This window comes from Spermophilus citellus, assembly GCF_964194105.1.
Source record: "Spermophilus citellus genome assembly, chromosome: 13".
In the NCBI taxonomy this organism is placed as follows: Eukaryota; Metazoa; Chordata; class Mammalia; order Rodentia; family Sciuridae; genus Spermophilus; species Spermophilus citellus.
The window spans coordinates 20,197,663-20,341,841 of record NC_138193.1 but is presented as its reverse complement, the minus strand read 5'-3'; positions in this window follow the sequence as shown (position 1 = coordinate 20,341,841).

The following is a 144,179-nucleotide window of genomic DNA, read 5'->3' as shown; positions in this document are numbered from 1 at the left end:
TTCTGACACCCCAGGTCAGGTCACCAGGGGCATGCAAATTAAAACACATGAAAAAACAGCCCCCCTGAGGGATGGTCATGTCCAGGAGGGAGCACACAACAGGCAGCCAGAGGGGAGCCCAGGCCACATCCCTGCTGCTGAACTGGTCCTGCCTGAAGTCACAAGCCACTCCCAGAAGCTGAGTGTTCTGGGGAGTTTCCATGAGCTGTCTCCAAGATGAAGACAGGACATGCAAGACATTGTGACAGATTCTGGTAATACTAGGCATTCTGCTATGAAACTAAAGATGGTGGAAAATACACCATAAAATAAGTAAATAACTGTACTGGAAAACTTAGAGGACCTGTGTTCAGCATTGAAAATTTGGAGGACACAAGTCTGCCCTTCTCTGGGGGTAATGGATCAATAATATTGAACAGCCAGAAAGTAGAATATTACTCAGAAATTAAAAAAAAAAAAAAACAGCTATCATGCTGGGTGCTGTAATACTCTCCTGTAACCCTCACCAATTGGGCGGCTGAGGCAGGAGGATCACAAGTTTAAGGCCAGTTTTTAAGCAACTTAGCAGGGACCTAACAATTTAGAGAGATACTGCCAAAAAAAAAAAAAAAAACATTAATAATTCGACTGTGATTGTAGAAAAGTGGTAGTGCATATGTGGATTCATTACCAAATTTGAAGAAAAATTTGAAGAAAGAAAAAGAAAAAAAAGGAAACTACTATCTATGCTATAGTGAAAACCCCTGGAAGAAGTTTGTGTGCACAGCACTCAGGATGACAGGACAGTCTGAACATCATCATGCTGTGAGTGCCAGGCAGGTGTCAGGGAGCCCAGGTGAAACTACAGGATGGAAAATCATGAAGGTCTACAGCAGAGGGAGGAGGGTGTAGAGCAGCTGGAGCTCAGACAGTGTGAGGGCAGGACCTGCACTGGCCAGGCCACACAGCTGGACTCACGTCACTGTCCACTTGTCTATTTCCACAGAATGCACAAGGTGACCCTGTAGTGACCTGTAGATGTGGGCAGAGGTTGATGAATTGTAACAGAAGCAACAGAGTCTGGGGATGGTGATAGAGAGGATGTAAGAGCAGGGGGACACAGGAGAACTCTGTACTTCACTCCAGTTTTCCTGGATACTTAAACTATACTAAAAAATAAAGTCTTAAAATATTCCCGAGTAGAATACATGGAGAGTCCTATCTTTGCTGCACAAACCCTGATACTGCCTAATTCACTCTCTTCAGGTCTTAAATTATTTTCTTTATCATACAGTGAGCTCATTGCCTCCTGGGGCTGAGCTGAAGGGTCAGAGTGCAGAGGAGCCACCCTGATCCTCTGACTGACCCTCCTTGTAGTGCTCAGGGCCTGGCTGCCTCTGAGCAGTGCCATCAGCAGCTGGAGGCAGCAGGAGGAGCAGCTGGGGCAGCCCAGCCTCACACTTCTGCTTCCTGGGTGGTTTTTCTCATGGCCTGTGTCACTGTGAGAGGGGAACTGCTACTCTGTTGACAGTAATAAGTGGCAACATCTTCAGGCTCCAGGCTGCTGATAGTGAGAGTGAAATCTGTCCCAGATCCACTGCCACTGAACCTCGAGGGGACCCCAGATTCCAAACTGTTTGCAACATAGATGAGGAGCTTAGGAGCTTGACCAGATTTCTGGTGATACCAGTGTAAATAATTACTAGTACCCTGACTGGCCCTACAGGTGATGGTGACTCTGTCTCCAAGAGACACAGGCAAGGAGGATGGAGACTGGGTCATCGTGATGTCACATCTGAAACCTGCCATTGAAAACATAAAAATAAATATTCATATGATCGTTAAGTTTCAAGAGGACTTTCCTGAGTAACCAGGCAGCACTGACCACACTGTGATTAGTAAATCCCCTGTACTGTCCCTCCTTACCTGGGAGGCAGAGCAGCAGGAGCCCCAGGAACTGAGCAGGGGCCCTCATGGCCATGCTGTGTCCTGACTGGGACTGACTCCTGCACAGGGTGTGAGCAGCCTCTTAAGAAGTCCTCAGGGCAGTGGGCTGTGCTGTGGGCACACGCAAATCATCAGGGCTGGGCAGGCTGGGCACAGCTGCAGGGTGGGCTTCTCCTGGTCAATCAACACAGGCTCAGTGTGTCCAGGTGTCCCAGGTCAGACCAGGCAGCTCAGATTTGCTTGGGGAACATGGTTCTCTGGGGACACAGGACACAGTCAGCCCCCTGAGCTGTGAGGTTCAGCAAAGACCCACCAGAGCTTCATCTCAGCCAGTGTCCAATTTGCTTAGAAATGAATGAAATGAATATTATATGCCACATACATAATATTTAGGAGATAAATTATATGAATCTATCTGTGTTTAATCTGCATCTCTAGTATGAGTATATATCTGCACATAGATATGCCTTGATTTTGGTTTAATGTGTGGCTTTATTTTTTTTCTTTTTTCTTTGTTACCTTTTCAGTTCTGGTGATCTACACAGAGTCTCTTACATGCTAGGCCAGCAGGAGCTACACCAAAATCAGTTTTATTTTATTTATATTTAGTGATCCTATAATTTTCCTGGCGTGCCCTTGATCCTGCAGTCCTCCTCCCTCAGTCTCAAGGTATCCAGGACTATAGGTATGTGCCACCCTGCCCATGGGACTCTAAGTTCAGTTACCCTGAGCCTGGGCAGGTAAAGCTGACATCTCTCGCCTGAACCCATGCTGCCCCTCCACTCTTAGGACTGAGCATGAGCACCATGGACTTTAGGACCTGCACAGGGTCCTCCTGCTGCCTTGATCTTCCAATTGCTCAGGACTCTGGGTAACCCACGGTGCTATGGTTACAGATAGGAGCAGGTGTCATACAGATGAGCAGTTGTTCTTAACCCCAAGAGGACAGAAGATCTGTGTCCAGAGTTGGGCAAGGGCAGCTCCTCCTGCTGGCTTCTCCCACACAGGGCAGAACAGCTGGCTTAGTGACTGCATGGCCACAGAAGAAACCCATCCACATCGGCTGCTGGTCACCCCTCTGGACAGACAGAGGTGCCTCTGGCAGCTCCACAGCTCACATAATACAGGGACTCTGCTCACAGTGGACCATGTCAGCCTCATGATCAGCTTCTGAACACCTATTGCTCTCCATTCTGCTCTCTATAAGACCAACAGGAACCACTTTTGACTCTCCAATGAGAATCCAAGGGGTGGAGTCAGAGGCAGGCCAAGGGCCAGTATGTGCAGGAGAACAGGGTTGTTACCCTGTGTGGTCATTGCCCATGTAGCCATGCCCATAGCTGTAGATGGGAGAGGCTGGAGCAAGGGCACAACCAGGCTGAGCTCAGGAGGTGCTCACTTAGAGCTGCAGGCTCTGGCTTTGAACTATGAGGATTTGTGAAAACATTCAGCCTTTGTTTTTTGGGATTGGCTTATTTTATGTAACATGATGTTCTCCAACTCCAACCATTTACTGGCAAATGCCATCATTTTACTCTTCTTTAAAGCTGAGTAATATTCCATTGAGTATATATATACTATATTTTATTTTTCCATTCATCTACTGAGGGACACTTAAGTTGATTACATAGTCTAACTATTGTGAATTGAGGTGCTCTAAACATTGATGCAGCTGCATTACTGTAGCATGCTGATTTTAAGTCTTTGGGGTAAAAAACAAGGAGTTGGATAGCTGGGTCAAATGGTGCCTTGATTCCCAGTTTTCTGAGGAATCTCCATACTGCTTTCCATAGTGGTTGTACCAATTTGCAGTCCCACCAGCGATGTGTGAGTGAATCTTTTTAGTTTATTCATATAGAGTGTTCCTGTAATTTTACTGGGGTGGTCTTGAATCTGGACTCCTCCTACCTTAGTGTCTAAGGTAGGTGGGATTATAGGCATGAGCCAGCCTACCCATTGGACGTTAAGTTTTGAAGCAGTCAGCTTGGATATTTAAAGTTGGCATCTCTTGCCTAAACCATGGCTGCTACTCCACTCAGAGGGACTGAGCATGAGCATCATGGAGTTCATGACCTGCTCCTTTGTACCTGCTGCTCAACATTGACCTTTCCTTTGCTGAGGACACTGGGTGACCTGAGGGGCTCTGGTTACAGATAGAAGAAGGTTGTCATACACATGGGTGGTTGTTCTCGGCCCCAAGAGGACAGAAGTTTTGGGTCCAGTGGTTGGCATGAGCAGCTTCTCCCTTGTGTTTTCCCCACAGGGAAGAGAACAGCTGGCTCAGTGACTTCATTTCCACAGGACAAAACCATTCAAAGCTGCTGGTGGCCACACTTCTTTCTGGAGAAACAGGGGTGCCTCTGGCAGCTCCACAGTTCACATGATGCAGGAATTCTTCTCACCATGGACGTAGTGTTGTCCTGTGTGTAAGTATTATTTTTTATTGAGTGAAAGAATGAATATTATGTTTTTGATCATTGTTTTAATGAGAATCTGTCAAACACATTTTCTATACAACTTTTGTTGGAACAGAGAAATCAGATTATTTGCATAGGGGATTGGGATATTGCAGGGAGTTGTTTCACCATGTCACCTCCCCAGAAACTCAGAAATCACCTTTTCCATGGCTCCTGGAGACTTGGCTACTCTTGAAGAGGGTGGAAGACATTGGCATCAACCCTTTTGTGCTGGTTCTGGAGCTGCCCTGGATGCAGATGCCTTTAAGTCCCAATGCACCAGGTTCTGACCAATTATAGCCTTCAGTCTGGCTTGGCAGTGCCAGGTTGCAGTAACTTGGGTGTTGCCCACTCAGATAATGAGGCATGGCTCCAGGTGTAGGCATCACCCATGGGGGTTCAGTTACATTCACCTGTTCCTTAGTAAACCTGACTCCTTGACTCATTTGAATGGTTTCTCCCCAATAAAAGGGTTCAGCACTTCCTCCCAGCTCTGTTTTTTGCCTGGTTGCCCCCCATGCATCAGCTGCTGCTGAAGACCAGTCACTAAACCCCCCCAAAAAGTAATTTCTTTGTCTGTGTCTTTATTCCCCAAATTAACATAGAGTGACCCTGGTGAATTTAGTCTTGTGACATGACAGTGCTGGTTCTACAGGAATGCAGGAGAAATGAGCTAGAGGATTGTGGAATCTTTCACTGATTTCAAAGGAAGTCCTGGGAGGCCTGACTAAGTGTGCCAAGGTCAGAGTCCCTGTGGGGTGCCTGTGAGAGGGCAATGTTTGGGAAAGTGGAAGGAGTGGAAGGCCCATTGGAGATCCCTGAGACCGAGAGACACCAGTAACACAGAACATCTGCTGAGGAAAGCTGCAGGATCAAGCAGAAACAAGACCAGAGAGAAAGCATGTTGGTTGTACCCACAAAGCCATCTGTGGAGCTCCACAGCCCTTTGGAGAGAATATAAGAGCACCATGCGCCCCATGTGCTGGATGTGGGGCTACAGGACTAATTTTCTCAGCTGGATATTGGTATACTCGTCCCATTCCTTCTTTGTATGCCCTGTGACTTTCTTCCTTTTTAAATTTTTCTTCTTTTTTATTTTGGAATATAAATGCTTACTTGGTGCTTTATGGAATACATGTAACATGATTTTGATTTGTACAGGGGATCACACTGAGAATTTGCATTGAACTTGAACTTGAGCAATCCAGGAACTGTGAAGCATATGCAAACTCCTGCAATGGCCTAAATGTATTTCACATTGTGAGGTGGACATGAGCCCACCTGGGGGGTCAGGGCACAATGTTATGATGTGGATATAATATGTTCCCCCAAAGTTCATGTGTGAGACAATGCAAGGGTGATTACAGATGAAATAATCAGATTATGAGTTGTGCATTCATCCTCTGAAGATTAACTAGGGGGTTACTGTAGTCAGGCAAGGTGTTGCTGGAGGCCGGTCATCAGGTACGTGCCTTTGAGTGATAGATTTTGCCCTTCTGTGCAGTGCCCCTCTCTTGGCTTCCTGGGGCCACATCCTAAGTGTTATCTCTCCCTGTACCTTTCTGCCAGGATGCTCTGCCTCAGCTGGGGCCCAGAGCAATGCAGTTGGCTGTCTATTAAATGAGACATTGAAATAGTGAGCCCAAATAAACTTGTCCTCTTATTGTGCTTGTCAGGTTCCTCGTTCCAGAAGTGAAAAATCTGACTAAAGCAACTTCCAACCTCCTTAGTGATCAAATGACACTAGCAGTTTCCTTTCCCTGCCAGGCCCTTTGGCTTGGTCTTAGGTTGAAACTGGCCTCATAGAACAGATTGGGAAGTTCTTCTTTCTGCTTGTCAAGACAGTTGTGTAAGATTGATGACGTTTCTACTTCAAGTATGTGATTAAATTCCCCAATGACGTCCTGACTCTGTGCTTTGCTTTATTTCAACATTTTAAAATTATTTTCTTGTTATAATTCTATCCAATTTTTCTAGATATTCCTGAGTCTTAATAATTTATCTCTTTCTGAGAGTTGTTGTATTCCATTTAAATTGCATAATTTGACAGTAATGGCATGTTTTCATATTATCTTATAATGTTTTTAAATTTCTATAGATTCATGATCAATTATGACACCGATTTTGGTCATCTCTGCCTTCCCTCTTTTTTCTGAATGAATTTTTGTAAGGGTCTGCTAAGTTTTTAATCTTCTCAGGAAATCACCATTTGGTGTCACTGATTTTCTGGTTTTCTTTCATTTATCTGTCTTCTACTTTACATCATTTTCTTCTATCTGCTTGCTCTAGATTTCTCTTTCTTCTCCTAGTTTCTAAGGGTACATAATTGATTTCAGATTTTTTTATCATTACTAGAACATAAAATTAGAGGCTTATATTTATAAATTCAAATATTCATTTGTTCTCTAAAAATTTGCCACTTTGACAGAGGGGCAGCTTGGCCATTTCCTCACTTGGGAAGCAACAGAAGGAGCCGGAGAAGTGGAATGAAGAGGTCATCCTGAGATTCCTGGGAGTTGTGAAGTTCAGGCCCATCACCAGGGGAAGCTCCCACTTGGGACACCTGAGTGCAGGGGCCATTTGGCAAGAAAGGAAGGAAATAGCCAAAGCCATAATAATATGATAGTTGAGGTGGACACCCCAAAAGGCCCCAGGGTACAGATCCCTTTTTCTCACCAATGTTACCAACCATCTTCTTGAGATGGTGGAGCTCTGACCAGCATCCAGCCCAAGCAGTATCACCAAGTGGAGAAACTTTTCAGATGGTTGATGAATTGGTATGAGTTGATGAGAGGGACGTCTTCTGGAAAGATCTGACTTGGTGCTTTGTTATGGACTAAGAAAACATTAATACACCAACAAAAGCTCATATGTAGACAGACAAATTTAGAAATTAATATGAATCTTATTAGATTAAAATGTTGCAAAGCACAACTTAGAGTAGCTCTGCTCCTTTTGTGGGGATATAGAATCCCAAGGAAAGCTAGACCAGTGGTATAGAATAGAGGACACAGAGTCAAATCCACATGAATGCAGTTATCTCATATTAGACAAAGGCTCCAAAAACAAACATGGGAGACAAGATAGCCTGTTCAACAAATGGTGCTGGGAAAACTGGAAAGCCATATGCAGCAAAATGAAATCAAGTCCCTAACTCTCACCATGCACAAAACTCAACTAAAAGTGGGTCAAGGACCTAGGAATTAGACCAGAGACGCTGTGCCTAATAGAAGAAAAAGTAGGCCCAAATCTTCATCATGTCAGATCAGACACCCACTTTCTTAACAAGACTCCTAAAGTGCAAGAAATAAAATCAAGAATCAATAAATGGGTTGGAATCAAACTAAAAAGCTTCTTCTCAGCAACATAATTAGTGATGTGAAGAGAGAACTTACAGAATGGGAGCAATGTTTTACCACAAGCACATCAGATAGAGCACTAATCTCTAGGATATATAAAGAACTCAAAAAAGTAGCACCAAATTAATAGTAATAATAATAATAATAATAATAATAATAATAACCACCCAATCATTAAATGGGCTAAGGAACAAAAGAAGAAATATAATTGATCTCAGAAGAAGACATACAGTCAATCAACAAATATATGCAAAAATGTTCAACATATCTAGCAATTACATAAATGTAAATTGAAACAACTCTAATATTTTATCTCACTCCAGGTAGAATGGCAGGTAGCAAGAATACAAGCAACAATATGTGTTGGTGAGAATGTGGGAGAAAAGGCACACACTTAACCTTGCTCATGGTACTGCAAATTGGTGAAACCTATCTGAAAGCACTATAGATATTTCTTAGGAAATTTGGAATGGAACAATCATTTGAACCAGATATCCCACTCCTTGGTTTATATTCAAAGGACTTAAAAAGAGCATTCTACAGTAACACTGCCATATCAATATTTATAGGAGCACAATTCACAATAGCTAAGCTGTGGAACCAATCTAGAAGTCCTTCAACATATGAATGGATAATGAAATATATATATATATATATATATATATATATATATATATATATATATACACACACACACACACACACACACACACACACACACACACACACATAATCAAATATTGCTCAGAATTAGAAAAGAATAAAATTATGGCTTTTCAAGTAAATGAATAGAGTGGGAGAATATCATGCTAAGCAAAATATACCAATCCCCCAAATCCAAATGCCAAATGTTTTCTCTGATAAGTGGATGCTGCTCAATAATGCAGGATGTGGGGAGGTGTGGGATAAATGGAGGAAATTTGGGATTGGAAAATAGGAGGGAAAGGGGCCTGGAGGTAGGAAAGAAGGTGGAATGAGAAGAACATCACTATCCTGGTTTCATGTATGATTGCAGGAATGATGTGACTCTACTTCGTGTATAACCAGAGAAGTAAACATTGTGCCCCATTTGTGTACTAAGAATTGAAGAGTATTGAGCTGTCATATATAACTAATTAGAACAAATGAATGAAAATTTTAAAAAATAATGTTCATTGCAGAGCAGCAAGGGCTATATTCAAACACATCGTGGGCCACTGTTACAAAGCTTCATCCACGGCTAAGTCACATCCAACCAGGGTACATTAACCTGTAGTGATGAACCCTGAATCAGACCATCTATGTTGGGGACAGATCTTTGCCAATCATGGACCCTGTGAATTGGATGGAGTATTTAAAAGACCCTTTGTCTCACAAGGACACATGTGAGGACTTTCTTCCCCAGGGTCTGCAGCAGCCTCCAGAATCTCAGGAGGCCTTTAATAGACATGGCACTCTCCAGTTCCTCTCCCGACCTGAAACCCCAAACTAGGACAATGCATTATTAATACCACCCGTAGTTAAGAGGAGGAAGTTTCCATGCATTTTCTAGAGTGCAATAGGTATTTTCTCAGGATGTGAATCAAAGAATATGCTTGTTTTCTCAGTCTGACAGTTGTAGGGCATTGTTGGAACATTTAGCAGTGTGGATTGGCATGAGTTTCAATTTGGGTGTCACCAGGTGAGACTCAGACACTAGGGTTTGGGAAATGACCCTTATATATCACAGCACCTGACTTTTTTTGAAGGAATAAATATAGTTTTTCAAACGCGTATTGTCTATGGCCACTAAAATATGAATATAATGGAAATCATATTGGCCATATCCCATTGTTAGGTTATATTCTGGAATTGATAGGTAACAATGAAACCCACCATTGTGTATAATTATAATACACCAATAAAAATATGGAGCAAAAGCAAACTGTAACTGGTAATTTAAAATCTGTCATTTCTTCTGATTAACAGACACAGTTATTGGATATTACTCATAAAAATGTGTAATAAGAGTTGAGCCAAGAACTACAGAATTTTACAAGTTTTGCAGTTCTATGCCCTTAGTACCTTCCATAAGATGTCTATTTTTTCTATTCTTTTTCTTTCTGAATTTTAAAAGATGATACAGTAAGTTAACTAAATTGGAAGTTGGGGAATGTATACAAGAAATAAAGAGGGTGGAGGTCAATGATAAATGCATGCAACTCCATCTCTGCAGATGCCAGGTCTGGCCCCGGCTTTGCTCCAGAGAAGTCTGCCATCTCTGTTCTGTTCCTTAAATCAAACTTGCTCTCTGTATTTGTCTGGCACTTCTCAGGTGCTTCATCTTCCAAAACAGAGGAACAAGGACCCACCCTGATTCTAAGACTGGTGTCAATGGGAGGGTCATGCTTCTCAGGTTGTGGTCAAGAGAGATCACAATGTTCCATAGAAGTTATCCAGGGGCTGGACTGTGGGGACACTTGGTCCATTGTGAACAGAACCCAGAAGCCATGAGTATGGGCACTGGACACGGCCCCCAAGCCTTAGGCTCCTCATGGAACAGGATCTCTGCTGCTTGCCCAGTGATGCTGAGGCTTTGCTCTCTATGGGGTCTATTTGCCATCTAGTGGTAGGTTTGTGACAGAGCATATCATGGAATTTGGGGTCTGGGGACCCAAAGTCCTGACTGTGGATTCCTTCTCCCACATTCGTCACATTCATGAAGCTGATTCTCTTCTATCCATCACTAGGCCAGATTTCCTGGGAAACTCAAGAGATCCCTCTCCTCAGTAAGTTGTCAAACCAAAGACCCCAATTCACCAGAAATTTAGAAAACACACTGGTCTCAGGGAATTTAGGGTCTAGGTGTGAAACCACAGTAGATGCCAAATCTGGGGTTTTGCCAGAGAAGATAAGGGGCCTGAGGGACCCTTTGAGGTGCAGTAGCATTGGTGAGGGAGGCTGAGGGCTCCTGGTCTAGAGAGGTCAACCCAACCTCATAATTCTCACTCAAAACCCCTTCCAGAGCTGCTGAGAGTCTCCCAGGGCTACCAGGAAGAGCTTCCCTACTCAGCCTTTGGGCAGGGGCAAATAAGGAATGGTGCAGAAGGTTCCAGAGGTGCCCAAGATCCAGCACCACTGCTGCCCTGGCCCTTCTGCAGGGTGCTGAGGAAGGGAAGGGACCTGACCCTGCAGCCCCAGTGAACCTGGCTTCCCACACTGGATGGGCCATTAAAGGAGTCCCAGGTGACCAGATGCACACAGGACAAGATGCCACCCTTTCATGGAAAAGGTGAGATGACTTCTTATCTAAAACAATGAACCTTTGCAGAAGCAGGAGGATGTTGATGGTGAGGGACCTTCATTTGGTGGGATAGGAGCTTGGTTACTGGCTCAGGTCTTGGCTCTGCCAGCAGGTGCTCATCACAGGAGATGACAAGTGCTGTACCAATGAACAATGGGACAGGGAGCTTGAGACATCTCAGGATCTGGCAAGGTCACACCCATCTTAGTCTTAAGGTTGTAAAAGTCAAATTTCCTTTGAGAAGAGACCATGGGGCAATTTTCTTGCATAGGGAAACTACTAAGAAGTAGTTTCCTGTGCTCAGCCACCCAGGCACTCAGAGGATGGTATAACTGTGGTCCCAGGAGGCTTGGTGACAGTTCAAGATGGTGGCATACATGGGCATCACCCACGTGGAGCTTGTTCTGTAGGAATGCAGAATGCAGGAGTTGGGGGTCATGAGGTTCCACTGAGGTTTCCTAGGAGGCCCTGAAGGCCAGGCACAGTGTATCAGGCTGAATCCCTGCAGCAGCCCCTGAGAAGACAAGGTGTGATGTGAGAATGGAGGTGGTGTTGCAGTGGAGGCCCTGAGACTGACAGATGCCAACAGCATGGGACAGCTGATGAGGAAAACTCTAAATCCAGCAGAGGCAAGTGGGAAGGGAGGCCATGTGGGCTGTAGCCAGCATGTCCATAGGGGCAGAGCTCTGTGTCAACCCTTTGGAAAGAACTTCACTGTGCCATATGCCCAGGTGCAGGATAGGGGGCTGCAGGGTGGGTTTGCCCAACTGGATTTTTTTAATCTTTCTTTGGTCCCATCCCTTCTTCCTTAGATTCAATTTCTCCCCTTTGAAATGGCAATGTTGACACTTTGACACTGAACAATGGATTTGAATTTGGCTTTTCCCCAAGAGTTTTTCCTGCTGTTCATATAAGACTGTGGACTTGGACTTTTAGGTAATGGTGAAATTTTTACTGTGCCCATGAATAATGGGAAAGAGGGCTTGAGATATCTCAGGAACTGGCAAGACTATGGGACCCTTGAAGTTGGACTAAATGCATTTTGCACTGTGATATGGACATGAGCTTTTGGAGGTCAAGAGTGGCAGGTTATGATATGGATATGAGATGTCCCCCCAGAATCTTCTGTTCTTCAGAGGTAAAATATTCAGATCTCAATAGCTATAATCAGTCCATCTTAGTTTGAATGGACTGATCCTGTGTTAATTGTAGACAGGTGAGGAAAGGCTGGTAGAGGTGGGTCACGGGGGGATATCCTGGAGCAGCTGTTCTGCCTGTGCCCCCTGTGCCCCTTTCCCCTGGAGACCTTGTCATGTCCTAAGCTGCTTCTCTCTGCCATGTCCTCTGCGATGATGTTCTGCCTCACCAAGATCCCAGAGATATGGAGCCAGTTGGCCATGTATTGAATCTCAGAACCCAAGAACATCACTATGCCACGTGACCAACTAAGTTGTTCCTGTCTGCTCTTTGTGTCTCAGGGATGAAGAACTGAGTAAAACCTATACTTTGACCCAGTTCTTATATATACGTATGTTATTTTCCTCATATTTGTGAATTTTCCAGTTTACTTTCTGCTGTTAATTTGTAACTTCATATCATTTTCTTCAGGGGAGCTAATTTGCATGTTCTATGTTCTAAGTCTTTATAACATCATTGAGATTTGTTTGGGGGCCTAACACATGCAGCATCTTGGAGAGCATTCCATGTGCACTTGAGCAATCATGTAACATTCCATTGTGGGTGGAACCCTCCTACATGTCTGTTACATGGATGACATGGCTGCAGGTCTCTGTTTTCTGACTTGTTCTCTGCCTGGTTGTCCCAGGGATGATTGAAAGTACAATAGTGGAGTCCCCTCTGTTACTGTATTATCGTCTGTTTGGCCCTCCTAGCTGTCCTTGTTTTTAAATGTGTTTTGGAGTCCTCATGTTTAGTGAACATGTATGTGGCTGTCCTATCTTCTTGGTGAATTGACTCTTTTTTCATTACATAATTTCCTCCTTTGTCTCTAAAACAATTTTAACAAACTTACAGATGTTGGACAAGAGCATAAACTCCTTTCTTGTCTCTTGCTCAGTATTTGCCTATGGTATTTTCCCGTGTTTTCACTGTCAAGGTCTGCTGGTTCGAAGACCTAGGGTGACACTATTGGACACAGCATGTAGACATACAGTTTCAATCAATGTTGCCAATCTACATATTTTAATGGGAGGTTAATTTATTTACAACAGCAGAATTACAGAGGGGAAAAAATTCCCTTTGCCATTTTTTTAAACCTATCTTTCTGTCTCATGTCTATTTGTCCATCTCCTCCTTTATCTTTAGTTGATTTGGGGGTAAAATATTTTGATTTCCTTCCCATTTTCTTTTTCACTGTGTATATGACAGCTTATTGTTTTCTTTGTTTTGGTGAATTTGGGTTGAAATATAACACACTAAATTTATAACATCTTAACACGTTCTGGTGACAATTTGACTTCAGTCTCCTTAAACCACTGCCCTCCCTTACAGTTCTCATCCCTTTATGTTACTAATATCAATTCACATCTGTTTGTTGTGCAGGTGTTAACATAATGCTTAATGAGGATGACCATTAATATATTTCCTGAAAATCCTGTGAAAAACAAGACTAGTATTATAATGAAACTGCACTAATGATTTAAAAATCATTTCCTGTGTTTGTTTTGACACAAGAACTCTGTAGTTTTGAACGGTTTTTAGTTACACTTTGGCCTACTTCATTTCAACTTGGAGCACATTTTTTCCCAGTAATCTTCATTCTGCTGGTGACATACCAGGGCTTCTGCAGCTGGTGGGAACTTGGTAGGTGGTGACTGAGCTGTGGCCATGGCACTCAAGGTCCAGAGCCCTCAGCTGCAGCTTCTTCCTCTCAGACAATCTGCTGAGCTGCTGCCAATCAGCAGCACATGTGGCAGCTGGGCCACCCAGGCAGGGAGGTTTTTGTTTGGGGCTGCAACACTGTGGGATGAATATGTGTACCTTGCCCACAGTAATATACTCCAGCATCCTCAGGGTCCACCGTGCTGATTCTCAGTGTGAACTCTGTTCCTGACCCACTGCCACTGAACCTGTCTGGGACCATAGTGAACTGATTGGAAACCTTATAGATCACAAGCTTTGGAGACTGGACTGTATTCTGCTGATGCCATTCCAGATAGGTTTTTCCATTACAGTGTAGGAGGCTCTGACTGGACCTGGAGGAGATGGAGGCTGACTGTCCAGGGGTGATGGGCAGAGGGAGAGGAGACTGGGTCAGCACCACATCCCCACTGGATCCTGAAATAATGATGGAAATAAAAGTTTATACACAGTATTATGAGACATTTTCATGATTTCTCTCTCGGTCCTATCTTAACTAAATCATTTGTGTGTGCAGTGTAAGTAGTTTGGGTTCCTACCAAAACAATACAATGTCATATAAGATACAGGTTGGCAAGTCCAATGCCTGTCTAGAGGTTGACCACATAAATCTCCTGTTTCTAGGTCCAAGTCTTCACCAGGACACAAATCATTTTTTTCCCCTTCTGGATACTTCTTCCCTTCCATGGATCTGAACATCACCTTCCCCATTTTTTGAGCTGTAACTCACACCATGAACATGGGCAGGGATCACAGGTAGGAGGCAATGAGTTCACCCCCTTCCCCCTTGTCCTTCCCCATCCCCTCTGTCCTCACCAGAGACACAGAGCAGCAACAGCCCCAGGAGCTGAGCAGGGAGCCTCATTTTGAGAAGCTGAGCTGAGAAGTCCTGGTGAGTCAAGGCCAGGTTAGAGCTGAGCTTTTATGTCAGCCTTGCAGGAAGGCCCTCCCCAGGGAGCAGCATGCAAATGCCCTGGTGGGTGCAGATGGGTGGAAGGAGCCAATAGGGTGTGTGGGTATGGACTGACTTTGAACAAATAAAATGTCTTCTGTGACTGGAGGGAAACCAAGGAGATGAAGGCCACGCTGCCTGCAGTAGTGGGCAGAGGATCTGATGGTGAAAGTGAAAATCTTTGGCAAAGACATAGATTTTCTATGAGTTCAGTAGGAAGCACCAATACAGCACCAGAGATGTGAAGATGTAGTCAGTGTGTCCAGGGCAATCTCTGGAGAGTGATGGCCGGGCTGTTGGACTCCCTCCCCGCAGCAAACCTGGAGAAGGAAATCATCCCACACCCACTAGATCTGACAGGAAATTTCCTCCAAACAAACCAATCTCCTTCAGGTACTTCAGACTCCTGTGGTAGCTCAATGTTAACAAGTGTTGGAAATGATCTCTCCTGGGCCCTTGCATGAATCAGAAGTACCTGACAAGGAGAAAGAAAACTTTCTCTGACACTCAAAATCCATAATTGATTCTTAATTTTCAATGGATGATAGGAAAAGTATCTTCCACAGGAGTCTTTCTCATCTGTAAACTAGAGATCCATCCTCCAGAGGGGCTTCTCCAAACTCAGGTGTCATGGTGGATCTTGAGATCAGAGGCCTCTGAGGCAGCACGCCACGTTCTCTAAGTCATGGTCTGTTGTCACTCACTGGAGGATCAATTTTGGACATGCCAGGTACAGGGAACCAGGGACTGCTGTGCCCAAACCCTGAGGGACTCTTGCCTGTTTACACTCTTGTTTCTCAGGATTCTCAAGACTGACCACTAAAATTTATATGATAAGCAAACACATAAATTTCCAGAAATTCTATGCAGTTTATTCTTTTTTTTTCAATTATGACTTACTTTCAATTTTTCTAAATAATGTAATGAATTGATTATTGTTCATACAAATTCTAAAGTTAAAAACATTCTAATTAAATGGGTAGATGTGAAAATATTAAATGTCAGCATCTTCACAAAGAGGAGTTTTACTTCAATGGTGCCAGTGCGTTCTGAGCACACATAGCAGTGAGGTGTGTGGATGTCACACTGTGCCCAGTCTCCTGCCCAGTCCTTTCCCATCCTGTCCTTTGTCCTCCCCTGATCCAGGTGCTCTGCCCTCCTGCTCTCCCTCCTGTTCCTATTTTCATGTGTGCATTACCATGATGTGTAAACATGGGAGTCATTGTGGACAAGAATGACACCCACAGAATTCTCATGGGAGGGTGCAGGAGGAAGCCAAGTGACCAGCCAAGATGGTCCACCAGTTGATCAAGTAGTTGAGAAATGCCTGTACACATTCTGCTTTGTTAAGGGCAATACTGTTCAAATATGTCAATTAATTACATATTAATTATAAGGTGAAAATTGAAGTTGCTGAGATCCTAATTGGTCCTCCTCTAGGAGTTCCTGTAATGGAGGTTTGGTCCCAGTGTGGCCATGATGGGAAATGGTTGGTTCATTAAGAGGTGGGGCCTGATGGGAGGGGCCAGGTCAATGGAGTTGCTGCCCCTGGAAGGACCAGTGCTGGACTCACATACAGAGGGAGTCCTCTCCAGAGTGGGTGGTCATAAGTTTGGCCACACCACAGGCTTGACCACTGCAACCTGCAGCTGGTGCCCTTCCCACCTACACACTATGCTGTGACACTGCCCAGGGGGGCCTCACCTGCAGACAACAGGTGAGACTGCCCAACCTTGGACTTTAAGGCTTGAAAATTATGAAACAAAACTTTCCTTTACACAGAACTTACTTAGCTCAGGAATTTTGCTATAGCAACAGAAAAATGACTAATTGGTGTTTTTTATTAATAAGTGTTTAAATTGAAATCTCATTAAATTGCCTATTGCAGATTAACAACTCTATCTATAATAATTGTATCCTACAGGTAGTCCCCCCAATCTCATGTGTACGGACCACTCCACATTCTAGAAGTGCAGATTCTCATCTGCTGGCCTCGGTGGCTCTGGAACTCTGCACTCAAAACAGCTCTCAGTGACACAGATGACTCTGTTTAGCCTGACACGTTGAACAGGATGGCAATTACTCCACGTCCACACTTGGCTTGCTTTTCATTTGGTAGGAAGATTTCATTGTTTTGGGAAAGGATTCTTATCTTTGCTTGTAATTTCTTCCTTTACTGTGGACTCTGTGATTTAATGAAGATTTCATAATGTGATTTCAACTTGCTGAAGGCACTTTGTGGCACATAGAAAGTACTCTGTGTCCTGTCCTTCCTTACAGAACTCCAAGAGCTGGAAATAATGACTGCCTTTGTGAGGCTTAGACTCAGGCCCAGGAAGTGAGGCTCAGGATCTAGAAGTTGAAGGATGTGAGGCAGGTGGGAATGCTGGTAATCCTTTATTCAGAGGGGATAACAACCTGTAGCCAGACCCCATCCCTGAGCCATTTTCCTAGGCTCTTTTAATGTGCAGTTCAAAAAAAGAAGGCCCCGGCCAACAGGGTACACATGGCTCCTGATCACAGGTTACATTTTATGACCTTGAGTGCATGTGCTGACTCAGAGGGTTAATGGCCTTGACCACACATTTACCATCACACCCACATCATGGCCTTAGCTACACACTGAAAACATAAAATCATCAACTCACAAGAAGCCTCAGCAAGTGAGCCTACCTATGGCCATGGTGAGCCTGAACCACAGTGACCACAGGGGAAGGTCAGCTGGTAAATGCTGGACTCACCATGGCTTCTGGAAATACAGTTCAAAGGACCCTGATTCTGACACCTGTCTAGAAGCTCCCCGAGGGACCTCATCTAACAAGGAGGGTAAAGAAGAGGAAGATTCCACATCATCCATTGCACCTGCAGGAGACACATGGACAGAGTGAGGACTGGAGAGTAATCTATGAGGTGTAGCATGCTCCTGAGGGCATCGCCACACACCTGGGCTCCCATACAGGTCCAAGAAAGACAGGGGCACCAGCCTAGGCCTTCAGTGGCAGTGAGCTCTGGTTTGAGGGCAGCACCAAGGAATCTCCCAGGTCCAGCATCTGCATTCCTATCAGGTGGCCCTGGTCTTTCAAACCTTGCCACTTGGACTCAATTTATCCATATTCCATGATTCTTCCAAGGACAGCCTCTGCAGAGGTGTTCTGGGCTCTAACACAGGAGCAGAAGGTCCTCCATCGTCACAATTGCCCTCTCTGTGTTCTGTTTCTGTATCTGCCCATTCATGACCACATTCCCAGAACTGTGAGAGCCTGCAGTTTAGATTCCCATCCCTTGTGCTTTAGAAGATTTCCTGTTTGGAACACACACAGTGACTTCTCATTTCTATTTAAATCCAAAGTCTTACTATAAACCAAACCCCTCAGATCCATTGATGTTTGTCCTTCATTAAATCAGGAGGGACACCAGTGAATCCAGAGGTTTGAGAAGAGACTGTTTTTCTGCTTTGCCAATTTCCTTCATGGAATAAAATTCATGGATAATAATGGAAGGGAAGGGTAAATGGAGTAGGATTTATTTTAGGAAAAGTGAGATAAGTCCCTCAAAAAGGGAGGGGGCCTGATACACCCTATGGGTTTGCTAATTTAGGAGCTTATGTGGTTTACTGTCTGAGCTTAGATCAATCTATGTTAAAGTGGTGTTGAGAAAAGGTCAAGGTCCTTGGTTTGCACTTCAGCCTGAAGGCTTAACCCTTCCTCTGATTCCCATCAGTGTTCACTGCCACCTTCCATTTTCCTGCATCTCTGTGATGAAGAGTTGGCTAGAGTGTTCCCACAGGTAAGCCTCATGGGATTTTATATTTGGCAAAAGTCTTCATGATGCCCATTAGGATTTGTACAGGTTAGACTCCTGGTGTGGTCTATGTCTTTGAGTAAGACTTCCACTAGAGCCCATCCCTTCTGACTGCTGACCTTTGAATATTCACTATCATCTCTGCCTGCTTATCCTAAGAAGCAGAAAGAGGTTTCATGTGCAGAGAAACTTCTCTGGAATCTTCTACCAATGTCTCCCAGTGCCTGGCTGCCTCTGAGTGGTGTCCTCAGCAGGAGCAGGCAGCAAGATGAGCAGCTGGGGCAGCCCAGCCTCACACTTACTATCTGGGAGGTTTGTGTCATGGCCTGTATCCCTGTGGGAGGACACTCATCATACTGTTCATAGAAATAAGTGGTAATATCTTCAGAATCAGGCTGCTTATAGTGAGAGTGGAATCTGTCTTAGATATCCTGCCACTGAACCTCGAGGGGACCCCAGATTGCCAGCAGTTTGAAGCATAGATCAAGAGCTTTGGATCTTGCCCTGGTTTCTGCTAGTACAAGTTTAAGTAATTGCTAATGCCCTTACTGGCCCTGCAAGTGACAGTGACTTTTTCTCCTTGGGATTGAGACAGGGAAGATGGACACAAGGAGGATGGTCAATTTGATGTCACATCTAGAACCTGACATTGAACACATGAAAACAAATATGCACAATATTAATCATGTTAAAAGAGATTTTCCCAGGGGATCCAGGCATCACTGACCACACTGTGATTAGTAACTCCCCAGTGCAGTCCTTCATTACCTGGGAGGCAGAGCAGCCGAAGCCCCAGGAGCTGATCAGGGGCCCTCATGGCCATGTTGAGGTCCTAATAAGGTCTGACTCCTGCAAAGGGTGTGGGCAGCCTCTTAAGAAGTCCTCAGGGCAGTGGGCTGTGCTGTGGGCACATGCAAATCAGCAGGGATGGGCAGGGTGAGCACAACTTCATGGATGCTCCTCTCAGTCATTCAGCACAGGCTCCAGGTCTTGAGTCCCAGGTCAGACAGGGAAGCTCAGAATTGCTGACAGAAAATGCTCTTCTCTCTGGAGCCAAAGGCAGTGTTTTTGTTGAGTCCTGCATGTGACATGTTTTCTGACAAATCTGGTTCCATCTGTGCTTCTTTCCATCTCAGAGAGAGAATGTGGGCCATGACACAACCCCAGAAGCTTCAGAAATTCTTAGGAGATACTTGCATTTGGCACCTGAGATCATTAATGAGTCCAGAGTGGCTGACTCCTTGCTCTGAGTCCCTGATGGTGAAGTAGAAAGGCAATACAAAAAAAAAAAAAAAAAACTCATTGATTCATAAGAAGGGCAGGATCTTTCCTCCTTCATCTTCCTTCTCCAGCTGCTCAATCTCTTTTCCTCAGTTCATCCATTTTCTGTCCCACTGTGCTTATCAAGACAAGCCAAAATCAAATATTTTTCCCTCCTACATGAGAGAGGCACAGCACTCTTCCTAGCTCTGCCTCTGATATCCCATACCCATGCCTGATGTCCCCCACATTCTCACGTTATCACTCCCACTCTCTCTGGCCTCACAGTCCAGTGTCTTCAGAGGTGGCAGTCCTTTCTTCTGAAACCCTCAACCTGCCTGTGGCAGCAGAAAGTAGAACATTTTCTTTCAGCAAAACTACCATATTCCCTATCCCTGAATACTCTGCCCTGATCAAGCCTGTAGGTGTTCACAAAAACATCATCTACAGCTTGGTTTTGAACAGTTGTGTGGCTCAAGTAAGTAAATTCACAATCAGTAATTAGATGTAAGAGACTCACTGTTGAGAAAACAAGTGACTTATCTGACAGAAGAATTATTAAACAAAGTCTGTGTTTTAGAATGTAATTACATGTGATCATGTAAAACCATGGATTTTGTCAATAGAACGTGAGCAATTATCATTGTGTATGGTTAAGAGGTGATTTGATAAATGGAAAAATCCATACCATCTTGAAGAAATCATCCTGTTCTCTCAAAAAGAACCTATAATTTCTAAAACAACTATTCACTAATGGAAATGTGAATTTCTGGAAAATATTTTATTCAGAATATAGGGTAGAAAAATGAGAAACTAAGATCATTTTGAAACACAGGATGTAGTGAAATATTGAGGTAATAGAAAAACATAACAGAAGACAATTTGTCTGTGACAGCAAGTAGAAAAATTTAGAGAATTTGAAGTATTAAAATAATTAATGATCACAATATTCTGACTATTGAAGAACATATGAACTCATTAGTGTATAATGATAATTCAAAAGAGAAAATCTTATAGTTTTAAAGGGAAAAACAATCATTGGAGAACTCTGGTGACACCCTGAGCCCAGGTTCCAAGAGAATCACTAAGGTGTAGGACATGAAGTCATGCCCCACCTGGCAGGAGGCCATGAGAAGAGCAGAGTATCTCTCTGCACACTTCTGCCCACCCGCTATGGGCTGAGCTGTGTTCCTCAAAATTCACAGGCTGGGGCTGTGGCCTGCACAACTTCATAGTGTGTTAAAAGATGTAATTATGCAAGTGTGAGGTTTGATTTTGAGGTCTAATCCAATATGACTGGTGTCCTAATGGAAGAGAAATTAGGTCTCATAGACACCAGGGAAAAACCATGCAAAACACAGGAGGATGGCCATCTAAGAGCCAAGGGAGAACAGAACAGCCCATCTGGTGCCCTGATGTCTGCCTTAGGTTCTACAGTCATGGGAAAGTCCATTTCAGTTGAAGCTGCCCAGTGGTGGTGTTGGGGGGGTGGCAATTTTATGGCAGTAGAGTTACCACAATGCTGGATGAAGCAGCAGAATTCAGTCCTGAGGGACACTGCATACTCTGTGAGGATATTCTACAGGGCCACTGGCGCAGCACCTTCAGGACAGGACCCTGAGATCCAAGAGAGCAGAGGCTGCCACCCCAGGCTGAAGGAGGCTGAGGAGACCTGGCTCCACAGCAGCTGGGAAGTCTCCACTGGGCCATTTGCTACAGAAGACACTAGGGGGTGACTGAGCATGTGTGAAATGCCATGGAGATGGGATGAGACAGGGCACTAATGTCCATGTCCTGGTCACAGGTGCGCAGCAGTTATGTGAGTACATTTGTCTGTAGGAAAGGAAGTACGGACTTCTCCATCCTGAGCACAGCTGGAGGTCTGAATCCACTCATTTCCACCTTCTCTTTCTTAATTTTAAGAGGGTGTCCTCAGCTCCTGAAGAGCTGGGCTCTAGACCATGTCCATCCCCTCTCTGGAGCCAGGAGGAGACTATGAATGTGACCAACCAAGATTCTGAGTCACCGACCCCCAAAGGCTCAGCCACTGAGCTGGGAGACCCTGAAGGGTGGGCACCTTCTCTCACCTGGATGAGGAGCACTGGATCTTTTTCCTCCTGCTTCCCATCAGTGATCAATGCCAGACCACACTGTGGGGACCCAGTGCACAATATTTTCCCCTGCAGGACAGACCAGCCTGCTCATGACACATTATCCTATGTGTTTTCTGTGGTATCACTTCCCCATAATTGCACTCTATGGGGACAGGACATGACACAGGGGAGGGGGTTTAGCCAAACACACTACTTTGAGCTCCATGAGTATAATTGCTCTGTATCCATGAAGTTCACAGGAAGATGGGCTGTTGGAGGTGTGTGCAGAGCAGTTCTGCAGGTGGCCTTGGACTAATCCAGGCTCTACTCTGACTCACTTTTGGTTCCACGAACACATACTGAGTGCACTGGGTGCAGCACTCTGAGACCCAGGGAACCTAGCAGAAGAGCTCAGGCCCTTCCAGTCCCTTCAGAGGAGTTACTAAACTGGGCTTCAGTGCTTTGAATCATGGGATGTCATTGCTTAGAGAATAAAAGCCAAGATGGGAGCTCTGTGAGTTCTCTTGGTTGTTGCACAGGAAGTGTTTGCAGAGAGTCATGAGGAGTGTTCTCCTGGGACTTGTTTTTCTAGTGATCTGAAAGGATGCCTGTTCTGGGAATGAGAAACCTTTCCAAGAAAGCCACATGTATGAAGCCATGAATGGCTGTGAACATACTTTATATACAGAGATATGAAAAAAATGTGCTCTATGTGTAAAAGAATTGTAATCCATTCCACTGCCATATATTTAAAAATGAAATCAATTAAATATTTTTTTAAAAAGAAAGCAGTTAGCAATAAATCATAGCTCACTGCCTGGTGCACACAGAAGTCTATACAGTGACTTGAGTTCTTATAAAAGTAAACTGCCTGTTGCTTGAGGTGAGCTGGCAAGGAGCCAGGAGCAGGAAGCTCAGATCCACTTCCCCACTAGGTGGCAGTAGTGGGGTTGGCAGACAGGGAGAGTGGAAGAACAACTTGTGTATTGGATGGTGAGAATGTGTATGGGGAGTTTCACAGGGTGTAGAAAGTAATTGTCCTCTACACAGTCACGTGCTCCCTCTGGAGGAGGTGTCAGGATCTAAATGAAGGATCATGAAATGGTGATGTTAGTAAAGCTGCCTCCTATTCCATTTCCGTCCTGTCAGAGCCTGTTTCAAACAATGCTTGAGTGGACTCTGAATGCATTTTCTGATAAATGCCTGAAGCACTTTGTGACTTAGTGAATTGATGTCCAGGCATGTCCTTGTCTTAGCTGAGTTCACAATTTCCACTTTCAGGTTCTAGCAAAGAGAAGAAGTCTGGTTTGTGAGAAAAAAAAAAAAAAAGAGAGAGAGACACACAACACGCGGTTAGGATACCAGATCCTGGATATGGACATAATAAACTGGCTCCAGGAAAGCCTGCCTGTCCACAAATCCCCTCCTCCATGGAGCCCTGAGCCTGCTGTGTGTGGAGGAGAGGCTACAGCTGGGCAACTTCTGCAGAGACACAAAGCATGAAGGAGATGGGGCCCCACATTTGAGGGTCACAATACACAGAACTGTCTCAAGGCCTTATTCTGGAATGCAGAGGAAATGCCCTGTTAGCAGGTCCTGAGGACAATTGCTGCAACCATCATTAGCAGGCTCTGTCCTGGACAGAGGAGGCTGTCACTGGGTCAGGAAGAGAGGAGAAGTATACAGGGACCCTGGCACACAGTTGTTCTTGTGTAGTCACTGTTAACTCTGAGCATAGCCCTGGGTGTTTATGGCTCTCCCTGAGCCTCCATTTCCTCCTGCTCACCTGCATGTAATACCAAATACTCCCCCATCCTGTTTAACCTCTGCCATGTACCTGGGGAAGCAAAAGAAGGTCTAAGGGAACAAGCACCTCACATACATGAATAAAGGTGGGTTTTCTCTCTCCTACAATCTCCTTTTCAGGGGCAAAGGGAATAGAAAACTGCAGAAGTCTTACTTTCTGTCTATGGAGAGAGCGATTATATACCAGGCAGAAAGGGATTGAAGACAGATAGCAGTTGTTATTTACCTCTGGAATCACCTTGGAGGCTGTAGTGGCCCCTGAGGCTTCCTGAGAGTTAGGAATTGTGGCATCCAAGTTCAAGGCTGTTGATGGACAGGGGGAAGTCTCTCCATGACCCACTGCCCATGAGCCAGGCTGGGATGCCACTGGGCCTGCAGGATGCAGCACAGATGAGGCCTCCAAGTCTCTGCCTAGGGTTTTGCTGGTGCCAGGGTCATGAGCTGCCCACACTCCAGCTTGCCGTTCCCCTGGAGACAGAGACAGTGAGGCTGAGGTCTGTATCAATACAATATCTCACATGGTCCCTAAAATTAGAGATAAGACTGTTCCACCCTTCCTTATCATCAGACACTTTTTTGGTCTTTTAACCTTCTCTCTAATGTTTTTCAAATGACTCAAAAAAAAAAAAAAAAAAAAAAGGAAAAACCCACTCACCTCCATTTGGGGTCTGCTGCACTAGAATTCCTTTAGCTTTCTCTTCTAGGGTCTCTGGAAATGCACAAGAAGCACATTACCTAAAACAGTGTTTTATAAAATGGGTTAGTTTATCAATTTGATTCTAATAAATTTATTTAGAATATTTTTAAAATTAAAGACATTACAGTTATAAATAATCTTGGTCTATGGTGTTCCTGTTTTTATGTGATCATGATCAAACATTTTAATGATGGAAAGTAGAACGCACATTGAAGATCCTTTTTCTAAATGTGGGAAACTGAAAGTGCTTTAGACATCAATGTTTTTTAGATTTTGGAAATTTTTCATCATTTAATAACTGAGAATTTCCATACAATAATCCAAAACCCACTGGAATCCATCCCAAAACTTTCAGATTTCTGAGCTTTTTGGATGTGAGAAATTAGGACTAGAGAGGCTCTGCTTGCCATAGAATAAGGTGTAGTAAAATACAGTCAGCCAGAGCACCCAGGATGTGACTGTGGATGGTGGGAGCATTGCTAGGTGGACTCTGTGTGTGAGGCGCATGCTGTGTGTTGTGGTCCACTCTCTGTTTTCTGATATTTCTAAGACAAGGTGACTGGTTGGCTGTGGCTTGTCTTCCACCTACTGGTTGAACTTAGGCATAACATGATTAGGATTTTAGACTCTGGGTCCCATGAAGCTGCACTGCTAATCTTCACTATTCCTCAAGGAGCTGATCCTATTGTATCCATAACTGGGACAGATTCTGTAAGGAACACAGATGTCCAGCTCATATCAATAATCTTTCTTGTATCTGAGGACAAATGACTAACAGATAACCAGGGATTCAAAAGTAATAATTGAGAAGAGGGTTAAGGGATGGACTCTGTGGTGCACGTGAGAGGCCAAGGCTGTGGCTTCAGAGAGGCTCCTGAGGATGCAGGTGTGGAGGTAGAGTGTGGGCGCCCAGGCCTCCTGGCTTCCCTGTCAGTGCAGCCTCCTTCCTGCCCACTCAGAAAGATCCCAACTCAAGACTACACCACCTGTGCCTACTAAGAAGTCCCGGAAGTCACACAGGCGTGTGACTAGCTGATGGGAGGTTTGTGTTCTTAGCAACAACATCAATGATGGTCAAACCAACCTTTTATACCAACACAGGCCAACAGAACCTCCTGTTGCCTCTAGCCACCAGTGTGTTTTGACCACTTGAGACTCAGCAAGTGCATCTGAAAGATTCAATTTAAACTTTAATTTTATTTTAATTTTATAAACTCACACAAAGCTAATCAGCCACCATGGCTGGAATCTATCAGCCACACAATATTCTGTTGCTCAACCCTCTCTAGGGAGCAATGGAGGAACCAGAGAATCATGGTGCTTTGGTTCCTAGCTGTGCAGTTTCTCTGTGATTCAAGAACAACTTTGTTGACTCATTTCAGTCATCATCAATGCACTGTGATGAATAAAATATTCCAAGATGTCCTCAATATAAGCACAAGAGGTGAAAAATGCAGGGTAGATAGTGATTTAAAAATCAATCAGATTTCTGAGCCCCAAATCAAAACCTCTGCTCCATGTTTTTGATTGATGGTTGGAATCATCAAAAACACTTGACCAACCACAGAAATTCAATCTTAATGACTGTGAAGCTTTTGTCCATCAAGTCCACTTAACCAATAGCAACAAGTGTGTCCCTTAGAAATGCCCACTTATCATGAATATTGTCACTATTTGGGCTAATTCACCATTTTCATCATGGGTAGAGGTTCCCACCTTCTGAGGCAGATGACACTGATGGCTGGGGAGGACCTCAGCACCTCCATGTCTAAAATCTGTGCCTTCTCTTGCCAATTGCCCAAGGATTTGAAAGACTCACCAGAAATAAGTGTCTAAGGTGAGGAGTGTGATAATTAGAAAATTATATGACTCTTAGCAACTCCAAGGGGCTCTCAGGCCCAGGCCAGCACTCAGCAGTTGGGTGGGGTCACACAGGGCCTCAGGCGAGTAGCAGGGAAGGTCCCAGAGGTCCTGCAGCTCCAGGTGCCACCAGACACTGGGCCTCTCCTCTCAGCCTCTGCAGGTGCTGAGCAAGGGAGGGACCTACTGCTGGCTCCCTGAGGACCCTGCTCAGACCCCCACCTTCCCTGTAGGAGTCCTGGGGCTACAGGTCATGTGTGACTGGGATGTTCTCTGCCCAGGTGAGAGCAGCTTTAATTTATCTTTCTTAATCAAGTTTTCTGAAATTATTTTTGTATCAAGAACAGATCCATTTGGAGGTGGGCCAGGAGGATGGTGACCTTGGGGCTCTGCAGGTAAGGGTGTGTCAGGAGCTTGGTCCCTGGCTGAGGTCTGGTGTCTGCTGTGGCTGGGGAGGTTCAGCACATCACAGCTGTGACTCATCCCAGCCACTAACACAGGGCCTGAGGACATTAAGACAGGAGGGGGAAGTGAAAGTGTCCAAGGTCACCTATACAGGAACCTCTCAGGACAGCAGACACTGTGGAGGTCAAGTTGAAAGAGAAAACAGTTTGTTTCCCAGCCCTAGAGACAGATCAGAAAGTACCATGTGAGGAGCAAGAAGAGGATGGGAATTGAAGAAAATCATGCAGAGTTATGTCTTCACAATACTGTTGAAAGTGGGCTCCTCCAGGCTGTACGTTGTGGCCAATTAACTAATTATTTTTATATGACATATTTGAAAAAAGTTATCAATCACTGTAGGCTTTGGTTGATCTTGCACACACTGCAGAAATTATATATATATATATTTTTTTTTCTTTTTTTGATGAACAATGTTCTTTTGAGATCTTGAGTTCCCCTGCTCTTCCCAAGTGCCCCTCCTGGTCTTGCTGTTGCTGTCCCCCATGATCATGGGGCTCCTTCCTCCCTTCTCAGATGTATCCCCATATGCCCCTGGGCCTTCCCTGATCCACACAGAGGAACAGCCACACACACCACACACCACACATCACAGCAGACTCCACACAGAATTAAACAGGGATTGAAATGATTCTGCTCCATTTCCCTCCTGCAGTCACTCTTTCCTGCATGCCTTGGTCCCCATGACCATGAGGACAGCAGTTCCTGGGTCACACACTGGCTCAGGTGCACCTGCCCTGTGTGAGGGCTGTTACTTATTCCTGCAAACTCTGCCATGCAGCTGAAAACCCTCAAGCACAAGAGTAGGTCCTGGCTTTCATATTACATAAAAATATGGTGATCTCAAGTAAACTCCAGGTACAATTTTCACAGGTGAAAAAGATCAATCAGGCAATTAAAAGGAAACTTATAAGAGCAACAAGGATCTTTTGAAATGATACAAAGACAGCTTGTATGTAAAACGTCAGCTAAGGTTTATTGTTCCCCAAAAAGGAGGATGGAGAGACCCCAGTAGGGTGGTGCTTGATGGGAGGGTCCATCCTGGGAAGGAGGTTGGGGGCTGAGGACTGACTCATGCAGCTATGTGACATCAGAACCAGGTGGCTAGTTACAACTGGGTCTCCTGAGCTCTGAACTAGAAGGAGAGGGGAAGTTCTGGGCATGTTCCTAGAGCAAGTGGAGCAGAAGTTGAAAACAGCATCTTCACATCCAGTGCACAGAGCTCACACACAGCAGCCCTGAGTGCCCCACAGAAGATCCTCTCCCACTGAGGCTGTTTTACATTTGGTCTCAACAATCATGGTGTACAATTCCAGAGTATAACATATGATGTTCTCCAATATGAAAATTTTCTGTAGAGATAATGTGTGAGCGTGTCTGGCAGGAGGCACACTGTAGAAATATCATCATCAATAATGTGTTATGTAATGGTTGGAATCAAATCTGTGCTATATTGAAAATTGATTGTTCAAAATGAAAGTCATTAATGAAATTACCTGAGACCTACATCTGTATTTTTGATGCTGATATTTTTATTCCAATAATCATTGTTCAAAGAGTGAACAAGTAGATAGATTATTTTATGTTAAAGGCAGGTAATACTGTCAGTGATCAGCAGATACATGTCCAAGTTATAAATCATGGACATTATCCTGATGTCCACTACCAAGTTTCTGCCTTACCCTGACACCTCTGCATGATCTTCCTCCAGGAATCACAGGGATCATCTCAATTAGATAATGTCAAGGGGGGAAAAACAAACTAGGCTTTGACCTGAATGGATTAGCCTCATAAAATTTCATATGTAAGGTGTACATTATATATTCCCAGAGTGTAGCCAGAATAATGGGTTCACAGGAGTAACACCCAGCATCTCCTTGGGGGGTTTTTCTTCCTGCCAAAGAGGGTGTAAGCCACCTGAAAACTTAAAGTCTAAAATAATTGGGGAAGAACAAAAGACAAAGATTTAGAAATATATTACAAAAGCCAAGCCCCTGATACACTCAGTAGATACAAGAGCTGGAATTAGAGAAAGGAAAGATGGCTCTGGTGGTTTATTTAAGGGGGTACATCAAAGGCAGGTATACGGTGTCAAGGGTGAGCCTTGCTTCATGTTGTCTTGCAGTCAGCAAGTTGATTGGCACTTTGGCAGGTCACACCTGTCTCAGTAGCTATGTGGGCCATAGTAGAGTGGGATAGAAATTCACAATATCGCTGGGCAATTGACCTGAGAAAATGTCCACTGGTCACTCCCAGACACCAGATGTTCCTATCCACCAGGGTTCCATGCAGAGAGACCCACACACAACCCATGGACAGCTCGTGACAATTGGTGGATCTCGTATATTACATCAAGCTAGTAGATATTTAGGAAGAGCATATGGCATGTGGACAGGGGGTGCCCTGGCCAAAGATCTGTGCATGGACCCTGGACAGCTGCTTGGCTGAGGGCCTGGAGGAGAAGACAGGAAATCAGAAACAGTGATCCTGAGAGGGTGCAGCAGATGGGCTTCTGGAGTGGGTTCTGCATGTAGACTTTATGGATTCTGTGGGACAGCAGAGAAGGTGCACAGAGGAAAGCTAAGTCGCATTGTGAGCTAGAAGACTCTCTTCTGTGGGAAAAGTGCCTGGTCTCTGTGTCACCCTCACTACCACCATATTTACACAACATATCCTTAATTGAGTGGAGGCAGGGATGAAGGTCATGACAAGAGCCACATCTCTCCACCACCTCTACTTCGCTATTGGTACTACAGCCACCACAGGATATCTGATTTCTCTGCATCAGAACCAAATGTCACCTATCACCTGTAGGAAGTTGGAGTTTTTAATCAGTGTCCCCTGGAGGGCTGTGGTGCATTCCTCCTGGAACACACCTGTGGGCAAGGGAACAGGGACTCAGACAATCAGGAGATGCCTGGCAGCCCACCCCACAGCCACACTGCCACCTTCTAAAGACAGAGACATAGACCTTAAAAGCTGAAAGGGAAAAGAGACTTCTTAGCTTTATGGGAGAAGCAACTGGAATGAACAGAGAATTTCTCCCCTGGAAACAGGGAGGTCAAAGGAAAGGACACAGTTTCAAGTGTTGAAGGAGAAGACTGTTGACCTAGAACTCTAGATCCTGGGAACAGTTCCTCAGGAATCACAGGAAACTCAAGAGCCCTCAGTTGTAGAAACATGAAGAGAGTGTGTCGCTGACCCCAAAGTGGCTGTGAGGGGCTCTATAGAGAATAGAGATATGACAAGGGCAGGCACCTTGCAACACAGGATGGGGAAGGACCATAAAGGATGGACAAGTGACAAGCCTTTGAGAGCTGAATCTGACCATTGCACATTGTGGACATCTGTCCAAACATCATTGTGACACCCCAGGTCACCAAGGAAATGCAAATTAAAACACATGAGAAAACAGCCCCCGGAGGGATGGCCAAGTCCAGGAAGGAGCACCCCACAGGCAGCAGGAGGGGAGCCAAGGCCCCATCACTGCTGCTGAGCTGGTCCTGGCTGCAGTCACAAGCCACTCCCAGCAGCTGAGTGTTCTGGGGACTGTCCACAAGATATCTCCAAGATGGAGACAGGATGTGCAAGACAGTGTGACAGATTCTTATAACACTGGGCATTCTGATATGAAACTAAAGATGGTGAATGCACACATATAAAAGGAAAATAAAATTCTGTACCTAAAAACTTACAGGACCTTTGTTCAGCATTGAAAATTTGGAAGACACAAGCCTGCCCTTCAGTAGGGAAATGAATCAATACTCTTATACAGCCAGTAAATAGAATATAACTCAGCACTGAAGAGAACACAGTGATCAAGCTAGGTGCAGTGATGCTCATATGTAACCCGAGCAACAAGGAGGCTAAGGAAGGATGATGACAAGTTTAAGGCCAGGTTCAGCAACTGAGCAAGGACCTAAAAATTCACAGAGATGCTGTTTCAAAATTAAAACTAGGAATGTGAATGTAGCTAAATGGTATTACATGCCTGGATTCAGTACCAAGTTTGAAGAAAAATTTAAAATGAAAACATCATGGAAACCCCTGGAGGAGGTTTGTGTGCACATCACTCAGGGTGACAGGCCAGGCTGTGAGTGCCAGGCAGGCATCACTCAGCCCAGATGAAATTACAGGATGGAAAATCATGAAGCTCCACAGAAGAGAAGGGGGGTAAGGAGCAGCTGGAGCTCAGAGAGTGTGAGGGCAGGATCTGCACTGTGCCAGGCCACACTGTTGGACACACATCATTGTCCACTTGTCAAGTTCCACAGAATGCACAAAATGACCCTGGTGTGACCTGTAGACATGGGCAGAGGTTGAAAAATTTTAATGAAAGCAACAGAGTCTGAGGTGGTGATGGAGGGGCTGTGGGAGCAGGGGGGACACAGGAGAACCCTGTACTTCACCCCAATTTTCCTGGATACTTAAACTACACTAAAAAAATAAAGTCTAAAATATTCCCATGTGAAATACATGGAGAGACGTGTCTTTGCTGCACAACCCCTGATACTGCCTAATTCAGTCTCTTCAGGTCTTAAATTACCTTCTTTATCTTACAGTGAGCTCATTGCCTGGTGAGGCTGAGCAGAAGGGTCAGGATGCAGAGGAGCTCCCCCTGGATCCTCTGACTGACCCTCCTTATAGTGCTCTGGGCCTGGCTGCTTCTGAGCAGTGCTCTCAGCAAGTGGTGGCAGCAGGAGGAGAAACTGGGGCAGCCCAGCATCACACTTATGCTCCCTGGGTGGTTTTTGTCATGGACTGTGTCACTGTGGGAGGGGAACTGCTACCTTGTTGACCTTAATACATGGCAACATCTTCAGGCTCCAGGCTGCTGATGGTGAGAGTGAAATCTGCCCCAGATCCACTGCCACTGAACTTCCAGGGGACCCCAGATTCCAAAGTTGTTTTCATTTGTGATGAGGAGCTTAATGGCTTGGCCTTGTTTCTGCTGATACCAGTGTAAATAATTGCTAATGCCCTGAATGGCCCTGCAGCTAATGGTGACTCTGTCTCCATGAGACATAAGCAAGGAGGATGGAGACTGGGTCATTGTGATGTCATATCTGACACCTGTCATTGGAAACATAAAAAGAAATATTCCTATGAGTGTTATGTTACAAGAGGACTTTCCTGAGTTGCCAGGCAGCACTGATCACACTGTTATTAGTAAATCCCCAGTGTGTCCCTCCTTACCTGGGGGCAGAGCAGCAAGACCTCTAGGAGCTGAGCAGGGGCCCTCAAGACCATGCTGTGTTTTGACAGGGACTGACTCCTGCACAGGTTGTGAGCAGCCTCTTAAGAAGTCCTCAGGGTGGTGGGCTGTGCTGTGGGCACATGCAAATCAGCAGGGCTGGGCAGGCAGGGGCCCAGCTGTATGGCTGGCTTCTCTCAGTCCCTCAACACTGACCAAGTGTCCCCATGTGTTCCAGGTCAGATCAAGGTAGCATCGACTTGCATTTTAGAGAGTCTCTTTCTATCTGGTGACATTTTATAACTAAGGATATTTCAGAACAATTGTCCAATTTTGAAGAAGACTTAAGGTCTGGATTGAGCAAAGTATTTCATCCCTAATATGAGGATTACATAGGAGAAGGTTCTTGTAGAGAATACATAGTGAAGTGTTACAGAGGAGAACATCAGGCCATTAATATGCTCCCACATGTTCCTGGTGGGAGAATATCTTGGGTTTCATTTGAAATTGTGTAATTGTGAAATAACGTTTTAAAAGAAAAAATACATTAGCGGAATTTGGATTTATTCAAAAGCATTTGGAACGGCTCTAGAGAAAAACTACCTTTATATCGGGCAAGGTCCTGCAGAAGCACAAAGATAATACCAAGTTTACTTGATGAGTGTGCCTCTTGGAGATTCCCCTGGATGTCTTTCATACCAGGGATTCAGTGGTCCCGGTTTGGTTTGGGGACTCCCATATCAGCCCCCTTTGCTGCCACTTCATCACATTCCCATGCCCATCAGCATGGGGGCTGACTAGTGGCATCAACCTGATGACTTTGCAATCCTCTGCTTCTTCCTCCAGCTCCAGCAGCTGCCTTAGCACAGCCTGAGCCCTGGAGGAGTCCAGCTCACAAGGAAGCACACAGAGGACATGGCCTGGGCCTGCTGGGAGCTGAGCCCCTGCTGCTGACTCCTGTAGTGGCTCTAAGTTTCATGTGTCCCCAGCCACTCCAGGGAGGAATGCAGAGCGAATCCCTCCACACTCCCTCATCCCAAGGGTCAAGATCGTGCCCAGAGCTGCCCATTCCTTTACCCTCTTGTGTCTCATTTCTGCGCTGGTGGCAGGTGCCCTCTAACCCCTGCTCCTGTCCTGGACTGGAAGAGGCTGTCCTGTTCTTACTACGCATAGCAGGACAGAGCAGGTGCTCAGTGAATCAGACCTGAGGATGACAGTGACTGCAGGACCTGGTTTCAGGTGACCATCTTGGGTTACCATGGTGGGAATGGGGTCCTGCATTTACACACAGAGCAGAATCAGGACCTGTAATAACTGGAAGAGGCTGGAACAGGGTCTCCCACAGGTCAAGCTGGCACTGCCTGAATGCTAGGCTGTGGCCCTGGGTTGGGAGGAAGAAGCTCTCCTGGGCAGTGTGGCTGAGGGCATGAGCTGCCAGGCAGGGGAGCCAGGGGGGAAATCCCTCCACAGCTCTGGATGCTGAGTGGAGCTCTGAGCCCCTAGCCAAGGTGAGAGTCCAAGACTAGGAGCTCAGTCCTGGGCCTGGCTCTGTGGGGCAGCTGAGCTCAGCACATGCTCCATGGTCCTGGGGACTGACACCAACAGGAAGGTGAACAAACGTTCTATCTCAGTCTTGTCAGAGCCAGATCCATGATAGTTAGAATGATAAGGAGCACGTGTCACACACCTGGATAAACTGTCTGTTTGCATGTAAGATATAATTACTAAATCAATATGTTATTAACTTATACTTTTATTTGGAATCCATAGCATGAAGTAAAATGCATATTACATTTACTGTAGATAATAACAACATAACCAGTTTATAAAATACGGATCACACATGCTGGTGTTGTGGCTCAGGGGTAGAGCACTTTCCTAGCATCCGTGAGCACTGGGTTTGATTCTCAGCATCATATAAAAATAAAATAAAGGTATTGTGTCCACCTACAACTAAAAATATCAATGAAAAAATGCAGATAATAAGCCAAGTGCAGTGGTGTACACCTGTCATCCTAGCAACATGTAAGCCTGAGGCGGGAGGATCAGAAGTTCAAGATCGGCCTCCACATTTTAGCAAAGCCCTGTCTCAAAATAAAAAAAATAAAAATAAAACAAAATAAAAACTAAAAAGGGCTGCAGATGTTCCTCTGTAGTTAAGCATAAGGTTCAATACTCAGTACAAAAAAAATATTGCAGATAATAGAGTATATTAAAAGGTTACATTTTAGCATTTTAAGATTCACTAATAAGATGTAAACAAAAGTAGTGCCCTAATAGGACATAGTTCATTATATAGAAAAAGGACTGTGTCAATAGTTCACAAATAGCACCTCAAATCAATAACAAAAATTTAAAAAAAAATCAAAGATAAAGGGTCATGACCAGGAACGCACAAATTACAGAAGGAAAATAAAAATATAAAATAAACACATGAAAATCCATTATTAATTATAGAAATAACAAATAAGATATAATATTATTTTTGACATGAATTTGAGGGCAGATTTTTAAGAAGAATCTGGCATGGACTAGTATTAGGGAGAGTGATCCCCTGCTGATGGTGACAGTTCTTCCTGGTGGAATGGCCTTTGTCTTGCATGGTCTGCTGATGGCATTCAAATAGGAGTTTTTCTGGATCCAGGGGTTATTTGCACACAAACTCACCCTCCAAAAGTGTTCAGGGCTGAGACCTGTACACTCAATACTGACCACTGTGGCATGTTGAATAGTTGAATACCTGGGAACAATACAAATATCCCCCTAGCTTCCTCTGAAAACCACAACCTTCCCCAAGTCGATTTCTCCTCATTTTTTAATTTCTTGGTCCTCCAGCCACGCGCCTCATGCCCGCGCTCCCCCAGGCTCTGCTGGCGACGGGCGCCAGGGCCTCCCCAGGGTTGTCCTACTCACCTCCTACAGAGGAGCCTTCCCGGCGGCCTCCGGCTCCTTGCGGCCGGTGCTGAGGAGCTTCCTTTCTCCACTCGGCCATCTTCTTTTTCTAGATTCTTAAGGAAGAAATGGGCCCTGGTAAACTGGTGCGAGGGATGACTTGAGGCTTTTCCTTCCCTGCCCCCCATCAAGATTAGTTTTAAGTGTACATGTTTAGGGGGTAAAAAAAATGGGGGGAAAAAGAACTGTCCAAATACCTGTCATTTTTAATCTTCCCTCAGCCCTTCTGTGAGAAATAAATTCCCGGGGTCCACTTTCAGAATACGGTGTTCAGCTGTAATTAGATCCGATGGTAGATCTTTTAACTGTAGCCCTTCCCAGAAAAACAAAACAAAACAAAACAAAAAAAATAAAAAATAAAAAACAAAACAACAATAACAACAACAACAACAAAATATCCCCCTCGAAGACAGACCCTGGGCTGGGGATGCTGCTCCGAGGTGGAGTCCCTGCCCTGCAAACACAGGCCTGGGTTCAGCCCACACAGAGGGTGAAGAGAGTAGGGTCCCCGTCTTCTTCATGTTTGTCTTTCCTGGAACTCCAGCCTCCTGGTGAGGATCTCTGTTCCTGCCCATCTTCCAGGACCTGGAACAACTCTGCAGGGCCGTGGGCCTGAAGCACTTGAGTGAAGGCCTGTTCACCAGAGTCCAGGCTCAGAGCTGCTGTTCCCATGTCTGGAGCAGACGTTCTTCCTCAGATGGGCTCCCTCTCTAGCAGTGTTGCCTCTTGTGGGGGCTCCAGGTGCACTAAGGCCACCTGGGCCCCTATGGAGTGATCAGTGACCACACAGGCTTAGCACCCTGGGGACAGCCTGAGGGCAGCACTGACATTGCTGCCTCTCCACCCCTCCCCCTCTCTTCCCCCCCTCCATGTGAGGTCCCCAGTGTCTGGTTCACACTACAGTGGAGCCAGCAGTAGGATTTGTCCCCTCATGGTGATTCATGAGGACAACTCACCCATGACACACATGGCTGCACGATCTTCAGAGCTGTGGCCCTGTCCTCTCTCTCATCCAGGCTCACTGCTGACACTTAGTTCTGACCCCACTCCCCGAGTCCTCAGAGGAGGGACATTCTTCTCAGGTTGTGATAATCACAGGTTATAAAGCAAAATAGAAAACATTCAGGAACTTTCTTGGGAGGAGACTTAGTCCACTGTGCACAGAGGCCCAGTGGCCATGAGCCTGGGCACTGGGCAGAGATCCCAAGCCTGAGGGCTCCTCATGGGAAAGGGTCTCTGCAGCTTTCCCAAGGCCTCTGAGGTCAGGACCCTAGGCTGGGTTCTTTGTGGGGTTTGTTTGTCACCTAGTGGCAGAGTTGAGACATAGCAACTGAGGAATTTTGGGGTGTGGAAATCCCAGATTCATAAAACTGATCCTCCTCCATCCATCACTAGGGCAGATTCTGAAGGAAACTCAAAATGATCCCTCTCCTTAGTAAGTTGTTCAACTAGTTGAATACAGAAGACCAACACTGCCCCAGGGATTCAGAAAATATACTGGTCTTGAGGAAGCTGGCGTCTAGGTGTGTAACTCTCAGGATATGCAAAAGCTGGGGTTTTGCCAGAGAAGAGAAGGGGCCTGTGAGACCCTGAGGGGTCAGTTTTAATGGTGAGGGAGGCTGAGGGCTCCTCGTCTATAGAAGCCAACCCAGCCTCATGCTTCCCATTCAAAACTCTTCCAGAGTTGCTGAGGGTCTCCCAGGGCTCCCAGGAAGAACTTCCATGCCCAGAAGTTGGGCCAGGGCAGCTGAGGCAGCTGAAGAGCAGTCCAGAGTGTCCCAGAGGTGCCCAGGCTCCAGTCACCACTGCCACAATTGGCCCTTCCTCCCAGCCTCCGCAGGGTGCTGAGGAAGAGAAGGGACCTGCCCCTGCAGCCCCAGCATGCCCAGCTTCCCACACTGTATCTGCCCTTAAAGGAGTCCCAGATCATGACATGCACACAGAACACCTGACACCCTCTCGGGGAGCAAGTGGGATGACTTTTTATCTAAAACCATGAACTCCTGTGGTACAGGAGCAGGAGCATGGTGGTGGGCGGGCCCTGTAGATCAGGTGAGTCGAGAGCTCAGTTCCTGGCTCAAGTCTTGGCTCTGCACAGCAGGGGCTCAGCACAGGCCATGACAAGTGCTGTGCCCATGAAAAATGGAAAAACTGGCTTGGGGACATATCAGGAATTAACAGACCACACCAATGTCACCATGAAAGATGTAAAAATTAAATTTCCTTTGAAAAGAGACCATGGGACACTGCCGCAGACTGGCTAGGCACAATTCAGGAGCCACTTGTCAAAAGAAACTAACTTTAGTTTTAGAACCACACACGCCAAACAAAACAGCTCCTCAGGAAAAAACCCTCAGAGCCCAACTGCCACCACCGGCTTCCCACAAGCCTCTCACCCCCACACAAACCTCACCACCTCCCACAATCCTCCTGCTGTTGAGGTCGATTGGCTGGGTTGCATGGGCAGAGCCAAAGAAGTCCCCCAATGAGCAGCTCAGTGGAGGAGCCAATCAGCTAGATGTTGCTGGGGCCGCTGTGAGCCAATCATCAGCTGGCAGTCTGAAGGGTGGGGAAACAGCCCAATGAACATCACCGCAGAGGAGCCAATCAGCTAGATGTTCTGGGGCCGCTGTGAGCCAATCATCAGCTGGCAGTCTGAAGGTTTGCTGGCAGCTGGAAGTTTGCTGGGGCCCCTTTGGCTGTGGCTCTCAACATCTCCCCCTCTCTGTTTAAACAACAAGCATGTGGCTTAGGGACCGTGCCTGCCTTAGGTTGTCCAATACTACATATGGTCTTTACCCGTCTTCGGATGAGCTGACCTCAGGGCGTCAGCCTCCTGTCTTAGGTTGGTACCATTGTAATTGGATCTTACCCATCATTGACTACCGGTCCAGTATACAGCCACACCTGTGGAGAGGTCTTTGTCATGACAAGCAGAAGGGAGGAAGATACACCAAGCCAATTGATGGCTCTTGTTGGAAAAATTGTACCACCGATGACATCATCAGCAAAAATACTCCAACACTACCATAAGTCGCTGCACCAACAGATAGTTCACAATGCATACAAGTGAGTTCACAATGCATACAAGTGACACATAGTTTAGGCAAGTTCTGCAAGCAGTTCAGTGATGGCTATTGCAGAAACTGTACATTAGTTTTATCTTTGTCTTCACCGGCACTGGGATGAAGATAGGAATTCTAGCAATAATGGCTAAAGAAAAAATTATGTAACATTCCAGAAGGCACTAAAAGAAAACAATTTTCTTAACAATTTACATTATCTTGAAGAGAAAAGAAAACAATTTTCTTAACAATTTACATTATCTTGAAGAGAATTATTAAATATAATGAAAAGGAAAGGTGAAAGTAAACAAACAGATCTGTTAACTTTCTTTTTTGTTTACATATTAAAACAATTCTTAACAGTTATTTACCCAATTTAAATTAAACCATTTAAATCACGTGAATAAAAAAAATATTTGGATCCATTTTTTCATGAGCGCTCATCATATATGATATATGGACATATGTACATTCAAACATATAACAAAAAACACAAGTGTGCACACATGATATAATACATACAACACATAATATAATAGTAAAGGCCTTATAACTTTTTACAGGTGAAATCTCCATTGCAATGTTTAAAAACTCTATAGTCAAAAAAAAAAAAATAGAACTGATCAGCAAAACATTAATCTAGGTCTGTATGAGCTCAGAAAACAAAATAGAACTTCATGATATGGGAAAGGGCAATAATAAAATAGATATTGAAAAAAGAATCCTGGTTGTGTCGCAGATGTAAGGATAGCCAAATTGGAGTTTTGGATATCAGCTGTTATGGATTTGAGCCAAATCATCTTCTTTTTGGTCTGTAGAAATCGCTTTAGTTAATCTCTCTGGAATCCAAATCGGCTGCTATTCTTCCTGTGGAAACACACAAACAGACCCCCAACTCCAGACAATTACTGGGTCAGGACCTTTCCATTGTCCTGTTAGAATATCTTTCCAAAGTACCTTGGGCTTATGTACATTTTTTGGACACATATGCCTTTCTGCAGCACTAAGTCCTGATGAATCCAAATTTAAAAAGTTTAGAGTAAAAAGGGTTATTTTAAGTTTATCTTTGGGGAATATATACCCCTTCCCAATTCCGTCTTTTTGCTTTAATAAGTACATTTTAATAGTTTGATGAGCTCTTTCAACTATGCCTTGTCCCTGTGGATTGTATGGGATTCCTGTTATATGAGTAATGCCAAATGATGAGCAAAATTGTTTAAAAGAGGTAGAAGTATAACCAGGGGCATTATCTGTTTTTAACTGTTTTGGAATGCCCACAGTGGCAAAATTTTGTAAGCAATGAGCTATAACATCTTTAGTTTTTTCTCCGGCATGAAGGGAGCCCATCAAAAATCCAGAAGAATTATCAACTGTAACATGCAAATATTTTAATTTTCCAAATTCTGGCAAATGTGTGATGTCCATCTGCCAAATATGGTTAGGTATCAATCCTCTAGGATTGACTCCAAGATTAACTTGTGGTAAAAAGGTCACACAATTTTGACATTGTTTTATTATTTGTCTAGCTTGTTCCTTAGTTATTTTAAAATACTTTTGTAAAGTATTAGCATTGACATGGAACCTTTTATGAAAATTTATAGCTTCTTCTAGTGTAGAGAAAATATGTATGTCATGTGTAGTTTTATCTGCTAAATCATTGCCCAAACTAAGGGCTCCAGGCAATCCTGTATGTGCCCTGATATGTCCTATAAAGAATGGATCTTTTCCGTCCCAGATTAAGCTTTGTATAGTGGAAAACAAAGAGAAAACAGTAGAAGAAGGGGAAATCCTACCAGCATCTTCAAGGGATACTATAGCATTAACTATATACTGACTATCAGAAAATAAATTAAATACAGAATCTTTGAACATCACAAAAGCTTGTAATACTGCATTAACTCTACCCTTTGAGCTGATTGTTTGGGTACTAAAAATGTAAAAGTTTGATCAGGTGTAACTATTGCTGCTGTACCATTATTTGACCCATCAGTGAATATATTTGGAGCATTCATGATAGGTGATTTTCTTGTCATTTTTGGAAAAATTACAGGATGCAATGACCAAAAAGACAATAAAGGATTAGATGGTAAGTGGTTATCAAATGAAACATTTGATTTGCACATGATTATTGCCCAAGTATTTAACTCATTAGCTGATTCATCAATTTGATTCATAGTATATGGAGTAATAATTTTATTGGGAGAAATTCCAAATACTCCCTTTGCTGTTTTTATTCCTTTGAGTATTAATTGTCCTACAGCCTCAGGATACCTAGTAAGAATAGTGTTAGGAGAATAAGATAAATGTATCCATAATAATGGACCTTCTTGCCAAAATACTCCTGTAGGAATATTTTTTGTTGGTAGTACAATAAATAATGAAGGCAAACTTATATCAATTCTATCCAAATGCATATTTTCCATATATGTTTCAATGATTTTTATTGCCTTTCTTGCTTCAGGCGTTAACATTCGGGGTGAATTTGGATCTGATGGACCTTTTAGGATATCAAATAAAGGTCCCAACTCTCCTGTTGGTATACCTAGATAAGGCCTTATCCAATTTATGTCTCCTAATAACTTTTGAAAGTCATTAAGTGATTTGAGTTGATCTACTCGTATTTGAATTTTTGGTGGACGGACCATGGTTGAGGATAATAGAACTACTTAATAATTAATTGGAAAATTAAATTGTACTTTATCTATTGCTATCTCTAGATAATAATTTTTTAATAAATTTTAAGTGTGGCATAACATTCTAGCAATGTGTTTTTAGCTTTGTGTGCTAATAATACATCATCCATATAGTGAAATATTTGTAGTTCAGGATTTTGATTTCTAAGTGGCTGGATTACTTTGTTAACATAAATTTGACACATAGTTGGGCTGTTAGCCATCCCTTGAGGGAGTACTTTCCATTCATATCTCTGATCAGGACCTTCATGATTTAGTGCAGGGATAGTAAATGCAAAATGTGGACTATCCTCAGGATGAATTGGAATTGAAAAAAAAAAAAACAATCTTTAATATCTATAACTAAAACATACCAAGTTTTTGGCAAAGCAGACAATTGAGGAATCCCCGATTGAGCAGGTCCCATAATAACCATTTCATTATTAATGGCTCTTAAATCTTGCAATAATCTCCATTTACCAGATTTCTTTTTGATGACAAAAATTGGAGTATTATGGGGAGATACAGAAGGTTGTATATGTCCTTCCGCTAATTGTTGTTTGACCAGATCATGGGCTACTTGTATCTTTTCTTTAGTCAAGGGCCACTGAGGAACCCATACTGGTCTTTCTGATTTCCATGTAATTTTTATTGTTTCAGTGGCCCTTTGTGAAAATCCAACCCATGTCTGTCTGTTCCTTGATCTAATTGTATTGGTGCTGCTATACCTTGTTCTTGTTTTTCTAATCTTTTTCCTTTCCTAAAACCTTGTCTAGCCATAATAGTGGGTGCATTTTGATTGATATTATTTGTTAATGTCAAACCTAATTGATCTAAGACATCTCGTCCCCCTAAATTTACGGGAAGATGATCCAATACATGTGGCTGTATAGTTCCTTCACATCTTTCAGGATCCTTCCAATCTAATACCATTGCGCTTCTATCGGGATTAGTTGCCACTCCTAGGCCTCGAAGCATTTGAGTGGCTTGTTGTAATGGCCAATGTTTTGGCCATTCTTGACAAGAGATGATGCTAAGGTCTGCACCTGTATCCAGTAGCCCATTAAATTCATGTCTTTGAATATTTAGTTTTAGCATGGGGCGAGAATCTAAATTTAAAGAAAACATAGCCCAATCTACACCTGTGGAGCCTAATCCCTTGGAACCAATTTCTACAGCATGACTGGAAAATTTATCATGTAGGCTTGGTATTATTAGTAACTGTGCTATTCTATCTCCTGGTGAAATTACTGATATACCCTTTGGAGAACTGGCTATAATTTTTATTTCACCTTCATAATCGGGATCAATTACCCCAGGACTTATCAAAAGTCCTTTTAGAGTAGAAGAGCTGCATCCCAATAATAAGCCTACTCTTCCTTTGGGAAGAGGTCCTTTTACCCCTGTGGGAATGATTTGAATTCCCATCTCTGGAGTTAGTACTGATCTGGCGGAGGCGCAGATGTCCAACCCTGCGCTCCCTCTGGTTTGTCTGATGAGGGATCTGATGGACAATGTGTCCTGGTCACTACCCTGATTGGGTTGCTGGGTTCCTCCAGTGCTCCGTATATTTGTGGTTTGGGGCCCTGGAGCATTGGGGCCCCCTGTCCATTTTTTGGCAATGGAGCCCGATGCCTTTCTCCATGATATTGTGAATAAACACTTGGTCGTTGTTCATTTTTTGAACATGGAGTACCCTCTATGGTGGTTTGAGAACGGCATTCATTAGCCCAATGTTTTTCTCTATGGCATTGTGGGCAAATACCCGGTATTCTACTCCTTTGATACCTAGTTTTGTTAAACCCTCCTCCTATGGGGCAATTCCTTTTAAAATGTCCTGTTTGTTGACAATTGTAGCATGTTCTTGGCCTGGCATATAAAGCCTGTTTTACTGCAGCTGCCACAATTTGCCCTTGTTCATTATTTTCTCTGGCATCTAAAGCCTGTTTTACTGCAGCTGCCATGACTTGCTCTTGTTCATTAATGTCTCTACATAATTTAATATATGTGTTTAAATCTTCCTGTTTCCATGGTCTAATGATATCTCTGCACCAATGATTCACTGGGTCATAAGCCAGTTGTTTCATTAATGGCATTCCTTGTTCTGTATTCCCAAAAACTCTGGTAGCTGTTTGAATAAGCCTATCTACAAATTCAGCGTAAGGTTCATTAGCTTCTTGTATTATCTTAGATAATTGACCTTGTAAACCTCCATGTCCTTGTAAAGTCTTCCATGCCTTAACTGCATCTACAGCAATTTGTAAATATATACCAGGATCATATGCAATTTGTTGCTGCCGATCCTCATAAGGTCCCTTTCCTAACAACATATCTAGATTTCTCTGAGGATAACCAGCTGCTGCATTTCGCCTAGGCATCTCCTTGCAAAATTCCTCACTGGCAACCTTCCATAACAGGTATTGTCCTCCATTTAGCACAGCTTTAAAAATATTAGCCCAATCTGCTGGCGTCATGTTTAAGTTGGTAATGGATTCGACCAAGCTTACAGTGAAGGGTGCTTGAGGACCATAGGTTGTTACAGCCTCTTTTAGCTCCTTCACTGTTTTGAAATTTAAACCCTGGTAAATTCATTGCCCTCCTACCTCAAATACAGGGCATACTTGAGATCCTGTCTCAGGATCCCAACTATCAACTGTGGGGGTTGGGAGCCTCCTAGCATATGGAGGTGGTGGTGTTGATTGGACACTTATGCCCTCTGGTGATAGAATGCTGTTAGTAGCAGTCTCCTGTAGAGGTGGTGCTGTTGGTTGGACACTTACGTTCTCTGGTAGAAAGGTGTTATTAGCAGTCTTCTGTTGTAACTTTTCCCCTGATGGCTTTTTCTGCTCTAAACTTTCTTCCTCTGTCTCACTAGCTCAAAAGACCTTCTCTTTTACTTGAATCAATATGTCTTCTCCTTCCTCTACCTTTGTCTGAACTGAAGGCTTTGGATTAATCAAACCAGATACGAACGTCCACAATGGCAATGTGCCAACTGGCAGAGTCCCTGGGTTGTTCTTTTCTATTCTTTTTAAATCTTCACCACGATGGTTCCATTGTGATATATCTAACAACTCCTCCTTAAAAAGCCATGGGCTAAATTTTTGTATTATATCAACGTATGCCCTGACTGCTCTTGATTTTACTGGGAAGCCTCCTTCCTCTAATAATTTACTTAACAGTCTTTCGGTTTGTTTTTTACTAATTTCTGAGCCCGTATTTCTACTATAATACAACCCAACAAGATGATGCCAAACAAAACCGAGACAGAATGAAATAAAAAGGGAACAACAAAAATTCATTATATCAGCCTTTCTATCCTCCTGACATGTGCATCCGTCCTTTCTCCCTATCTGTTCCTCAGACGTAAATAGTTTTTCCTCAGATGTGAGCGGTTTTTCTTCCGTCTCACTCATCTCCAGGGACAGGAAAGATAAAACAAAAATGAAGCAAAACAAAAGAGGAAACTTAGAATTGGTGATGGGACAGCTGATGGACAGCTGATGGGACACCCTGCTTGCATGGGGGTTCCTAGGAACTAGTTTCCTGTGCTCAGCCACCCAGGCTCAGAAGAGGGTATATCTATGGTCCCAGAAACCTTGTTGACAGCTCAAGATGGTGGCAGACATGGGCCCTGCCCACATGGAGCTGGTAATGCAGGAATGCAGGATGCAGGAGTCAGGGGTCATGAAGTTCCACTGAGATTTCAAAGGAGGGCCTGAAAGCCAGGCAGGTTGCATCAGGGCTGAATCCCTGCAGCAGCCCTGAGAAGACAAGGTGTGGAGATGTGAGAATGGAGGTGGCATTGCAGTTGAGACCCTGAGACTGAGTGATGCCAACAGAATGGTACATTGGCTAAGGGAAACTCTGAATCCAGCAGACACAAGTGGGAAGGGAGGCCATGTGGGCTGTAGCCAGCAAGTCCACAGGCGCAGAGTCCTGTGTCAACCCTTTGGAAAGAACTTCTCTGTGCCACATGCCCAGCTGCTGGATAGGGGCTGAAGGGTGGGTTTGGCCAACTGGATTTTACAGTCCAGCTTTAGCACCATCCTTTCTTGCTATGGACCTGTTCTTCTTCTTTGAAATGGGAAAGGTGACATTCAGCCACTGGACAATGGACATATGTAACTTGCTTTAGACTTTCACAGGGGCTCACCACCCTGAGTTTTCCTTGGGTCTCAGAGACTTTGAACTTGGACTTTAAGGTGATGCTGGATTGTGAAGACTGTGGGATTCTTGAAGATGGACTCAATGCACTTTGCATTGTGATATGGACATGAGCTTTTCTAGGTCAGGAGTGGATTGCTAGGATTTCAACGTGAAATGTCTCCCAAAAGCCTCTGTTAACCTGGGCGTCTTCAGGGGTCAACTATTCAGATTAGGAGAATGTGACATCATCAGTCCATCTTAGTCTGAATGGACAGTGTCAGGAATAACTGTATGCAGGTGGATCAGGGCTAGAGGGGGTGTGACACTTGGGGTGTGCCCTGGAGAGTTGACCTCCCTGTGTCCCTTCCTCTCTCTCCCCATCCCTCTCCTGTTGACATGACCTGAGGTGCTTCTCTCTGCCATGTCCCTCCTGTGACATAATTCCTCACCTTGTCCCTAGGGCTACAGAGCCAGTTGACCATGGACTGAACCTCCAAAACCATGAACCAAAAAAAAACCTGTTCTTCTCTCAGTGTTCATGTCTGGTCTCTTGGTCCCAGAAATGAAGAGCTCACTAAAACATTTTATTCGAGCCAACTCTTATGAGTGCATTATCTTTCCTCATATTTCTGAATTTTCCTGTTCACTTTTGGCTGTTAACTTGTAACTTTATACCGTCGTCATTAGAGGAGATAATATGCATGTTCTATGTTCTAAATCTTTATAATGTCATTAAGATGTGTTTTGTGGCCTAACACATGCAGGATCTTGGGGAACATTCCATGTGCACTTGAGCAATCATGCAGCAAGTCATTGTGGGTGGAATCCACCTACATGTCTATTAGGTGGGTAGCATTGATGCAGGTCTCCATTTCCTGACTTGTCCTCTGCCTGGGGGTCCCAGGGACTATTGAAAGTACAGTAGTGGGGTCCCATCTGTTACTTATTTGTTGTCTATTTGTCCCTCAAATTAGTCCTCACTTTTAGATGTGTTTGGAGCCTTGATTTTTGGTGCATGTATGTTTGTAACATTTATCACCTTGGAGAACAGATACCATTATCATTGTATAATTTTGTTTTTCCCTCCAATCAAATTTGAAAAAATATGTATTTCTGATACATAATACATAAAAGTAGCATGACTACTTTTCCTGATGTTTTCTCTTGTTTTTACTATCAAGCTCTGCTTGTTCTGAGACCTAAGGTGAGATTATTAAATGAACATGTATATACACAATTTCAATGCATTTTGCCAATCTACACATTTTGAATTGATGTTCACCTATTTACATTCAGCAAAATTACAGACAGGGAGGAGTTTCCCTTGGCCATTCTTCTGTGCTTTCTCTCTTCCTCCTGCCATTTTAATCCCTGAATCTGCTCCACTACAACCACCTTTCTCTTTAGTTTATTTTGTGAATACAATATTTCTATTTGCTTCTCATTTTTTCTATTTATATGATAGCCGTTTCCCCCTATTTTTGTTAATTTGGGGTATATTATAACATACTAAATTTCTAACACCTTAACAAAAGCTGGTGACAATTTGACTTCAATCTCATTAGTGTACTACCCACCCTTACCCCTCAGCACCCCTGGGTGTTACTAATTTTGTTGTGCATGCATGAACACAACATGATGAGTACATTCAATACCTATTTATTAAAAATACTGTGGAAAATAAAGATTAGATTCATACTGAAAATATTTCCCATCTTTATTTTGACAGAAGAACTCTGTGTGTTTGCATACCTCTTAGGGCCTCTTTAGCTGAATTAATTTCAACATGGAACACTCCAACTCTATTCCTCAGTGTCTCCCTTCTGCTGGTGCCATGCCAGGGCTTTTGCAGTTGGTGGCAACTTGATATGTGTTGACTGAGCTGTGGCCATGGCACTCAAGGTCTAGAGGACCCAGTTGCAGTTTCTTTCTCTCTGACAATTTGCAGAGCTGCTGCCCAGAGAAGCAGCACAGGTGGCAGCTGCCCATTCAGGCAGGGAGGTTTTTGTTCAGGGTTGCCCCACTGTGGGAGGACTCTCTGTGGTTTGCAAGCAGTAATACACGCCAGCATCCTCAGCCTCCACCCTGCTGATTCTCAGTGTGAAATCTGTCCCAGACCCACTGCCACTGAACCTGTCTGGGACCCTAGTGTACCGGTTGGAAACCTTATATATTAGACTCTGTGGAGACTGGCCTGGCTTGTGCACAACCCAATGCAAATAGGTGTTTCCATTACTGTGTAGGGGGCTCTGACTGGACCTGCAGGGGATGGAGGCTGGCTGTCCAGCGGTGATAGACAGGGAGAGAGGACTCTGGGTCATCACAGTGTCCCCAATGGACCCAGAAATAATGACAGAAATGAAAGTTTATTCATAGTATTATGAAACCTTTTAATTATTTTGTTCCTTTCTCAACTAAATTATTTGTGTATTCTTGAGTACATAGATTGGGTTTCTATCCAGAAATACCCAATGTCATATAAGATAGAGTTTTACGTGTACAATGCCTGTCTAGAGGTTGACCACACCACTCTCCTCTTTTTATGTCCCTGTCTTCACCAGTAGATGATTTGGTTTTCCTCTAGAAACGTCCTCCCTTTCATGGATCTGAACATCACATGCCCTATCCTATGCAGTGACACACACACAACTGACATGTGCAGAGCTCAGATGTAGGAAGCACTGAGATCACCCCCCTCCCACTTCTCCTCCCCAGCCCCTCTGTCCTCACCAGGGATCCAGAGCAGGAGCAGCCCAGGAACTGAGCAGGGAGCCTCATTTTGAGAAGCTGAGCTGAGGAGTCCTGGTGAGTCAAGGCCAGGTTAGAGCTGAGCTTTTATGTAAACCTTGCAGGAATGTCCTCCCCAGGAAGCAGCATGCAAATTCCCTGTTGGGTGCATCTATGTGGAAAGAGCCAATGGGGGGTGGACTGACTTTGAATAAATAAAATATCTTCTGTGATTGGAGGGAAAGCAATGAGATTAAGTCCATGCTGAGTCAGGAAGATCATGATTTCAAAGCCAGCCTCAGCAAAAGTGAGGCACTAAGCAAATCATTGAGACCTGCATCCTATTTAAAAGGTTCAGGGTGGACAGCATCATCAGCCTCATTAAGAGCTGTTCCAGTGCAGAATTCCAGAACCACCTGCTGGATGAGAATTGACATCTTACACTGTTGAGTAGTTCGTATCCATGAGATCTGAGAGTAACTTTGGGACACAATTATTTCAGATAGAGTTTCTTAATTTCCAATGCAGTTCATTAAGGAAATTTGCACCTAAAACCTTAGTAACAAGAAGCACATATTGGTCCTTTATATGTTGCTATAGCAAAACATCTGAGTTAAGCAAGTACTGTGCAATAAAAAGGTTTAACTGATGGTTTTCAAGGCTGAGGGTCCTAGGCTTGGCAGTCCCACTCATCCTCTGGGGAGGCCCGTGGCCTGTGTCACAGTGCTGTGAACGTGGACAGGGAACCAGCTGCACATTGCAGTGGCCAGGCTTGTGGTGTGGCCGCATGACAACACACTCTGCTGAGGATGCCCTCAGTGTGTGAGAACCACACTGTCCTTCCAGGGGCAGCAGCTCCAGACATGACCCTTTCCTACCAGGCCCCACCTCTTACAGGATCAATCATCTCTCACCTTGGCCACACTGGACAAAACCCCAGCACCAGCAGGGCTGGGCAGGCTGGGCACAGCTGCAGGGAAGGCTCCTGCCAGATACTCAGCACAGGTCCAGGGTGCCCAAGTGTCTTTAGAGTAAACAGGCCACCATGGACTTGGCTGTGGATAATGTGCTCCTTTTGGGAAACAAAGGACAGCATCCTCCTTGTGCCTGAATGTAGAGTATTACTTGATCTCTTGAAGGTGGCCATATGCTTTCTTGGTCTCCATTTCATCCTGACAGGGGCTTTCAGTCAGGTCAGAAATTCATTAACTGCAATAAGTTAAATGAGGGTTCCTTGAGCACATGCAGATATGAGTGAAATGAGACCAGTTCCTCTTTGGTCTATTTCCCTCGTGTCCTTACTGTGAATGAGAAAATCAATGCAAATATGGGGGGGGAGGTCATAATTTATAAGAATGAGCAGGATCTGTTCTCACTCTTACTGGCTTCTCCAGCTAAGCAAGAGATTGTTCATGAATGTTGTGTCCCTCTACATACACCCAAGTCATCCAAGGTCAGGAGGTGTCTCTGTCCATCAGAGGAATAAGAGTGACCTTCTTATTTCTGCTTGTGATTATCTATATCCACATTTAATCTTCCTTGGATTTACAGATTACAGCTCCTCCTCTATATTATATAGTAATCAGATCAAAGTCTTCAGAAGGGGAGGTTCCCACACTTCAATGCTCCTCATTGACACCCTTGAATCTACAAAGATCCAGAAACCTGCATATTTTAATCTTGTACAAACTCTTCTCATTCAGAATGGAGCAAAGTTATTAATGGCTGCCCACAGGGCCTCTGGATTTAAGCAGGATAAAGAGATAAAAAAGCATGTGAGCAAGTGAAAAAGAGTTCAGCAAAGAATGAAGAGAAATGTGGGTTCTGGAGGTTGTCCCCACTCCTCCCCACACATCCACACACCTGATGCACTCTGATACCACTTCTTGGCCATCTCCACTTTGTGCCTCATACAGTGTCCCCCTCACCATGCCTGGACTCTGTTCCTTACATAGGAACCTCATCCATCTGAGTACTCTGCCCTTCCTTCTTTCTTGGATGCCCACAGTGAGTCAAAGGTACAACTAACCCCAATTAAGGGAACCCTCAGGACCAATGAGACTGCATGCACACATATTTCTCCCTCCCCCTGCTTGAGTCCCGCAGTCCTAAAACATCCATTAGAACTGGGTTCTTTAAGGAACTGATAGATACTTGGTGATGGAAGAAATTCACACTTAGGAATCACAAGACATTCAAGGGGGTCAATGAGGACTTAGTAGAGGAAGGATATCCATCTTTGAAGACAGTTACTTGAGTTATGGGACTATAGCGAGCAGAAGCATGAACCTGAGCATCCAGGGTCAGCAGGCATGGACATGTGTAATCATGAGCAGCTAGAACAGAAGCTCATAGTTCCAATGGGAAGGGAGAGATCCCTGATCTTGGATGGCTTTGAGGGAAGCAGTGGGACCAAGTCTTCAGAGATGGAGGAATAAATATGCTTAGCTGTTCATGACAGCTGGGTCAGGTAGGTGACACTCTTTAAAATAGATGTGGCTCCCCATATTTTCCTATTGCTTCCCTGAATGAAACACAGTGTCAGGGAATCAGAGTAAAGAGGAAGCTGCCCTGGCCTCAGTGATATTCATGGGTACCAAGAAAAGGAGCTAGAACACTCATGCATATGATGAAATTGTGTCCTAATGGACAGTTCCTGTCATAGATGGAATCTAGCAAGCTCAGAATGTGTTGAAGCTGGAGGAGATGGAACTAACAGGCCATGCAGAGGGGGAAAGGCTGAGGCTATTTGTTGCCCCCCCCCAAATTAGAACATACTCTGTGGGCAAATATGTGATGCCCAGGGAAACAGGCAGACACTGAATTTCTGCTGAATGTGTGAGAAGAGCTAGTCCTGCATCTGTGCCCAGCCCTGATAAGCCCTGTGGATTTGCATGTGCCCAGAGTACAGCCCACTACCCAAGGACTTCTACTTTGGTGGTCACAGTCTGTAGAATTCAGTTCCAGTCAGGACACAGCATGGACATAAGGGTGCCCATACAACACCTGGGGACCCAGCTACTTTTATTTTAAAGCAGAAAGTTTCAACACTTGGGGATTTTTCCAGCACAGTGGGATCCGATGTACTTGGTCTATAAATGCATTCTCTCATAACAAGGTTCAGTATGCGGATATTGGTTTGCATGTTTCCAATCTCAGATACCAGATGTAACACCCAGATTACACAGTCTTCATAAATAGAGGAAGGATTTAGTAGGAATTCTCCATAAATGAAGGAAAACAATTGTAGATCCAAGGGTATCAATGAGGAGTTTTGGCAGAGAAGGGACCTCTCTTTCTGAAGACATTGATCTGATTACTAAAGAATACAGAGGAGGAGCTATACTGTGTAAATCCAAGGAACACCAAATCTGGATATAGATAATCACAATCCAGGTCTACAGTTTAAGGAGACGGGATCACAATATCCCACCAGGCAAGTCAGAGCCTTAGTTATTTGACACTGATATCAATAGGAAGCAGGGAAAGCTCCAATTTCCTGATGTATTCTGCAAACTCTTCCAACATGAGGTCCCATCCAGGATCAGCATCAGAGGATCCAGAACAGATTTAACATCAGCATGAGCAGCCTGGAGCCTGAAGATGTTGCCACTTATTACTTTCAACTTTCAATGGCATAGAAATTTGCTTCCCAAAGTGACACAGGCCTTGACACCAACATCCCAGGAAAGCAGAAGTGTGAGGCTGGGCTGCCTCAGCTGCTCCTCCTGCTGCTTCCACCTGCTGAGGGCACTACTCAGAGGCAGCCAGGCTCTAAAGTACATTGCCTAGAAGGGGAGAGAGTACCTCTTTGTGTATTCACCATCTTTCATTCCCCTCAGCTTCATCAGAGCAGACCAGAGTGTGTCTCTTCTTATTTCCTGAATGACGCAGAGTAGTGTATGTTGGGGTTCCACATAGTGGTATCACATGCGATTTGTACAGCTAACAGATACTCAAAGCAGGACTGACGTTAATACAGGTATTGAAGTTCACACTACAGATATTAATTAGCAGGTCTGGCTATTAGGGATATTGGTCTTAGAAATAGGGGATTCTCTGTTTCTCCCCATAATCCTGAACTCATTTGTCAATATAGGTAAAGACTGCCTAATTCTGTATTCTCAGAGTACTTTAGGTAGCTCCAAACTGGAGGTGGTTCTCTTAAGCTCCTATACCTTATAACCTGGTCATTCTGCTGATATCTCCTCTGTCTATAAAAACTGCCTAATTTAAGCTGGGCATGGTAGCACATGCCTGTAATCCCAGTGGCTTGGGAGGCTGAGCCTGGAGGATCGTGAGTTCAAAGCAGCCTCAAGAAAAAGCCAGGTGCTAAGCATCTCAGTGAGACCCTGCCTCTAAATAAAATTCAAAAATAGGGCTGGGGATGTGGCTCAGTGGTTGAGTGCACCTGAGTCCAATCCCTGGCACTAAAAAAAAAAAAAAAAAAAAGACTGCATAATATTGTATTCTCACAGTCCTCCACAGAGTTCCAGACTGCAGATGTTTTCTCAGCCTCCTGTACCTCCTCACCTGGTGATTCTACTGATATCTGTCTATGCCTTTGACAATAAGTGCTTGTGTTTTTAGAATTATTCACTTTGGCATGTGAATCACACGAGTGCCCCAGTTGATCACCTAGGAGGAAAAGCTGCCTTTAACAAGGTGCAGGGTGTGCTCATCAGCTGCCCACCACTGTGAGCAAACACCTCCACAAGAACCTACTGGGGAAAGGCTGGTCTTGATTCTTGGTTTCAGAGGTTTTATGCCACAGACTGTGGCACCTTGGCTGGGGTCTGTGTGCAGGCAGAACAGCATGGCAGGGCTTATGTTGCAGGGCAGAGCTGCTCACCTCAGGAAGCCAGGAAGAGGGAAGAGACAGAACGAGAGAGAGAGAGAGAGAGAGAGAGAGAGAGAGAGAGAGAGAGAGAGAGAGGTGTCAAGGACAAGGCACACCTTCCTGTCATGCCTCCAGTCACATTTCAGGGACTGTCATAGGGAGACACATCACTCTGGTCTCAGTGGCTCAGATAGTAAAGATGTGTCCTCTCAATGTTCTGCAGACTGGAGTTCCAAAGTCAAGGGGCAGCAGATGACCTCTCTATCATAGGCTCTCTTTCTATGGCTCCATTCTTGTATGTCCTCACAAGCTTCTCCTTGTGGCCTAAGAAGGATGGACAGAACTACCTGGACAGAGACCTCCCTGTATGTCTATTTAGAAGGACATAATTCCTGTGGGATCATCCTCACCTGGATGACCTTCTTTAACCTCAATTCCTTCTTATGACCATTTCTGCAAACACACCAACAATTAGTTGAGGCGTCAACATTTGAATGGGGGCAGTTTTACTAATACTAAAGAAGTGGCCTTAGTGACTAGGTGGAGGAGTGCAAAAGCAAGGCTGGGCATCCAGTCTCAGAGCCCCAACACAGAGAGTGTTTGCCCACACCTCAGCCCCCAGGCAGGTCCTCCACATGCTACTGGCCACACAGAGTCCCAATTCAAGCCTGGGGATCTCCCTGTAGGTAAAGGATAGTATCACTCTTTTACTTACCTAGCATTTCCAAGAGCAAGCTTCTCTTTGCAAGTTGTGGTCTGTTCTGACATCTACTGGTTGATTATTGGTATTCCATCTCATGGTGTCAGGGATGGTACCAAGGCAGCTTCCTGGAAAACCATCTCTCTTGCTGATGGAGCTCATTCTATTGCATCAGTCACCAGAGGGATTCTGTAGAGAACAGATAATGATCCCTCCTGTGATGCAGACACCAACTTGAGGGCACAAGACAAACAGATAATTTCATATTCAGAAAATAAAATAGTTCTGGGACAGTATGGCACATCTGGACACTGTGATCCAGGTGAGATGCCACAGGTGTGGATTTACAAAGGCTCCCTTGGGCTGCAGGGCATACTGTCAGAGGTGGCTGGAACCCTGTTCTTCTGTTCTATATCTGTCCATGCAGCCCCATTCCCATCATCCCAGGAGCCTTCCAGAGCATATTCTAGGCCACAACAGCTACACCATCTGGGGAAGGACCTGAGGCCTCCAGTGGCTGGTGAGGTTTGTGTTCTGAGCTGCAGCTCCTAGAAAGACCTTGAGAATCATTTAGACCAACACTGGCCAACAGAATCTTCTGTCATGCTGAAGAGATCTGTATCTCAGCTGTCCCATGCGGCACCTGTTAGCCACACATGGCCTGTGAGATTAGACATGGGAAAGAACCAAGTGCCAATAAAATGTTCATTGTAAAATTTAACTGAATCTAAGTTTATAGAGTCACTGTGGCTATTGTGCTCCACATGAGACAGCATAGTTCTAAAAGCAGCATCAGCACAATTTCTTTGGCCACCAGGATGTAATTGACCAGCACACAGTCTGCCACATGTCATAGTAAGAGTGATGGACAGTGGCATCCCAAGTCTCCAAGCTGCCTTTGTAAGGCAGACATTAGAAAGTTGACGTTCTGTCATTCTGATGTCTTTTTCTGCTGGGGAGGTTTCTAAAGATTTTTATTTCTTTGAATGGCTCATGTTTCCCTGCTCCTTTGGGTGCCTTGCCATCTTCTGTTGAAATGCAGCCTTTGAATTAAACACTCACCTGCACAGTCTTTGAATTCTGATGTGAAACCCATTCACTAGTTGTCAGGGCTTTCTCTGAGGACTGGGGTTTGCCTGGGTGAAGGCTTTTATCTTTCCTGCGCATGGAGGTGCCTAAGTGTGTGCTTCCCCTCCCAGTTTCCCCAGAATCCATGGCTGTTTAGAAATGAGCTGGTAATCCTAAGGGTCCCATGAAAGCTTCTTTAGGGCCTGGGTGTGCTGTGTATTTCCTGATCCCTTTTCCTTCATGCAGTGGTCACACACAGTGGTGCCCACCACTGCTGTCCACAGTTCCTTCACCTGAGCCCTGAGCCCTGCACTTGTCCCTGTCTGAGTTCTGAGTCATGTGATAGAGAGAGCAGTCCACCAGGCATCCAACAGATGAGGTAGAAAGTCACAAGAAAGTGCTGCTCTGTTTCTCCTGGGCCATGGGAGGGACGAGGGAGTTGGGTACTTTGCTCTTAACCCTGCCTCTTCTCACAGAGATTGGGTAGGGAAAGGTTTATAAGGGTCCAGGTGATTCCTGCTGTAACTCAAGTGGTCTTTTCTTGACCAGGCTTTGACTTTTGTGTTTCAGAAGAATTTGGAGTGTAATCAGAATTTTTATCAGTTTTTCCCATTCAGTTTTTAGTCTTTTTTTTTAAAGAAATAGAGAGAGAGAGAGAGAGAGAGAGAGAGAGAGAGAGAGAGAGAGAGAGAGGGAATCTTTTTTAACATTTATTTTTTAGTTTTCGGCAGACACAACATCTTTGTTTGTATGTGGTTCCGAGGATTGAACGCGGGGTGCACGCATGCCAGGCGAGTGTGCTACCACTTGAGCCACATCCCCAGCCCTTGTTTTCTTAATTTATTTTATTTTTATGCTTCAATAGGAAAAAAAAATTCCTAGAAATTCTTACTTAAATAATGTTATTCTGACATTCTCATCAGTTGAAGAAAAACAAAAAACACCTTTTTATTGATGAAATTGATTTAAGATGTAAAAAATTATTTAACAAGAACATTCTCTTCAATTTTAAGGATTGAGTTTTCTAACTGCTCTGCAATATATTCCTTATATTACACTAAAAATACTTATATTAATTTTAATTGTATTCTTGATAGAATATGTTGTTAGAAATGGAAACCTCAAACACAGTATATTTTCCTAAGTAGGATAATTTGTTCATTTAATTCAAGTCTTTTTTTTAAAATTTGTACTTTACAATATTAAACCTCTTGTTCATGGATCACTGTAGTTATTAGAACAGAGTTTAAACAGGAGGAATTAAGCATACAGGCTCTGCCCTTACCTGGAATATGGAGCCCCTCACTCTCAGTCACGCTGAGCTCGGGTTTGACTATCATCATTTCTTCAGAGTTTTCATCATTTTTACCCTTTGTGTCCACGTAGTATACAGGTTTTGTGGTCTCTAAATCTACATGTATAAAACTGAACAACAAAACTGGAACCCATACATTATATTCGGTTGAAAAATGAACTTCCATTTTCACTTAGGATGTCGCAGGCCTCAGCAGATCATGAAAAACACTGCACTAAGCACAGAAGAAAATAACCATAAAATAACCACTTTACACTCAAGCTTGTCACACTCAGAAGCCTGGGAAGAATTTAAAAGGAGACCTACAACTCCTGAGACAGATTGGACCTATTAGGGGGGGGCTGAAGCTTACCTGTTTTTTTGTGTTCCCACTTTAACATCTTAAACCTGAGTGTCCCCAGCACTCTGGCATAGTCCTGGGAGAGGGGCTGCCCTAGGGAAGAGGACCTGACTGTGCTTTGGGGGTTGCCTTGAGCTGAGAGGTTGATTGACATGGCTGAGTCCTCAACAGCAGGCTGGGTTTCTCCTGTGGGCATTTGCTAAGGTCTTGGAGGGCAAAAGTGGCAGGATGCCAAGTCCTCAAGTGCCCTCCACTCCTGTGATTCTGCACTGACTGACTCTGTGTGTGTCAGGGACATGGCCTTGGGCTCCTGCATGTCTGTTCATCTTCCCAGTTCAGTTTTGCCTCCTGGTCAACCTCCTGTCCATCTTGTCCACAAGGTCCCTCCTGAGTGACAATTCTCTCTGGACTCACCCCAGGTCTATCTTGTGGGAAAGGTCACCTGGTAGGAACTCTACCCTGCCCCACTGGGTGGACTAGATTGTGTGATGTGAGAGAAGCACATTTAGACAGGAGCTTCACTGACCCTTGAGTCACTGGGCCACTGGAGAGTGCAGGACACACCACATTTCCATGAGGCTTGCAGTGGGCAAGGACAATTTTGAGGGCCAGGCAGGATCTGTGATATTTGGGATTCTCTCTGAGAAAGAGAAGATATTCCATCTAGCTTTCTAGGTAAAGCCCAACCCCAGCAGTGTGCCCACCCCAGCCAACAAGGACCTTGGTTATGTGCTGAACAAGACTTGGCCTTTACCATGTCCCATTCACCTTCTCATTCATTGCCATGGTCCTAAGAGTAATAATATTTTTCTCCACTTGAGCAAGGATTGGCTTACAGATTCTTACACCTACCCAGTTTTTGGAATGTGGCTTCTATTTTAAGTTCTGTAATTCTTTCACACTTGACTCATTATTTAAAAATATATCCATGGGATTCATAGCACTCCCTTGTTATCTGAGAACCCATGACTGAATCTGGTCAAAGGTATCGACATGAGGCCTCCTTGGGTGTGTGGTGTAAAATGTTGAGCCTGACCCTTAGCTGGAGAGGGATGTGGGCCAGGGATAAACGAAGTGCAAAGAAGGGTGAGGGAGAGGAGGTCATCACAGCCCTGCTAAGTCCAGCCACGTGCCGGCGAGGTTTACACCAAAATAAATGCTAAAGAAAACACATACCTTTGTGTTGCCACAAACCACCTGATTCTGAGCCTGGTCCTGGTGAAGGCACCCGATGGGAGGGAGCCACAGCCTGAGTGGTCATTCAGCTCACCTTCCATCATGCTGGGCTGACCAGAGGCTCCCGAAGACCCTTCACCCTCCCTCCTGCTCCTGCCCTGCCCCTCTGATGAGGTCCTAAAAAAATTTTGAGCTCTAAGCTAAGTACATGGTCCAGGGTCCTTCACTATTCTCTGTGCCCCTGAGATTCTAGGATCTTTCTCTTCAATAGACAGAGAATCTGCAGTGCCCGTACCCTGACAAGCAACACATGTGGAGCTGGGCCACCCATCAGGTAAGTTTGTGCGGTTTATACCTTAATTTTTATAGTTAATTTCATAGCTTGCACACAGCAATAACAATAGCCTCCTCAGCATCCACTGTCCTGAGTTGTAATATGAAATCTGTCCCTGACCCTCTGCCACTGAAGTTGCCTGAGACCCAGAGACAAATGAAAGCCCAAAGGTTTAGAAACCACACAGACTTTCCTGCCTTCTGCAAGAATCATTGTATCCCTCTGTCTGTAGAAGGTTCTGGGTGGACCTGCAGGAGGTGGATGGTTGAAGGCAGGAGGGAGGAGCCTGGGTCATCACAGAAGCACCTGTGGATCCTCAAATGAGAGAGAAATGGAAGGTTATGCCTACCATTATGAGCCATGTTCATGATTTCTCTCCCAACCTTATTCTCAGGCTACTGTGGTGTGTGTGTGTGTGTGTGTGTGTGTGTGTGTGTGTGTGTGCCCATGTGTGTGAGTGTGTGTGTGTGTCTGTGTATGTGTGTGTGTGTCTACAAATGTGTGTTTGTTGAGTGTGTCTGTGTATGTGTGTGAGTGTATGTGTGAGAGTGTGTGTGTATGTGTGTATGTGAGTATATGTGTGTGTCTGTATATGTGTGTGTGAGTGTGTGTGCTTGTTTGTGTGTATGAGTGTGTGTGGGTGTGTGTGTGTGTGTCTGTGTGTGTGTGTAACTATTTGGGTGTGAGTGTGTATGTCTGTGTCTGTGTATCTGTTTGTGTGAGTGTGAGTGTGTATCTATGTGTGTGGGGGTGTGTCTGTGTGTCTGTGTGAGTATGTGTGTAAGTGTGTGTGTGAGTGTGTATGTGTGCATATGTGTAAGTATGTGTGAGTGTGTCTGAGTGTGTGTGTCTGTTTGTGTGAGTGTGTGTGTCTGTCTGTGACTGTATGTGTGAGTGTGTGTGTCTCTGTGAATGTGTGTTTGTGAGTGTATGTGTGTCTGTTTCTGTCTCTGTGTGTCTGTGGGTGTGGGTGTGTGTGTGTGTCCGTGTATGTCTGTGTGTGAATGTGTGTGTCTGTGTGTGTGTGTCTGTGTGTGTGTGCCCCAGCAGTGGTGACCACACACCTAAGGGTCCCACCCCCAGCAGGCCTGCTCTCCCTGGATCCCACATGCTCTCACCTGAGGGGAAGGGGCTGCTCTTTCACTGCTGGGCTCCCCTAACTCCACCTGTCTGAGATCCACGCAGGAGGATCCTGAGCTGAAGGCCTCAGAGCCCACCCCTGGTTGGGCTGTGCTGCTGGGAGGAGAGCAGGTGGGCAGAGCAGCTTGCAACTTTACAGACACACCTGCCACACACGTGACTGTGTCTCCTGACCTTGGCACACAAAGGCCCAGAGGTGAAGGATTTAGAGCTGAAAGTAGCCTGAACCTGGTCCTCCTGCCTCCTTATCCTAGTTCATGGCCAAGATAGTTCAGACCTTGGCTTAAGCAGCCAGGATGGCCTCTGTCATATCCAGGTGACACTATGACATCACAGTGAGGAAGGAAGACACTGGACCTCATGATTCTCAGCCTCAGGCTGACCAGGAGGCTGTAGCTAGAGGTCATGTCTCCCTGTCTCTCTGTGCATGTCACATTCTCTGTGCCCCATTATGCTGCCTGAACCTGTGCTGGCCTCCTTCTGCATCACCTGAAGCTTCATGCTGACACCTGCTCAACTGTACTACCAGCTGTCACTAGTGGCAATGTCATCAGGAGGACCATTCCTGCAGCTCTTCCAGAATTGACACATTTTCCAGTCACTTTCTTAAAATGTGTAGATAGATTCCTATTAGCCATTGATCACCAGGATGGATAGTCCTAGCCTCAAAAATGGGACACTTTCTTCATAATTAGTCTCTTGTCCTATGGGATCTGACAATCATGTGTTCATCATTTCACTCAGTTTAATGGAAGAATGACGATGACAAATCTCTGGGTCAAGAACTTTTTACCAGAAAAGTAAAATTTGAGTAGAGAGAAACAGAAGTTTCTAAGGTGCTCATTGGCATGATCAAGAGGGTGGGGATGACCCTGCGATTCTGAAGAGCTAATCTTCTATGTCCGAGAGAAACAGAACCACACAGGTCAGTGCTTCTGAGGCTTCTCCACTCCAGGCAGGAAGAGAATCAACCTCACAGGGCCCATGGTCAGTGGAGCTGGATTTTTGTGTGTTTCTCCCTTCATTAACGCAGCTGCCCCTGCATACATAATGATGTCATGATCAAGTCCACTCAGGTTCTTATTCTTCTACAGTTGAGGTTCCTGATCCAATGGTGCAACATGTAAGAACTTTTTCCATCTTTTAAAGCTTTCAGAAAATCTCCATATGATATTTCTGGCAGATACAGGCTGAAAGCAAAGGCATAGACAAGAATCCCTCCCAGCCCTCCCAGTTTTGGTCAGGTCTACTGGAGTCAGGTCGACATTGAGGGACAGTCTAGTCCTGTGCTTTAGGTATAATATAGGGGGTCAACAGTGGCCAGCCTGGTTGGCGAGTTGGATGCTCAGAAGTGCCAGAAGCCACATGAACTGTGTGGGATGAAGTTGATATTATAGGAGTTCAAGAAGGGTCCCTCATGACATTGGTTCATGAGCCTAAATGGGACAGTAGAAGATGACTCTCTCCAGTCTATATGTTTGTTCATGCAAATTATTGACAGTCCCTGCTCCTTAATGACCTTTAAATGATCATTCATTTATGAAGCACTTATTTTAAACTCTGAACTACTTGTAACTGCCTGGCCATAGCTCTTCCAAAAAGACATTGTCAACAATTCCCTCTCTGCATTTCTTGCAAGGCTCATAATCTATCCAAACTGGTTGTTACCAGCATTGCCTTGCCTTCCTCAGTTTGCATTTCAGCCAAGAGGCCAAAAGCCCCAGAAGGAGAGAGACCATGACACATTCCCAGTCCAGGGCTGCAGGTCCATGATCCCCAGAGAGGGCAGAAGGTGCAAGTCCAGATCCAAAGGCCAAAGGACTTGAGGTTGATGTCCAAGACTGGTGGCAGGAGAAACTCATGCTCTGGAGGAGGAAGAGCTTGAGAAGATAAAGGATGAGTGTCCCCTGCTTCTCCTGTAGTCCACCTGGCACAGGCCATTGTGCTGAGCCTCCTAAACTCAGGAAGGATTTCCTCACTCGGTCTCATGAACATGACATCCACCATCCTGGACATGCTCTACTAGCACACTAATGCTCCAGGCCTCTCTCCATCCACACAACCTGACACCACCCAGTGTCCCTCACATCTCATGCCACAGCTACACAGAGGAAACAAACTCTGTCCTGGAGTTTGTTTATTATGATCCATGGCCATGACCATTCTGCTTAAGCAGACAGGATGGCTTCTATCACATCCAGGTAACACTATGACATCACAGTAAGAAATAAAGACACTGGACCTCATGATTCTCAGCCCTCAGGCTGATAAAGAGGCTGTGGCTAGAGTTCATGTCTCCATGTCTCACTGTGCAGGTCACATGACCTGTGCCTCATGAGGCTGCCTGGACCTGTGCTGGCCACCTACTGCAGCACCTAAAGCTCCATGCTGACACCTGCTCAACTGTCCTAGAAGCTGTCACCAGTGGGAATGTCATCAGGAGAACCATTCCAGAAACTCTTCTAGAATTTCTACATTTTCCAGTAACATTCTTAAAACATGTAGATAGATTCCTATTAGCCATTGATTACCAGGTCTATAACCCTAGATTCAATAATGGGACCATTTCTTAAAAATTACTCCAATTAGTCCCCTGTCTGAATGGGATCAAATGACTGTGCAAGAAGAATGGTCTTGTCTGAGCTACTGGGGCTGAGGAGGAGTAAGAGGACTGCAAGGCAGAGGACCCCCCTCTCTGCTTCTAGGGAACCCTCTCAATGCCCTTCTGAATCTGGTGCCTCTGAGCTGTGCCCTCAGTAGGTGGAGGCAGCAGGAAGCGCAGCTGGGGCAATCCAGCCTCACACTTCTGCTCCCAGGGAGGTTTTAGTCATGGCCTGTGTCACTGTGGGAGGGAAATGGTAATATTGTTTACAGTAATAAGTGGCAACATCTTCAGGCTTCAGGCTGTTGATAGTAGAGTAAAATCTGTCCCAGACCTACTGCCACTGAACTTTGATGGAACCCCTCGTTCCAAAGTGGTTGCAGCATAGATAAGGTGTTTGGGAGCTTGTCCTGGTCTCTGCTGACACCAGGCTAAATAATAGCTAATATCCTGATCTTCCCTGCAGGTAATGGTGACTCTATCTTCTGGAGATGCAGACAGAGATGATGGAGACTGGGTCATGTGAATGTCACATCTGACACCTGACATTGGAAACAAAAGCAAATAGCCACAGAATTATTCATTTCACAAGAGGACTTCCCTGAAGATCCAGGCAGCACTGACCACACTGTGCTGAGGACATCCACAGTGCTGTCCCTCCTTACCTGGGAGGCAGAGCAGCAGGAGCCCCAGAAGCTGAGCAGGGGCCCTCATGGCCATGTTGGGTCCTGACAGGGACTGACTCCTGCACAGGGTATGAGCAGCCTCTTAAGAAGTCCTCAGGGGAGTGGGCTGTGCTGTGGGCACATGCAAATCAGCAGGGCTGGGCACGCTGGGCACAACTACAGGGCTAGTTCCTCCAGTCACTAAGCACAGTCTCCAGGACATTGAGACTCAGGTTATACAGGGAAGCTCAGAATTGCTGAAAGAAAATGTTCTGCTTTCTGGGGCCAAAGGCAGTGTCAATCTCAAGTCCTTTATGTAGTGCACTATTTGATAACATTTAGGTTTTGTTCATGCTTTGTTCCATCCACGACAGAGGCTGTGGTTTAGGTCACAATCCCAGAAAGTGTGGGAAGTTTACAAGCTTCTTGGATATTGAATGTATCACTGTTTTTGTGGCCAGAATGGCCAATTCTGTGCTCTGATTCATTTGTGATCTAGGTGTGAAAAAGACCAGCATTACAAAAAACTTTGGGTCTTGATTTATAGGAAGGGCACGACCTGTCCTCCCCCATCTTCCATCTCTAGCTGCACCAACTCTCTCCCTCTGTTTGTCCCTGCCCTGTTCACTGAGTTGATCAAGACAAGCCCAGGTCAGGATTTCCTCACCTCCCACTTGAAGGGCACCATCTCTCTTCCTGGCTCTGATTGATTGCACATGTCCATGGCTTATGTCCCCTGGATCCTCAGGTTATGACTCCCACTCTCTGTGGCCTCAGAACCCAGTGTCTTCAGAGGAGGAGGTCCTCTCCTTCACATCCTCATTCTTACCCCATTCTATGATCTTTCCTGTGTATTCTGCCCTCATCAGGTCTGTAGTTATTCACAAAGATGACCCCTAGAGATTGGTTTTAAAAAGAGGTATGGTTCAAAAAAGTAAATTAATGGATTGCTATTAGATGTAAGAGATGTACTGTTGAAAAAAGAAGTGGCTGATTTGACAGGAGAATATGTAAGCAAACTCTGTGTTTTAGAATGTAATTAAATTTGAGAATGTGAACCAATGGATTTTTTAGATAGAACATGAGCATATGTCTCTGTGTGTGGACACAGAGATGGGGTAATAAATGGATGACACTTATAGTCTTGAAAAATTCACTCTAGTCTCAAAAAGTGTCCATAGTTCCTAAATACTACTATTCAATAATGGGAATCATAAATTTGGATAATGTGTTATTCAGAAAATCTTGGATAGAAAAAGCAGAATCCAGAACTATCCTGAAACTCAAGATACAACCAAATATTGAGGGGGGTCATAGCAAAATAAAGCATAAACCAATTTTCAAGGGACATCAATGAGACTAATCTGGTGAATTTGGAGTACTAAAATTATTAATAATCACAATACTTATGACCCATTGAGAAACATAGAAACACATTAGTACATAATAATATTTTGAAGGACAAAGAGATACTCATAAATCAAAAATAGAATTCTCCACACATTCTTATTAGTTATGAAGGGGACAAATAGCAAAACATTGGAGAACTCTGGTGACACCCTGAGTCCAGGTTTAGAGAGATCATCACTAAGATGCAGGGCCATGAAGCCATGTCCCACCTGGCAGGAGACCATGTGAAGGTCAGAGCTTCCTACCTAGTAAGGGCTGAGGTGAGTCCCCTCAAAATTCAAAGGTGGGGTTGTGTCCCCCAGAACCTCACAGTGTGACTGATCTCACAGACAGGGTATTGGAAGAGGTAACTATGAAAAAGTGAGGTTTGAGTTAAAGTCTAATCTACTATGAATGGTGTTCTTATAAGAAGAGGAAATTAGATCTCAGAGACACCAGGGAAAGAGCATGTGATGGACTTCTGAGAGAGCTAAGAGATAGCAGAATGACCCAGCTGTTTCCTTGATGTCTGCCTGAGATTCCACCATCTTTAGAAAAGCCACTGATGTGAAGCTGCACAGTGGAGTCCCTCTTTATGGCATGAGAGTGACCACAATGCTGGATTCAGGAGCACAATTCAGTCCTGAGGGACACTGCGTCCTCTGTGAGGGTATTGTATTGGGCCACTGGTGCAGCACCTTCAACAGTGACAGGACCCCAAGATCCATGGAAGGAGAGGCTGCCGTTCCAGGTTGAAGGAGGACAAGGAGACCTGGCTCCATAGCAGCTGGGGAGTTTCCACTTGTCCATTTGCTACAGAAGACACTAGGGCTGACTGGGCACATGTGAAATGACATGAAGACAGGATGGGACAGGGCAGTAATGTCCATGTCCTGGTCACAGTTGCACTTCAGTTATGTGGAGATAGCTGTCTGTAGGGACTTCTCCATCCTGAGGAAAGCTGGTGTTAGAATCCACATGAAGCACCATGTGAAGCGTCACTTCTCTTCCTTAACTGGAAGATGGTGTCTTAAGCTCCTGAAGAGCTGGGCTCCACACCATGCCCATCCCATCTCTGGAGCTAGGAGGAGACAATCAAAGTGAGCAACCATGAGTCAGAGTCAGAGACCCCAAAGGCTGAGCCATTGACCTGTGGAGACCCTGCAGGGTGGGCACCTTGTCCCACCCGGATGATGGCTGTGCACTGACTCAGGCTCTCCTGTGACCCACTTGTCATTTTCATGATCACATACTGACTGAGCTGGGTGCAGCATCCTGAGACCCAGGGAGGCTGAAAGAAGAGCTAAGGTCCCTGCCAGTCTCCTCAGAGGAACAGATGGCATTTGGTGCTTTGGCACAGGGAGTCTCATTGCCCAGAGGATAAAAGCCAAGGCGGTCAGCTCTGTGAATCTCTTGGCTGTGGTGCAGGGGCAGGAGGTAGGTTGGACATTTCCTCCTGAAAAATGCCTGAAGCACTTTGTTCGTTAGTAAATTTAAGTCCATATGTGTCCTTGCTCAGCATATTCCACAATCTTCACATTCAGTTCCAAACAAATAGAATTCTGGGTCATAATGCTACGGTCTGACATAAAAATTATGCCAGACCCCATTTTGTTCAGATACCTCACCCTTTGTGAATTTGTCCCGCTTCCCCATGAGCCCACTGCATAGAAGCTCACTCATCCACCCTCACCCACTTGCACCCTTACCACAATATCTGTGAACTATGAAGCTAATTCATGCTCACCTTCCTGAGTATTTACTAAAAGTGTGAATTCTGAGAAAAGTACTTTCCACTTTATGAAGTGTGTCTTGTGATTACAATTGCCTCTCCTGCCCCCTTCTTTGGTTTTTAGTTGTTATTACTTTGTTTCCACCGCAGTGTAGGGTTGAGGGTTGCAGAACTGTTTGCTTTCTTTTCCTTTGGCCCTGGCCAGAATAAATCCCTTGTTTTTACTTCAGAAAGACCCAGAGTTTTATTTGAAGGCCACAGTGAGATACCTTCCAGAATCCAGGCTGTGACTCTTGGCCCTCTGGGACCTCCACCCCATAAACACAAAGAGAGGCACTCTCTCCTCTGGTGCTGGGAGCTCCATGTTTGGCTGGAGTTTGGATCCTACATAGTGACCCATTGAATCTTGGGTCTGAAGAAAGACAAAAGGAGCTACGTGTGCTTAAAGGTGCCTTATTTGTTCTCTGCTTTGAAAGTAAAGCCTAAAGGTATATCAACTGGACTGATTCTAAAGCCATAAGCTGTATCAAACAGGTTGATGGTAAATCCTCTGTGCTGTCTCATCTAGAAATAATGTAAAGCCCAGAGGTGTGTCAACTAGGTTGAGTGTAAATCCTGAGAGGCATTTCACCTGGTTTGGATTAACTGGTTGTCTGATAGACATGGGCTTGGCCCAGAGCCTCTGATCATAAAACTGTGATGATTGTCTGGAGACTGGGAAGGGAGGAGGGACTGTTTGTTTTTCATGGATAATTATCTTGTGTTGATCATGGGTGTGTGTCTAGTTGTCTCTAAAATTGCTCCTTCATTGTTGTTCAAGTGAGAAAACCTTCTTCTCTTCCTAACAGATTGGACCCATGAGTGAATCGTCATCTCAGTGCCCTTGGATACACAAACTCACTATCTGATTAGGTTTCTGTCTCTCAATTTACTTTGATTTCTGCCTGTTGTTCTAAACCTTAGCTTTAGTATGGGATACAAGCAGTGTCATCATCTAACCCCTCTTGTCTGGGTTCCATGTTGATTAGGGGGTTCCTGTGATCCTGGGGTTCAAATCCTTCATGAGGTGGAATGGCCAAGGCTATGGGATGCCATCTGAGGAATATCTAGATCCCCTCATATTATGGAAGTTCTGGAAATTGGTGACTAGCAGGCCTGGCCATCCTGAAAATTTTCCATAAATAGAGCAAAGGCTAGATTTGATTCTCCATCCTCCAAAGTGGTTATAAATATGCCTCCAGGGCATAATTAAATCAGCCAAAGTCCTGGATCTGCAGGATATCAAAGGTTTCCAGAGTTGCAACAGGCAAGTTATGAAAAAATCTTCTTGGCATCCTTCTGTCCCTGTTGTATCCCCTTCAGATGAGGATAAAGTGTTGCCACCGCTTAATAATTTTTGTGGACCCCAGACTTCTTCTCATTTATCTGTGTCCTCCTGAAGGTGCCCTGAGTCTGTTTTTTTTTTTAAATCATCAGAGTTACTTATAACTTCTACCTCCTCAGAGAGAGATGATCTGTTGATGGAAGTGGTGATGTCACTTTCCTCCAATCTCTTCTCTTCCTGCAGTCCCACAACATCCCCCCACGTGCTCCCTTGCTGCTACTTTCCCAGGTGCAATTTCTTCCCCAGCCTCACTTGTTCTCTTGTTGCTTCTCCAAGAAGTTCCCTCAGGGAGGGATGAGAGTACTGCCTTTGACCATGTCCCCTTTACACCTTCAGATATATAATCCAGAGAGTCCAAATTTTCCTTTCTCTGAGATCCACAGGTCCTTATTTCTCTCCTTGAGTTCATTTTTTGCATACATCAGCCCACTTTGAATGATTGTCAACAGCTCTCTCTGACTCTTTTTACTTCAGGGGTGTAAAAAGAGCAGGACCACATCAAGGTGGAGGCCAAGAGGGCTATCCTTATGGAGGCCAGTCACACTGAAGCCAAAGAAGGACAGTTGTTAGAGGAGGCCCTTCCTGACAACTTTCCTGATTGGGATTGTAACTCTAGGGTAGGCTGGGATTAGTTGTATGCCTATCACTGACATTTGTGGGTAGGACTTACAGAGGCTTCTAAGAAGCCGGTTAATTTGTCTAGAATTACTGAGGTTCTTCAGATCCCCAAAAAGGCACCAAACATGTTTCTTGAAAGGCTACAAGATGCTGTCAATAAATGTACCCTCTTGGACTCAAAGGTACCAGGAAATTCTTGGGCAATAAATCTGGCTTTGATCTCTCAATTAGCCCCACTACAAAGAGAAAAGTCTGTGAATCTCTAAGAATGGCAGGTTTCTTCAGGCTGTGGATTGCATCCATTGCAGAAGAAGCAAGGGCTTTGTTTGAAGCCACCCCAAGTACTGGTCCTTTAAAACATACTGAAAAGTGACAGCAGCCCTTTGAACCACCAAGGCATCCCTAATCAAGGCTCTGCTCTGTCTCTGCCCAATGTTACTAAGCCCTTCAACCTGTTTGTGGCAGAAAGTTGAAGAATTGCCATAGGGGTCCTCACCCAGGATGTTGGACCCTGGAAGAGGCCAATTGCCTATCTGTCTAAAATATTGGACTCAGTAGCATCCACATGACCTTTCTGCTTAGGTATCATAGTGGCCACTGCCCTTAAGGTCAAGGAGGCAGATAGGTTAACTTTGGGATAATCCCTCAGAGTAGCAACCCTAAACTTTGTAGAGACCCTCCTAAATTGTGCACTATACAGATAGATGACTAATAGTCATATTATTCAATATCAGAATCTGTTACTTCACAACCCCTGCCTCACTTTTCCCCCACAAGGGCCCTTAACCCTACCTTGCTAAAGCCCCTCCACAACTGCAAAGGTATGCTTGACCAGGTGAGCTCAGGAAGGCTGGACTTAATCAATGTTCCTTTGACTGAGGCTGAAGCTGTCCCATTCATAGATGGCAGCAGCTAATCAGAGATAGGGTCACAATGGAAACAGAAGTGATTTAAGTTCAAGCCCTGCAAAAGGAACCTTGACACAGTGAGTGGAACTAGTTGCCTTGATAGGCTTGAGTGTGAGCTGAAGGTAAGAAAGAAAACATTTGCATAGCCAGCAGGTATGCTTTTTGCTACTCTTGTGTGCACTGAACCATTTATAGGGAACAGGGATTACTAAGTGCTGAGGGAAATTCCATAAAACATAAAGAGGAGATATTAGCCCTATTTGAGGCCATTTTGTTACTTAAGCATGTGACTATCATATCTGCTGGGGTCACCAAAAAAGAGACGCCACAATGGTCAGAGGCAAAAATTTTGCTGATGAGACAGCTCAATGGGTGACATTGAGCTCCAAACCAGAACAAGTCACCATATTCCCTTTGGCTTTATATCTCAAAACCAGCCTTCCTTCCCCCCAAGACTATTTTCCAGAAGAAGAAGAGCAGGATAAGAAAAGGCAGGGTCCAAAATCAGAAAGCTGGTGGATTCTGCCCAACTCCTGACTAATGATACCCTAAACCTTGGGAAAAAAAAAGGTTAATATTGGAATTACATATAACTACCCATTTGGAAAAAAATCACTGACTTTCTATCTGAAACACACTACATCCCAGGACTAAAATATACAGCCCAGGGCATCTCTGAGTGATGTCTAGCCTGCCAACAGGTAAATGCCAAACAGGAAGGCAGACCCAACCTGGGGTTCACAATTGAGATGAGCTGCCTGGAGACTATTGGAAAGTTGAATTCACTTAGGTAAGACCTCCCTCCAATGGTACTAAATATCTACTCATTTTTGTGGATGCTTTATCAGGTTGGCCAGAAAGAAGCATATTTTTACCAAAAATGAGAATGCATGGACTGTAATAAAATATCTTCTTAATGAAATCATACCATACCTGTCATGGTAAGATCAGATAATGGGCCAGAATTCACTGCAGCCATAGCACAAGGAATACCAAAGCCTTTAAACATAGACTGGAATCTTCATTGTGCTTACCATCCTCAAAGTTCTGGACAGGTTGACTGCATGAACTGGACCCTGAAGTGTACCCCCAGTAAATTTGCACTAGATAGCAGTGCCAGCTGGCCAATGCTTTTGCCCATTGCTCTTTTGCAAACCCAATGCTCCCCTTTTAAGGTAAGAAAGAAAACATTTACATTTTAAGGGAAATTTTTTTCCCTTTGAGATCATGTGTAGGAGATCACCCCATTTGCTCCCCCAGGTGTGTGGAATTTATTTGGCTGAAATCATCCACCAATCTCTTGTTAACTGCTGTAAGTCTCTCCAGCAGATAAAAGAAAAAGCTTACAGATTCTTGTGTGACAAACAACACAGAGAGGCCACTGGTTTCCAACACCTGTTCCAGTCAGGAGACAATATCTACATCAAAGTGTTCTAAAGGAGACGACTGACACCCAGCTGGAGAGGAGCTTACTCCATCATCCTGACCACCTGGATGGCCATAAAGGTAGATGGGCACACTGCATGGATTCATCATACCCCAGTGAATCTCACAAAAATACCTGCTGCAGAAGCAATGGTCTCTCACTGAGACCCCATCCATACTCTTAATAAAGACTGGAAAAAATGTTAATTATGTATTTTCTCTTGCTTGGACTGTGTCCTAAGTCCCAGGCTACTGAACTCCCCAGGTGTAAATTTACCATGCCTTCATCCTGCAAACCTGCAGAATTGCAGCTCAAGTAGATTGATGCATTCCTAAACCAGGTGAGACAGACCTAATTAGACCTTTGTTAACTGTACATTTGGATGGTGCTCTTCCCCAATTTAGTGGCAATCCTTATACCCTGAAGTGCATGGATATATATATATATATATATATATATATATATATATATATATATATATATATATATATATGAATGATTATGTGATTCCCCCTACATGAATGTAGGGATCTCTTTAATTTTTATTGTCCCTCCTCATTGTTATCAAGATAGCCACATATAGAGATGGATCTAATGATAAAACTTGGTTTTCAATTTTGACAGAAAATTCTCCTAAACTTTTCCTTGGTGGCCCTTTTAAGAGTCAGAATTATGCAACCTCTGCATTACATACTCCAATCTGGACATACTTTGGAGGTTCAGATGTACCAAATGGGATTTGATCGTAGGGAAATTTAAACTCTTCAGATAAAGGAATGAGAATAACTCATGGCCTATAGCTGATAGGATCCCTAACAGATATACCAGACACTCTTTTCTATGATCATGACCAAGGAGCTCCCAATATAAAAAAAAATATTTTCTATCTGGCTCCACCAAATTGCCTTAAGCAGCCAGGGATCCCAACATTTTCCCTACTTCACATACTGTCCTAAAGTTTATTAACAAGTCTTGGCCTACACAAGGCAATACTGTTGCTTCTGTCTCAAGTCCACACCCCCTTATTATGTAAGGAACATATCAACTAAAATCCACCTAACCAAAAATAAACCTAATTATGTTAATCGTGGACCACTCCTCACTCTAGGTGACATGTCACAAAAGGCCTCTTGCTTTATCTTCCCTAACCAAGGTAACTTGGGAATCAACTTTCCCAGGAATGTGTGCTCCTATAATATTACTGGATACTCCACTGTGTCATATTTTTCTCCTAATGGGACTTGGTTTACATGTGACATTGGGGTTATCTCACTGCATACCCCTACTCATAACCCAGCTATTTGTATTACTGAACAAGTGTTACCCCAGGTCTTTGCCTATAGGGGACCAGAAGGAGCTATCCCCTCTCAACTGGAAATGCCCCAAATATAAATTACAAAATCAAAAGAGCCCTTCTCATTTTATTCCAGCCCTAATCAGGTTAGGTGTAGTAGGATCAACTGTGGTTGGAACAGCCACACAAATAAAAGGAGAACAAGAGCTCTCTCACCTAACCCAGGAAGTGAATATAGATTTGTGCCATATTGAGCCAGCCTTTGGTCATTTACGTAAACAGGTTCAATCTCTGGCAGAAGTTGTACTTTAAAATAGAAGAGGCCTAGACCCTATTGTTCAGTCCCAAGAAGGACTCTCTGTGGCTCTGGGAGAAGCTTGCTGTTTCCACACCAAAAACTTGGAGTTATTAAAAGTCACTTTTCCAAAGTAAGAAACCTACATGGGAGAGATCAGGGGCTAAAGGAAAATGAGCCCTTGTTCCAAAGTTGGTACAAATGGAACCCCTGGCTACCTACTCTCCTTAGAGGCCTGGCTGGACCAGCAGGCGTAATGTTTAGAGGATTGCTCAGGGGCCCATGCATCTATCTTATCAAATTTATTTAAAAACACATTTCTTCTGTTAAACTCATGTGTATGCACTGATATTAGTACCCCATACCCAACATAGATGAAGAATAAAAAATTTGATGATATCTAGAAAAGGAACAAATGTCATTGGATGATTGGAAAATTAGGCCAGGCTGACCCCATTTTGTTCAGATAGTTCACCCTCTGTAAATGTGCCCCCTTCCTTATGAGCCCACTGGCATTAAAGCTGACTCCTCCAACCTCACCCACTTGCACCCTGACCACAATATCTGTGAACTATGAAGCTAATCCATGCTTGCCTTCCTCAGTATGTACTAAAGATGTGATTTCTGAGAAAATGTGCTTTCCACTTTATGAAACGTGTATGTGATTATAATTGCACTCCTGCTCCCCTTCTTTATAGATCTTAGTCCTTATAAGTTTCTTTCTACCCCAGGCAGGGTTGAGGGTTGCGGAACTGTTTGCTTTTTTCTCCTTTGGCCCTGGCTGAGGTAAATCCTTTGATTTTACTTCAAAAAGACCAAGCACTTTATTTGGGATTTAGAAATAGTGTCCTAACAATGACAGGAAAAAGACACACAGACCACTATTTGGTAAACTGACTCTGGGAAAGCCTACCTGTCCACAAATCCCCTCATCCATGGAGCCCTGAGCCCTGCTGTGGGTGTAGGAGAAGTCACAGCTGGATGAGTCTTGCTGAGATACAAAGCCAGAAGAAGATTGAGCCTTCACATGTCAGGATCAGAATACACAGAATTGTCTAAGACCTTTTTTTGGAAAGTAGAGGAAATATCCTGTGAGCAGGACCTGAGAGCAATTCCTGTAACCATCATTAACAGGCTCTGTGCTGGACAGAGGAGGCCATCACTGGGTTAAGAAGAAAGGAGAAGTCACAGAGATGCTGGCACACTGTTGTGCTTGTGTAGTCACTATTAACCCTGAGCAGAATCCTGGGTATTTATGGGTCTTCCTGAGCTTCCATTTCCTCCTGCTCACCTGCAGATAACAGCAAGCACTTTCCAGCCTGTTTAACCTCTGCCACGTTGCCTAGGGAAGAAGAAGAGGACCTCATGGACCAAGCACCTTTGAGACCTGAGTGAAGCAGGGAAAACAAACTCCAGATGGTTGGACTTTGTGCCTATGGACAAAGCAGTCATGTTCCAGGCAGAGAGAGACTGAAGTCAAAAGGGACTGTGGTAATTTCCACTGAAATCAGTTGGACCACCCTGGTGGCCACTGTGGCTTTCCTGACAGTAATGAACAACCACACCCTAGGATCTAGGCTGCTGATGGACAGGATGAAATCTCAACCTGACTCACTAACATTGAGCCAAGCTGCGGCATCTCTGGCCCTTCTCGATGCATCACAGTTGAGGCCTCCAGGTGCCCTCCCAGGTTCTGCTGGTGCCAAGTCACCAGCTGCCAACACCCCAGAGTGCTCTTCCCCTGGGGACAGAGACAAGGAGCCTGGAATCTTTGTCAGCACATTTCTCAGGTGATACCTGACATTGGAATTTGGAAATAAGACTGACACCTCACTTATTCAATTTAGGTCTCAACCTGGTCTCCACAGTAGAGCCCAGATCATTGTAGCACATTGTTCTGTGACCGTTGTTGTTTTTCCATTGTGTTTTGACTACTGGGCTTGCTAAACGGAGGGGCCAGGACACAGGACCCACAGCATTGGAAGAGTTTTCACCGATGTACAGAACAATTATATGTTTCCCTCAGTTCACTGGATTAAACAAAGGGGAATGAGGAGGATGGAGGGAGGATGGGAATAAGAAAGACAGTAGCAAGAATTAATCAGACATAACATCCCTATGTTCACATAGGAATACATGACCAGAGTAAATCCACATCATGTTTGGTCAGAAAAATGGAATCCTAATTAGAATAAGTTTTACTCCATGTATGTATAATATGTCAAAATTTGGCATGTGTATATGAGAATAACAATTTTTAAAAAAGGAAAAATAATTATTGCTACCATCCTTTTGGGGCTTTGCCCAGTGTGATCCCTTCAAGTCTTCTTCAGTAGGGAGTTTATAATGCATCACAATAAAGAGACAAATTCCTTAGGGTGGCATTTTATAAGGTGCACATACTTATCACCTTACAGGACAAAGACCTGAAGAAACAGAGTCAGTGACCAAACATGGTAGAATAAGCACATTCTTTGGGGGAGGAAGTTCTTTTTGGGAAGACAAAAAAGTGTGTTTCTTTTATTCTTTCTATATCCCCTGTGTTCCACATCATGGAGCAGCGCCACCTTAATTCAGATAGGGTCCTCACCTAGTCCCTGAATATCACACCAATCTTCTGTGAAACAGGCTCACACACATACAGAGCATGCTGTACTAACACTCCACGTGTCTCTCCACCCAGTTAAGATGACACCATAGAACTTGTATCAAGTATTCTTCACAGAACTACACAGAAGTAATAAAGTCTGTGTTAAATCAAGAGAAGTGTTGTCATGTCTGTGCTGCTGGGACTCTGGAGGAGCAAGGGGAGTTTAGGACAGAGGATCCTCCCTCTCCCCTTCTTCAAAATCCTGCCATTGAACTCTAATGTTGGCTGAGCTGAGCTCTAGCAGGTGGAGACAGCAGGAGGAGCAGCTGGGGCAGCCCAGCCTCATGCTTCTGCTCACTGGGAGGTTTTTGTCATGGCCTGTGTCACTGTGGGAGGGGAATCCCAACTCTGTTGACAGTAATAAGTGGCAGTATCTTCAGGCTCCAAGCTGCTGATGGTGAGAGTGAAACCTGTCCAAGATCCAGAGCCACTAAACCTTGAGGGGACCCCAGATTCCAAACTGGTTGCATGATTGATCATGAGCCTAGGAGCTTGCCCTGGTTTCTGCTGGTACCAGTGTAAACTGGTACCAATACTCTCACTTGCCTGACAAGTGATTGTGACTGAGTCTCCTTGAGATTTAGACATGAAAGATGAAGACTGGGTCATTGTGATATCACATCTGGAGCCTGACATTGGAAACATAAAAATAAATATTCTTGTAATTAATCACATTACTGGAAGACTCATTAAAGAGTCAGGCACTGACCACACAGTGCTGAGGACATCCCCAGTACTCTCCTTACCTGAGAGGCAGAGCAGCAGGAGCCCCAGGAACTCACTGGCCATGTTGTGTCCTGACTGAGAATGGCCCCTATACACGGTGAGAGCAGCCTCTTATTTTTCTTTTTTTTTTAATTTTTTTATTGGTTGTTCACAACATTACAAAGCTCTTGACATATCATATTTCATACATTAGATTGAAGTGGGTTATGAACCCCCAATTTTACCCCAAATGCAGATTGCAGAATCATGTCGGTTACACATCCACAATTTTACATAATGCCCTATTAGTAATTGTTGTATTCTGCTACATTTCCTAACCCCTACTATCCCCCCTCCCCTCCCCTCCCAACTTCTCTCTCTACCCCATCTACTGTAATTCATTTCTCTCTTTGTTTATTTTCCCATTCCCCTCACAACCTCTTATATGTAATTTTGTTTAGCAATGAGGGTCTGCCTTCATTTCCATGCAATTTCCCTTTTCTCTCCCTTTCCCTCCCATCTCATGTCTCTGTTTAATGTTAATCTTTTCTTCCTACTCTTCCTCCCTGCTCTGTTCATAGTTGCTCTCATTATATCAAAGAAGACATTTGGTATTTGTTTCTTAGGGATTGGCTAGCTTCACTAAGCATAATCTGCTCTAGTGCCATCCATTTCCCTGAAAATTCTATGATTTTGTCATTTTTTATTGCTGCATAGTACTCCATTGTGTATAGATGCCACATTTTTTTTATCCATTCATCTATTGAAAGGCATCTGGGTTGGTTCCACAGTCTAGCTATTGTGAATTGTGCTGCTATGAACATCGATGTGGCAGTATCCCTGTAGCATGCTCTTTTAAGGTCTTCAGGGAATAGTCCGAGAAGGGCAATAGCAGGGTCAAATGGTGGTTCCATTCCCATCTTTCCCAGGAATCTCCAAACTGCTTTCCAAATTGGCCGCACCAATTTGCAGTCCCACCAGCAATGTAGAAGTGTACCCTTTTCTCCACATCCTCGCCAGCACTTGTTGTTGTTTGACTTCATAGTGGCTGCCAATCTTACTGGAGTGAGATGGTATCTTAGGGTGGTTTTGATTTGCATTTCTCTGACTGGTAGAGATGGAGAGCATTTTTTCATGTACTTGTTGATTGATTGTATGTCCTCCTCTGAGAAGTTCAGGTCCTTGGCCCATTTGTCGATTGGGTTATTTGTTATCTTATTGTCAAATTTTTTGAGTTCTTTGTATACTCTGGATATTAGGGCTCTATCTGAAGTGTGAGGCGTAAAAATTTGTTCCCAGGATTTAGGCTCCCTATTTACCTGAGAGCAGCCTCTTATGAAGTCTTTGGGTCAGTGGGCTGTGCTGTGGGCACATGCAAATCAGCAGGGCTTGGCAGGCTGGGCACAGCTGCAGAGCTGCTCCTCTCAGTCACTCAGCACAGGTCAGATGTTCCCATTGACCAGGTCATTTCAGGCCAACACAAATGTACCAGAGCAGAATATGCATTTTCCTGGAAGACATAAAACAGAATCAGCAGACTCTCTGTGAAGAGTGACCTATTGCTCTCTCCATGATCCAGAAAAGCCCTTTTCTCTTTTCTAAAGACAGTTCTTCATTATTGACATTAGGAGTATAGAGGAATTAAGAAAGAAAGGACATCTCATGATTGGGATGTATAAAGAGCACTAAAGGCAAAGGGGGAGTGGAGTGTGTGAACCCTCCGACATGGTTCAGGTTTATCCAGACACTGGCCTTGCTGACCAGGAGGCCAGGGAGGTGGAAGCCATTATGATTCTGCCCTTCATGCCTCAGTCTCCCCAAAGCACTCATTTATAAAAAGGATGGTTGTTCTGTTCCCAAGAAGATCAGGTCTGAGGCCCGCCAGGCTCTTTCCTAAGGGTCTGCTCTGGAGAGAGTAGAGTAATGTTAGAAGCAAGTCTCAGTTCCTTTCTTTTCATGTATAATGAAGCATGAAACTCAGCCCTCATGGGGCCCCTTGCACTCAACAGTGACCTGATCCTTGCTGAGGGCTCTGGGGACACCCTGGCATAGCACAGCAAGACCTCTTCCTTCTACTCCTGTTCCCTCCTCTCTGGACACCTAAAGGGTCTGGTCACATTCACTGAATGGGCTTTCATTGTGTTCTGTCCCCTCTTTGGAATTCACAAGGACAGTCCATCTTCACTACTCATCAGGGTCATCCTCAGAGCAGGGGACCTTGTCCTCCCAGCAGTCTGGTCCACAGTTGACCTGTTTTGTGGCTTGATTCCATGAATCCCTGGGGGAAATTTCCCCTTGCCAAGTTGCAGTTAATACAGGTCACAAATGAAAATAGAAGATCTTCCTGAGCTTGCATTTGGGGAGACACAGCTGATGTGCAGAGCCCCAGCAGCCCTGTGGGCCTGAGTGCAGGCCAGAGCTCCCAAGCCCTAGTGTTCCCCATGGGGGGTATCACTTCCTTTGTCCCAATGTTTCTGGCTCATTTTCCTTGAATTATTTATTTTCTGCTCTTTGCTGTCTAGGGACAGGTCAGTGGAGCATCAACAACCAGGATTTGTAGTTTGGGGTAACAAATTTTTGACCATTAATCTTTTCTCCCAATTCATGACATTTCCTCTTCTTTCATAACTACGAAAGGTTCTGTAGAAAACTCAAGTGATCCCTCTGCTCAAAAAAAATTATTCAATTGCATAAGGACAGAAAATTTACAGTTCAGCAGGATCTGATAACACATACTGATCTTAGGGCAGTTGATATCTGGGCCATGTGACCCACATGAGATGCCATGTGACCCACATGAGAGGTGGTTTTGGAAGAGAGAAGAGAAGGGGAACACTACTGACTTACCATCTCTGTCACCTCAACTCCATGTCATTCCCTGTCTGCTTCATAATCTTTCCCCATTAGTAACTTTTGCATTAAATGAGCAAATTTAGCCTTCAACAGAAGACCTGTAAATGACCCTATATATATTTGTATTAGAAGGAAAGGGGAAGTTACATGCAGCAAGTGTTCAGTAGTTTGAAAAGTGAAAACTGGTGTACATAGCAGTGTCCTGACATGACCTGGGTTCAGCTCTGCTTGGGTAGGACAGATTTCAGGGTGTTGGTTTTGTCATGGCCTCAGGTGTACCCACAAGGTACAGAAGAAGAGCATGGTATAGCCAAGTGTGTCTGTTCAGATAGGTACAGGGACCAGATACAGGACCCAGCAGCACAGCAAAGACCCACCTGCCACAGACCTCTGCCTGACCCTGTAGGCATCTGGAATCCCCAGCAGCTCAGCCCTCAGGCATGACCTCAAGCAATGAGAACTCTCTTGTTCTAGGTTGAAGCACAGCCTGAAGAAACTCTGGTTACATGGACACTCTGCAGCACCACCCCATGGGACTCTGTCTGGATGATGTCATCATGTTTATTGGACATAATGAGCAGGAGATGGGAAGACCTATTTTCCAGTGAAGCCCATGCTGCCCAGTGATTGGGCTGCAGACCTACAGCAACTGATGGATCTTTCACACTGTGAACATGATAGGGCCCAGATTTCTGAGACCTGCTGGCTCCTCCCCTTTAGGGGAGGGAGGAGGAATTCCTCACCTGTATCTCCAGCCACAGAGAAGGAAGCTCAGTGCTGGCTGGGCTCTGTGCAAAGCTGAGATGGCACACTCCATGCTGGGTGAGCTGCACCAAACACTCATCAGCTTCCTGCAAAGCCTGTCTGTGCTGAGGGGTCCAGAATAGGACACTCTGCAGCAGGGTTGTGCTGTGACCCAGGAGCCCTGCTGTGTGACCATAGGGCCCAGCACATTTCTAGGGGAAGGAGAGTTTTTGCTAGATGAGGACAATGTGTGTGTCCCTGGCAAGTTCTCAATAAAGTGTCACAGCAGAGACCTGCAGAGCACTAGAGAAGAGCAGGCCATCCCCAGGGATTCAGAATAAAAAAGCAACTACTGTTCTAAAAGCAGCCTTCAGAACATCCCTGAGCCCTGGAACCATGCCCTGGGGCACTGAGTGACTGAGTGACTTGGCCTCTCACCACAACGGGACTGTTGGACCCAGCACAGGGCAGCACCAGCTGGGCCCAGCACTGCCCAATTTCATGATGAAAGCACTTTGGGAATTGGGCTCACCACAGTCATAGGATCCACTTGGAATATGTGGACAGGCATCCTGAAGTGCCACTTTACTTCTCCCTCTGACCCTAGCACCTCTGCATCAGATCTCATAGGACCTTGTGGATATCCCCAAGCAGGTCATGTCCCAGGGATTAAGGAGCTGGGCTTTGATCTCAATTGGCTCTCATATTAGGTGGGAAATGATCATGAAAACATCCCTCATGAGCTCCAAACAGGCTCTCATTAAATTTTGTGAGATTCTGATGGAAAGAAAACCAGCTGAACAACTTCAAGAGCAAGAAACCCTGTGCTCAACACAACACTGAGGGGAAAGCAGGGTTCTCCCTCCCCACCAGAGTCAGAGCAGCAGCAGGAGCAGGGGCCAGGCAGGTCCCAGGTCCACAGGGATCTCATTTGATCCTAATGACCTCCTTACTGTCCCTTTCTCCACCAGCAGCCACACTGGGGTCGGGCTTCAGCCTATAAAATCAGGGAATAGGATTCATCCATATCATATTGGCTCTGGAGACAGAGAGGAAGGGGCCAGGCTGGGCTTCCAGGCCAAGAGCACAGAGCACCTTTCCCCACCAGGCAGCCCCTGCCAGTTCCTCCCATGAGTTTGTTTTCACAGCAGACACACTGGTGAAGAGGAGGCACTCCCTGTTGATAAGAGGATACAACACTCTATTATTTCCCTAATATTGTGGAAATAGGCAGTCCTCTCAGTTCATTGTCCTTAGTCTGCCATCTACTGGTCATTCTGTGACAAAACATCCTCAGGATTTTAGAGGCTGGGTCCCAGGGAGGCTTTACTTGAGTCTTCAGTGTCATTCAAGATGCTCATGCCACTGTACCACCACCAGGATATAGAGTTCTGTGAGAAAAACAGCTGTCCGCTCATGTCAGGAACCTTGTCTGCTAGTCCAGGACTGAAGACTAACTGACAACCAAGGGTCTAAAAGAGATTAGGGTTTAGGATGAGCTATGTGACCCAGGAGAGATGACAAGGTGTGACTACAGAAAGTTCACTGAGGACTGCAGGGTATAAGGTGGGGAGGGAGACCCAAGGCCTCCTGGTGTCCACTGCCAGTGTATCAGTCAGTCCTTCCTGCCATGCAGAAGCTTCCCAGAGCCACACCTAGACCATAGCAGCTGTTCCAACCAGGAAGGACCTGACACCCCCAAGTTTGTGACCAATGGCTCAAAGTTTTGTGCTCCTAGCCACAACACCAGGAATGAACACATTAATCTTTACACTCATATTGATTCTGTCATGGTGGTGAACTGTGTATCCAAGTTGTCCTACTTGCTGACCATTAGCCACATGTGACATTGAACATTCAAAGTAAAACAACTAAAAAATTCAATTTAAAATTTAACTCAGAGTGTATAAGATCAGTTGTGAAGAGGATTCACATGTGACAGTGCACCATTTATAATTTATAAGCATAGAATCTGCTCCACTCTGTGGCATCTTTAAAAAATCAGCTGATACTGGGAACAGCAGAGGCCACCCATTGAGTTAAAGTATCCAGTGAACTAAAAGGAGATGCCAGGAGTGAGATTAGAAAACACAGGAAGAGAAATATCTCTTTACTGGAGACTCAGACACTCTGACAAAGAACAAAAGGAAACCCTGTAAATGACCCAATAAATCACATTTAAATTCAATAAAACAGTCTCCAATCATTCTAGCCACTTTGAAGACAGACTTGTCAAGCCTTGAAGACAAAATATATGATCTTGAATAGAAAGGTGGCTATAGAGGAAAGATGTCAAGAGGCCATGCCCAGAATACTCAGAAAACTGGGACTAGATCCGGAACCACACTGGAGCATCACCAGGGCAGACAGAGGCTCCCAGACACAACCTGAGGGAGCACATGTTGTTCTCAATGAAGTGACCTTGACCATTAATATTCACACAGACCTGCACTAATGTGGTTTCCCAGTTTACCTCAAAGTGCTACTGTGAATCTCTAAGTTCACTTCAGCTGATTAAGAAAGCCTTAGACTAAGTAATTTGATAAATTAAGATAGGAAAGATGTGAATTCTGAGCATATGTCTTTCCAACTCATGAGATAAAATTGGTTTGTTGACACAGAGGACTTTTTTGGACCCTCGAGACCTGTTCCAGATCTGCATGATCTGAATCTGTTTACAAATATTTGGATTTTTTCTTTATTTTTTTGATGGAAGCAGAAGAAAATGTCTTGCACAAGGGCACCCAAGCTGTGAGATGAAGGCTGTGAATGTCCCTCTGTGAAGGTCCATCTCTGTGAGCCCAGTTCCCCAACATCCTTTGCCCACTGAGCACCTGTGACTGGAGCTCTGCTTCCTATCCTCCTCCTTGAGGATGGGGGGTGATCTGTCTTTAAATCAGAGTTTGCACAGCCCCAGAGCCCATGGGGAGTTTCCATCCCTCTTCCACGTGACCTCCTGCAATGGCCACAGGGAGAACCCACTGAGGTAGGTGGCCCTTGTCAGGTATCAGGGTCTGAACCCCTCTCTCCCTGTTCAAAGGGTCATCTTCGAACAAGTGCAAGTGCCCATCACCTGTGCTGAGTGGGAAAGACATATTCCTCAGAGTGTCCACTGGGGAGATACTATTCCATTTCCTCAAGTCTCGTTTGCCTGTTCTGACTTTGGTGGCTGACTTTAGTGCCACAGCTGAGAGACTGTCACCTGATGCAAAGTCACAGAGATTTTTACCTCTGTTTTCTAATGAAAATTTAATATCTTTGCTCTTGAGTCCAGGCCTTTGAGACATGCTGTGCTATTGTCATACATGGTGTGTAGCAGGGCCTACCTTCATCCTTCTGAATGCAGGTGTCCCTGTGTCCCAGGTCTATTGTTCACAACAACACTCCCTCCCTTGTGTGCTCTTGCCACCTTTGCCAAAAATCAACTACTCCAGTGTGTGAGTGTTGCCTCAGCTCTATCCCACCATCCACACAGCTATCATTATGCCAGGACCAAAGCACCTCGCTCCCCAGCACTGTGGGTAGGGAGAAGGGAGGGTCGGGGTCAAGTCACTATGAGAGCACTGGCAGCATGGGGGAGGCCTGGGTTCTCTCCCCAGAACCACAGAGAACAGCCAACAAAATTAAATTAAAAACATTAATAATCAGAAACTGAGGCCTCTCACTGTATTTCTCTTCTGCAAGATTTTTTAGTCTCTCTGTGTCCCTTACATTCCCATGTTAATTGTAGGATTTGACTGACAGTTATGAATAAATAAATAAATAAAGGCAGCTGAGATTTTGAAACTGGTTGCTTTGAATGTACTTATGAATTAGAAATGCACTGCTATTTTAATAATATTAGACCTTTCAAAACACAAATAATAAAACAAGGATATACTTACCTTTTGACAACCTCCTTCACTGTTGTTCTGTAATATTCAGTACACCAGCCTTTGCAAAATAAATTTCTTATCACTATTGCTCAACTAAGGTGCTGAGATAATACACTGAATGTGTGCCCAGGAAGAGCCCAGAGTGAGTTCTGCCATCAGTGCTCCATGTCATCGTTCTGCTTGTCACATCTCGGATCATCACAAAATTTCCTTCACTCCTCAGAAGGAATGTAAAATATGTTTCTTCCATTTCCCATGAAACAAAACCTAATCAGCAGCTGACTGTAGTGTAAAGATCAAGAAGTCAGAGTAGTAACACTAAAGACCAGGACTTCCTTGAACATGGTGAAACACCTGCACGTTTGTCAGAGGTTTAAATTCAAACACAAGAGTCTGTGCACAGATGTCACAAATTCCTTCACCAAACTTGAGGAGACCACTAGAGGGACAAGTGTCCATCAGCTGGGTGGGAAATGCACAATGGCAGGAGTTGCAGAGGGACACTGTCCTGGAGAGAGCGGCAGAGATTCATGAGGAAGCCGTCTAGTGGGAAGGGTCTTGCTAGCAAACATGAGCTCCAGAGATGGGCTGGTCTGGGATTCCAAAGATTTGAATGAAAGTAACTGACACCAACTAGGCCTTACTGCTGATGCACATGGAAGCCAAACTGGGACACCCAGGTTTGCAAAAAGAGCGAGATTTCCTGTGAGGCCAGCTGGCTTGCAGGACAGGAGGCCTCAGCTCACCTCTGCCTCCTCAGCACTGAGAGCAGAGGGTTCCAGGAAGGGGAGGAGGCTGCCTGGGGACTGGGAGGTGAGAAGGGGAATCCGAGTCCCTTCATGCAGGTATAGGAGGTCATGGTGCCTCTTCACAGGAACATAGTCCTTTGAGGGTAGTTATTAGGTTCTGCATGTGAGATACTGAGCTTGTGACATTGAAAGTTCATTGGCCAAAGAGAGAAATAAAAAAAGAAAGAAAAGGTTTATTGACTAGGACAACTGGAATTTTCTTGGCATTTCATTGGGAAATAACCTGTTGCAAACTGTGCTTGAATGGGATCTGGAGTTTTCTCCTGAATAACTCCCTAAGTGATTGACTATTTAAGAAATTTATGTCTAGATGTATTGAGCTACAGTTGTATTCACACTCTTCATTATTCAGTGTCAAACATCACCAGGATTGTGACAGGAAAAAGACAAATTACTGACAAATCACTCAGATGTTAGCTCCTTAGGATGGATGGAGGAATGTGCTCATCAGAAACACTGACCTTACACCAATTCCCACCTCCTTGGAAGCCTGGGCTCTCTATAGGTGGAGGAGCAGGAATAACTGAGAGGCTTTGTGTGGGCACAAGCAAAAAAGAAAGTGTTAAAGATTTCCTCATCTTACCCTGGCTTTGAAATAAAATAAACGTGAGCAGAACCTGGAGCTATTTCTGGAGCCTCGGTTGACAGTGTCTATGCTTTGACAGATTTAGCAAGATGTTGTTGATGTTGAACTGAGAAGAAAATAAATATCTAAAAATCAAATTAATCTTAGGAATTCACCTTTAACTCCACCTGTGTTTCGGATGCTATGACTCTTCTGGAGACTCAATCCTCACCTGGTAAAGTAGGGAAATAATACCAAGTGTTCCCATTCTCTTTAATTTCTCATATTTTTTTCCAGGGGAGCAAAAGAGGGTATAGGAGACTATGAATCTTTCAGACCTGAAGAAATTTTTATATCTTCTCTCACACAAACTTTGCAGGTGCAAGGAAAGAGAAAAGTGCAAAATATTGGAGTGAGTGCCTCTGGGGGCAGCCTCTGTGTCCCAGGAGAGAGAGGGTGGCAGCAGGGCTGGTGAGGTTTTTGTGGGGGACTGAACTACTGTGGTAATCTGTGTGTCCTTGCACAGTAATAAACTGCAGCATCCTCAGGCTCCAAGCTGCTGATGGAGAGGGTGTAGTCTGTCCCTAACCCACTGCCACTGAACTGGGATAATATGCCATTGGCCCTGCACCCTAGATGAGATGTCTGGGAGCCTGCCCAGGCTTCTGCTGGTACCAGGAGAAGGAGCTGCCAACACTTTGACTGGCCCTGCTGGTGAAGGTGGCTCTTTACCCTGGAGACAAAGCCACAGATGCTGGAGTCTGTGTCAGCACAATTTCTCCTGTGTCACCTGAGATGGAAAGGAACAGAAAGGTCACCTGTGAAGTCTAGATCATACCCCAGTCTCCACAGTAGAGCCAGGACCCTGCAGCACCCTGAGCTTGAATCACTGGGCTTGCTAAACAGAGATGCCAGAACACAGGACCCAACCACTATGAAAGACTTTTCACAGGTGTGCAGAACCATCCCATGATCCCTTACCTGGGAGCCAGAGTAACAGGAGGCAGAGGAGATGAATAAGGGATGCCATGGGTCATTTATGGACCCACCTAACACTGACCTCCCCAGAGCCTTAAGCAGTCACTCATATGGCTCTGGAAAGCAGTGTGGATGGGGCATGCAAAGCAGCTGTGAGGGGACAGTGGGGCTCCTGGAGCAGAGAGTTTGCCTCCTTCTCTCTGCACTTGAACACCAGGTGATCCTAGCAGGAGAGTCCTGGGCTCAGCCTGAGGACAGATCTCCCTCCTGGGGTACAGAATTTCACCTCTCTTTCCTCATGCCTCACCTGGCTAATAAACTGCCCAGCTGACATTGGAACAGTCCTACAGGGAACAGCATGAAGGCCTGTGGTCTCACTTCTCTCTTCATCTCCCATGAGTGGTCCTCTCCATGGGGGTAGGGTTACGTGTCCTGGCCAGGAGGAGGTGATCCGCCCACAGAATAAATTAACACCAGAAAACACAGCATATGCATATCCCACATATCCACCAATGCTCATGCTCCTTACTGATCATTCCTGCAGGCCCAGGAGAAACTCACCCTGTGTGAGTTGTAGTTTGAGCAGCAATCTTTAGGCCCAGAGTGTGTGGTACAAGAAACCACCAATGCCAGGTGACAAGGGCCTGGCTCTGACTCCTCAGGCTCCAGGCACTGGGTCCCTGAGATGGACACCAGTGCTGCCCAGCAGGCAGGAAGGTCTTTCTGCAATGACCCTCTAAAACCCTCTCCTCTCTGTCTTGTGTGATGTGCATGTCTCACTAGATCCCAGCTTCTCTCCTGGTCAATGTGGAGGACCTCAGCTCCTGGTTCTGATCTACAGAGGATCCAGCTTGGTTTTCTTGGGCTCCTCAGCATGGGTCACATGGGGACGTGAGGGCTTGGTTCAGAACCTTCTCTGGTCAGGATGAGCAGCCCTTCAGGCTACATTACCTTGTTCTGAGCCTCGTGTCCTATATGTCTGCTTTTCCCACAGGAGTTCAATGTGTTTGCTTCCCCAGTGTTTTTCGGCCACAGGGAATTAGCTATTAATATAATGTCAGCTCTCAATGGAATCTTCATGCATTCAGAAGTTAGAGCTTCTTCCTGCAGAAGATCATGTCCCCAGAATTCTAGAAGTTACCACCACAGGCACTGAAGCTGTCCCTTGGCTGGGTGGAGCTCCATCACCATGGAACTTGAGGCAGGAGAAGTTACTTCAGCTGCCCTTGCTCACGGTTCACATCCATGATACTGTGACATAATAGAATCTCTCACGTCCTCCTGTCCAACAAGTTCTAACAGGACAGAGAATCAGGACAGCATCAGCATCCAAGGTGTGCCATGGTACTTTACCACTCTGTCATGCTGTTAGCCTCAGCACAGTCCTGACGAGCATTGTGAGGAACTCAGCAGAGACCCAGGGAGCAGCCTGAAATCCAGCACAAATGCTTTCCTCACCTCCCATCAGGCCCAGGGCCCTGCTGTCCACTAACTGCTCACAGTGCTCACTGCTCTCTCCTCCTGGTGCTGTGCCCAGCTCAGCCCCTCCGTCCTGCACACTGGCCCTGGCTGCCCTGTGGCTTCAACCCTCTGTTATCCACACTCCTCCTGGACAGGCTCACAGGCCTTCACAGTCCCTCTGTGTCACTGAGGGCTCATTCAGCCTTTCTAGTTTTCCCACTGTGGCCTTCGTACTTATAGCTCACATTAAAGACAAACCCCATCGTCCCTCTGGGGCTTTCCCTAAGACACTTCCTTCAGACTTCTCCAGGGGTTATCATGTAGCCAGCTAGTCAGAAAATTCCTTAGCTTGGCATTTTATATGGAGACTATATTTATATCCTACCAGAGCAACAAAATAATTTACAGAATCAGGACTAGGAATTTTAATGACACAAATAGGTAAAGGAATAAAGTCAAGGAGAGAAAAAATTAACACCAGAAAACACAGCATATGCATATCCACCATATCCACCAATGCTCATGGATATATGAGTGTTAGCAATGCATCAACAACGTGAATGTAAGTCTCCCAGGTTAATATACAGCATGAGTGTGCATCAGGCTAGGGCACACCAGCTTGTGCACTAATGGAAAGTGTTGCACATATGAATCATACAGTGTTGATATGTGTGTTGACATGTGTGTGAGACCAGCTGTGTCCATGTGTCCAAGCTTTTCCCCAGTTTGAAGGCTCACTGGCTGGGACACTGCTGCCATTGCCTGGAGTGTCTGGCTTTTACAGAACAGAGGCCTGTAGGACTCTCCCAATGACTCTCAGCATTTCTCCCTGGGATTAGGGGAGGCTCACTGAGGGAAGCCCTGGAAGCAGTAGAGGCTACTGCGGGCTCTTATTGTCATGGAGTTCCCAGGTCCTCCTGCCTCACCACTCAGCTAGTTTGCCTGACATGCTGCTTGGGCAAACTCATAGGGAAAGGAGAAGCTGCCACTCCAGGTCACTCTCTACCTCACCTGTGCCCAGTGCTCTGCACCAGGGCAGGGCACCATCAGGCTAGAATGGGGAGTCCATCAGAACTTGACCTTCAGGTGCATATCTTACTTGTTCCTTGTCCCACTTTCCTGAGGCCCTGAGGCCACCATATTCTCTGTAGAAACTAGAAAAGAACAAACCTCCCTGAGGCCCAGCAGAAGACATGCAAGTTCAACCACACCTGCTTGGAGTAGCAGGACTGCCTGAGCCCCAGGGAGCTGCTCCTTCTTCCTGAAATGGATGAGAAGGCTGAGAAGCACCACAGAGCTCTGCCTAGGTTCCTCCTGTAGTCTACCCACTCCATCCTGCACAATGCAGCCATCAACCAACTCAGGGCCTTCTCCCCATGACAGTATGGAAACTCTGTCGTACCCTGTCCATCTGCTGCTTTCTCTGAAAACCTAAACTCTTGGTCTCCTGACATTTCTCTGCATCTCAAGGGAGCTCCTGCACTGAGGCTGCTCCACCTTCCCCTGGAATCAGCACCATTCAGCTATAAGAGCTTCACCACAGCTGCACAGGGTCTACCCCATGGCCTAATGCTGTCAGGCTTGGCCTGAGTCAGGCCATCTGGGTCAGATGGGGCTCTGTTACTGATAGACTGTGTCACATGAAGATAGTCTTCAACCTCCCTTGGCCTCAAAGGGCACATCTGTGCAGCTGTTACACCAATAGCAACTTCCAGATAGTTCTGACTTCAACCTAAACCAGATCAAGACTTCCAAGAGCATCTAACAGAACATGAGGGGCTCTTGATTCTGGTGTTGTGATCTCCATGGTGACAATGCTCATCATCATCAGAAGACTAACTTAGCAGGGACCTACTGCTCCTATTTTAGGGTTTATAGATCAGGTTCCCAGAATTGTTACTGTCTGCTGTGCTTGCTCTCTATTGACAGTCTGGAGCATCAACATGTGAGATTTGTTGTCTGGGGTTCCACAGTCTTGACTGTGGATCTTTTCTCCCCAATTTATGAAGCGGTTTCTTTTCTTTCTTCACTAGACTAGATTCTACAGAAAACTCAGGTGATCCCTCTGCTCAAGCGATAGTCCATGGCTTAAGGACAAAAGATTAACAGTTCATCAGGAATTTAAAATACATGCTGGTCTCAAGGAGGTTGACACCTGGCCCATGTGACCCACATGAGATGCCAAAGTTGTGGTTTTGGCAAAGAAAAAAGGGGCCTGAAGAACCTTATAGGGTGCAGAGTTACCAGAGGAGGGGGTGTCCTGGGGCTCATGGTCTAGAGCTGCCAACCAAGCCTCATGCTCCTCACCCCAAATATTTCTAGAGCCTCTGTGGGACCCTCAGCATCTCCCAGGGTCTCTCAAGCCCAGAGGCAGCACTCAGCAGTTGGGTAGGGTCACCCCTGACCCATGAGAAGAAGCACAGATTGTCCCATTGGTGCTGCAGCTCCAGTCACCAACACCCCCTGTGCCTCTCCCCTCAGCCCCTGCAGGTGCTGAGCAAGGAAGGGACCTTCCCTGGATCCTGAGCTCCCTGATCAGACCACATCTCTAGGAGTCCTGGGGCTCCAGGTTCACTTGACTAGTGTGTTCCATACCCAGGTGAGAGCTGCTTAGATTTTCCTTTTTGAATCAAAAACAGATTTATTGGATTATTTTTATATCAGGAGGAGGGCCAGAAGGATGGTGACCCTGGGGCTCTGCAGGGATGGGTTGTCTGAAGCGTGGTCCGTGGCTGAGGTCTGGAGTCTGCTGTGGCCAGGGAGATTCAGCACATCACAGCTGTGACTCATCCCAGCCAGTAACACAGGGACTGAGAGGGAGTGAGGAACAGCTGGGGCTCAGACAGTGGGAGGGTGGGACCTGCACTGTGGCAGGCCTAATATTGGACACACATCACTGTCCACTTGTCTATTTCCACAGAATGCATAAAGTGACCCTGGTGTGACTTGTAGATGTGGGCAGAGGTTGATGAATTGTAACAAAAGCAACAGAGGCTCGGGTGGTGATGGAGGGACTATGGGAGCAGGGAAGACACAGGAGAACCCTGAACTTCTCCCCAATTTTCCTGGATACAGAAACTACACTCAAAAATAAATTCTAAATCATTCCTGGGTGGAATACATGGAGAGGCCTGTCTTTGCTGCACAACACCTGATACGGCCTAATTCAGTTTCTTCATGTTTTAAATTATTTTCTTTATCATAGCAGTGAGCTCATTGCCTTCTGGGGCTGAGCTGAAGGGTCAGGGTGCAGAGGAGCCACCTGGATCCTCTGACAAACCCCCGTTGTATTGCTCAGGGCCTGGTGCCTCTGAGCTCTGCCCTCAACAGGTGGAGGCAGCAAGAACAGCTGGGACAGCCCAGCTTCATACTTCTGCTCCCTGGGAGGTTTATGTCATGGCCTGTATCACTGTGGGAGGGAAATGGTAGCCTTGTTGACAGAAATAAATGGAAACATCTTCAGGCTCCAGGCTGTGGATGGTGAGAGAATAATCTGTCCTAGATCCACTGCCACTGAACCTGGAGGGGACCCCAGATTCCAAACTGTTTGCACGATAGATGAGGAGCTTAGGAGCTTGACATGGTTTCTGCTGATACCAGTTTAAATAACTGCTAATGTTCTCACTGGCCCCGCAGGTGAGGGTGACTCTGTCTCCAGGAGACACATGCAAGGAGAATAGAGACTGGGTCATCATGATGTCACATCTGACACCTGTCATTGGAAACATAAAAAGAAATATCCTTGTAAGTAGTGATGTTTCAAGAGGACTTTCTTGAGTAACCAGGCAGCACTGACCAGACTGTTATTAGTAAATTTCTAGTACTGTCCCCTGTTACCTGGGAGGCAGAGCAGCAGGAGCCCCAGGAAGTGTGAAGAAACACTCATGGCCATACTGTGTCCTGACTGGGACTGACTCTTACACAGGATGTGAGAGGGCTCTTAAGAAGTCCTCAGGGCAGTGGGCTGTGCTGTGGGCACATGCAAATCAGCAGGGCTGGGCAAGCTGGGCACAGCTGCAGGGCGGGCTCCTCCTGGTTAATCAACACAGGCTCAGTGTGTCCAAGTGTTCCAGGTCAGACCAGCGTACCTCAGATTTGCTTGGGGGAACATGGGTTCCCTGTGGCCCCACAGGACACAGTCAGCCCCCTGTGCTGTGAGGGTCAGCAAAGACACACCAGAGCTTCATCTCAGCCAGAGTCCAATAAACTTAGAAAAAAATGAAAGGAATATTATATGCCACATATATAATATTTAGGAGATAATTTATGTGGATATACCTGTGTTTACTCTGCATCTCTAGTATGAATATATGTATGCACATAGATATGCCATGACTTTTGATTTAATGTGTGATTGTTTTTTTGTTTTCCTTTATTACTTTGTCAGTTCTGGTGATCTACACAGAGTCTCTTACATGCCAGAAGCAATGAGCTATACCCAAATCTGTTTCATTTATATACAGTGATTCTATAATTTTCCTGGAGTGCTCTTGAACCTGCAGTCCCCCTCCTTCAGTCTCAAGACATCCAGGATTATAGGTGTGTGCCACCCTTCCCAAGGGACTCTAAGTTCAGACATCCTAAGCCTGGGCAGTTAAAGCTGGCATTTCTTGCCCAAACCCGTGGCTGCCTCTCCACTCTCAGGACTGAGCATGAGCACCATGAAGTTCAGGATCTGCACAGGGTCCTCCTGCTGCCTGGAAAAGTGACCTTCCCATTCCTCGTGATACTGGGTGACCCACAGGGCTATGGTTACAGGTAGGAGCAGGTGTCATACAGATGGGCAGTTATTCTTGACCCCAAGGGGACATAAGTTCTGTGTCCAGAGTTGGGCAAGGGAAGCTCCTCCCTGATGGCTTCCCCCACACAGGATGAACAACTGGCTCAGTGACTGCATGGTCACAGGACAAACACACCCACAGTGGCTGCTGGCCACTCTTCTGACTAGACAGACAAAGGTTCCTCTGGCAGGTCACAGCTGACATGATGCAGGTACTCTGCTCGTAGTGGACCATGGCAGCCACACGTACAGCCCTGAACACCTGCTGCTCTTCTTTCTGATCTCTGAAGACCACCAGCCACCATCTTTGACTCTCCCATGAGAATCCAAGAGGTGGACTCAGAGTCAGGCCAAGGGCCAGGATGTGCAGGAGAACAGGGTTGTGACCCATATGAGGACAGCCATGTAGGGAGTGAGTACTGACAGTTGAGAACTCAGAGTAGGAGGGGAAAGGACAGAGACGACCCAAGCAGGAGGGCAGAGGAGAGACAGTGGAGGATCCCAGGATTCAGGGAGAAGGGATGGGAGGGGGAGAGAGGGTGTGACTTCATAGCTGTCCCCAGCCTGCTCCCCTGAGAGTCCTCAGACTGTCAGCAGCCCTGTGCACAAGCAGCATTTGAGTGGAAGTTTGTCCCCTAGTGGGGACAGGAAAAAGTTCACATTTGTTAAAGGAAGTGTGGCTGCTGGTGCCAGAATAGACTTGTGTCCCTGCCCCACAGCCCTCCCAGGCAAGCAGGGTGTGCAGAGGGCAGCAGGAGCCAGCAGGAGCTCTGCAATCAGGCCTGGTCCTGATGGTGCCAGGCTGGACCCTGCTAATAATCTTGCTGAGTTGGTAAGGGACAGTGACCTCTCTCCTGGGAGACAGTAAGAAAGACTAACATGAGTGAGACCCTGTGTGTTCTCAGTTTACAAGAAGTGAGTCTTCTCTCCATGTTTCTAATTGATAGTGAGAGGGACATCACTGGACCAAGGCAGGAGGAAGTACCCTGGGGGATCAGGTGGCAGGAAGTTTGGGAGGGATTTTACTACCATCCTGGTAGTCAGGAGGGCAGCACAGTACCTTAGTGTCTGTTTTGCAGAGGACAAGGGGTCACTACCTGGAAGTCCTCTTGGGCCTGAGCCCTCAGCAAGGAGCAACAAAGTATCTCTGTGGACATCCTCGCCATGCCCTTGACAGACTTCGCATAGAAGTGTCAATGCTTTGGCTCAGGCCTGCCTGGCCTCCTCCAAGGCTCTGCACTATCCCCCCAGAGCCCATGGGCTCTGCAGGTGTTCCTGCTGCACCTGGAGGCTGCCCTCCCTGGGGATGGTGCTGTGGCTGCTGTACCTGCAGGGCCTGGTGAGCCTCCTGCTCAGAAGAGTGGGCGGGATCCCCAGGACACACACACAGGGGCATGTGCAAGTGACATCCATACAAACATGGATGTGTGTGTGTTCACAGGTGTGCTTAGGTGTAGAAGTTATAAAAGTACAAACTGAAGTCTTGTGCTAAAAACACCTTCTCACAAATTATTTTTCTCCTGTCTGCTATGGAATATTTTTGTGTTAAAAAGGAAAATCATCACTGTGAAGTAACCTAACAGTGTAAAATAGGTTATTTTCTTAACCATAACTACCACTATATTGTCCTGTGTATAAACCATTTTTTTCCTTGAAGGATGTGTGTGGTATCCAGATGAAATAGTGACAATCTTGGTGAGGGTGAGACACAGGTAATTATATAAAAGTGAGGTTGTGGATATAGGTCTAATGCAGTGTGATGTGACTGGTATCCCTATATGAAGGTGAAATAAGGTCTCAGAGACACCAGGGAAAGCCATGTGACAAGGAGGAAGACCGCCTGAGAGCCAAGAGAGAGCAGAATGACCTGTTGGTGCCTTGATGTCTGCCTGAGATCCCACAGTCCTGAGAAAGTCCATTTCTGATGTGAAACTTCCCAGTGGGGGTCCCTTTTATGGCAGCAGAGTGATCACAATGCTGGATGCAGGAGCAGAATTCAGTCCTGAGGGGCATTGCGTCCTTTGTTAGGGTATTCTATAGGACCACTGGCACAGCACCTATGACAGAGACAGGACCAGGAGATCCAAGGAAGCAGAGGCTGCCATCCCAGGCTGAAGGAGGCTGAGGAGACCTGGCTCCATAGCAGCTGGGGAGTCTCCACTGGGTCATTTGCTACAGAAGACACTAGGGGGAGACTGGGCACATGTGAAATGCCATGGAGATGGGAGAGGACAGGGCACTAATGTCCATGTCCTTTTCACAGGTACAATGAAGTTATGTGGGGAGAGCTGTCTGTAGGGATTCCTGCAGATGTGTGGGGTGTGGCCTCAGGTCTTCACCTCACTCTCACATGACCCCAGGAAGGAAGGACTGACTTCTCCATCCTGAGGGCAGCTATTGGTCAGAATCCATGTGAAGCACTGATTTCCACCTTCTCTTGTTTAACTGGTAGTCAGAGTCCTCAGCTCCTGAAGAGCTGGGCTCTAGACCATGTCCATCCCTTCTCTGGAGCCATGACTATGAATGTGAGAAACCATGAGTCTGAGTCACAGACACCAAAAGCTGGGCCACTTACCTGGGAGACTCTGCAGGTTGGGCACCTTCTCCCACCTGGATGAAGGGCATGGATCCTGGTCCATCTGCTGCCCATCAATGGTCAATTTGAAAGCACACTGTGGGGACCTGCAGCACAATCTTTTCCTCTACTGGAGAGACCAGCCTTCCCAAAGCACATTCTGTGTGCTTCCTCCTGTGGGGTTATGTGGAAAGCCACTCTTAATGACCCAAGCCTTCCAGTCCTGAAGCAATCACTACATTTCATGGTGACTTGGACATTGTCCCAGCCCAGGAAGTAGAAAGTGTCTTCAGGTGTAGGCATGTCACCCATGGGGTTGAGCTATGCTCACCTGTTCCTTTGTAATCCTATCCCTTTGCCCTGTTTGGGATAGAATGTTCCATGAAAATGTCCTTTGTGTGTCCCCTTCTCTTGCTCTGCCCTTGGTGTGGCCTTCCTAGGTGTTAGTCAACCTGCTGACAGCAGACATCAGGAAACTAGACTCCACCCCCTGAAACCTGACCCCTTTTGTCATTTGAATGGCTTCTCCTCAATAACATGGATCAGCACAGGCTCATTCTCTCTTTTTCCACGGACCACTAAGATCAGAAAAGCCATCACAGAACCCAAAGAAAAAGATATTTCTCTGTTTCTATATGATTATTTTGTGCCAGTCCAGTTCACCTGGAGTGACCCTGAGTGTTTTAATCATAAGGAACATGACAGTGTTACCTGTGTGTGATTGCACTGTGTGGGGATAGGACATGACAGAGGGGAGGGGATTTCAGCCACTACTCAAGAATAAAGTCCCTGAGTCCTCCCTGGTCATTATTGCTCTGTGTCCATGAAATCCACAGAAAGAAAGGCTGGGGGAAGTGTGTGCACAAGAGTTCTGCAGGTGACCTTGGACTGACTCAGGCCTTCCTGTGACCCACTTGTTGTTCTTATGAACACATAGTGTGCTGGGTGCAGCATCCTCCGACCCAGGGAGCTGGCAGACAAGCTCAGGCCCTTTCTAGTCCCCACAAAGAAGCAGCTGGACTTTCATACTTTGGCATATGGAGTCTTGTTGCCCAAGAGATAAAAGCCTAGATGACAGCTCTATGAATCCCTTGCCTGTGGTGCAGGGGCAGGGATTAGGTTCATCCATTTCCTCATGAAAGTACTTGCAGAGATTCATGAGGAGTGGTCTCCTGGGACTTGTTCCTCTAGTGACCTGAAATCCATAGGCTGCCTGTTCTGAACAAGAACCTTTTCTATGAAAGCAATTAACACCAATCAGGGGCTCACTGCCCGGTGCAGGTGCACACAGAAGTCTATATGGTAACATCAGTTTTTAGAAAAAGAAAGTCTAAGCTGTGAGGTGAACTAGCGAGGAGACCACAAGCAGGAAGCTCAGATCATTCCCCACTATGGGGCAGCAGTGAAGTTTGCAGACAATGGAGAAGCTGCTTGTTGGTTAGATAGTGAGAAATGTACTGGGGGACTTTGACAAGGGTGTAGAAGGTCATTGTCATCTTCACAAGTCACATGCTTCCTCTGAGAAGGGTGTCAAGGTCAAAATAAAGGATCATGAGTTTGTGATGTAACAAAAGCTGCCTCCTAATCCCAGGCCTATTGTGACAAAGCCTGTTTCGAGTGGATTCTGAATGGTGTTTCTGAAAAATGCCTGAAGCACTTTGTTAGTGAATTTATGTTCAGGTATGTCCTTGTTTTATCTGATTTCAAAATTTCTACTTTTGGGTCCTAGCAAACAGAAAATTTCTGGTTTGTCGGAGGAAAAAGAGACACAATACATGTTGTTAGGATATCAGGTCCTGTGAATGGGCACAGGACACTGACACCAGGAGAGCCTGAGTGTCCACAAATCTCCACCTTCATGGAGCCCTGAGCCCTGCTCTGGGTTCAGGAGATGCCATGGCTGGATGAATTCTGCTGATTCAATGCTGGAAGGAGCTGGACCCTCATATTCCAGGATCACAATACAGAGAAATGTCCCAAGGTCTTATCCTGGAATGCAGAGGAAATGCCCTGTAAGCAGGACCTGAGAAGAACTGCTGCAGCCATCATTAACAGGCTCTGTCCTGGACAGAGGAGGCCATCACTGGGTCAGGAAGAGAGGAGAAGAATGCAGGAACCCGGGCACATGATTGGGCTTGTGTAGTCGCTATTAACCCTGAGCATAGCCCTGGGTGTTTATGAATCTTCCTGACTCTCCATTTTCTCCTGCTCACGTGCAGATAACAGAAAGCACTTCCCATAGTGTTTAGTCTCTTCCATGTACCTGGAGAAGCAAAAGAGGGCCTAAGGGGCCAAGCATCTCTCCTACATGAATGAAGCTGTGTTTCTGTCTCCTACACTCTCACTTCCATGGGGCAGAAAAAAAACAGAGAAAACTGCAGAAGTCTGATTTTGTGTCACTGGAGAGAACAGTTATGTACCAGGCAGAAAGAATTGAATGCAGATGGCAGCTGTTATTTCCCCCTGGAATCATCTGGGATGCTCTTGTGGCCACTGTGGCCTTACTTAGTGCAATGAACTACACCATCCTAGCTCCAGGATGCTGATGGTCATGGGGAAGTCTCTCCATGACCCACTGACCATAAGCCAGGCTGGGACAACACTGGGCCTGCAGGATGCAACACAGAGGAGGCCTCCAGGTGTCAGCCAGGGTTCTGATGGTGCCAAGGTCACTAGCTGCCCACACTCCAGCTTGCTGTTCCCCTGGAGACAGATGGGAGACTCACCAAATCTGTGTCAGCAGTTTATCATTTGAAACTGGAATTAGAACTAAGACTGAATCATTTCTTGTTCACTTTGGGTCTAACCACGGTCTACACAGTAGAACCAGATCAATGCAGTACATTGGTTTCTGTCACTTGGATTGCTGAGAGGGATTCTCATGGAATCCCCATTATCCAGCTGTGACAGCTTCACCACAGCTGCACAGTATCCACCCAGTGGCCTGGCTGTCATGGTGGGCCTGAGTCAGACCATCTGGTTGGGGACAGACCTGTCCCACAGATCGAAGACATGGGTGGAGTTTCCTACAGATGCCCTCACCTCACATTCCACATCAGTGAAGCTCTGACACTGGCAGCACCCTCCTTACAGGTGTGACTTCTAGTTAATCAAGATGATCCATTGACCACTGACATATGACACCTCTGTTCTGGTCAGGATGTCATTGTCTCCATTGTGAAAATGCTCTTCACAACTGTCAGAAGAGCAGCTTCGCCGAGACCATAGGATTCAGCCTTAATTTCCCTCCACAGCCTCACTGGGCTCTGGGTGTCTATGCACTACCTGGTCTCAGCTCTTGAATCCTATCTATTTGTCTTGATCTGCAATGAAATATCTACTGGACTGTCCATCACAGCCACCAGAGCTGACCTCTGCACTCTTCTCACCACCCACGTTCAGACCATCACCTCAGGAAACCCTCATAGGCCATGTCCAAGCCTTCCTGCTCAGGGGACCCTTGTTTTATCTTTTAACCTTCTCTCTAATATTTGTCAAATGACTCACAAAAGGGAAAAACCTACCGCCTCCAATTAGGGTCTGCTGCACTAGAATTCCTTCAGCTTTCTCTTCTAGTGTCTCTGGAAATGCACAAAAAGCATATTTCCTAAAGCAGTGTTTTAGAAAATAGAATGTTTTTAAAATCAATTTGGGGTTAATAAATTTATTTATTTATTTTTTTTAAATTTTAAGGCATTATAATTGTACATAACCTTGGTCCATGGTGTTCCTGTTTGTATGTGCTAATGAACAAACATTGTAATGATGGAAAATAGAAAACAGGTTGAAGATCCTTTTTCTAAATGTGGGAACCCGGAAGTGTTTCTTCAGATTTTGGAAACTTTTCATCATTTACCAACTGAGCATTCCCATACAAAAATCCTAAATCCACTGGCATCCATCCAAAATGATTAAGATTTCTGAGCTTTTCAGATATGGGATGTTAGGACTAGAGAGGCTCAGCCTGCCCTAGAGTAAGGTGCAGTAGAAGAGAGTCACCCAGAGATCTCAGGATGTGACTCTGGATGGTGGGAGCATTGCTAGGTGGACTCTGTGTGTGAGGCACGTGCTGTGTGCTGTGGTCCTCTCTCTCTCTCTCTCTCTCTCTCTCTCTCTCTTACATTTTTTATTCAAAAAAAGATAAATGACAATGGAATCCATTACAATTATATATATATATATATATATATATATATATATATATATATATATATATACACAAACACACACACAGCATAATTTTTCACATCTCTGGTTGTATATACAGTATGTTCTATTCTATTTCCTAATATTTCTAAGACAAGGTGACATGTTGGCTGTGGCTTGTCTGCCACCTACTGGTCCGTCTTAGGCATAACATGGTTAGGGTTTTAGACTGGGACCCAGGAGGCTTCCCTGCTAATCTTCACTTTTGCTCAGGGAGCTGACCCTATAGTATCCATCACTGGGACAGATTCTGTAAGGAACACAGATGTCCAGCTCATATCAATAATCTTTCTTGTAGTTGAGGACAAATGACTAACAGACAACTAGGGATTCAAAAGTGATAATTGAGAAGAGGGTTAAGTGATGAACTCTGTGTGCATGTGAGAGGCCAAGGCTGTGGCTTCAGAGAGGCTCCTGAGGATGCATGTGTGGAGGCCGAGTGGGGGAGCCCAGGCCTCCTGACCTTCCTGTCAGTGCAGCCTTGTTTCTGCCCTCTCAGAAATATCCCTGGGACAACTCAAGACCATACCACCTGTGCCTACTAAGAAGGCCCAGAGGTTACACAGGCTTGTGACCAACTGCTGGGAAGTTTGTGCTCTTATCTATAACATCAAAGATGGTCAAACCAACCTTTCAGACCAATATGGGCCACCAGTCACCAGTGTGTATGACCACTTGAGACACAGCAAGTGCATCTAAAAGATTCAATTTAAACTTTAATTTCCTTTTAAATTTGTAGTCACTCAAGGCCAGTGTTCACCACATAGGCCAGCATAGTTCTAAAGTAACAGTCAGGAATGTCACCAAGACCCCCAGTGTGCTGGTTTATAAGCATATGCTCTGCCCTGTGCCGCCATAAGAGTAATGGACAGTGGCATCCCAGTCCCCTGGTTGCTTCATCGAGGTGACATGGCTGTCAGACTCACTGCTACTAACACACTGAAACAGCCCCAGAGACCTTCAGATGCAGAGACTGTGACCAGAGCTCTCTCTGGGAGCTCCATCCCTCCCAGCCAACAGGCAGAAGGCAGATGCCCACACCCACCAGGGCTGCTGGCAACATTTTCCCCAGAGAAGTCCACACACCTGGACTCCTAAAGCATCATTCCTGGGTGAAATCTTGGTTATGTACACTTTCTTATCCACCTGCATCCTCCAGGCCCTGTAAACAAACCTAGCGGATTAAAGAAAAGGAGTCATGAAGTGCTAGTGACAATCCACCCCAGGATCAGAGTCCACTGGACATGATTTCCAGGAACCCTTGGCCCCTCTCTGCCTTCACTACTGTGTGCTGCCCCCCACACACACCAGTGGCCACATGCATAGGAACACCCTGAAGAGTTTCTTGTCTACAGTCATTGCTAGAGCAACAGGTGCTTTCTTGCACATTGTGAAACATGCTTTGCTGTTATGCTTTTTTCTTTCCTTAGATAATTATTTCTAAGTGGATTTCAGGCACTCTTCTGAACCTTGGTTTCTACAGAAAATGAAACACAGTTTTCAGCTACATGTTAGCAGTGTAGAAATTGGAATTTCTCCACCATGTCTGGAACCTGAAGCCACACAATATTCTGCTGCTCAGCACTCTCTAGGCAGAAATGGAGGGACCAGAAACTCATGGTGTTTGGGGTTCAGCTGTGCAGTTTCTCTGTGGTTCAAGGACAACTTGGTTGAACATTTCAAGTTACCATCAGGGCTTTGTAATAAATAAAATATTCCAAAATATTGTATTTCTAATTAGGAGGAGTGAAGAATGCAGGGGAGTTGGAGATATGGAAATTAACCAGTTAACATAGGCCAAAGGAAAAAAAAAAAAAAAACTGCTCCATACTCTTGAGTGTTAGGTGAAATCACTTAATAATACTAATACTACTACTAATAATAATAACAACAACAACCAACCCTGAGGACATTCAATCTTAATGACTATGAAGCGTCTGTCTGTGAACTTCTCTTAATGCATAGCAGCAAATGCATCCCTAGGAATGCCCACTTATCCTGAAGATTGTTCCTATCTGTGTCATTTCACCATTTTATCCACAATGTTTGCCATCTCACTGTGAACAATCTATGCCTTCCCTCCATGAACTTTCATTCCAAAATGACCTTGGTTTTCAGGGTGAGTGGACCTGTTTCCAGGTGGGATGGAGCCTGGCCAATGGCCACATCTGGAGCATGTTGCAGCATGTGGTGATTTTTCCAAGAGTCTCTGGAGAGGAAGGTGATCCACTTCATATTATTTTTTTTTCTTTTTTTTCCAAATATTAGAGAAACTAGAGCCTCCAGAGTTTGGGGTCAATAGGCAATGACCATTTTTTTTCCCTTGGGCATCTGCAGGGTCCTTGGGACACATCAGGAAGACAGAGTGATGTTTGCAGATAGAAATGGCCTCAAGTACTCAGTTTAGATCTCAGCTTATATTAAAATGCCTCATAGGGCTAGGGTGGGCCTGCAGGGATGGTGGAGGGAGGGGGGCCTCCATATCTCTCTATTTCAGGTGTTTCCTGTATTTTATGAAGGCTGAACCTGTTGATGACAGGAAGATTCAAATGCTTACTGACAAACTGCACTGAATTCAGTGTCTGAGGCCTAGGAAGGGAGCATCTATGCTCCCCACAGTACAGTGTGTGATCCCTAATAAGCCTCCACAGTCCTTGACCTGGTACCCACAGGGGGTAGATAAGGGCCCATCAGTGGTCATTCCACCTGGTGGCTGGATGCTCAGAAGCTTCAGGAGCCCTGTGAGCCCTGGCTGATGGCACCTCAGGAACCTCACTGGAAAGGCTGTGAGGGTGGCTAATGGGTCCTTGTGTTGGGCCACGTGGGTGACTGACAGCCTCCTGCTGAGCACAGACCAGCTGATTTGTATCCACTTGGAAAGTCATTATTTCCAATCAGGGACATTTTGAATGATCCAATCTCAGTTTATTTATTCAATTATTTTTTTAACAATTTTGTCTGTAGACTTTTATTTGTTTTTACTCTTGGGTGTGACATTCTATCAAAAGAAGCCTTCAATGTCACTGAAGTGCCCCCTGCTCTTTTCAGAGGCACAGTGAGAGGTGACCCCTGGATTTCCCCAATGCTATCTCCAGTCTCCCAGGGAATCCCTGACTCAGGCCATGGAGGGACATAGTCCAGTATAAGCATTTGACAAGGTCAAGGCAGACACACCCCAAATCCAGAAATAACTCAGAAAAAACACGGTGCCTGGAGCAGCCAAGATGCCTTGGTCTACCTCAGGCCCAGGGCAGTGGAGTGGCCGACCATGGACTGAACATTGAAACCATGAGCACCAAGTAAATGTCCCTCCACTGAATTTGTTTTTCTCAGGTCTTTTGGTCACAGTGTGAAAAGTACACCATCACCCTGGGCCACCAGCTGTCAACCCCTTTCATAAGTGTCATTCCTGAAGGACATCTGCCATTAACACTTCCCAGGCCTTTTTTCCTCGAGGGTTGCTCAGAAGGGACCAAGAAGAGTGAATCCTGTGCAGCCCCAGCACCTGTGCTAAGACCTGTGCCCACAGGGAGAACAGAGGAACCTCTAGGAGGGGTGAGCACTGAGGGCACCTCCACCCTCACCCTGGATTCCCAGAGAGTCGAGGGTCTCATGGGTAGAGGTTGACAACTTCTGTGGCAGATGACACTGACGGCTGAGGAGTGCCCCAGCACCTCCATGTCTAGAATCTGCACCTTCTCTTGCCAAATGTTAGTGTCTGTGAACAAGTCAGGATGGCGCCTGGCATTTTGCCAGAGAAATGTTAGAGTTCGTAAACAAGTCTGGATGGTGCCTGGCATTTTGCCAGAGGGAGTGGTTTGTGAAGAAACGCCAGCGAGCCATTAAGTGTGGAGATTCCTTATTGGTTGACTGCTGTATCTAGTTTATGCTAATTAAGATAAGCTGTGTGTAATGTATAAATACCTCTGTTGTCCTACAATAAATGGCTTCCACTCCTGCTGTATCAACGTACACAAGTTGTTCATCACCCCCCAGTTATTTTGCTGCAGCCAGACTGTGGCAGCCAAATGCCCAGGGCTTTGAAAGACTCACCAGAAATAAATGGCAAATGTTTAAGGTGAGGAGTGTGATAATTAGAAAATTTTATGATGCTTAGCAGCTCCCAGGGGCTCTCAGGCCCAGGGCCAGCACTCAGCAGTTAGGGAGGGGTCACAAAGGGATCCTGGGGAGTAGCAGGGAATGTCCCAGAGGTGCTGCAGCTCTAGGTGCCACCAGACACTGGGCTTCTCCCCTCAGCTTCTGCAGGTGCTGAGCAAGGGAGCAACCTAACCCTGGCCTCTGATGACCCCTGCCAGAACCCCACCTTCTCTATAGGAGTCCTGGGGCTGCAGGATCGCCTGTGACTAGTGTATTCTCTCCCCAGGTGAGAGTGACTTATATTTTTCTTTCTTAATCAAAACAGGTTTATTGGATTATTTTTTGTATCAAGAACAGACTCACCTGGAGGTGGACCAGGAGGATGGTGACCCTGGGGGCTCTGCAGGGGAGGATGTGTCAGGAGCTTGGTCCCTGGCTGAGCTCTGAAGTCTACTGTGGCTGGAGAGGTTCAGCACATCACAGCTGTGACTCATCCCAGCCACTAATATGGGGTCAGAGGATATGGAAACAGGAGGGGGAAGGGTGTCCAAGGTCACCTACACAGGACCCTCTGCAGAGGTCAAGTTGAAGAAGAAAACAGATTATTTTGTAGCCCCAAGAAACAGACCAGAAAGTCACTTGTGAAGGGGGAAAGAGGATGATAACTAAGGAATATCAGGCACATTTATGCCTTTTTAGTATTTGTAATGTTGGCTCCTCTGGCTGGGGACTGTGGTCAATTAACTAGTGATTTTTATTTGAATTATATTGAAAAGGTTATCCATTACTGTAGGCCTGGTTGATTTTGCACACTGCAGAAGTAAAAAAAAAAAAGATATCTATATATACTTTTCAGTAAACAATATTCTTCTGAGATCTTGGTCTTTGCTTTTGTTGTCCTTTATTAGTCATGGGTATCCCATCTCCCATCTCAGATGCATCTCCAGATGCACCTGTGCCTTCCCTGATCCACAGAGGGGAAGAGCCACACCCTCCACACCCCACTCACCACAGCAGACCCACATGTAGTTCATCAGGGTTGATATAATTCTGCCCACTTTCACTCTGCAGCCACTGTTTCCTTCATGGCTTGGTCCCCACAACCACAAGGACATCAAAGCCTAGATCACACACTGGCTCAAGTGCACTTGACCTCATGTAAGGGCTGTAGCTTGTTCCAGCAAACTCTGCCATGAACCTGAAAAACCCTCAAACATCAGAGAATGTCTGGGTTTTATATTGAAAAAAATAATGGTGAATTCCATTAAACTTCAGGAATAATTACTTTCACAGTTGAAAAAATAACTATTGGGAAATGCAAAAGATGGTTGCAAGAGCAACAGTGATTTTTTGAAGTGATACAGAGATAGCTTGTGTGTAAAATATTGATAAAGTTTTAATGTACCCCAAATAGAGGAGGGAGAGACCCCAGGAGGGTTGTGCTTTATGCAAGGGTCAAACTTGGGAAGGCCGTTGGGACTGAGGAGCAGCCTCAGGACCAGGTAACTTATTACAGCTCTCTTTCCTTGAGTTTTGACCTGAAGGGAATGGCAAGCACTCTACATGGACCTAGAGTATGTGGAACAGAACTTGAAAATATTGTGTTTCCAGTCCTGTGCACAGAGCTCACACACATGCACACCTGGTGTCCTATAGAAGCTGCCCCTCACTCAGTGTATTTTCACATTTGAATTCAATACTCATGGCACAATTCCAGGCTCTATGCCAAATATCATTTTGAAAAAGTGAAAGAGTAGATAGAAAACACTTTATTCTAAGATGCAGATTAGACCTCTGTGAATCAGCAGATTCAGAACAAAGTTATAATTCATGTACAGAGACCAGGTGTCCATACAAAGTTTCCCTCTTACACTACACGTCATCATGAGCTCACTCTGAGAACCACGAGGATTGTCCTCAGCAGTTAATGACAAGGGGTGGGGGTACATGGAGAGGCTTTGACTTGACTGCATTGGCATCATAAGATGGTACAGGTAAGGTGACTGCCACCACAGTGTAGCCAGAATGATGAGTGGCTCTGATATATTTTATCAAGCCCATATTTAAGAAGGGTGTATAGTCACAAGCTCTGTGTGGAAAGATGTGTGTCCTTGTCAAAGATCTGTGCATGCATTCCTGGAAAGCAAGTTGGTTCAGGGCATGGAGGGAGAAGACAGAAAATCAGAGTCCATGTGATCCTGAGAAGATATACACTAGTCAAAACCAGAGGAGAGCTGTCTTCAAATGAAGATAGAAGAAAAAAATAGGGAGGATATTTTAATTCGTATCCCTTCAAACACAGGGCTCAGCAGTGGCTGCAGCTTTGCTGTGGCAGGCTAGTGACAGAAAGAGGAAAGGGAAAAGTCACAGTGAGGATTTCTTAGTTTTCTGCTCCATGAAAACTTCCCTCAGTTCATGTGCCATGTGTGGTATTTGGTTACAGACCAAGAGTCACTGTTTTAAGAAACAAAACTTTCTGCTAGAATCAAAACAGCTATGTTGATGTCATTGCATGTGCACTTCTGTAGACTGTGCTTTGGTTTCAACATCAGGTGACCCCCTACACCTACTGTGTTAATGCAGGAATATTCAGAGGTGAAATGACAAGACTAGGAGAACTGGGGTTATTCAGCCCTTCCTGGCTGAGTGGAATAACAGGGTGGTGACTGAGGGCAGGGGCGAGTGGCTGGAGGAGGTAGTCACTAGGGATGAGCCCTAGAAGGTGCATCCTCCCTGAGGCCCCTTCCCCTCTCTCCTTGCACTTCCTGGCCACCAAGGGTGAAGCAGCTCTCCTTCCCCACACCCTTCTTCCCTGAATTTCTGCCCACCTGGGTCCAGAGCAATGGGCTAAGCTGACCATGCACTGACTTTCTGAACCAATGTACTTAAATAAACTTTTTTTCCTCTAAGTTAGATGACTATTGGAATTTTGTCCCACTGATATGAAACAGACCATGAATACTTAAGAGGGTTTGTCTTGAATTCAGGCATCTGTAGGAACTAAGTGCTTCCAAGGAGAATGTGCTTCCTGGGCCTAGAAGGATAAGAAAACTTTCTTAAGGGCAAGCTGTGGCCCTCTGTAGACCAGAAGTCAAAGCACTGGCACTAAATAGGAGCTTGCTAGATATTAAGAATTTTAGGCCTGTGAAGGGGCCCAATACCAGTAATGTCCAGGTAAAAAGAAAACATTATTCATTATATGAAAACCTGGACCCACTCATGTGAATGAGAAACTTCAGTCAGTTCACATTAACACTGAGTTGAAATGTATCTAAGGATTATATGAATGGGATTTTAAAGGAGCCACCATAAAAGTGCATCAAGGAGCACCTGCAAATGTGTTTGAAAGAAATAAAAAACAATCAGAAAGCAGCAACAAGAGTATTGAAACTATACGAAGGCAAATAATGAAAGTTTCAGAACTGAAAAATTCATTCCCCACAATGAAAGCAGAGGTGAGCTGAGCAAGTGAATGGAGCAGACAGAGGAAGGAGGCAGCCCCAGGGACAGCAAAGGTCACACCCAGCTAGAGAATCCTGGGAGAACCCTGAGAAAGTAAATGCACAGGGACTCAGAACGAACAAGGAGCTGCCTCTCAGCTCCCCTCACAACCACACTGCCAGCTTCTGAAGACAGAGACAGAATCCTTAGCTTTATGGGAGAAGCAACTAGAATTACCAGAGAATTTCTCCCCAGAAAACAGAGAGGACAAGGGAAAGAACACACTTTCAAGTGCTGAAGGACAATTCTGTTGACCTCGAACTCTAGATCCAGGGAAATGTACTTCAGAAATCAAGGTAAAATCAAGAGCCCCTCAGGTGTAGAAAAACAAAGAGAATAATACATAGCTAACCCCAAAGTGGGGGCAAAGTTCTCTATAAAGAAGTAAAGTGTGTGAGGAACATGGATCTTGCAACACAGGATGGAGAAGGACCATAAAGGGAGGACAGATGACAAGCACTTGACAGCTGGGTCTGACCACTGCACATTGTGGACATCTGTCCAAACATCACTGTGACATCCCAGGTCACCCAGGAAATGCAAATTAAAACACATGAGAAAACATCTCCATGAGGGAATGGCCAAGACACACTATGGACACATATCACTGTCCATTTGTCTAATTCCATAGAATGAAAAAAGGGACCCTAGTGTGACTATAAACATAGGCAGAGGCTGATGAATTCTAAGAAATGCAATAGCATCTGATAGATGCTGATGATGGAGGGGCTCTGGGAGAAGAGGGGACACTGGAGAACTCTGCACTTCACCCCATTTTTCTGGGACTTACACTATAATAAAAATAAATTCTTAAAATATTCCCATGTAGAATACATAGAGAAGCCTAGCTTTGCTACACAATCCCTGGTACTGCTTAATTCCATCTTTTCAGGTCTTAAATTATTTTCTTTATCATTCCAGGGAGAATATTGTCATGATTGCGTACTGGGGCTGAACTGAAGAACATAGTCAGGGTGCAGAGGAGTCCCCCTGGATCCTCTGACTAACCCTCCTTGTAATGCTCAGGGCCTTGCTGCAGTTGGAGGCAGCAGGAGCAGCAGCTGGGGCAGCCAAGCCTCACACTTCTGCTCCCTGGGAGGTTTTGTCATGGCCTGTATCACTGTGGGAGGGTAACTCCAACTCTGTTGACAGAAATAAGTGGAAACATCTTCAGTCTCCAGGCTGCTGATGGTGAGAGTGTAATCTGTCTCAGATCCACTGCCACTGAACCTCGATGGGACTGCAGGTTGCAGATTGGATGCACCATAAATTAGAAACATAGGAGCTTGACCTGGTTTCTGCTGATACCAGGGTAAATTATTGTAAATATCCTCACTGGCCCTGCACAAGACACAGGCAAGGAGGATGGAGACTGGGTCATCGTAATGTCGCATCTGACACCTGCCTTTGGAAACATAAAAAGAAATATACTTGTAAATAGTGATGTTGCAAGAGGACTTTCCTGAGTAGCCAGGCAGCACTGACCACACTGTTATTAGTAAATCCCCAGTGCTGTCCCTCCTTACCTGCAGAGCAACAGGAGCCCCAGCAGCTGAGCAGGGGCCCTAATGGCCATGCTGTGTCCTGACCGGAACTGACTCCTTCACAGGGTGTGAGCAGCTTTTTATGAAAGCTCAGGGCAGTGGTCTGTGCTGTGGGCACATGCAAATCAGCAGGGCTGGGCAGGCTGGGCACAGCTGCAGGGAGGGCTTCTCCTGGTCAATCAAAAGAGGCACAGTGTGTCCAGGTGTCCCAGGTCAGACCAGGGCAGCTCAGATTTGCTTGGGGGAGCATGGTTCCCTGGGGACACAGGACACAGTCAGCCCCATGAGCTGTGAGTGGTGATCTGTAGTCACTTTCTGGTTGAGGACAGGCTGTCCTTGTGTCTTAGCACAGTTCTGTGTTGGTGACCCTTGGAGGAGGAGGAGGCATTACAGAAGCAAAGGGATAGTTTATACTTTGGAAGTAAAAACAGAAATAAAGACAGAAAGAGAGGAAGATGTGTAAACTCACTGAGGTGTTTGGGGTTTCTGGACATTGGCACAGCATGGGTAAGAGGCAGGGAGGAGGGACCCACCCCTGGACCCAGCCCTCCCTGCCTCAGAGTCCCACAAAGCACACTCTCCCATCATGATTCCCATCTTCTCCAGAACAACAGGTCTAAGGCCAACCAAGCTCTTCCTTTTAACTATTCTTTAGGAGAAGAATAATTTTGCAAACAAGTGAAAGTACTATAGAAGATTAGAGAATACAGGGCTGGTGCAGCATCTTGGTTAAAACAGCAAAGATCCTGAATCTTTACATATCTCTGCTTTTCAAGTATTACCACAGGGATTTTTCATTCTTAGTAATGCCTCATGAGCTCAAGAGGGCTGCAGTATCTCTGAATGTCATGCTTGCTGTCAAGTCCACTAGCAACTTTTCCAGGAATAAAAAAGGATAAAATTCTTCAGTTTTCATTTTCTTAGAGTCATCAGAAACCTTCATTTTGCCTGCCTTCCTTCCTTCCTTCCTTCCTTCCCTCCTTCCTTCCTTCCTTCCTTCCCTCCTTCCTTCCTTCCTTCCTTCCTTCCTTTTTTCTCTCATTTTTTCAATCCTTTCTTCCTCCCTTTGGTGCTGATGACTGAACCCAAGGTCTGCTGCACGCTGCACAGTTCTATGCCTCTGAGTCAGAACCCCAGCCTCTCCATCCCTCCCTCAGTTACACATCATTTCTGGGATCATGAATTGTGTCCCCTGATACTTCCTCCTGCCCTGGCCTGGGAGGGCTCACCTGTTCCTACCACAAATAGCAGGACGGAGCTGGTGAACAGTAAACTAAAGGAAAAAGGGGGAGGTTTAAAAGCTTCACCCTATTTTAAATATCCCTGTGCTTGTGCTAAGTTCCTTAGGGAAGAGAGACTACAATGAAATCTTTACTATAGGGCTGGGAAAAATACATTCAGATCAAGCTTCTCCTTAGCAAGGTGACAACCTGCAGGTGGACACTTGTGGAAATGTGTGCAGAGCATCTGATGAAGGAAGGACTTTGCTGGTGACGTAGATGGGAGAAGCTGGGACAGGAGCTCACACAGGCTGAGCTCAGGCTGGAGCTGCCTGAGAGCTGCAGGATCTGGCCCTGGGCTCTGAAGAGGAGGTCTCCTGGGCACATGATGAGGACCTGGGGAAGCATAGGCCCTGCCCTCAGGCTGCCTGAAAGGGGAACCAGGGGAGAAAGGTGCTCCACACACTGGGGCTGAGCCAAGCAGAGAGGCCATGGCCAAGGGAGATTCAGAGACCAGGAGTCATTTCTCGCCTGGCTCCAGACTCAGTGCTGAGCTCACTGTCCTGGCCAGAGATCCCGCTAGACCAGAGAGGGGGTCATAAAAGACCCCCAGAGCCTCTTCTCAACCAGAGTTCAATTTGCTTAGAACTAAAAGGAATACTAACTGCCACATATGTAATATTTAAAAGTATAAATCCTATGGACACACCTGTGTCTACTCTATAATTCTAGTATGAATATATGTATGAACATAGATATCTTGCCTTTTTGTTAAACATGTGACTTTATATTTATTTATTACTTATTTATTTGTTTGTTTATTTATTAATTTCTTGGCATCAGTGATGCACTCAGGGTTCTCACATGCTAGGCCAGGATAAACTACACCCAAGTTACCACCCTTTTGTTCACATACTGTGTTCTACAATTTTTTCTGGAGTGGCCTTGAACCTGCAGTCCTCCTCCTTCAGTCTCAATGGGCATAGGATTATAGGCATGTGCCACCCTGCCCATGGGACTCTAAGTGCAGGCACCCTGAGCCTGGGCAGGTAAAGCTGGCATCTCTTGCCTAAACCCACAGCTGCCTCTCCACTCTCAGGACTGAGCATGAGCACCATGGAGTTCAGGACCTGCACAGGGTCCTCCTGTTGCCTGGAACAGTGACCTTCCCATTACTCAGGACACTGGGAGATGTAAAGGGCTCCAGTGACAGAGAGAAGAAAGTGTCTTAGAGATAGGCAGTTGTTCTGGGGCCCAAAGAGAATTTCTATGTCCAGAGCTGGACATGGGCAGCTCCTGTATGGTTACTTCCCCTCACAGGGCAGAAGAGCTGGCACAGTGACTGCATGGCCACATGGAAAACCCTGCCACAGCTATTGGTGGCCACTCCTCTGACTGGAGAGATAGAGGTGCCTCTGGCAACTCCACAGCTCACACTACATAGGGACTCTGCTCACAGTGGACCATGTTGGCCACACATACAGCCCCTGAACACCTACTGCTCTCTTTTCTGGTCTCTAAAAACCACCAGGCACCACCTTTGACTCTCCCATGAGAATCCAAGGGATAGAGTCAGAGGCAGGCCAAGCCCAGGATGTGCAGGAAAACAGGGTTGTGACCCATATGAGAATAGCCATGTGGGGAGTGAGGAGTGACAGGTGTGAATTCAGAGTAGGAGGGGACAGGACAGACCAAACTCCAGGGTCCTAGTCTTCATTCCTAGTCCTTCACTACATCTTTCAAGTGCAGTTCCCCAGCGAGACATCTGCTCAGACCCACACAGATGCTGCTTCTCCTGGCTGTGTTAGAGGTACTGGTTTTCTCCAATTAACATTATAGCTCTCTCTGAGTCTTTCCTGGGTGCTCATTGTCCTATAGACAGAGAGTCTCCTGGAACAACAGGCAGTGAGAGAGGTGAAATGATTCCCCAATGGAAAGTGTGAGTGTGACAGGGAGTGGTGAAGTGGAGACAGCTACAACCCCAGGGTCCTTTTGAACTCTGATTTCCAGGGACATCATTGAGGGCTGTCTGCTATCCCTGCTATACACTATCGCCCTCTTGAGGCCATGTGTGGAGAGGCACCCTGTGGGTTTCCTTTCCACCTGGTGGTTTTAGAGTGCTGTGCACTGTCTTGCACATTTGAAACACGTTCTGCTACTGTTGTGCTTGTTTAGATAGAAAAATCACATGTGATTTTGATGCACTCTGAAGGACTGTGGTTATATTTGAAAATCATTCCTAGTGAGATGTTAGCTGCCCAGGAATTGAGATCCCGCACCGCATCTGGAGTTCAGATGTTACACAATATTTTGCCAGTCAATACACTCTAGGAGGCAGTGGAGGGACCGTAGTGTCATGTTGCTTGGAGGACAGGCAATTGGGTGAATCTTTGTTTGAAGCACATGTTTTGTGAACTCTTTCAGTCATGATCTGTGGGGTGTGATCAATGGAAATTGTGAGATGTCATCAATTTAATTATCAGGGCTGTAGGTTGCAGGGGAGATGAGGGAGTCATCAGTTAACAGCTTCTGGACACAACCAGCAAAAGCCTCTTCTGTATCCTTCAATGTTTGCTGAAATCATGAACACACCCCCAGGGGAACCTGGCCACTGAGTCCCACTCATCAGGAACCTTCTTGACTGCTCACCCCACACAATCCATAAGGACCAAGTGCTTGTCCTGAGGGACACTCTGTACCCCAGGGCTCTGCATCCTATGTAGTGTCACCCTCTCATTCATAGTCCTGTGGGCTCAGTGCAAATAATTCACCCTTTCCTTCCCCAATTTCCATTACAACAATACCATGTCCACTGGACGTGTGTCCTGCTGCCATGGAGCTTTGTCACTGGTCATTGCAGGAGCTAATTTAAGGACATGGTGCTGTCCATAAAAGGACCTCTACAAGCTCAATGCCCTTCATTTCAGTGAAACTCGTGTCTCCAGCACTTTGCTGTCACAGGCAGTAGCCCTTTTCCCTGCCTCAGCATCTGCAGAACCCTTGGACTATATCAGGAGGACAGAGGTTAGGTTCACATGGAGAATGGCTCTCAAGTCCACAGTTGTGGCTGAGTCTCACTTTAGTCCATTGAATATCTTCCTGGGACCAGGCTGAGCCTGCAAGTATTGTGGAGGGAGGGACAGCTTTTCTCTTTCTACATCAATCACACCCTTGATATTATGAGCACTTCAGCCAATATTAATGGGAAAATCCAAATACATTCTTGAAACTCTGTTAATTCTGTGACTGAGACCATAATCCACTATCAGGTGAACTGACATGTGTCCAATTCAATCAGTAGATGCTTTGTCAGGTCAGTGCCTCTGGGGCTGAGGAGGAAGAAAGAGAATGAGGGTTGATGGGAGCTCCCTGAGCCCTTTTACCAAAACCCTAGTGCTCTTCATATCCTGGTGCCTCTAAGCAGTGTCCTCAGCAGGTGGAGGCAGCAGAAGGAGCAGCTGGGACAGCCCAGCCTCACACTTCTGCTTTCTGGGAGGTTTGTGTTATGGCCTGTGTCACTGTGGGAGGGTAATCCCAACTCTGTTGACAGTAATAAGTGGCAGCATCTTCAGGCTCCAGGCTGCTGATGGTGAGAGTAAAATCTGCCCCAGATACACTGCCAATGAACTTCGAGGGGACCCCAGATTGCAAAGTGTTTGCATATCTGATGAGGAGCTTAGGAGCTTGTCCTGGTTTCTGCTGATACCAGTGTAAACCATTGCTAATGCCCTGACTGGCCCTGCTGGTGATGGTGACTCTGTCTCCATGAGACACAGACAAGGAGGATGGAGACTGGGTCCTTGTGATGTCACAATGAAAACAAAAACAAATATCCTTGTAAGCAGTAATGTTGCAAGAGGACTTTCCTGAGTAGCCACTCAGCACTGACCACACTGTAATTAGTAAATCCCCAGTACTGTTTCTCCTTACCTGGGAGGAAGAGTAGCATGATCCCAGGAGCTGAGCAGAGGCCCTCATGGCCATGCTGTGTCCTGATTGGGACTGACTCCTGCACAAGGTGGGAGCAGCCTCTTAAGAAGTTTTCAGGGCAGTGAACTGTGCTGTGGTCACATGAAAATCAGCAGGGCTGGGCAGGCTGGGCACAGCTGCAGAGCAGGCTCCTACTGGTCAGTCAACACAGGCTCGGTGTTTCAAGGTGTTCCAGTTCAGACCAGGGCACCTCAGAGTTGCTTAGGGGGGGGCATGGTTCTCTGGGGCCACAGAAGATTCAGCCCCCTGAGCTGTGAGTGGTGATCTGTAGTCACTTTCTGGTGCAGGACAGGCTGTCCTTTTGTCTTAAGCACAGTTCTCTGTTGTTGAACCTTGGAGGAGGACAAAGAAGCATTACAGAATCAAGGGGATAATTTATGCTTTGGAAGTAAAAACAGAAATAAGGCAGTGTGAGAGAAAGATGTAAAAACTCACAGAGGTGTTTGGGGTTTCTGAACATTGGCACAGCATGGGTAAGAGGCGGGAGACCCACACTAGGACCCAACCCTTCCTGCCCCAGAGTCCCAGAGAGCACACTCACACCCATCATGATGCCCATCTTCTCCAGACCAGCATGTCTTAGGCCAGCCAGGCTCTTCAATTTAACTATCTTTTAGGAGAAGTAAGAATAATTTTATAAACAATAGAGATTTTATAAACTTTAGAGTTTGAAGTTTGGAGAATTAGGGCATGGTCAGCATCTTAGTAAACACAGTCAAGATCCAGATTCTATATATAATTCTGCTTTACCAGTATTACCATATGTGTTTTTAAGTCCTAATAATGCCTCATGACCTCAAGAGGGCGGCAGTGTCTTTAAAGATTATGTCCTCCATCAGGTCCTCTTATAACTTTTCCAGAAATAAAGCAAGTAAAATGTCTCACTGTTGTTCTTCTGTAGACTTATCAAAAAGCATTCTCAATAACTGTCCACAATATTTTTTTTTCTTTTCTTTCTTTTTTTTCCCTTTAATTTCCCCCTTTGATGCTGATGACTGAACCAAGGCCTGGTGCATGCTGCACAGTTCTCTACCTCTAAGTGAGAGCCCCTGCCCCTCTCTTCCTCACTTACCCATAATTTCTGGAATGATCAGTTCTCCCATGTTACTTCATCCTGCCCTGGTCTGGGAGGGCTCACCTGTTCCTACCCCAAACAACATGACAGAGCTGGTGATCAGTAAATTAAAGAAAAAGTGGGAAGATTTAAAAGCTTCACCCTATTTTAAATATCCTTGTGCTTGTGCTAAGTGCCTTAGGGAAAAGAGACTACAATGAAATATTTACTGTGGGGTTGGGAAAAGTACATTTAGGTCAAGTTTCTCCTTAGCAAGGTGACAACCTGTAGGTGGACAATTGTGGAAATGTGTAGTGAGCTTTAGATTAAGGAAGGACTTTCTTGTGTAGTAGTGTCATGGTGAGATCACAATAAATCAATCCATGGATCTGAAAGCAGGAGACAGGACATGTTTTCATGAGCTGGGGGGCCAAGGGGAAGGCACAAGTCTATACCCTTGGACCCCCTCCAGGGTTTGAGTCCACTTTTTATACCATAAGTAAAGAATGGCAGTACATTAATCACAAGTGGCTGTTGCTGGTTCACAACCACAAACAAACATAACAGGATCTAAAATCATAAAAAGCAGGGAAGTGGGTCAAAATCACTCTAGTTGAGCACAGGTTAAAGAACGGCCACCAACATCTAGACGAGCATTCTCTGACAGGACACATGGCCAGGAAACATGAGAAACACAGAGAGAATAACTTTATATTGTATGAGAATCACCATTTTGTGCTGCCAAACTGCTGTGCCAGCCCCTGTGGATGGGCACAGAGGCCGGGGTTCCCATGGGAGAAGCACTTCTTACAGGAGGTAGACTCTCAGGGTAAAATGGAGTCTGTGTGGTCATTGCCCATGTAGCCTGGCCCATAGCTGTAGATGGGAGAGGCTGGGCAGGGACTCAGCCAGGCTGAGCTCAGGTGGGGCTGTCCCAGAGCTGCAGGCTCTGGACCTTAGCTATGAGGACGCAGTTCTTTTGGGCAGTGGGACTGAGGTCCTGGGGAAGCAGAGGCCCTGCCCTCAGGCTGTGGGCAACAGGTCTAGCAAAGGAAGGTGCTCCACATCCTGGGCTGAGACAAACTGAGAGGCCATTGCCAGGGAGGTTCAGAAACCAGGAGTCAGTGCTGGGCCTGGTCCTGTGGGGTGGCTGCACTCTGTGCTGAACTCAATGTCCTAGGAAGAGACCCTGCTGGACGTGAGGGGAGTGCCAACAAAGACCCACAAGAGCCTCATCTCAGCCACAGTCCAATTTGCTCAGAAATGAATGAAAGGAATATTATATGTCACATATAGAATATTTAGGAGATAAATTATGTGAGTATATCTGTGTTTACTCTGCATCTCTAGTATAAGTGTATGTCTGCACATAGATATGTCTTGACTTTTGGTTAAATGTGTGATTTTAAGGTTGTTTTTGTTACTTTGTCTGTTCTGGTGATCTTTACAGAGTCTCCAACATGCTAGGCCAGCAATGAACTACATCCAAATAAGTTTCATTTTATTTATATACAATCCCAGGAACTTGATCTACAAACCCTGAAATAGCAGCAGTAGGTTCCTGCTGAATTAGTCTTCTTAGGATGATAATGAGCATTTTCACCATGGAGACCACAACAACAGAATCCAGAGCCCCACGGTTTCTGTGTTAGATGCTGTTGAAAGGCCTGAACTTTATAGATTGAAGCCACAACTACAAGGAAAATGTTGTTGGTTTAACAGCTGCACAACTGACCTACCTACAGGTGCCACCGTTCAATACACATGCATGAGTTTACCCACTGACTAGGATAAGCCTCTCCTAACCCCCAAAGTTTACAGAGTTATGGGGAAGCACAACACACCCATCAACAGACTCTCAGGTGCTCCCCTTAACAATTGTGGAAGGCTCTGTTTACACTCCTGATAAGGTGCCAACTAACATCGTGATCAGTGAGTCAATATTCAATATTTATCCTTTAGATTTATTTTTAAAGGGTCCATTTTTTCACTTTCATTACACTGGAGGTCATACCAAATTCACCAAGACACACAAAGATATAAAAGACACACATTTTGAAAGAAAAAAATATATTTATATAATAATAACAAAATTTGTACATATGCTTAAAGATCTAACTTAAAATTTCTACATGTAGTAATTTTACAATGTCTCTGGACTCATTGTCAGTATATACAGTAGGTGTTGTGCATTAAAGAAGATTTGTATAAATAAAGACTTTAGATTTATCATGATCATAAACTAGAAAACTTGATGATATTAAGGTTGCATTTAACCCAGAATTTAGACACACACAAACACACATACATACTCCATTCAAATCAAAATTTACAAATGACTCACTGAAATTGATGAACCTATGATAGAATTTATAAGGAAATTTAAAGTACCTGGTGTGACCACAGAAAATTTAAAGGAGAAAAATATTAATAATCTCCTATTTTGAAACCTATTATTAGAAATATAGCTCAGCGATAGAACATTTAAGAATATTTGCCTAGAATATAGAGTGCCTGGGTTTGTTCCCCAGCACAGCAGAAAAAAAAGAAAGAAAGAAAAGAAAGGCTTATAGATCTTCAATAAGAGTGCACTCTAGGGACAATTACAGTGGATATACAAACAACAACAACAACAAAAAACAACAACAACAAAACCCTGAGAGTCCATAAAGACCCATATGTACAGTGTCACCTGATTTCTAACAAAGTAGTAAATAGTGATATAAAAATTTATTTTCATTTTTTCCAAAAACTTGCAAAGAGAAATTGGATATGAAAATAAAATTAAATGGACTTTAGAAAAAAGTTCTCACACATATCCTATAAATAAAACTGTAAATTAACAGAGGACCAGAGTCCACAGGTAAGATCTAAATTAATGCAGATTCTAGGGAAAGCTGAGGATGATGTCCAGCCTAAAGCAGGTAATGTTTTAAACATAAAACATGTGTATAGAACCATCACAGGAGAACATTGATACATTAGACTTAATTACAGCTCATTAAAGAAATTATCAAAGACAAAAATAACTGAAGCTCAGTGGCAGAGCACCTCCCTCACACGTGTGAGGCACTGGGTTCAATACTTAGCACCATATAAACAAATAAAGAAAGATAGTGTGTTCATCTACAAATAAAAACAAATTAGAAAATAATAATAATTGGCTATCCCATGTTGGTGAATTGAAAGATGCCCAAACTACACCATGTGATATAGAGATTCAATGCAATCCTTATACAAAGCCCAAAGGTATTTTTAACATTTGTGTGGAGTCACAACAGACCCTAAACAGCCAAAGCAATCTCAAGAAAGAAGAAGAATCTGGAAGCAATGTCTTTCCAGATCCCACTTCCTGATTTCAAACTGTACCGCAATAGTGGAGTAATGGAAATCCAATGTGTTGGGAAATCAGCCTGATACATAGACCCGTGGCACTAAACTGAGAACCCAGAAATAAGCTCACACATCAGTCTTTATAAAAGCACTGAGAACACACACAGGGAAAGGAAGTCTGATCAATAAATAGTGTTAGGAAAAATGCACACACACACACACACACACACACACACACACACATGCAAAGAATGAATCTGGAGCCTAGAGCAACACTACATACAGAATTGAACTCAATGGGACTAAAGATGTAAATATAAGATTTGAAACAGTATAACCTAAAAGAAAATATATGAGGAAAGGTCTTTGACATTGGTGTATCAGTGACTTCCCAGATATTACAACAAAAGCACAGGCAACAATAGCAAAAATTGACAAGGGGACTAAAAACTTCTGTGCAGCAAAGGAAATAATAAGAGGAAGAAAAAATTTAGAGAATGAGAGATGATACTTGCAAACAAAATAAACCCAATAGAGTTAATATCCAAGATATATAAGATGTTCACACAACTCAACAGCAAAAATAAAAAAAAAAATAAAATAAAAAAATAAAAAATAAAAATGGACCAATGACCTGAGCAAACATTTTCCCAAAGAAGATGTGCAAGCAATCAACACATACTTGAAGGTGCTCAATGTCATTGTTACAATTTAAATATGAAGTGTCCCCCAAAAGCTCATATGTGAGATAATGAAAGAAAGTTTAGAGGTAAAATTGTGAGGTTAGGAGAGCCTTAGCCTAGTCAGTGGATAAATCCATGAGTGTGGATTAAATGGTGGTAACTTTAGATAGGTAAGGTGTGGCTGGAGGAAACAGGTCTCTGGAGATGTGACTTTTGATGTTGTGTTTTTTCCCTGGTTAGAGGTGCTCCCCCTGCTCTTTGTTGCCATGTCCTGAGCTGTTGTCCTCCTCCACACCCTTCCAACAACATGTTCTGCCCCAAATTTGGCCCAGCCCCATGGAGTCAGCCACCTATGGACTGAATCCTCTGAGTCCACAAGTCAAAATAAACGTGTCCTCTTCTATGTTGTCTTGTCTGGTGTTTTGGTCACAGCAATGAAATTTTTAGGTTGACTAAAACAGAAATTGGTACCAAAAATGGGGGTCATTTTTGTGACTAACCTGGTCAAGTGTTTCAGATTCTTTGAAAATATGTGGAACTTGTGGGCATAAATTTGAAAATTTTAGAGATGTAAGATGGAAAAAACATTAGATTGTTGTGAGCAGAGTTTACTGTGTGATTCTGCTGAAAGCTCAAAAGACCAGAATGCTGATAGTACTGTGGACTATAAAGACTGGGCTCATGAGTTTTCAGAGAAAGTAGACTTTTGGAAAAGGAAGAGAGGTGACTTGTGTTTCTCTCTGGCAAAGAAGTCCACATTTTATACATGTCTTGAGACTGTAAGGTGAATTTAAAGCTGATGGACTAATTATTCTGATGGAGATAATTTCATACTCCATACACTTTAAATCATCTCTTTATATAAATAATGGTTCCACTATATTGTTTAGAGGCTAATATCAAGAAAATATTGGTATAAATTCAGTTCTATATTCAATCTATGATTGATTGAATCCAATTATGCAGAAACCCTGAATACAAAGGTTTGACTTTGCTTGTCAATAAAATATTTTAAAATTGAAACATAGAAACCCAATTACCAAGTGATTGTTGGAAAAGATATCCCAGTGCATATTACTAACTGTGGTTGTCAAAAAAATGTGTCACCTGAATGGATTGAAGAATGATTAATGCATAGGTAAAGCACACTTCTGGATGTGTGTTCCAAGGGTGAAGGTGTTACAAGAAATGATAGGCAGGTGGTTCAGGAAAGTGAGTAGAGAAAACACAGCCTGAATGAGAGGACAAAAGTAGGAGAAGATCTCACTTTTCTCTTTCCATCTCCCCTCCTTACCATGTGCACCACTCCAAATGACCACTGTTTGCTGCAGGCATCAAACTTCAGGATTCTCTGCTTTTGAATGTGAACTTAACCCACCACCAAGGCACCCTTGGGGGCCTTCAGACCTAAGGACTCAAACATGGGAGCATATTGTATTTTCTCCTTCTGAGATTTCCAGATTCTTGAATCAAGAAACTACCTGTTTCCATGGTTTTGCTACTTGAAAACAGCCACTGGGGAACATTTCAGCCTACGTGATGTGACCCAATGTAACATTCTAAAGTATATAGATAGATGATTGGTAGATAGAGATATATATTCTTATATGTACATGAACGACTTTGTGTATGCACATGTGTATGTGTGTGTGTGTGTGTGTATGTGTGCATGCACGTGTATCCTATTTCTATGGAGAATCCTAGATTATACACTGACAAAACATAATTTTCAAGATGTAAAAAGAACTACTGAAAATGGAAAAAAGCATAAATGTTTGTATGTTTTGATTTGATCACTAACCATTCTAAAAAAAATACTTAAATGGCTAAAGAAAACACATCTGCAAAATTACTCAATATCATTCCTCATCAAAGAAATGTATATTTTAACCACAATATGATTTCAAGATCTACCAATATGGACACAATTTCACAAAGTCTAACACTAACAAATATTATTGGGAAAAAGCTGAACTTTTGAGCATGGTGCAGTTTGGGAGATTGCAAACATGCTCACTATTTTAGGAAACATATCACTATTTTATTTTAGTGTTCACTGAAGCTAAACTGTGCCAACCAACTCTCTAACTCACCACTCCCATTCCTAAGATTATACCCAAGAGAAGTGAATATATACTTCTAAAAGAGATCTTGACAGAATGTCCCTAAAAATTTACCAACAGTGTCAGAACTAAGCCAAATCATTAACATGAGGAATGGCCAACATGTTCATATATAATAGGGAACTGTCCTCAGTGAAAGGGATCCAATTGGAAACTCACCCACTACACAGGTGAATTTCAAAAACCTGTTGATAAAAAAGAGCAACATGCCAAAAGGAAGGTCCAGGAGGTCCACTGACAGGAAGATCCAGGAGATCTGACCTGTTTTGATGGGAAGTGGAGATGGGTAGGTGAGTGGAAGGAGCAGGAGGGCCTGTGAGGGGCTGGGACACCTGTATTACCCATGGGACAGTGGGTAAGTGGTTCAGGAAGTTCATATTCACCCAGCTGGTCACTTTACATTCACTTACTGGCAGGATGTTTGCTTTTCTGGATTTAATTGCATCTGGCTTTAAATGAAGGCATGAGTGGGAGTTATGTAGCCAGAGAATCAGAGTCAGTTTCCATCTCCTCCTGCAAACACAGGATGCAAGCTGATCTCTGAGAACCTCCAAAGCCAAATCTGTACAGGATTACTAGAGGTCAGTCTCTAGACATGTGAGCCCTTAGTGTGGTTTCAACACCCAGCAATCTCCAAATCTCAGTCCCTGGCCAAAGGCTGTGGAGTGTGCGCTGCTGGTCAGTGTCCTTCATGGTGGTGGTAATGGGACAGCCTGCTTTCAGAATTCTGAAGTCCCTTTCAGGCCTTTACCATGAGCCCAGCCAGTACTTTCCACCAGACGCTGTGCCTCTGAGCATGCCCCATGGCAGAGGGCAGCAGGTGACACCATGTGACCTCCTTGTACTATCCCTAGGAGGAGGATTTGTGCATGGGGCTGTGACTGTGTGGGAAGGACTACAGAATCCTGCTGGCAGTCAGAGCTGGCAGCATCCTCAGCCTCTACTCTGCTGATTTTGAGAGTGAATTTTGTGTGAGACTGTACACCAGCAAAGCCATCTGGGATGCCAGATCATCACTTATCAGCTTCATAGATGAGAATCTTGGGAGCCTGGTTAGAGAGTTGCTGATGCTCTCATTGGCATTGCAGATGATGGAGGTGGTCTCTCCTGGAAACAGACAGGGAGTCTGGTGACTGCATTAGCCCCCCGGTCCCACTGGAAGCTGGGAAGGAAGAAACAGCATTCCTGTTGTCAAATGTGTCCCCCTCCATTTCCTGCAGTAGACCTGGCTGTCCTGGTCTCCTAACCTCAGAGCACTGTGGGCCAGATGTGCAAACAACCCTGGAAGACTCTCACACTAGGAGGAGAGAACTCCATCAGCTCAGGCTGTCCCCTGTGCCCCCCCCATCTCCTGGACGCCAGAACAGCAGAAGGCAGAAGAGTGCGGCCAGGTCACCCATTGTGAGACGGGCCCTGCCTGAGGCTCCTATTGCCCAGGTTCACCAAGAGGCCTGTTCACAAGGACTTTGAGAAGCATAAATAGGCTCTGGGGAAACTTGCAGATCAGCAAGGGTTGGGAAGACCTGGCCCGGAAGCTGCAGAGCTGGTGTTCTGGGGGGCTCAGATCCTGCTGGCACCCAAACCCAGTCCCAGAGGAGTTTCTTGGCCTTGTGAGAGAAAAACTTCCCTAATTATTCTGCTTCTTATTTGTGTAAGATTTTGTAGTTAGAATGAGGCATCCTCCTTTTAAGAAAGAGTAAACAAAAGAAGCTACTTGATCTCATGTCTTAATCCTTAATATGAACATGTGATCCTTTTCCCAAAATCCTGTGGAATATCATCTTCTAGAAATGACTAAAAAAGTGTCTCTGTGTTGATGTATGGCTTAGAGGAGACACTAGAAGCCCTGGGCAGGGGTATTTATTGGAGTAAATACATAGCATAACTCTTGGGGGCGCTGTGCACCAGAATAGACACATATTATTGGAGCACATTTTCATGGGCAGTGTGATCCCTTGTTTGAGAGACTAATGGATTTTGATTTTAACTTTTTCTTGTTTTATATATCATTTTTAACCATTTCTCTGCTAGCACTGTCATATTAAAGTGTGTTTTCTTTGCCTGAGAAAGTTCTTGGATGCTCATTAACACCACTCCCTTTCTGTCCTCACAGTGCAACTCTGTGGTCCCTCTGCCTTCTGATTCTCCTGCCTCCAAATAATGAAATATTTCTTAACTAAAAATTATTAATATATGTAATAATTAACAAATATTTTACATCATCTATCAATATGGTTGGGCTTTTGTACTGTAACACAGTATTATGTTCAGTTACACTAATTTATACAACTTGAACTCACTGGAGCTCTTGAGGATCATCATTATTTTGGTTAAACTGCACTTTCCAATAGCTACTCTTCTCAGAAAGCAGTCTTCAGAAACCAGAAGAGAGCAAGAACCACTGCAGTCCCAGCAGGTAAACTAGACATCAGCACAAAACTGAACAGGGAGGACATTGGAGAACCTAATTATGGAAAGCAAACATTAATAGATCTGCAGGAAAATGAAGACAGCAACACAATCATATCAGAGCACATGGGTCTCCTACATTCAGCAGTGAATAGTCAGTAACCACCATTGTAGACAAAGAGACCCAATGGACATCTACCAGACTTCATTTCCAACAGCAACAGCACACACATTCTTTTTAATCAAACATGGACTACCATTCTCTTGAGCATATGTTAGACCACTAAACATGTCATGGCTACTTAGGAAGACTGAAATCACCAAGTGTCTTCTCCTGACACAATGCCATAAAACGAGAGCTCAGTACAGAAGAATTGTGGCAAAATCAGAAATGGGTGCAGATTTTAAAATATGGGCCTGAAGAACCAAATGGCCAAAGAAGAAATTAAATAAAAGTTCTTGTGCTGAGACAAATGAGAATACTAACAACACACCCGAGCCTATGGGGTGGATCAAAGGCTGTTCAAAGAGGAAGGTTTATAGCAGTAGCTGCCTTCATTGAAAAAGGAGAGATGTCCAAACAGCTGGCTTTACACCCGGGGAGGAGGAACAGATGGACCAGCCAAGCCCAGTGTTACCATGAAGAACAGACGTTAAAAACATCAGAGTAAAATAGAGAGCTGAGAACAACAATAGAAAAGAAGCAAAATTAAATATTGGTTTTAGGAAAAGATAGATATAATTGGCAATTTTTCAATAGACTCAATTAAAAAGAGTCTCAAATGAAATTAGAAATAAAAGAAAATTTAGATCTAGTAAAAGCCATTCAAAGGATCATGAGAGAATAGAATGAACAGTTTTCTGCCAATAAACAGAATAACCTAGAAAAAATGGATAAAGTTCTAGCAGAACCAACCAACAAGACTAAGTCATGGAGAAACAGACAATCTGAATAGAGCAATATAAAGAAGGAGATGGAGTCAGTAATTGAGACTCTCCCCTCAAGGGCTGGGGTGTAGCTCAGTGGTAGAAGTCTTACCTAGCTCATGACAGGACCAGGGGCCATTCCATAAAACTTCAGGAAGAAAGGGAAAGAAGGAGAAAAAGAAAACATCTGTTAAAGAATATCTCAGAATTTGATGGCTTCACTGTTGATTTTATGAAATATTTAAAATATTGCACTGTTGGGATTGAACTCAGGGCTTCTTGCATGCCAGCACGTGTTTTACCACCCAGCTACATACCCAGCCCCTCAAATATTTTAAATAACAATTATTCTTGTTGCCCATCACAGAGGGCAAGTGTGTTTTCTTTGCCTGAGATCTCAGCTGCTCTGGGGGTTGAGGCAGGATGATTTAAGTTTTAAGCCAGCCTCAGTAAAAGTGAGGCACTAGGCAACTCAGTGAGACCCTGTATCTAAATAAAATACAAAACAGGGTGGGGGATATGGCTTAGTGGTTGAGTGCCCCTGAGTTCCATTCCTCATACACCCCACCCAAAGAAAGTATTGAGGATTTTTAAACTACCAAAAATTGAAGAGATTGGAGCACCCCCAAACTCTGGACTTGTTTGACCTGTAGAATGCATGAAGGCTGCACTGCCCAAGAACCCAGGGCTGACCCTGCAGCACCGACCACCTTCTATGCTTGGAATGTGAAAACTGAGGCTGTCCACTGGAGATACAGAGACCACCTGCAGAAGAAGCACCCAGCCCACAGCCACACTCACCACCACACCTGTGGGCAGCCTGGCCCTGGAACAGCAGGGATCTAGCCAAGGACTGTGAGCAGCTATTTCTTGTGGGGAGGAGTGCTCTGTCTCTGGTGCTGTGCAGAAGAGCTCAGGAACATTGACAGAAAACAAAATAAAACAAACAAAAACCGTCACCCACAAATCCTCCAATTGGCTTGTCATTAAGAGGAGGACCCAGGAACCCTGGCTGAAAGACAACTCCAACTGTGAGGCAGGTAGATGAAGCCAGCATGAGGCTCCTGCCCAGCTAAACTGCTGTGGAGAGCTGCATGCAGCAACCAGGCACAGCTGCAGAGGCCTCAGCACCATGCCACAGCCTCTCAGGAAGAAATGAACCATCACTCAGTCTGAGGGTCAGGGGCTCAATTATGAAGTGATCGATGATGAAAGCCTTCAGCCATAAGTCCCTCAGCACTCTCCCCTGGGGTAAACTGTGAGTTGCACACTGTCCCCTGCCCCTGCTTCAGCAGATCAGAAAGCACAGCTCTGAGAACCTGCAGAGCTGCAGAAAGGGCTCTTCACACATCTCAGGCTGCGCCTCCTGCAGGGAGCAGGTGTCTGCACCAGGGCATGGTCTGGAGCACACAGGGGACATTTCTGCTTGGGCTCAGTCACTGTGAGAGGCTGGCTGAAGTGCTGCTGACATTAAAACACCCCAGCTTCTTCAGCTTCCACTCCATGGATGGACAGGGAGAAGTCAAAACCAGAACCACTTGCCCGGATCTGGGAACGGGTTCCAGCAGCCCTGGCAGATGCCCCAAAGATGAGCAGCCTGGGAGCCTCCTGTAGTCTCTGTCAGTACCAGGCCATGGAGGTACCTATTGCCATGCTGCTTCTACAGGTGATGGAGACAAAGTCACCTTGAGAGGCTGCCAGGGTCTCTGGGGATTGAGTCAGGGTGATCTTTCCCCTGCAGCCTGCAAGGACACAGCATCCAGGGTGCACTCTGAGTTACTTCTCTCAAAGGACTCCTCAGAGAGGCCCAAGACAGGTTCACAGCTCCCTGCCTCTGCCTATCTGTCACCCGGAGACTCGGCCTGGGGTTCTCAGTAGTAAAAACAACTCGCCATATCACATTAAAAATTTCCAAAGCACACTGACAAACAGTATCTTTAGGCCAACAGCTGAATTCCGAGCTTAATGTCTTCCACCAGAATGTGCTTACCCTGAAACCCCACCATCAGGATGCAGAGGAGCTGGACCAGGAGGATCATCCTGCAGTGTCTACAGAACCTGCTGCTCTGGACCCAAGGACAAGGCAGGGGGGCTGGGCACCTGGTATAAGTCCACCTGCTCTGGAATTGGCACTCAAGTCCAGGGGTTAAAACACCCTAGGCACAGCTGGCCATGGAGCTCATTTGCATACCTGATGGCCTGAGGCAGAGCTACTCTCCAGGATCCCCCAGGGTTGGCAGGCTCTCTCCACCTGCAGCTCTATGGAGGTACACAGGGGATGCATGAGCCTCTGGTCCCTTGGAAGCTACACTGAGTGGGACAATGGTGCTGCCAGCTCCCAGGCTCCTCTCCCGAAAATAGAGTGAGGTTACCGAGAGCCAGCCAGACACCTGCAGAGAAGTCCCTATACACTCTGCTGCCATGACAGTGAGGGGCAGCTCTGTGGTTTCTTAAGTAGATGCCAAGCTGACAGAAGCCTAGCAACTATGTGTCCCAGGAGAACTGGGCCCACTGACCTTCTTCATCACTGGACTCTGTGAGGAGAGAGTCCAGTGCATCCCTGAACTTCACCTTGAGTAGAATAAAGGAAGAACTAAGGGGGAGCATAGATCTTCAACCATCACCAGGATAGCTGAGGGCTCAGGAGGGACCAGTGGACAAGTGCTGGATTTTTGAGTTCCAGACCAGAGTCTTTGAATATTATATTGCTATATTAAGAATTTCCCCCATCTGATGAGATGACATGGGACTAGAAATCTGATTCTAATTCAACTTGGAAAGCATTTCAAATTACTTCAAGAAATTAACTAAGAAAAATACAGCCAACATTGTATTATTTTTATACTTTGGAACTGTAGTGACATCACTTGGCCCACAACATATGTGCCACCCATGAGGTGGGTCCCATTTTATCCAGAGGTCACCTGATCCCTCCCTGAGTCCTGAGGGCCACTCAGCCTTGAAGACAATCCAAGGTCCAGGTAGAAACAACCCAAGAGTCTCCTCTGTAAGACCACATCTCCCACATGGTGGAGGGCCATCCTGGTTGTCTGTCCTCTGCATGGAAATAGTGACAGGGCAGGCTATTCAGCAAATCTTCCTGTGTGAGCCCCTCCAGGGTGCAGAGACCCTTGGAGAAGTGAGGTCACTGGTGACCATGAAGGAGAGAAGCTGAAGGTGCAGGGAGGGAGACACAGTTGTTTTAGAACATGGAGAATTGGTTTTTCACCATTCAGGTCTCTTAGTGTGGGCCACCAGTGCAGGTCCTCCCCTATGCTGCCCTGCCTCATATGAAATGTTCCTGGCAGATGTGATGGAGGATATTCACATGGGGAGATGATTCAGAATTAACTAGATGGGCCCTGAGGGTGTTCTCATAAGAGAGGAGGAGATCTAACATGGAAGAGGGGAGGCCATGTGAACAGGGACATAGTCACTGTGGGGATGTGGCCTCAGCCAGGGGAGCTGTAGCCTCCAGAAAATGTAGACAGTGCTGGCTGGTGCAGGAGTCCTTCCACTAGTGCCCTGGGCCTGTCTCATGGAAAGAGACCCAGCCTCCTGTACTCCAAAATCCTGAGCAATTGTCTGCTGTTTTAAGGCAACAGCTTTTTAATCCTGTGTTATGACAGCCCTAATTGGCTGACACAAATAGGGCTTACAAAACCCAGACTGAAGGGGTTGAGGTCATTTGTGTCTCATTGACTTTCTAATGCTGCACATAGTGGATAGAAAGAGGCTTCTCTGGTGGAACAAATGCACATCTGCCCACTGTGTGTATGATACCAAGCCAGAGCTTGCTGCCCGAAAGGTGGAGAAGACAGGCATGTGCACATGGCCTGGGGTTGTAACAAAGGGAAGGACTTCACTGCAGATCAACCCACACAGAGACAGGAGGACAGCTTACACCTATATCCCCTTCTGGCCAGTGAAGTGGGCTTCTAAGGGTTATGGGAAGTCAATGATGTCCTGGGTGGTCTTGATTAGATGTAGTTGTATCTTTGAAAGTTTTTATTACTTTTTTCTGTGTTCTGGTTTCATGGTCAGCACTCCAGCTCTTAATCTTAGGGGGCTGAACTCAAAGTCCTGGGTCTAAGGTTCTGTTGGTTTGAAGATTTTGGTTCTTCCAGGCTCAGGGTCAACCTTAGGTGAGACTTCTATGTGTGTCCCAGGGTATTTTCTATAAAACATCACACAATAGCTAGAAATGAGACAGTTATTTGGAAAGCAAGCAGTAGGAGAGAAGGCTTAACTCCACTATGATTGGAATGATTAGGAGGCCGGGGGCATGTGGATGTTCAGGAGAGACAGAGAGCAAAGAATCATAGGGACGTCAGTGACTGTGGCTGGCATGGCCAAAGCAAGGATTCTGCCTCCTATGGAGTCCTGGGGACATGGCTCCTGTTCCTTTGATGATTCCATTCATGGCAAATGCACTTGGGTCCTGAGAGATTCTTCGGAGTTGTAATGGGTTTACATAGGCCTTAGTGGTGCCCAGGAGGAGGGTTGGCCTAGAGCAGGGGCAGGCTCCAGAGAATCAGGTGACCCTAAGCACTTTCAGTTAAGAATGAAAGCTGACTAGGAATATCTTATGTAATGTCTTCATTCTAAGATATTCAAGGGTGCATAAAAAGCCCTATGATTTTCTCCAATTTGTGTGTATATCTCATGGTCTATGGTTTGGTACAGCTGCAGGCATCCTTGGAATCTTTAGTATTCCATTCACAGATGAGGGGCATTCACAGGATGGGTCATTTGCCCAGAGCCACATGGAGAGAGGGATGGAGAAGGGGGCTGTCAGAGCTGTCCTCAGTCTGCCTCCTGGGATGGCCTGAGACTCTCAGCAGCCTCCTGGTGGAGCAGAAGCTGGAGTGAGATTGATGTCTTACAGGTAACAGAGGAGGCACATGCCCTAAAAACAGCACAGCTATTGGCAGAGTAGCATCAGTCCAGATGCATCAGGCACCATGGCCATGTCAGCGAGAGCCAGCAGGAGCTTGGAGCCAGGTCTGGTTTGTGCCTCTGCCAGACTGGGACCCTGTTGGTCCTCAGGCAGACCCTAGAGAGAATAGAGATCCTCTCTTCTACAACAGAAGGAGGGAAACTAGCAACGTGGTCCATTTTAGGATTCACTAGCCTCTAATCAGAAGTAACATGAAGACCCTCAAGTATCAACAGCAAGCACGTATTCACTCCATGTGCTGTGACTGTGATCAGAGACAAAACAGGTAGACAACATCATCTGCAAAACAAATCACATGTCACACACTGAGTATGAGGGTCCTCCTTCCTCAGGTCAGAGGAGCAGGAGAGAGAGGAGCCCGGCAGGTCCATGTGCATGAGGTTGGTCCTGAGGCTGCTCCTGCTCAGAGAAGGTTGAGATTCTGAAGTAATATTCAGGGACTGTCATAAGGAGACACATCTCCCTGGTCTTAGTGGCTCAGAGAATAAAGGCGTGTCTTATTAATTTTCTGCAGCCTGAAGGTCCAAAGTCAAGGGGCGGCAGATGACACTTTTGTTGTAGGCTCTCTTCCTAGGGCTCCCTTCCTGTCCTCACAGGCTTCTCCTTGTGGCCTTAGAGAGATGGAGAAAGCTCCATGGACAGAGAGCTCCCTGGATGTCTATTCAGAACAATACAGTTCCTGTGGGATCATCCACATCTGGATGACCTTGTTTAACTTCCATCCCTTCTTATAGACTACTTCTGCAAACACAATAACAGTGAGGTGAGGCATCAACATATGAATGGGGCAGTTTAACTAACACTAAAGAAGTGGCCTTAGTGACTAGATGTAGGGGTGCAAAGGCAGGGCTGGACATTTAGTCTCAGAGAACCAACACAGAGAGGTTTGTCCACACCTCAGCTCCCAGGCAAGTCCTCCACATGCTCCTCTCCACACAGAGTCCCCTATTCAAGCCTGGGGATCTTTCTGTAGGTAAGGGACACTACCACTCTATTACTTACCTACAATTTCCAAGAGCAAGGGTCTCTTTGCAAATTGTGGTCTCTTCTGACACCTACTAGTTGCTTATTGTTATTGCACCTCACAGGGTCAGAGTTTGGTCCCAAGGAGGCTTCCTGGAGTCCCTTCTCTGTTCCTGATGAAGATATTTCTATTGCTACCATCACCAGAAGGATTCTGTAGAGAACAGAAAATGATCCCTCCTCTGGTGCAGACACCAAATTGAGAGCACAAGACAAACAGATAATTTCATATTCAGAAAATAAAATAGTCCTAGGACAGTAGGGGCTGGACACTGTGATCCAGGTGAGATGCCACAGGTGTGGATTTACAAAGGCTCCTGAGGGCTGCAGGGAATATTGTCTGAGGTGGCTGGAACCCTGTTTTCCTGATCTAGATCTATCCATGCAGCCCCATTCCTACCATCCCTGAACCGTTCCAGAGCAGACTCTTAACCACAGCAGCTATAATAGATGAGGAAGGACAGGCTTATGCCCAGTGGCTCAGGAGTTGTGTGTTCTGAGCTGCAGTTCCATTAAAAAACTTGTGAATTTTTTAGACCAACACTGGCCAACAGAATCTCCTGCTATGATGAAGAGATCTATGTTTGAGCTGTCCCCTGTGGCAGCCTTTAGCCACACATGGCCTGTAAGATGAAGCATGGGAAAGATCCAAGTGCAAAGGAAATGTTCATTGTAAAATTTAAATGAATCTAAGTTTATAGAGTCACTGTGCCTAGTGTGCTCCATGTGAGACAGCACAGTTCTAAAAGCAATATCAGCACAATTTCTTCTGCCACCAGGATGCTGACAGGCACACAGTCTGCCCCATGCCATGGCAATAGTAATGGACAGTGACTTCCTCAGCCTCCAAGCTGCCTCTGTAAGGCAGATATTAGAAAGGTGATGTCCTGTCACTCTGATGTCTTTTTCTGCTGGGATGGTTTCTAAAGAGTTTTGTTCCTTTGAATGGCTCATGTTTCCCTGCTCCTTAGTGTGCCTTGCCTTCTTCTGTTGAACTGCAGACTTTGAAATAAATGTTCACCTGCCCAGTCTTTGAATTCTCATGTGGAACCACTTCACTGATGATCTGAGGCCTGGGGTCTGTCTGGGTAAAGGCTTTGATCTTTCTTGGGCATGCTGGTGCCTGAGTATGTGCTTCCCCTCCCAATTTCCCCAGAATCCATGGCTATTTAGAAATGAGCTCATTATACTGAGGGTCCTGTGGAAACTTCTTTAGGGCTAGGTTAGCTGTGTGTTTCCTGATCCCTTTTTCTTCATGCAGTGGTCACACTGTGTGGCACCCACCACTGCTGTCCACAGTTCCCTCACCTGAGAACTGAGCCCTGCACTTATCCCTATCTGTGTTTGGAGTCAAGTGATAGAGAGAGCAGTCCACCAGGCAGTCTACAGATGAGGTAAAAAGTCACAAGTAAGTGCTGCTCTGTTCCTCCTAGGCCACTGGAGGGATCAGAGAATTGGGCCCTTTGTTCTCTATCTTGCCTCTTCCCTCTGGGATGCGGTAGGGAAAGGTGTACAGAAGTCCAAGTGATTCTGCTGTAACTCAAGTAGTCTTTTTTTGACAAGATATCATTTTTATGTTTCAGAAGAATTTGGAGTGTTATCAGAATTTTTATTAGGTTTTCCCATTTAGTTTTCAGTTTTTTTTAATTTATTTTATTTTTATGTTTCAATAGGGAAAAAAATCCCAGAAATCCTTATTTAAATAGTGTTATGCTGACCCTGTCATCAATTAAAAAACTATTCATTGATGAAATTGATTTAAATTTAAAAAATATTTAATGAGACCATTCTTTTCAATTTGAAGGATTGAGTTTTCTAACTGCTCTGAAATATTTTTTTACATTATACTAACAAATTACGTATTTTAACTTTAGTTTTATTCTTGACAGAATATATTAAATTTTAAGTCTAAACCTTAAGCATAGTATATTTTTCAAAGTAGGATAATTTGTTCTTTTAGTTCATTTTTTTTTTAATTTCTGTTATACAATATTAAAACACTTGTTCATGGATCACTGTAGTTAGTAGAACACTGTTTGAAGCAGATGAAATGAAGCATCATGGCCCTGCCCTTACCCGGAAATATGGAGCCCCTCCCTCTCAGTCATGTGAGCTCGGCTTCAACTATCATCATTTCTTTAGGCTTTTCTTTATTTTCACCATTTGTGTCCATATAGGATACAGGTTTTGCTATCTCTAGATCTAGATGTTTAAAACTCTGTTCAAAAGCTGGAACCCATACATGATATTCAGTTTACAAAATGAACTTCCAGTTTCACTTAGGATTTAGTAGGCCTCAGCAGGTTATCAGAATCACTGCACTAAGTACAGAAGAAAATAACTATAAAATAACCACTTTACACTCAAGCTTGTCACATTCAGAAGCCTTGGAAGAAATGAAAAGGAGACCTACAACTCCTGAGACAAATTGGGCCTTTTAGGGGAGCTAAAAGGCCTAAAACATCATTTTTGTGTTTCCCCTATAACATCTTGAGTGTCCCCAGAACACTGTCATGGCTCTGGCAGAAGACCCTTCACCCTCCCTTCTGCTCCTGCCCTGCCCCTCTGACGAGGTCTTAAAAAAAGCTTGAGCTCTAAGCTAGGTACATGGTCCAGAGTCCTTGACTATGCTCTGTGCCCCTAAGATCCCAGGATCTTTCTCTTCAACAGACAGAATCTGCAGTGCTTCTCCCCTGACAAGCAGCATATGTGGCAGCTGGGCCACCCAGCAGGGAGGTTTGTGGGGTTTTATACTTTTTTTTTTAAAGTTAATTTTTATAGTTGCACAAAGCAATAACACCAGCCTCCTCAGCCTCCACTCTCGTGAAGTCCAGCATGAAATCTGTCCCTGACCCTCTGCTACTGAAGTTGCCTGAGAGTCAGAGACAATCAGAAGCCCAAAAGTTCAGAAGCGACATAGACTCTCCTTCCTTCTGCAAGAATCAATGTATCCATCTGACTGTAAAAGGCTCTGTGTGGATCTGCAGGAGGTGGATGGGTGAGAGGCAGGAGGGAGGAGCCTGGGTCATCACAGTAGCACCTGTGTGTCCTCAAATGAGAGAGAAATGAAAGGTTATGCTACCAGTATGAGCCATGTTCATGATTTCTCTCCCAACATTAATCAGGCTACTGTGAGGTGTGTGTGTGTGTGTGTGTGTGTGTGTGTGTTTTGTGGGTGTGAGTGTGGGTGTGTGTATGTGTGTGTGTGGTAGTGGAGGGGACTTAAATTGGTTCATGTTCAAAAAATACCCACATTCTATTGGAATATAGAATTTCCATGTCGGTGTCTCCCAAACTCACCTGCAGAACCCTCTCTTTATATCTCCCAGTGTCCACTGTTACCAAGATTGTTTACCTTCATAAACCTTCTTCAGTTTCATCCATCACAACCCTACATGTCCATCCTGGAGTGAAAACTCACATTTGTAGCACAAAGAAAGAGCAAACATGGGGGGCAGTGGGGCCCCAGATCTCACCCTCCTGCCCTTCTCCTTTCTCATACACTCTCTCCTCACCAAGGATCCAGGGGATCAGCAGCCCCAGGAGCTGAGAAAGGAGCTTAACACTTTTTTTTGGGGGGGGGGGCAGGTATCAGGATTGAACTCAGGGGCACTTGATCACTGAGCCACATCCCAGGCCTGTTTTGTGTTTTATTTAGAGACAGGGTCTCAATGAGCTGCTTAGTGCCTTGTTGTTGCTGAGTTTGACTTTGAACTCGTGATTCTCCTGACTCAGCCTCGTGAGCTGCTGGCACCACCGGTCTGCACCACTGTACCAGACCAGGGAGCCTCATTTTTTGAAGTTGAGTTGAGGAGTCCTGGTCAGTCAAGGCCAAATTTAGCTGAGCTCTTATCTCAGACTTCATCTCAGATGCCACAGTGTGCAGGACACCAAGAGGACATGGGTTCTGTCCTTTGAAGAAAGTCATTTAAAATATCTTGTAGGTTTGGAGGAAAACCAGTGAGAAAAAGTCCATGCTGCTGCCTGCAGTAGAGGGTGAGATCTCACTGTGGATGTTTAAATCCATGTGGAAGACATGTTGAGATGATGGGATCCCTTTAAAAGACTCAGGTAACTTACACTGCTTTGCAGGAACTCTTTGTTTTTCCATTTCCCTTACCTGACATGTGGGGGACTAGGAGGCTTTCATATTTCAGTGGTTTTCATATTTTAGAATCTTTGAGTCAACTTAACCAGCTGAGCATCCCATCCCCAATTCCAAACCTCCCTGGAACCATCCAATGTCTCATATTGTGGAGCACTTTGGATTCTGGATGTTAGGAGAGGTGATGCTCAGCTTGTCCTAGAGTAGAATGACACAGACTGAAAATCACAGGGTGTGCCCTATAAGGAAGGTGTGACTAACTGTGTGTGTGCGTGTGTGTGAGTGTGCCAGTATGTGAAGTATGTGTATCTGTGAGTATGTGTCTGTGTGAGTGTGTGTATGTTTGTGTGTGTCTATGGGTGTGAATGTGTTTGTGTCTGTGTGTGTCTGTGTGTGTGACTGTGTGTGAGTGTGAGTCTGAGTGTATGTGTACATTTGGGTGAGTGTGTGTGTTTCTTTGTGTGTGAGTGAGAGTGTGTGTGTGTCTGTGGGTTTATGTGAGTGTGTCTGTGTATGTGAGTATGTGTTATTATGTGTAGTATGTGTGTCTATGAGTATGAGAGTATGTGTCTGTATGTGAGTGTGTGTGTGTGTCTGTGAATGTGTGTATGTCTGCCTGTGTAAGTGTGTGTGTCTGTGTGAGTGTGTGTGAGTGTGTGTGAGTGTGACTGTATGTGAGTGTGTGTCTGTGTGAGTGTGTGTGTCTGTGGGTATGTGTATGTCTGTGTGTGTCTCTGTGAGTGTGTGTGAGTGTGACTGTGTGTGTGAGTGTGTGTGTATTTGTCTGTGTATGTGTATGTGTGTGAGTGTGTGTATTTATTTGTGTGTGCATATGTGTGTATGTCAGTGTGTTTGTGTCTGTGTCTGTGTGTGTCTCTGTGTGAGTGTGTGCATGTGTGTCTGTGTCTGTGTGAGTCTGTGTGAGTGTGTGTGCCCCAGCAGTGGTGACCACACACCTAAGGGTCCCACCCCCAGCAGGCTGGCTCTCCCTGGAGCCCACCTGCTCTCACCTGATGAGCAGGGGCTGCTCTTTCACTGCTGGGCTCCCCTAACTCCACCTGTCTGAGATCAACACAAGAGGATCCTGAGGTGAGGGCCTCAGAGCCCACCCCTGGCTGGTGTTGTGCAGCTGGGAAGAGAGCAGGTTGGCAGAGCAGCTTGGAGCTTCACAGACACACCTGCCTCACATGTGGCTGTGTCTCCTGACCTCGGCACACACAAACCCAGGGGGTGAGGGTGTTGGGGCTGCAAGTAGCCTGAACCTTCTACTCCTGGCTCCTGTTCCTGGTCCAAGGCCATGATCAGACCTTGGCTTAAGCAGCCAGAATGGCTTCTGTCATATCCAGGTGACACTATGACATCACAGTGAGGAAGGAAGGGAATGGATCCCATGATTCTCAGCCTCAGGCTGACCAAGAGGCTGTGGCTGGAGGTCACATCTCCCTGTCTCTGTGCAGGTCACATTTCCTGTGCCTCTGACACTGCCTGGATCTATGCTGGCCACCTCCTGCATCACCTGAAACTTCATGCTGACACCTGTTAAACTGTCCTACCAGCTTTCACCAGTGGCAATGTCATCAGAAGAACGATTCCTGAAGCTCTTCCAGAATTGACACATTTTCCAGTCCCTTTCTTAAAATGTGGAGATAGATTCCTATTAGCCATAGATCACCAGGATCTATAGTCCTTGCCTCAAAAATGGAACCCTTTCTTCATAATTAGTCCCTTGTACTATGGGATCTGACGACCTTGTATTCATCATTTCACTCAGTTTAATGGAAGAGTGACCATGACAATCCTTTGGGTCAAGAACTTTGACCAGAAAACCAAAGTGAGTAGATAAAACTTTCCAAGGTGCTCCATGGGCACAATAGAGAGGGTGGGGATGGCCCTGCAATTCTGAAGAGCTAATATTCTATGTCTGAGAGAAACAGAACTACATAGGGTCAGTGCCTCTGAGCCTTCTCCATACCAGGCAGGACAGGGAATCAACTCCACGGGGCCCAGGGCCAGTGTAGCTTGATTTGTGTGGGTTTGTCTTCTGTTAACACCACTGCACCTGCGTTTATAATAATATCATGGTCAAGTGCACTAGGTTGATTATTTTTCTGTAAATGAGTTGCTTGGTTGAATGGTGTATTATATAAGAATTATAGCACCCATGAAAACTCTCAGGAGCTCTCCACATGTTTCTGGCTGACACAGGACTGAAAGCAAAGGCACAAACAATAACCTCCCCAGCTTTCCAGTGATGGCCAGGTCAACTGTGGTAAGATGGATGTCGGGTGTCAGTCGGGTCTCATGGTGTGGATAGAATAATGGGGGTCAACAGTGTCCAGCCCTCTTGGTGAGTTGGATGCCTTCAAGTGCCAGCAGTCACATGAACTGGGTGAAAAGAGACTGATACTGTAGGAGTCCAAGGAGGGACCTCCATGACATTGGTTCATGAGCCTAAATGGGGGAGTAGATGGCTATGTAGAATCTTTGTTTGTTCTTGCTAATTATTGGCAGTCCCTGCTCAGTAATGACCTTTAAATGATCATTTGTTTGGCAAGTACTTATTTTAAATTCTGACCCATTTTTAAATATCTGGCCATACCTGTTCCAAAGGGAATTGTTCCTAATGCACCCATTTTGTTTCTTCCAAGGCCTGGTAATCAGTCAAAACAGGTTGTCAACAGCATTGCCTTGCCCATCTCTGTTTGGATCTCAGTCCCAGAGGCCACAAACCTCAGAAGGAGAGAGACCATGGTGCATTCCCAGTCCAGGTCTCCAGGTCTCTTAGCCCAAGAGAGGACAGTAGGTACAATTCCAGGTCCAAAGGCCAAAAGACTCTGGGCTGATATCCATGCAACCTAGCAAGGACCTAAAAACTTAGAGAGATCCTGTATCAAATAAATAGATAGATAGATAGATATAAATACAAATATGACCATGAATGTAGCTGAGTGGTAGTGCATGTCTGGATATAATACCAAGTTTGAATAAAATATTGAAAAAAATAAAAAAAGGAAAGAAAAAAGCTATCTGTGCTGTAATGAAAACCCCTGGAGAAGTTTGTGTGCACAGCACTCAGGGTGAGAGGCCAGGCTGAACATCGTCATCCTATGAGTGCCAGGCAGGCGTCACCCAGCCAGGTGAAACTACAGGGATGGGAAATCATGAAGGTCTGCAGCAGAGAGGAGAGTGAGGAGCAGCTGGAGCTCAGACAGTGTGAGGGCAGGACCTGCACTGTGCCAGGCCACACTGTTGGACACACGTCACTGTCCACTTGTCTAGTTCCACAGAATGCACAAAGTTACCCTGGTGTTATCTGCAGACTTGTGCAGAGGTGGATGAATTGTAACAGAAGCAACAGAGTCAGGGGGTGGTGGAGGGGCTGTGGGAGCAATGGGGACACAGGAGAAGTCTGTACCTCACCCAGTGTTGCTGGCAACTTAAACTACACTGAAAATCAAAGTCTTAATAAATTCCCATGTGGAATACATGCAGAGGCCTGTCTTTGCTGCACGACACCAACTATTGCCATTAGAGTCCCTCAAAGTCTAAATTCTTCCTGTATCATTGAGGCTATTATCATGGTCATCTGCTGGGACCAAGATTAAGGAAAGAGGGTGCAGAGGAAACTTATGGACCCTTCCACAAACCCTCCCTATGCCCCTGAGATCCTGATGCCTCTGAGCAGTGCCCTCAGCAGGTGGCGGCAGCAGGAGGAGCAGCTGGGGCAGCCCAGCCTCACACTTCTGCTCCTGGGAGGCTTTAGTCAGGGACTATATCACTCTGGGAGGGTAACTGCTATCTTGTTGACAATAATAAGTGGCAAAATCTTCAGGCTCCAGGCTGCTGATGGTGAGAGTAAAATCTGCCCCAGATCCACTGCCACTGAACCTCGAGGGGATCCCAGGTTGCAAACTGGTTGAAAGATAGATGAGGACCTTAGGAGCTTGCCCTGGTTTCTGCTGGTACGAGTTTAAATTACTGCCAATACCCTGACTGGCCCTGCAGGTGAGCGTGACTCTGTCTCCACGAGACACAGGCAAGGAGGATGGAAACTGAGTCATCGTGATGTCACATCTGACACCTGCCATTGGAAACATAAAAGGAAATATCCTTGTAAGTAGTGATGTTGCAAGAGGACTTTCCTAAGTAGCCAGGCAGCACTGACCACACTGTGATTAGTAAATCCCCAGTGCTGTCCCTCCTTACCTGGGAGGCAGAGCAGCAGGAGACCCAGGAGCTGAGCAGGGACTCTCATGGCCATGCTGTGCCCTGACTAGGACTGACTCCTGCACAGGGTGTGAGCAGCCTCTTAAGAAGTCCTCAGGGCAGTGGGCTGTGCTGTGGGCACATGCAAATCAGCAGGGCTGGGCAAGATGGGCACAGCTGCAGGGCGGGCTCCTCCTGGTTAATCAACACAGGCTCAGTGTGTCCAAGTGTTCCAGGTCAGACCAGCGTACCTCAGATTTGCTTGGGGGAACATGGGTTCCCTGTGGCCCCACAGGACACAGTCAGCCCCCTGTGCTGTGAGGGTCAGCAAAGACGCACCAGAGCCTCATCTCAGGCAGAGTCCAATTTTCTTAGAAATGAACGAAAGGAATATTATATGTCACATATATAATATTTAGGGGATAAATTATGTGTATATACCTCTGTTTACTCTGCATCTCTAGTATATGTCTGCACAAAGATATGCCATGACTTTTGGTTTAATGTGTGATTTTATTTTTTTTTCTTTGTTACTTTGTCAGTTCTGGTGATCTACACAGAGTCTCTTATATGCTAACACAGCAATGAGCTACACACAAATCGGTTTCATTTTATTCATATTCAGTGATTCTATGATTTTTCTGGGGTGCCCTTGAACCTGTAATCCTCCTCCCTCAGTCACAAGGTGTCCAGGACAATAGGTGAATGCCACCATGCCCATGGGACTCTAAGTGCAGACACCCTGAGCCTGGGAAGGTAAAGCTAGCATTTCTTGCCTAAACCCACGGCTGACTCTCCACTCTCAAGACTGAGCATGAGTACCATGGAGTTAAGGACCTGCACAGCATCACCCTGCTACCTGGAACAGTGACCTTCTCATTGTTCAGGACACTGGGTGACCCACAGGGCTATGGTTACAGATAGGAGCAGATGTCATACAGATGAGCAGTTGTTCTTGAACCCCAAGGGGACAGAAGTTCTGTGTCCAGAGTTGTGCAAGGGCAGCTCCTCCTGCTGGCTTCCCCCGCACAGGGCAGAACAGCTGGCTCAGTTTCTGCATGGCCACAGGACAAACCCATCCACAGTGGCTGCTGGCCACCCTTCAGACTGCACAAACAGAGGTGACTCTGGCAGGTCACAGCTGACATGATGCAGGGACTCTGCTCTCAGTGGACCATGGCAAACATACATACAGTCCTCAACATCTGCTAGTCTCATTTCTGGTCTCTAAAGAATCAACTTTGACTCTCCCATGAGAATCCTAGGGGTGGAGTCAGAGGCAGGCCAAAGGCTAGGATGTGCAGAACAGGGTTGTGACCCACATGAGAACAGCCATGTGGGGAGTGAGGTGTGACCAGTGTGAACTCAGAGTAGGAGGGGACAGGACAGAGAAGACCCAGGCAGGAGGGCAGAGGAGGGACACTGGAGGAGCCCAGGATCCAGAGAGAAGGTATGGGTGGTGGAGGGAATGGTGTGACTTCACATCTTTCCCCAATCTGCTCTCCTGAGGGTCCTCAGACTGTCAGCAGCCCTGTGCACAAGCAGCATCTGAGTGGAGGTTTTTCCCCTAGTGGGGACAGGAAGAAGTTCATATTCCTCGAAAGAAGTGCAGCTGCTGGTTTCCAGAATGACCTGTGTTCCTGCCCCACAGCCCTCCCATGCAGGCAGGATGTGCAGAGGGCAGCAGGAGGCAGCAGGAGCTCAGCAGCCAGGCCTGGTCCTGATGGTGCCAGGCTGGACCCTGCTAATACTCTTGCTGAGTCAGTAAGGGATTGTCTCCTGGGACACAGAAAGAAAGACTAACATGAGTGAGACCCTGTGTTTTCTCACTTTACCAGAAGTGAGTCCTCTCTCCACATTTCTGATGAATAGTGAGAGGGACATCACTGGACAAAAGCAGGAGGAGTTGCCCTGGGGTTTCAGGAGGCAGTAGGTCATGTCAGGGTGCAGGATGGTTGGAAAGGATTTTACTACCATCTGGCAATCAGGAGGGCAGCACAGTACCTTAATGTCTGTTTTGCAGAGGAAAACGTGGCCCTTCCATAAATGTCCTCTTGGGCCTGAGCCCTCAGCAAGGAGCAACAAAGCGTCTCTATGGACATCCTGGCCATGCACTGGATGGACTTTGCACACAAGTGTCCATGCTTTGGCTCAGGCCTGCCTGGCCTCCTCCAAGGCTCTTCACTGTCCCCCCAGAGTCCAGCCTGGTGTCCAGCATCCCCTGGGCTCTGCAGCTGGAGGCTGCGCTCCCTTGGGGCTGGTGCTTGGACTGCTGCACCTGCAGGGCATGGTGAGGGTCTTGCTCAGGAGAGTGGGCGGCAGCTCCAGTACACACTCAGGGGACTGTGCAGGTGACATGCATACAAGCTTGGATGTATGTGTGTTCACACTTGTGCACAGGTGTAAAAGTGCAATCTGAAGATGAGCTATAGCCACCTTTGATATTTTTTTTTTCTTTGTGAAATACAGTTAGATGAAAAATTGAAATCTTCAACTTGGAGTAAGCTAACAGTGTAAAATAGGTTACTTCCATATATAAGGCATTGTTGTCCTGGATTGAAACCTTTTTCTCTTTTTTTCTAAATGACATGTTGGGTAATTGAATAAACCTGATTTTAATGAGAATCTAACAAACATATTTCTGTACAACCTTTTGCTGGAATATACAAGTCAGATTGATTTGAAAGGGGCTGGGGGTTAAGGAAGCAGTTTCTCCATGCTCACCTACCCACACACTCAGAGGCTGAGGCAGACGTGATCCCTAGAGCCTGGGCTACTGTTCAAGATGTTGACACATCTTGGTGTCAACCACATGGTGCTAGTTCTGCAGGAATGCAGGATGCTAGAGTTAGGGGTTCATAGATGCTGCCACCCAGATTTCACAGGGATTCCTGGGTAGACAGACAAAGTGCCCCAGTGTTGGAGTCCCTGAAGGATTGCCCCTGAGAGGGGGCACTGCATGGAACTGAGGAAGGAGGCAGACGCTGCAGTGGCGATTTCCAAAACTGAGAAAATCCAGTAGCACAGACCTTGTGCTAGGAGAGCTGCAGGGATAGAAATGGACAAAGTATGTTTCACACTGTCAGATGGGCATGATCTTCTGGGGATAGGAACATAATTTTTGATATGAAATTCAGATGTCCCCCAAAACTCATGTGTGAGACAATGCAAGGCTATCTAGAGGTAAATAATTACATTTTGAGAGTCTTTGCCTGTTCTAATCAGTGCTTTAATCACCCAATTTAAATAAGCTTGGTGGTTACTAAAGGCAGGCAGTGTGTGGACAGAGAAGGCCGCTTTGGGGGCATGGCTCTGAGTGATATATTTTGCCCCTCATCTGTAGTGTCCTTCTCTTGGTCCCTGGTGCCACTTCCTAAACCATACTCCTCCACCTCACCCTTCCACCAGGAAGTGCTGTCTCACCAGTGGCCCAGGGTAGTGTTGAAGGCTGTCTATTGATTGAGAATCTGAATAGTGAGCCCCCAAATAAAGTTGTCCTCCTCTGATTGTTCTTGCCAGGTCTTGTGGTAACAGCAGTGAAAAAGGGGACAAAAAGGACTTCTGACTTTTTTAGGGTGGAAGCTGGTCAAGTTTGGGGGAAGCCATGGTTGAAGGAAACCTGAGAGAGAAGCCTGGGCTGGGGTGAGTGGGCCACATAGATTGTGGACATGGCCCATAGGAAGGGGGCTCAGGACCTGAGTTATCTGAATAAGGTTTGAGGCTCAGACTGGACAATACTCACAGAAGAGTTAAACCTTTTTACATTTTCTTTCTTTCTTTCTTTCTTTCTTTCTTTCTTTCTTTCTTTCTTTCTTTCTTTCTTTCTTTCTTTTTTCCTCCTCCTCCTTCTCCTCCTCCTCTCCTCCTCCTCCTCCTCCTCCTCCTCCTCCTCCTCAAGGAAACACAAGTTGGGGCCCAGAGCTTCAGAGCTTCACTTCAGATCATGGATCCTTGAATACTTTCCTCTACTCCCACAGTGAGGCCCACAGCAGAAGGGCATGGAGGAGAGAAGCTGCTTACCTCCTGGTGCCTAGGAAGCAGAGTGAGAAATTGAGGTGCCTTGAGGACAGGATAGAATCCTCAAGAACCTGTCCCCAGTGCCCTTTCTCCAGGAGTTCCCAGAATGCCTGGTCACCACCCAGTTAGTCCATTGAATTATAAATCCACTGAATGGATTAATTGCAACTTTCATGCCCTCATCCTTCCACCTTTGAATGTCCCTGCAGTAATGGGAGCTTTCAGGTGATGACACCTCACATCCACACAATAACATTCTGCACCTGGACCCCTGAAACTCAAGGTGTGACTCAATAGCCAAAATGCATGGAGTCCACCTGCAAGAGTCCCCATAGTCTTAACAATTCCAGCTGGTCCAAAAATCCAAGCCAAACTCTTATGATCCCCATGCTGTGTGAAGGAGAAAAAGAAAAGAAAAAACTTTGGCCAATTTGATTTTTTTTGTTTTGTCAATAGGGATTGAACCCAGGGGCACTTAAACATTGAGCCAATCCCCACCAGTTTTTTTTTTATTTTTTTTATTTTGAGACAGTATCTTGCTAAGTTGCTAGATCTTCACTAGGTTGCTGAGGCAGGTATTGATCTTGCAATCCTCCTGCCACAGGCTCCCAAGTTGCTGGACTTCACAGGTGCAACACCACAGCCTGTCCATTTTTCTTTTCTGAATATCATCATCGATATGGATCTGATTAAATATACTTTTTTCTCTTTGTTCCCTTAATCACTAAGTCATTCAGCCCACCATCCTGAGGAGCTGGGAACCCAGAGTCTGTCCCTCTTGGAGCTCTAAGGACACTGTGGTTGGGAGCGATGTGAGTCTCGTCTGTAGGTCTCCAAAGCTTCAACCCTGGCCTTAGGGGCCTGCAGGTGTTGCACTTCCTCCTAGCTGGGTGAGGAGCACCATGATCCTGTCACCCTGATGCCCATCAAGGACAAGACCAAATTCCAGTGATCTAATCCTCATTCCTATTCCTTCACTACAAGGACCCTCTTTCAAGTGCAGTTCACCAGTGAGGCATCTGCTCAGACCCACACACCTGCTGCTTCTCCCTGAGTGCTCACTCTGAGACTCTCCTGGGTGCCCATGACCCTAAGGACATGGAGTCTGCTGGAAAAATGGGCAGTGGGAGGAGGTGATGTGATACCTCAATGGAAAGTGTGAGTCTGACAGGGGGTGGTGAAGTGGTGACAGCAATAACCCCAGGTCAGTCTGGGCTCATGATTTCCAGGGACAACATGGAGGGCTGCTTGCCATCCCTACTGTGCTTTGACACCCTCTTTTGGCCAAGTGTGGAGATGCTGTCTGAGAATTTTTCTGTGGGCAGTGCCATTTTAGAGTAATACACACTTTCTTGCACATGTGAAACACATTTTGCTATTGTGCTTGTTTAGACAAAACAGTCACAAGTGATTTTCAAACGAGGCAGGATTATGGTTATATTAGAAATGATACATAATTTCCTTTTAAATGTTAGCTGTCCAGGGGTTGGGATCCTGGAACTCCAAAGCCTAAGGATATTAGGATTCTCAACACTCTAGGTAGCAATGCACGATGCTTGGGGTTTGAGCAAGTCAGTTTCTCTTTGGTTGAGGGACACATTTGTTGACCTCTTCCAGTCATGATCTGTGAGGTGTGATGAATGGAAATTGTGAGATGTCATCAATTTAATTAAAAGGACTAGAGGAGGAAGCGGGAAGATGAGGAAAGTCATCAGCTAACAGCTACTGGACAAAACCAGCAAAAGTATCTTCCACATTCTTCAATGTTTTCTTAAACCATGAACAAAAACCTAGGTGGACATTACCTGCCCACTGTGTCTCACTCACCAAGAACCTTTCTGAATGGCAACCCCACACAACCCATAACCATAAAAAAATTCTCCTGAGGGCCATCATTCCCCAGAACTTTCCCTCCTGTGTAGCATCACCCCCTTTTGTTCATAGTATATGTGGTTTGGGGGCCAAAAATTCATGCTTTCTTTCCACACATTTCCATTACATCAATAGCATGCCCACTGGGCATGTTTTCTGCTGCAATCAATCCTTGCAACTGGTCACTGCAGAAGCTTCTCCCCAGACCTGCTGCTGCTCAAAGAAACAACTGTTAAGCCTCAATGGCCTCCTTCAACAAAACCACCCAAGGACTTTCAGAGCTTGGCTGCCTCTGAGTAGTGCCCTCAGCAGGTGGAGGCAGCAGGAGGAGCAGCTGGGGCAGCCCAGCCTCACATTTCTGCTCCCTGGTAGGTTTTTGGCATGGCCTGTATCACTGTGGGAGGGAAACTGTTATACTGTAGACAGTAATAAGTGGTAACATCATCAGGCTCCAGGTCACTGATGGTGAGAGTGAAATCTGTTCCATATCCACTGCCACTGAACCTCGAGGGGACCCCAGATTGCAAATTGTTGCAGCATTGGTCAGTAGCTTAGGAGCTTGCCCTTGTTTCTGCTGATACCAGGCTACATTGTTGTAAATAGTCTCACTTGCCTGGCAAGTAATGGTGACTCTGTCTCCTTGAGATACAGACAGAGCTGATGGAGACTGGGTCATCTGGATGTCACATCTTATACCTGACATTGGAAACAAACACAAATATACACACATTTATTAATGTCACAAGAGACTTTTCTGGAAGGCTGAGAACTTGTGCAATGTTTTCTCCCCTTACCTGGGAGGCAGAGCAGCAGGAGTCCCAGGAGCTGAGAAGGGGCCCTCATGGCCATGCTGTGTCCTGACAGGGACTGACTCCTACACAGGGTGCGAGCAGCCTCTTAAGAAGTCCTCAGGGCAGTGGACTGTGCTGTGGGAACATGCAAATCAGCAGGGCTGGGCAGGCTGTGCAGGAATGAGCCCAGCTCCAGGTCTGGTTTCTCTCAGTCCCTCAACACTGACCAAGTGTCCCCATGTGTTCCAGGTCAGACCAAGGCCGCTCAGATTTGACTTTTAGAGAGTCCATTTCTCTCTGGTGATATTTTGTTACTAAGGATTTTTTAGGACAACTGTAATATGTTGATGAAGACTTAAGGTCTGGACTGAGCAAATTATTTCATACCTAATATGAGGATTATGTAGGCGAAGGTTCTTGTAGAGAATATGTAGTGAAGTGTTACAGAGGAGAACATCAGGCCATTAATATGCTCTCACATGTTCCTGGTGTGAAGATACCTTGGGTTTCATTTGAAATTGTGAGGATGTGAAATAATTTTTAAAATAAAAAAAAAACGCATTAGAAGAACTTGGCTCTATTCAAAAGCATTTGGATCGGCTCTAGAGCAGAACTACATTTATATTGGGCAAGGTCCCACAGAAGCACAAAGATAATACCAAGTTTACTTGGTGAGTGTGCCACTTGGAGATCCCCCTGGTCGTCTTTCATACCAGGGACAAAGTGGTCCTGGTTTGGTTTGGGGACTCCCATATCAGCCCCCTTTGCTGCCACTTCATCACATTCCCATGGCCCATCAGCATGGTGGCTGACTAGTGGCATCAACCTGATGACTTCACAATCCTCTGCTTCTTCCTCCAGCTCCAGCAGTTGCCTTAGCGCAGCCTGAGCCTGGAGGAGTCCAGCTCACAAGAAAGTAGACAGAGAACATGGCCTGGGCCTGCTGTGAGCTGCACCCCTCCCGCTGGCACCTGCAGTGGCTCTAAGCTTCATGTGGCCCCAGCCACTCCAGGGAGGAACGCAGAGTGAATCCCTCCACATTCTCTCCTCACAAAGTTCAAGATTGTGCCAGTGCTGCCCATTCATTTACCCTCTTGTGTCTCATCTCTGAGCTGGTGGCAGGTGCCCTCTAATCCCTGCTCCTGTCCTGCAGTGGAAGAGGCTCTCCTGTTCTTACCATGCACAGCAGGACAGAGCAGGTGCTCAGTGAATCAGAACTCAAGATGGCAGTGACTGCAGACTCTGGTTTCTGGTGAGCATCTTGGTTTACCATGGTGGGAATGGGGCTCTACATTTACAAACAGAGCAGACTCAGGCCCTGGA